The 132,431-nt window shown below is 42.4% G+C and overlaps 1 protein-coding gene across 1 annotated transcript; it reads left to right on the forward strand.

Annotated features, from left to right (window-relative positions):
* Positions 1–26,645: 26,645 nt before the first annotated feature.
* rtn4rl1a (reticulon 4 receptor-like 1a) lies at positions 26,646–112,824 on the forward strand. Its single transcript, XM_076751168.1, has 3 exons — positions 26,646–27,363; positions 107,708–108,162; positions 109,068–112,824. The coding sequence occupies exons 1-3, from the start codon at positions 27,351–27,353 to the stop codon at positions 109,965–109,967; spliced, it is 1,368 nt and encodes a 455-aa protein (XP_076607283.1). The 5' UTR covers positions 26,646–27,350; the 3' UTR covers positions 109,968–112,824.
* The last annotated feature ends 19,607 nt before the right edge of the window (positions 112,825–132,431 follow it).

Consider the following 132,431-nt stretch of genomic DNA (forward strand, 5'->3'; position numbering starts at 1 on the left):
CCTGCTAAACATATGGCTCATGCTGATGAGGCTGCAACCATTCACCCAGCTACATGACATGCTGCAATCTTGTGTCGACTTCATGCGGTTTGAAGAGTTCAGGCACAAGATGAGCAAAGAGTGTTTTCACAGGGAAATATGATCTAGCGTGTCCATTATATGTCATTCACATCTGATTTTATAATATACAGAGTTAGATTTGTTAGTAAATAGAACTTCTGAGAGTGAAATCTGTGACATTGACGAGACGAGTGTTCTCTGGTGTATTTCTGTACTTGTTGGAATTATTCAGCACTGGATATTCTCCTCTACAGTGTCTCCTACTTCAGAAATGATTGATTGATAAGTCGACTGACAGAAAGTTTGAGAATAAAATAATCATGTGATTTTACATGTTTCTGTGGAGAATGCAGATCAGCAGACTCTGATGTACAACCCTGATTCCAAAAAAGTTGGGACACCGCAAAATGTAAATAAAAACACGATGCAATCATGTGCAAACGAACTGTGTTTTGAAAAGTGTCCCTGAGCACATGTAGTAACATCCTTTATACAATCATGTATTTGACAGAGTGGTGAACCTCGCTCCATCCTCGCTTCTGAATGACTGAGCCTTTTTTGGATTTGTAGTTTTGTCTTTTGCAACATGCATTTCATAGAAAGATTGAGCTAAACTTCATGCCACTGAAGAGCTAGCCAGAGCAGTAAGTCCATGTTTCTTACCTGTATTTATTAAACCAGGACTTACAGTAAGACCCAGGTTAAGGTTTTATGGTTAATCATTGGAACCAAACCTCCAAATACTCAAGCAAACAACAACACGTCTTCCTTCCACCTAACATTTATCAGCAGATACATTTTACTGCCCGAGTGATGCTCGGCTAACGGGTACAGTGTGTGCTCGCATTTTTGTGGCAGAGCGATGGACTCGTTACTAGCTGATGGGAGGCTGACCCCTAAAGACACAGATGAGAATGTCTCTTGCAGTGACACCTCAGACAAGCCAGATGATAACAAAGCAGCTAATGTAAAAATCATGAAAATCAATCTTTCATCTCTGTGCACACACACACACACACACACACACACACACACACACACACACACACACACACACACGCAAACTGACAAAGAACTTTATTTTCCACACAGATAAAAGTGAAATGCTAATTCTGGGCCACAGGAACTCACTTATCAGACTCACTTTCAACTTCAGTGGCAGCACAGTTCTCCCAAGGGACTCTGTCAAAAACACAGACATTATCTTTGATCCAGATTCTCTTTTGACAAACATATGAAGGCAATAGCCCAAACACCATATTATCACGTCAGCAGTGATATACAGGAGTTGGCATATAGCCAGTCCTCCTAAGGGTTTGGGAAAGGCCCAAAGCAGTGACAGATATTAAAAGCCTCGAACTCAACAAGGGAAAAACTGAGGATGGAGAAAAGCATAAAAAGAAAAATGAGTTTTAATCAGGTTTACCTTGTATGGATGCAGAATTGCATCGCACCCTTTCCTATAATATGGGCACCTTATATACACACAACTTAAAAAAAAAGTATTATTGGTGTGTTGGTTTCTGTTAATTAATCTTAAACACTTTTAACAGATGAAAATAGAAACAGGTGGCTCCTCTACTGCCTTGTGAGCATTAGTGTGTTACGACAGAGCTCTGGGTCAGGGTTTACCCAGCTGGGACTTTGTAATTGAGCGGGGAGGACACCGACTGTTTTGTAGGTGCGGCCTGAAGGCCAGGCAGGCTTCAGGCTCAGAGGGACTGTTTTCTCCTGTGTCCGTCTCCTCTCAGGCTCTCTGTCAACAAGCCATTGTTTTCTTTGAGGATGTTGTTCTAGTTTTTGGAGTGGTCTCGTCTACAGGACTCTATCAATTGAGTTTAATAAAGGTCTTTTGTTGCTGTGAAAGTGCATGTGTTGCCTGGCCATGACGCACATGCTAATTAGGGAGAGTGAAAAAAAAAACAGCAAAAAAACCACAACACACTCGAGGGACAAGGCTGCTGTTGATGTTCTTCAGCACTGGTGAGGAGCCATGTGTCAATCCCCCAGGGAAGCAGAGAGAGAGAGAGATGGAGAGGGAGGGAGACCTTTGCTGGTGGAGACAAACTGATCCCCGCTGTCACTTTTTATTTTTAATTCCTTCCAGAATTGGCTGCTGTAACATATTACTCCCTGGCTGTCCCAGCTCCACACATAGACATTTCCTGTTATTCAAAACTCAGCGTCCTGGGCACTCATGTGGATCATAAAATATAACAATATCATTGCATCATAATATAGTACAAATGAATAACAAGCTATGAAAATGAGCATTTCATCATCAACAACTATCAAACTGTTGATTATGTTAATTGTAGCATAATATAATCTACAACTCTTAGTTATAATGGTAACATAATGAACATAGTAATGAACATAATACTGTGCATAATTAGGCGATAAATACAACCGAGGCCATAATGTGCATCCAGTCTAAATGAAACAAGAAATCAACTGGTTAGTTGACATGTTTATAATAGCTGTTTAAGTAAGTGTAAAAGTTTGTTTAAGACAGTTTTGTGGGGAATAATTTTCATTAAGTTCGTGAAATGAACTGAAATTGTTTTGAAAAGACAGATTTGTGAGGTCATATCTCCTCAGTTTTGACAGTTTGAATATTGAACCAATGAAAAATTATGGATAAGAATTAAGAACTGATATCTGATAACTTGCTGTCCTTTCTGACATGACCATGGAAAACAGTACAAAGACAATATATTTCATGTCTGACCTCATCAATGTCATTGATTTTTGTAAATGTCTGCTTACTCTGAATTTGCCAGCAACATGTTTCAAGCAAGTTGGGACAGGAGCACTCGACTGGGAAAGGTGTGGAATGCTCCAAAAACACCTGTTTGGAAGGTAAACAGGTAAACAGGTTCATTGGTAACAGGTGATAGTATCATGATTGGGTATGAGCAAAGGTAGACAGTCTGGCAAATCTCTCTTAGAAGATTTAAAAAGTTATCAATTACGGCCGTGGGGTGAAATGAGGTCTCCCTTCATGTGTGACTACAATCCACAGGGGGGCAGTAGTGCACCATAAATTCAGGCTGCACTGCTGTAGCAAACCTCACACCTCCCAGAAAAACACTGCCAGCAACCTGAGCCTACCTGTGTGTGCGAGCGTACGAGAGAAAAAAGCCACAGAAAGTAATTGCACAGAATAATGATCAAGAGTGGAGTCATGCGTACTATTGTAATTAGGAAATTCAGAAAACACTGTGATTCAAAAGCAAACCATTTAAATTAAAAACAGCAGATCTGCCCCACCGATTGAGAATTACAATATGTGTGATAAGACAGCTCTGCATTTATGCTCAGTGTAAAGCCAGCTGCCGATGTGTGATGGTACAGCAGGAGTATGAGGACACGCAGGTTAAGCTTCACAGCCAGAGCCAAGAACCAAAACAGGGGGAGCAGTGGAGTTCAGAGAGGTCAGAGCGGCCTGCAGGTTGCGTCCTCCAGCGGAGGACCAGTGCTGCTGTCCCCTGCGGTGACATTATTAGAGACCCTGTCATTCTGCCATGCAATCTGTGAAGTCTGTGTGCATGTAAAGGAGGACAGAGAAGAGCATGACGAATGTCCTGTCTGCTCTGGATCCTCACTGGAGCTGGCAATGTAGGCCATACACAATGTGAATGTCCTCGAAGAAAAGCAGATAGATAGGGGGGGGCATTTATTCCTATTCAAAGTCTTTATCTTCAAGTGTTATGTTGCATTCAGGGATACGCCACTGTGGTTCTTATCAGGACAAGCGTGGTGCAAAAAAACAGGCTGTTTTTGTTGTTTTATTGACAGCTGACGGATGTTATCATGGGACAAAGGTGACAGGTGAGGAAGCAGACATGTCATTTTTTTTGTCACTGAAAATACCAGCGTCACTTAATGGACGACTCTATTATTGACGATAAATAATAAGAAGGTGGTCTCAAACCACTTCCTGACTCAGGAGCCATTCACGCTTCCACTGTCTATCCATCTTTCCATCACTTCATCCCCCGAAGCATTCAGTAAGTTTCATCTGCTGTTACTTGTTGGTGATTTGAGGCAGAATCCTGTTTGCAGGAACCTTATCTGCCCACATTTTGTCACGATCGAACACATTTTGATACATGCGCTTTGTTTTGCATGTTTTTATTCATGAAGTCATGTTTTGTTAAATTGCTGGTGTACGCACGACACTCATGAAATGACAGGCTGACATCGTGCTTTCCCATTGGGCATATCAGTGTGTGATTGCACTGGCAAAATGCAACTGTTGTCGCAGCGTCCCACTTAGGCTAATCAGTGCAATTAAAAAAAAAAAAAAATCAGAAAGAAGCAGTGGGGTGGGGGGTTGGAGGGGGGTCTGCAGTCCCTTGCAAAGAAATTTGGAATATTTGAAGCTGCTCCATCAAGTCACAGTACAGTCTGTTAGAAAACATCTTATCCTTTCCTTTAAATGACGCGTTCAGTGCTCTGTACGAGCAGACTAACGCCTTGCTGAGACAAACATGAGTTTACCCATTGACTCACTGACTATTCCGTCTTAGCAGCCTTGAAATCTGAGATCTACTAGTATTTATTTTAAGCTCTGAGTACGATTCTGATTGACTCACACAGGAGGGACTCCTTGTGAACTAAAAAAAAAGCCACATTATATGACTCAAATAGTAGGACTGATGGGCACATATCACTTCACTCAGACATATACTCGCATTTTTCTCACATGCGTCTTAAAACCTGGGATGGATGGATAAAGAGACTTTGGACGATACCTGCCTGATTTGACAAAATCACACTGCTGAAACCTCACGTTAGCTTCAGCTGATCCTCAGTGGTGGAATGTAACTAAGTACATTTGCTCAAGTACTGTGCAATTAAAATTTTCGAGGGACTTCTTCTCCACTGCATTTCAGTGGATAATACTGCACCATTTGCTCAACAGCATCTGACAGCGATAGCTCCCGGTTAGTCTTAGGTAGTTAGTTCCTAGTTTATCCTAGTTTTCATGTAAATTAGCTTAGCTTTTAAAAATTAAAATTGTTATGTATTAAGAATGAAAATGTTAAGATTAGTACCATCATGTCTCTGTATAATGATACTTTTAGTATATTTTACTGATAATTCTGCACTTTCACTTCAGTTTACTTTAGATTTGGAATGCAAGTCTTTTAATACTTGAGTATTTGTACACCGTTGTACTGATACTTAAGTAAATGATCTTCTGCCATGAGTGTTGAACTTCAGAATCTTTACAAGAACGATGACTGTGGAGTTTCCATTACATTTACATTAGAACCACCTTTGGTTCTTTACAGCTTACAGCGGAAAAGCAAAACAGCTGCAATGTGCGCACATATGAGCGTAGCATTGTATGGACGCATTAATGTGAACACACCCTTAAAGAGAATCAGAAATGAGGAAACATGCTTTACCCTCAAATTATTTCTTCTCAAATGTGGGAAGGAGTAAATCTCCTTTTCCATCGAGGAAAGCTACCCAACGCTACTCTCTGGTGTATGTCTGAAAATGATGCTCTGACGCATCGCTGTTCAAATTCACGGTCCATTGCCGGCTGCAGAGTGAGCAGAACTTCAGTGGCTTGCAAGGGGCCCTGATGCTTTTGGCTGCAGGCTTTCATTAAGAAATAGATCAAAGAGATCAAATTGATAAAAGTCTAGAAGGGGGGATAAACCGTGTCACCACCAGAAATTAAATTTTATGATCAGACGCTTGGGAATCAAACACTGAACATGGGAAATCCCACTCTTTACCCTCACATCATCATCTGCTTCACATGCTGCTCAATTATTTAATTTTATGTTCCACATATTTCAAGATCAAGTAATTAAAGTCCTGCCGCTGCATATGTTATAAAACATTAACCCAATCCCACTCCTCTGTCAGCAACAGAGCAATAACTCCAGCACTGCTGATCTTTTTTGGTGTATCTCCTGTCTTTGGACAAAGGCCCAACATTCAGAGAAACAAATGACCCCGACGTTGTGCAGAATCGTAGATTAGAGCATTTGGGTTGTGCCGAGCATTTCCACCAGTTTTTAACAGAAGAGGCTGCAGCAGGATGAGAGTCCAGAGGGAGGGAGAAGGAGACACGGAGGATGCTGAAGATGGAGATTGAAGAGATGAACAGAGAGGGACTGTATTAGTGCTCTCAGTGAGACCATGGAGAAAGACATCCCTGTCTAACTTCTGGTGAAAGGGCGTCTGGTGTTGCAATTGCCTTGAGCAAATGGGAAGCTTAATGGAGGCTCGCAGGAGAGGAAAGAAAAAGTTTCGTACTGTACTTTCTCAGATTTTCATGGAGCCTAATCAGAGCTCATATCAGAGAGTAAAACAAACAAACGAATAAACAAATAAATAAATAGATAAATAAATAAATTCTGCAAAGACAGATTCTCAGATTTAACAGTGAAGGCCCATATCTGTCTGATACAGCCCATTAAGTACCAATGACTTATATCTCACAATTTCCAAAGCAAACCATACATTTCTAGAAAGACTTCCTACCTTTCTCACTGAGATGTGAATCAGAACTTTGCATGGTGGCTCTGTGGTCACCTCACAGCAAGAGGGTCCTGGGCTCCATCCCCTATTGCCCTCCCTGTTGGTGCTCCAGTTTCCTCCCACCATCAAAAGCATATATGTTAGTTCAATTCTCCTGTCAGTGCCCTTGACCAGGTCTCTGGCTTGGAGCTGGAGTTGGTTCCCAGGTGTCACTCGTTGGCTGCCCACTGCTCCTCATACTGAGGATGGGTTAAATGCAGAGAAGGGATTTCCCTACAGGGATCAATACAGGATAACTTCACTCTCATTGCATTATAAGCAGTGGTGGTTATAATACAGTGGTAAGTAAAAGTATTATCAGAGAGAATTGACTTAAAATGTAAAAGTACTTATTCTGCAGTTAAATGGTCCCTGTCAATGTTTTACTATATTTATGTGTTATATGTGATGTTTTTGGATGAATATTACTGCTGCAATAATGTGTATGTCGCATTTTACTGCTGTAGATGTTTGTTGTCAAAACTGTCATCTGTAAAGTAACTACAGCTGTCAGATGAATGGAGCAGACTAGTGTTCGCCTCTGAGGTGTAGTGGATTAGACGTATGGAGTTCAAAAATGGAAATACTTAACTAAATTACAAGTACCTTGTACCTTGTTATATTCCACCACTGATGATGAGTTAGTTAGTTAGTAAATACAGCATTGGTGTATATAGATATATATATAGTAGTTTTACACACTTGTCTTTTTCCCTGTTGATGAAGTGATCTTTCCATGTTGTTTGTATTACAGAGTATGTCTCTACATTAAATAGTTGTTTATCTTGAGCTCTTAATTACTGGTATATATGTTTTTAAGTGATTAAAGTAAGTGATTAAAAAAGGCCTATTTGTCCTATCTGATCATTCTGCTACTGCAGATAAGTTAGCCATCACCACAGGGAACATCTCACCAACTTGGTCACATGGTGATGCAGCTGGAAGCTTGCATTGTGTTCTTGGGCTACATGTCAGAAAATCAATCCCCATTGGAGAAACAAGAAGAAAACATGGATACTGGGAAAAAGGTCACGTGATTTTGGTCATTTCTTGTATTTTAAAGGTTAATGTTAGGCCACGATGCAGTCTTGGATAACAAGAAGAGTTCTGGCTTGTAACTGCAGTGCATGGCATGGGAACAAATCTGCACTAATTGATATTTCTCTATGCACATTGAATAAAATGACACGGCAGTCATTTCACAAAACCCTTGTTTACGTGTAAGTGACGAAACCTCTGTGGAGCCCCCTGTAGTTATTATAATGTGTCCACTGAAGCAAGGTCGGGTGATGTCATTGTACAGCCTACACTACCATGAGAGACAGCTGTTTGTTTCCTCATCTCAATCAACCGTCAGTTTTGTTGTTTTTCAACCATGGCCACAATCTTTCCCTAACCATAACCATGTGGTTATAATTATGACCATGACAATTAAGGTCCTCTAACCTTAACAAACTAGTCATTTCAGGCCACAACAAAATGTACAACCCAAACTATCCTTCCTCAAACAAAACCACATCAAGTTTGTGCCTGAACCAAACCACACCTGAACCAGTGCATTGTCAGATCACGAACAGATTTTTTCTCTATACAGTGATTTGTTTTCAGAGGGCACTGACAAATGATGTCGTCCTGCATATTTCATGAATTTGTCATTTAATTTGGAGGAAGCACCCAACGGTTCAGACCCCCAGCTCTCATCAACCAAGTTTCCACAGGCACCAAATGACAAAGACTGGTAAAGAAAGACAATCAAACATTTCACAAGACTAGATACTTTTCTGAGGAGTTGGTAGAAGCCACATGGTGACACTGAACATTTGTCCGGTAACAAAACTCAAAAGGGATGATAATGTTGCTTCATGTCTGCTGAATGTGCAATGGTTTGCTACCACAATCGCCATAACCACTTAATACTTCGGTCATATGTGTCTGTCGGCTTGTTTTGAAGTTCTTCTGCCCCCCAGTGGCACAAAAAATCATTAATGGCGCATAAACAGACAGATTACACGTTGTTTCAGTTTCAAGTCTGTGCAAGTTGATATTTGTGCTGTAGTAAAATGGCAGTGCATGGTTTGTTTATTGGCTGTAACATGCAGAAAGACTGGTTTGGTGGTCCTTTAAGGCCCTATATCCATTTCACCTTACACATCTGATGTATCCAATGTCAAGAGGCATCAAATGGCAAGAATGAATAGTTAATGGCTGTATGTTCACAGAGAGACATCACCTAGCAGGCAGCTGTATCCTGCAGGAGTCTTGTGAGTGTTTACATGTTATAAAAGACCCCAGCTGGGACCTGGTAGTTAGGCAGGGATGACACCAATTGCTTGATAGGTGTGTCCTCAAACCTGCTTCAAGGCAGCTCCCAAATGAGAGCGTCTTCACTTCCCCCATCTCCTTTCAGAGTCCCTGTTATTGTTTCTTTTTCTATTTTTCTATCCTTAAGTATGCAACGCTAGTTTTGGATAGGTGTCACATACAGGCTGCACTAGTTGGGTTTACTAAAGGTCTTTTGTTGCCATGAAAGCGCACACAGGCCTACTGTTGTGCCGTGATGCACATGCCAATTAGGGAGCGTTAAGAAACACACCCAGGGGACAAGGCTGCTGTTGACGTTCTCCCGCGCTGATGAGGAGCCATGTGTCGATCCCCGAGGGAGGCAGAGAGAAAGAGAGTGCAAATAAGAGGGGGTGTGACACAAAGGTAGGGAAGAAGAAAGAAAGTGGGGAGTTCCTGTGCTCAGGTGTAATGTGGCCCTTCCCTGTCACGGTGATTTATGAGGAGCAGAAATATTATAATATTCCTGCTGCAAATCAGAGAAATGGGAGCAAGAGGGGAGGGGAGTAAGGAGGTTTAAAGTGTGTGTGTTTGCGTGTGTGTGTGGATGTGTATTACTCATGTTATGGGGACTTAAATCTGTTTATGCATTGAGCGGACTTGCCTCCCTTATGGGTACAAAATGCAAGTCCCCATAAGGTAAATCATTGAATTTTGGGGTGAAGACTTGGGTTAAGGTTAACGTTAGGGTAAGTCTCCAGGAAATTAATGTGCGTCTATGAACTGTCCTTGAAAGTGATGGAAACACGTCTGTGTGTGTGTGTGTGTGTATGTGTGTCCAAGACAAACTAGTCTGACTAAAGGGCACAACTGATAAAAGCCAAAACCAGAGAGGAAGCTATATCAAAGCAGTAAGTGGACACTTAGCAAAACACACGCTGCTCCTGATCTACTTTCTGCACCTACACACCACTTCTGTATGCATTTGCAATTTGTGTATGTCCCTGTGTGTATATACACTCTCATTCCTTCTCTCACAAACGAAGTAATAACACACCAGGATGTTTAAATGCATGTGATGTCTTTACTGTAAAGGTTAAGAGTCTTCTTAATGGATTTTTTGCAGGGATGACTCAACTGAGTGTCCATCTGCATTTGAGAAGAAGTCACTTTACAGGCCAGATGTAGACCAAAAATCAAAGACTATGTTTCAGTTTCTCAGGTTGGGGACTTGTTTTCCATTTGTGAGTGAGAGGTGCAACCCTTCTCCGTGGGATTTCCCCTTTTAACGAGTCCAGCCAGTACAATAGGTGCAGGCTGAGTATGTGCTTTACATGCATCAGTGCAGTTGTGTGCACATGTATCCATTGCTCGTTATGCAGCTTTAATTAACCTTATCACAGTGCAACATGCAGAGACAAAAAAGCAAGACACTGTGGAAAGACTGATAACCTTGAGAGAAGGTTTCTTGATGTGTTTCTCCATGCTTTTCCTCTTTGAAGTATGGCTCTGCATGGCCTCTACCACACCCTAATCACATTCAGTCATGCACTAACACATATCTCAACTGACACCCCACCAATAAACACACACTAACAGACCAACAGGGTCATGTACTGTATATACTTTGATACATTACTCACATAAACATTACTCATGAGGCTCAAGTATGGTCCAGTGTGAGAGCTTGTGGCATTTCCAAGATTTTAATTAACACAAAATAATATAGATTATATTTCAAAAAGAAATATTGGCATCGTCGCACACAGATGGGACTCTCCTCCTGATCGCAATTAATGAGAATACCGAGAACCATGAGATCAATTGATCTTTCACTTTGGCAGAACATTTACATTTTTAGTGTACATAACTCCACAGCAACTCATTTACACGGGCTGCTCTGGGGATCTCTAGTCAGCACCACCTTCTGACCTTTATTTTGAAAACCTCATCTAAATCTCGCACCAGGAAAAGTGTCCTGGACCCATTTTGCTTATTTGCAGTTAAGAGAGAGGGAGTGAATGCCACTCATGAAAAGAAAGATGGACTTCTGCACAAGTTTGACGAAAAGGTGGAGAAGTTCCCACAAGGTGAAATGTCACTCTTGGTGCTGTGATGGCGGGACAAATTGTTCATTTTTACAGGTCAGCCTGTCTGACTCCCACTCAGAGAACAGTACAACATTAACACGCTTACTGTCACAACACACACAGCAAGTAATTCCACTTCAAGTAGGACATTTGCAGCATTGCCTCCTGTCATTAGTGATGTGTAAAAGGTGATGAGGAAATTCAGGGGTCACGCACCTCATAATAACGGCATGCAAAGTCAGAGAGCTGAGAGACGCGTGGAGTGATGCAGGACGAGCGGAGTGAGATGAAATGAAAGGGGGCAGGGGGGGATTAGCTACAGCTATTAGCAGCTTCTAAAGTAATCACACTCATTAGTTGCTATCAGATTGGGTTAGATGGTTATAAAACAAAAGAGAGAGAGAGAGACGCATGGAGCATGTTCCTACCTACTTTTTCTTTCACCGTCCATACCAATGACAGACAGGCACAGTACAAGTAAGTAGGTCCTGGAATGAAAACACATAGTGAAACAGTAAATTAATTTCTTTTTAGCAATGACGCCGAGTTCTCAGATCTCAGTAATTAAGCTGATTAGATGATTCTTGTAGTTAGGATGGATAAAACAATAAATCTAAGATCCCACTTGTAATTAACTGTAATCGTACCTGTAAGTAGGACGAACTTGAGCACTTCTGGTTGAAACAATACGCCACCACTACCACGGCTGCTGTAAAATCATAAATAACGGATGTTTTTACTTGCATATTACTGTAAAACTTCAGATCAAACCAGTTCTATTTACACTGTTGTATTTCCTTAGAATTTGGCCAGACAGCCAAAAAGACCATGACCTGCTGACTAACTGACTTCCAAATGTTGAAACATGCATGTGGAGGATGAAGCTCGGAGCTTCCAGTTTTCGAGCGGATGTACTGATGAGTCACATTTGATACAACGTGATTCAACCCCGATTCCAAGAAAGTAGGGAAGCTGTGCAAAACATAAATTAAAACAGAAAGCAGCCATTTGTAATCAGTCTGTGTTTACAGGTGTTTTTGGAGCGATCCACAACTTCCCCAGTCTTTTGTTGCTCCTGTCCCGACTTGTTTCATACGTGTTGCTGCATCAAATTCAGAATAAGTATATATTTACAAAAATCAGTTAAAACATTAAATATATTGTCTTTGCACTGTTTTCAATTGCGTATATGCATATAGCAAGTTATCACATTTTGTTTGATAAATGTATTGCATCACATCTCAGTTTTCTCATACCAGGCTTGTATATATGATTCATTTGAGGAGGTAGATTGTCAGTGACATTATTTATATGATCTCTGGTTCCTGTGGCGAGAGGAATGTTTTCTAAAGTGTCTTGGCTCCCTGGAAAACAGGGATGTTCACTGTATTGTTGGATAGCATTTTCTGTATTGTACTCAGGGTCTGTGAGAGTCCCGAGCCGCTGTTGCAGGACCGTTAGGAGTAGCCATGCATTATATGACTGCATACAATAGAGATGTTGTTGACTTGGTTTTCATGAATAATTTTCACTTTGTCCAATAGCGCATACTGATACAGGGTGAGACAGGCAAGAGAGGAAAAGAAAGAAGAGACAGGAGTAAATTATAGCTGCACAGAGGAAATATGAGCTTTCTGCTACAAAAAATTAGGCTTTCTTGTATTTATTAGTAGGCTACATAATTTGTTTTTTTACACTGTAACTGAGCTGTCTTGGCTTCCAGTCACTCAGATAAATCAGCTGACCTAGCTGTCTTGGTTTGGCTACAAAGTAAGTGTTGTTATTGATGAGCTGCCTGAACTAATGAAAGATATGAGAGCCGGCCAATGTTGTCAATGATTATCAATAATTAGAACAATAACATTGTATCTGAAGAGGTGGCATGGGTAGGCGGTACGGATATGTGATATGTGTGTTTATGTACAGTAAGTTCCTTGTATGTCAGGACCTGCTCTCATACACACAGAGTATTCTGCATGCTGATTTTATCCCACACTTCCTCTTTTAGCGCAGAGAGTAGAACTTCGGATACTTAGAAACTGAACTCGAGTCAGAATTAAATCACAAGAATGAGGACTTCAGACTTATGTTGTACTCAGAGCTGTGCTTATCAATATATTTATATTAAGAAGGTTAAAAATTGACTATGTGTAAAGAGGAAGGGATTGCTTGTAGCAATGAACCCACAGAGAATTATCACCTGAGTCTGCAGCTACCGTCAGCTCTATGAAGCGTGTTAGTGTCTTGCCGCTCATTGTTTGGTTTTTTTTTTGGTTCACTTTCATTAATTGAATTTGGAGTCGGAGCAGGCAATATCTCTAAAAACCCACTCTACTCTACTCGCTCAACACCAAATGGCAGACAGACCAAATTAGTGACTAGCTGGTGAACATAGTGGAGCATTTAGCAGTTACAGCACCAGATATTTCCCCCAGGAGTTGGTGGAGGCTAAAACAGAGTAAATATTGGACTTAAAGCCATTTGGCCAAAAGTACAACTTCAACTGAATGTTTGTGCTGCTCTGTGTTCCCTGAATGTGTAAATGAGCAGCTGCATGCTAACATATTTGCCATAACACCTTTACAAGGTGACATAGTTGCATCAAATTGTGTTGTGAATGAGGGATTTAGTTACTAGCTACTTTACAGATTCATATTGTACATACAAAACATGATCAAGATATAAAATGCCATTTATTTATCAACTGAACTACCTAGAATTATCCACACAAAATAGCAGTTTTTCTATCTTTTTGCTGATAATTCTACAGCATAAAAATGCCAACGCAGACATTTTACGCGCACCAGTATTTTTACATTGCAGCTTTTACTTCAGTGTAGGATCCTGGTAAAATGCCAGAAAAATAAAAATGCTTATTCTTTGTTTATTAAGCCTCAAAGACTTCAAGCCAGCTCTGGTATCTTCTTCACCCTCGTTTAAAAGCGAGTCCAATGCTGAGCGCAGAAAGTCATGAGTCAAGAGTTTGAATTTGTGACAAACACTGCTCCCCACAGGCTCTTTTGCTGGTCTGAACTAGAATTGCCTGATTTTATTCGTTTACAAGAGACAATGCAGTTCACTCTAAGACAAAAATGAGAAAAAGTACAGAAATTCAATGAGCTGGGGGAACAGTAAGGACTCGCTCCTCTGTACTCTCCACCAACTCTGGACTCCACAAGGAGTGCTTCTGGTATCTATCTGTATTCACAGTGCACCCTGGGCAGAAAACACAGTGTTGATTACATTAAATGTGATACAGATAAGGTGCCGGTGCCACTGGGTCAATACGACTGACAAAAGAGGAGGCCTAAAGACAGCGTGTTTTTAGCTCACTCAGCACTCCTCTCCTCCACCATACACCTAATTACTCCTGATATGTAGTCTCCACACTTCTCTCACTACTTTACTTCTCACTGCTGCTCTCTCTTAATTCAACCACATTTAATATTTTACTTTTACCTTATGGATTCACAGCCAGAAATGTGCATTTTTGCCTGAAATACTACCATATGTTGCTTTTAATTTATATCCTCTTTACAGGGTCAATTTACACAAATTGTGTCTCTAATACACAAACTTAGGCTTTTTTCCCTACTTTATATAGATGTCCTTAAGTGATAGGCAAAAACAATGTGCTCTCAGAAGGCAATGATATGATCAATAAAGTTCAATAAAACAGTGTAGACATTTTAGGAAATATGCTTCTTTTTTTTTTTTCTTTTTTTCTTTTTTTTTTTTTTGCAGAGAATTAGATAATTAGACCCCACTCTGATATCTCTGTTAAGTATGAAGCTACAACCAGACAATTGTTAGCTTAGCTTAGCTTATCTTAAAAACTGGAAGCAGGGGGAAACTGCTAGCCCAGCTCTTTCCGAAGAGAAGAAGTCCATAATAACATAAAAAGTGTTATTTGCTGAACTTTACAGGTGCTGCAAGGTATCTTTTTTTAAATCTTTCGACAGGTCTTCTCCTGCTTCCAGTCTTTTAATAGCCTCATATCTAATGTATAGACGTGAGTGTGATATAATTCTTCTCATTTAACTCTTGGAAAGAAAGCATATAAGAGTCTTTCCAAAAATGTCAAACTAATCTTTTAACAGCTGAAGATTATTTTTATGTCTAAGTTTCAGATTTCTCTCATGGGCTCCACAAGCTTGTGTATCACTCTCGGGTCTCTAATGATTTGACTGACATCTTTCCTCTCAAATATCCCCCGTAAAAAAACAAAAAGGATCAAAGCTGGAACAAAGCACTGCTTAATCCACCAAAAGGAGCAGGGGAGGTTTTAACAGCTTATGGCAGTTTAAAATGTAGTATGTAAATTCGATTTGCTCGTTCTTGATTCAAACATGTTTGGTGCGCAAACAAAACATTTTCTGCCATTTGGGAGGACATTTTCATTTAATTTTTTTGGGGGGAAAAAGGCTACATCTATATATTACTGTTTATCAAAAGCAGCAGTTCAGAAGTTCATCAGGTTCTTCAGCTACAATTTAAATTTTACAAATCTTAACGCATAAAATAACAAAAGAATGTGTGATGAAAACAGAGAGGATATTAGAGAGGTTATTATGTGTTTTGTTTGGTGTTGTTGGCTTGTAATTTCCCTGTGGCATTCAATTAAACATTATTTATATAAATATATCTGCATTATAAATATGTATGAATCATATTGCTAATGTTTGAGTGAAGACTATTATTTTATTATGTAGGAAGTTTGAAAAGGCCATTTGAAAATGCTAAATGTTAAGGATGAGATGCGCTATTTAAAACAATTTGTAAGACAGCATTGCATTGTGGAAATATTAAGTACTTGCAGAAGAGGAAATGGTGGGGGAGGCTAATTACTGGAGGGACATGGGAGTTATGTGAATTATAGTTGTTTGCTCTGGTCTCTGATATTTTGCTGTTTACAAGCAGAATAAATGTGAGGAGCAGCGAGGGGCCGAATGGTCGCTTGGCAAAGAAAGCACCGCGCTCAGTGGTGGGTGATGTACTCAGCTTGCAAATGTTTTCTTGCAGTTTTCATATCAGTAAGATAATTGTGCCGTCCAGCAGTGTTTTTTCAGCTTCCTCTTTAATGGTGACACTGTTGCCCTGCAAGCAGTGTTTTTACCACGAACTCCAGAAAGGCTGGAACAAATGTTGACAACATGTACACATAAAAGAGGACTTGTGGTGCTGTTACAAACAAAAACTCTAAATGAGTCTGCATGAAGTTCATATTTGCCTCCACAATACAGTGCACATAATGATTTTCCAACATGGAGCCACCAAAGATACAATCACTTTAGTAAAAGAGGGCTTATAAAATACTGAGGACGGGCCATCCTCTAATTTTTCTTACTGTCAACAAATCCTATGAAAAGACCAAAGGCACCAAAGAGAATACAAAAACCATTAAAAACACATTGGTAAGTCACAACATGGCACTGGGTGACACGAACATTACAAATAGTTGCTTACTTACACATCCAGCCGGTACGGAGCAACATTGTCATTCATTTGGGGTCCTGTTTGTGGCCACCTGATGAATGAAAGTCCAGTAATCACTTACTTTTAGCTCCGTTTTTGGTCTCTACCAACCACTGGCTAAATGTTCCACTGTCTTCGCCAGCTAGTCGCTAGGTGTGTGTGTCTGCAGCTTGGTGCTAAGCAGGTGCTAACAGTGCTTGCTGTGGCTGAAAACATATAACATTTCCGCATTACAGTGTCCGAGAACAACTAGACTTTTGCTATATGTTAAGTTGTGTACTTAGGTGGTCTCAAATGTTTCCAACAATGTTCAAACCCAGAGAAAATCTGTAATTTTATTCAAGGCAATGGTGGACAGGAACACAGGAAACACCAGATGATGCGTCAGTGAGGAAGGAAGTCGGCAGACGCGACTAAACGTAATGTGAATGAGACTTCAATGCATGACGTCATCTCGTGTGTGAATGAAGACTTGTGTGATCCCGTGCTACTTCATGATGATACTACTTACTGTGCATTCAAACTCAGTATAAGCCTCTGTAAAGCCGAGAGGAGCTGCAAAATCAGGTGATAATTCTCTGTTGGTTCATCAGGACTCACTACATTACACACTGCCATTTGATGCATTGTTATCATAAAAGTATCTATCAAACCTGCTTTAGGGAACAGTTCAGTGTTCATTAAGGAAATAATAACTGATGTGTCTGGCCCTTTAAGATTTAGGTTTACAATATGTGTGCTTCCATTTATCTTGTACAACTGCTTAAATCTCTTGTGCATGTTTCAGCGCGTGAGCCGCAGCATGTTTGTCTGTATGCATGTTTTCACCTCAAGGTGAAGGCCACCGGGCTCTCCCACAGGGACCCAACAGACGCACACTGCTGTGAAGCTCCACAGTAAACACACATCTTTGTCTTCTTCTCTCTCTCTCATGCTCCCTCTCTCTGAATCTCATTTCCCCAAACCCTGTAAAACAAGATAGACAGCGATAAAATACAACAGGGAGAGAAAGATAAACGATAGGACAAGTGAAAGATATGGATTGGGGAGATAAAATAACTCCTTCATTTGGGTTCAGTCTCAGAGGAATAAATGCAGTGTGTGGGCAGGCACTGCTGACGGTTCACAATCTATTCTATAGTAACCGCTTTATATAATCTATTGAACATTTTCATCTGCAGCCGTGGCTTTGTTCCACCTGACAGTAAGTCCATCTGAGCAGTCGATTGACCACAGAGGACAAAGTTGCATTGTGATGTCTGTTGGTGGTCTTCTAATCTGGTCTTTTAATAAAAAAAAGGCTCTGTTTCCGTTTCCCCTCCTTGCAGTGACTCACTTTGACCTCACAAAGTGACTCACTGGCTCCTTGCCGTTTCTGGAATTACTAGTTTTATAATGGAGCTGAAATTGTAGTTTTCACAGTCAGAAATGTGAAAGAAATAAGGAAAAGCATGCTGGTATGCAAAGAAATAAAAGAAACAGAGGACTTTGCCGAAGTTGGAGCAGCGGCAGAAACTGAAGAGTAACTGAAGAACATGATCAGACTGGAGTCCACAGTGAGGAGACAGTGAGGACACAGTGAGGGCACAGTGAGGGCACAGTGAGGAGACAGTGAGGACACAGTGAGTCCACAGTGAGTCCACAGTGAAATGTAGAGAACGCAACTACAAATTTGCTGTGGTTAACAACATGGTGGTCGATAAGCCTTATCATGTTACCTTTCAGAAGCAAAAAGGGGAGATGGGAGATGGGCTGCTTGAGGTAGAGTGTTTTAGTGTGTGTGTGTGTGTGTGTGTGTGTGTGTGTGTGTGTGTGTGTGTGTGTGGTTGAGCACTGCTGCAAATGAAGGCAGTGGAAAAGAACTATGAGGGTATGAAGAGGGAGTAGGGAGTGGACCTTTCAGCTGAAAAGGTCGTCCAAATAGCTCCAATTTTCAGGCTAATCAGAGAGGGACGGGGTAGACACTAATCGGCTGGTCAGAAGGTCGTGAAAGGTCATTAAAAGGTTATAGAGGTCACAGCAGCCCGGCGCAGATCACCTGTCCATCATCCCTGTGAATGACCTATCCCTGCAAGGTGAGCGAGAGAGCTAGACAGAGAGGACTTATTAATGTCTCTGTGTTGCATAGATTTCGCTTAGGTGAGAGTAACACAGCATTTACTGAAAATAGGCACAGCTCAACTGGTCAAGGAAGAAATTAGCCTCACAAGAGCAGATAACAAGAAAGGAAGCGAGTAATTTACAGCAGGGATGCTGGATAGACACATGGGAGGGCAAAGGGAAAAAATACTTTCGTAATTAAACGAATCCAGAACACATTCTGGACTCAGATAACATGCAGGAGAGAAAAGGACAGAGAAGGGCTCATAATCTCATATTACCGGACAGGATAAATCTCATATTATGAAGATGAACAGGAGCATAACAAACTAGCTATTAGCGGAACTTGATGGAAGATAAAGGAAGCTAATGTGAGACAGGAAAACTGAGAGACTTCGTGCCATTGATTGAAATCTGAAACTGATTCCTGATTACCCCTTTCACCTCGATAATACAGTACTTTATCAATACTGCTAAAGTTCTCTCACAGAGAATACATCCAATCCTTGTATGATCAGTGGCAGAGGCTGAAATTTCCTGGTATTTATCGAGTTTGACTGTTTTATCCACCACCAACCAGTTTTAATCATGAAATACAATCCCCAAACAATGGCTGGTTACCTGCCAATGTTACCAGTAAGTAGATAATACTAAACAGCATTTGGCAGATGAGTGACTGGACGGACAGATGGCGGGTGACCGGTGTTGACATATCAAAACCAGGAAAAAGACCACATTTGGCCACAAGATTTCACACAGTCAAACCTGGTTCGGAGATAATTTCTTCACTTCATAATGTTGCATAAGTGCAGATCTTATTTTGATAGCAAAGAGCTGTTGATGGGAGGTGTGGATGTTATGAATAAATGGATGAGATGATCTGTTTGTTTTTATACAAGGAGCACTTTTTTGACTGGCTGATGCTCAGCTGTCAGGCACCAAGAGGTGGATGTTTAAAGTCACCCTCCAGACATGTTTTAAGACATTTCAAAACACTATGCCTTGAATAACAATTACTGTCTGATATGGTTAGATATTCATAAAAGCACATCTTCTCATTCTCCACCATTGAAACTCCACAATCTATAAATAAAAGGTCTATTGGATATTGGATCCTGATTGGCTTCAAAACTAAATGCGATGTTACACAATCAGACGCATGAATGCAAGCAGATGAATGGGAAAACAGCCTTCCAGTGTCAAACGCTGTATGTGCTGAACATCATTCTGCACAGTGATGGTCAAACATCCAGTGAAAGAACAATCTCACATGCAATTACAAGACACTGCTGTATGTTAAATGTCAAGCTAGACATCCTCCAGTAGCTCACAGAAGACACGATTCATGACATTATACACATCTACATCATTTTGAGTAACATGTGTTCATGTATTCATAAGAAAGTCACATAAATAGCAAATGAAAGAAACAATTTTTTTTTTTTTGCAACCCCAGTATTTATCCTGATTGAGGGATTTTTTTTTCCACTATCTGCCAAATAAAGGACTGACTTCTGTGTATATGTGAATAGCCACTCTGCAGACTTTATCTCACTAAACAATATGTGTTTGCCTCCCAGTAAAATGAGCTACAGAAAACAGACTTTTCTACATGATTGAGATAACAACTTGACCAAATGTGCTGCTCTTCCTCCAGACTGATACACTGTCCAGTTTCAAATAAATTAAAAGAGCCCTCCACCCATGTAGCATTGCACTCCTATACAGTTAAAAAAATAGATCAAAATCAATGCAGCAGAACCAGAGATATCATCTCTTTTATTCCACGTTTGTTCTCCCGCCGTCTGCATTACCCACAGCACAACCCAACCACCAACAGTTCCAGCCGTGTTATGCTAGTAAGCTAACATAGCCTCAAGCAGAGATGAGGAGCTTCTCCCTCATTCCACACCCCCTGATTTTTGTCGTTTTCAGACTATTAGTCTTCAGCTCTTAATCACGCCGACTCAAGTGACATCACTTAAGGCAGATTTCATGCAGCTCCTTCTGAGGCCGCAGAAGTTTCAGTGTTCAGGATTCAAGGTTCATTTATTTATCATTCTACAGCACAGGGTTGTACAATGAAATGCAAGCTCTTGTCCCTTTACGCCACACACAAAACAAAACAAACCTATTATACATGGTGGAGTGTGGAGGATGAGTTGAGGAGTCTCACCGCCTGAGGACAGAAGCTGCTCTGCAGTCTGGTGGTACAGCAGCAGATACTTCTGTACCGCTTGCCAGGCGGCAGGTGGGTGAACAGGCTGTGACTGGGGCGGGTACTGTCCTTTAGTATCCTTTGGGATATACTGATACTCGGATATACTGATACTCGGTAAATGGGGAGTTTTAATCACTGGCAGAGTCCTCCAGCTCTGGGCTGTGTTCAAACCACACCAGCTTGTTATGTTTCCAGTCAGGATGCCTTCTACTGCTCCTCTGTAAAAGATCTTGGCTCGGGAAGTTTCCTTTCTTAACTTTCCTTAAAAAAATGCTTTTTTCTTTATACAACTTTTTGCACACATGCAGTAAACACACTTTGAGTTCCCCTTAAAGCGTAAAATACTACGCTTCATCAGTAAATTACATAACACATTATTCTCTCCGCAGTATTCATCTTTAATTTCATATTTAATCATCATAAATTTATTATGTAACTCTAACCCTGACTACATTTCTGATATTCACATGTATCACATCTCCTACATCTATGGACAACTTTGCAAACAATTAAAGAGCATTCCTGCACAATTATCTCACTTTTTAATGACATATTACGGTAATTTAAAGCTGAGTATCAACGCTGGACAGAGTGTGACTACCAAAGACTGAATATCAGACAAGATATCGCATTACTCAAGTAAAACTTCAAATCTGTCATCATCTTAATTTCATTAAAATATGCACATTTATTCTAATAGGGCCCAAAAGGACATTACTTTCAAGTATAAAATTGATGTATTAAGGCAAGTATCCAGGACCCATACAAATCACTTTCCCTTCCCCGTTCGCTCATATGAGCTGCTCAACTTGTACAGCATTACAACCTGGACACATGAGAGTTGGATTTTACACATTTTTATGGCCTTTTAATGCTGAAAATGATTCCAGAGATGCAGTGCAGTTATAGAGGAAGACAGAAGGTATTTTATTAGGCCACTCATACAATCTATACACACATTTGTCTCACTGCAGCAGTATAATCAAAATAAATGTATCACATAGATGTTTGCTTTACATAGGCCCATGTATTGTAAGCCCATGAGTGCTTAGAATACTTGTGCATGCTTAGACCTGCCATTTATTTTACATTTAAAATGTCCAAAGAAACAAGAAATCATGAGAGTAATAAAATAAACAGAGCCCCGGCTTAATGAGGTTTGAGAATTGACTGGAGCACTGGAGAATTGACTGCAACGCTCGACAAAAATTATATATATTCCCCTTCTTGTACACCAGTAAAAACTTGCTTGTGTAATATTTCAGACTCAAAATATGAAAAACTGAGAGCCTCTTGACCTGAGCTCAGGATTAATTTCCCCCAAAATTTTATGGTTGTTTCATTAAACGCAATCAATTCATTCTGCAGCGAGCGCAAATAAGAACAAAACACTGTTATGCTCCCAAACAACAAATTTTCTTGTGTTATTAGTTTTCTGTAACTATTGTTTTTTTGTTGATTGTAGAATTGTCCATTTAGAGCTGATTTGACTTGCTGAATTAACTCTGATGGGATGGACTGATAAAAGCTCCGCTGAAGTGTTTATTTTTACGTTGCAGAGTGGAATTAACGCTCATGATTGCCATTTAGGAGCAGACCGTATTCCTGTGCCAGTTACTAATGTAGTATGATGTATGTTTAAATCCTGCTCTATTGCCTCTCGAATGTATTATTCCAATATCATAGAAAAGCTTCCTGTTTATTGTGGCCAAATCACTCTGAAGGAAGTCTATTTTGATGTTGAATATGGGCCACAGACATCCAACTGCTGTTGCTGCTAATGATGCTCAACTCTTTGGGGTGGGAAAGTGGAAAGAGAAATGGGTTGGAAAGAGGATGATAAACAGATGAGATGCAGAGGAATGGAGGGAAATGTTAAAGAAAGCAAGAAACTCAGGGAAAGGGGGGATGGAGAGGGGAGATTGTAGCACATTGACACAACTTCAGCTTGTGGGAACTAATGTATTGTGAGCTCCTTCATTTGTGTCACTAAAGACCCAACACACCCATAGTCCACCCACCCAGACCTTTATGTTGCCTGATTTGCTGTCTTCTCTGGACTTTGTGCTACTCTGTTGTAACATCAGCCACGTTCTCCTTGCTTGTTAGCTTGATGAGGAGCCAGAGTGGCTGCAGGTACAGGGGTCAAAACCCATTCTGACACATTAAATGCAAATTGCAGTAGTTTGGAGCCCAGAGCCTTTAGGTGCAGACCAGCTCAGTGCTCGATGGAGAGAGACAGTGTTGGCAAAGATACCTGGAAAGTATCGTGAGCTAAGCTACCGGTTGCTCTACATTAAATGAGGCTTCGCTACAGGAATGTAGCAAGCTAAGCTAAAGCAACAAGTAGTTTACTACATCAACGCTTTTGTTTTTTTTTATACATTGAACCAGCTTCATTCCAACTCAGTGCTATCAAGTGATCAATAAACTGTCAGTCAAACAGATAGACAGACAGGCAAAGACGCTAATTAAACAATCAGCTGTGCTCTCTGCTCTCACGGCTCCAAAACCCAATATGGTAATAAACAAACAAACAAACTAACATGTGCTGCGCATAACAAAAAGCAGGTGTCGAGAGTGTGTGTATGCTCATCTATCTGTGTGTGTGTGTGTGTGTGTGTGTGTGTGTGTGTGTGTGTGTGTGTGTGTGTGTGTGTGGGCTCAATTTAGACTCTGGCACATTTGCAGGACAAACCCAAAATTGAATACCTCGACTCAAACCACTGTAGATAAAGAGTAAAAATCCAGACTCCCTCAGGATCAGTTCCTCCTTCCTCACCCTCTGCCACATTTCCATCAAGTAAACTCAAGCTCATGTGTCTGTATTCCCCTGCAGCAGAGACGATGTGGACGTCACGTCATAATGAAGCACGTCCATCGGCCACATGTACACGTCCGTGTACGGCGGTGGCGTCACTTTCTGATCCATAGCAGTTTTTTTTTTCACACTGCAGCAGAAAGTTCCGCTGTGCGGACGCTACCACGCTGTTTGACCAATTAAAGAGCTGAGCTACAGAAAAGCTATTTGATTCAGGAAACAGCGACGCTACTGAGACATGCAGTGAAACTACCAATGCTTCAAAGTGAATATTCAGCTTACATTTGTCAGATAGCCGGAAACATATGCTGCTCCATGTCTGCTGAATGTGTAAAAGGTTGACAATAACAACTTTATAAGGAGACATTATGGGAATGGTGTGTTTTAAGCTATCTGCTGCCACCAAGTAGCCAGAAATAAAGACTTTTTTTGTTTGTTTTGCTGATATAAATGTGCTTTTTTTCACTCTTCATATTTTCCTTGTCTAAATTATTTAGACACAGGCACTTACAGACAGTCATCTCTTATCTTGATGCTGAGGCCCAGTTTTCCCTGCACCCGAGGAATCCCTTCCTCCTTTGTAACACTAAGCTATGGTGAATCTTCCATTTGATTTCAATTAAATTATACCCTTCAGAAAAGCTTGTTTTGCGTGTGTGTGTGTGTGTGTGTGTTTCAGACAATGTGAGACATTTGGAAATTGCTTTTTGGCATCGAAGAGACGGAAGATTTCCGTCGAGGGCACAGTTTCATCATATTTGGTGACCACCCATGAGATTTTCTCTCAGCCCTTACAGTTCACCCCAGATTCAATTCTGGACACACAGTATGATTCAAAGAGAATCACAGAGTGTGATTACAGGTCTCTTTTACTCCTAAACCCCCTTCCTGCAGACATGGGTACAAAAGATACACATGTCCTACACCAATATGAATGGGCTCAGCGTGCTTTTCCTAATTTTACTTAGATAGAAGACAATGCATTTCTAAATACGAAGTGGGCAAGAAGGCTTGATGGACAGGTCGTATAACCCAATCACAGCACACAGCAGTCACATCGCACACTCGTATATTTAATTTACATGTTTACTTGAATTCCCATTTTGTGTTCTACAGTTGCAAGTCACTTTCAAATTATTCAGGTTATGTTCTTTTATGTATGGTTTGTAGCTAATGGGCAGTTAAAATATTAATGCGAATATGAGAACAGTTTTTAACACTGAGGAAACAGAGAAGGGCTAAAAACTGGGCTGGAAAGGTGAAAACAGAGTGAGCGAGGGAGAGAGGATGGATTCTGGATTGTAAACCCTTTATTGTCACAATCTGAACACAATAAAACCACTCAGCAACAACAGAGACAAACACAAAGTGAGAGGGAGTAGGCAGACGGGGAGAGTAAAGACTGGATGACACAAAGATAAACCTGGCAGCAGAGAGAAGGCACAATGTGTCAGTTCTGCCCTCAAAATGAGATGACAAACATTTTCTGCTCCGCTGTAGCAAATACGATACAGAAAGGGTCCAAATTCTTTGCAAAAATAAAATTCCAATTTAATGGGAGAGAAAAGCTCCCCAGAGACAGCTAAATATATCAGCACATGCCACAACCAATGAGAAAACCTTTGGAGAAATAAAACCGTAATTGCTCTCATCAGCATTTGCCCGTTTGTGTCGGTTTTCACGTGTCCTCACATGATTGCAGTGACTTTGTTATGGTTACACACCGAAATACACAATCAGGAACATTCACCAATACGAAGTTTCAACATCATTCAAGTCAGAGTTAGCGGTGGGAAATTGCTTTGGATGTTTCACAGGAAAATGAGAGAACATAAGCCTCACGCAATCTTGACCAACCTGCAGCTAAAGATAACTGAAGAGTACATCAGCAGCAAAAACTCAAAGTGAGCATCAATGCTAAGTAACACCCAACAGACAAGACAAAGTGGCAGCGACAATACCATCTGGGCACTATGAGCGACCAGAAACTGAAGAAGACATGGAGTAAATTCAGACTGAATGACGACAACCTGGCCAGCCTTGAGACTGGTGGACACAGACAAACCTGGCAACCCAGAGAAAACAGATGGTGTCAAGGAGAAGCAGGGAAAGAGCAGCACTTCCTGCTTCACTACAGCCCGCATAAAGACAGAGAAGAACCAAGTTCTGTCGCAAAGTACAACTCAGAAATAGAGAAAAAAGCAGATATTTACAAAAATCAATGAAACCGATGAGGTCAAACATTAAACACATTGTTTTCAATTGAGTTCATCAGAGTCAAAGAGGTTTAGCCAATGATCACATTCTGTTTTATGTATGTTTTATACAGCGTAGCATTTTTCCTTTTTTAATCAGAGTTGTATTATATTTTTTCATATCTCATTTCCTGCCTGCACCATAACCATAATTTTCATCTGCAGCCCTGCTCTTCCTTTTTTAAACGATTTCCTGACAATGATTTTTGGTAAACCATCTTGCAATGTGCATTTTTTTTTTTTTTTTTGTCTTATTCTCAAATTCTGTATTACTGTAGTTGCATTATAAATCTTGCACAGCACACTACAACAATACTGCACTTAATTTAATTATAGCCATGCCAAAAAACAAATTCTGGACTTCAATTTGAGAGACAGAGAGCGAGGGCAAATGGGTAAATGAAGAGAGGAAGAGAAACGGAGTAATTGAATTGTAATTGAAGCTTTGGTAATACTGTTTGGGCAGCATTCATGCCCATAAAGCAGGCCGAATTGTTGGAAGTGAAATTGAATTGAGGGAGATAAAGGAGCGGTGGAGCCTGGGACATAAGTGGAAGAGTGAGAGGGTGCAAGAACTGATACAAGGAGGATTTTAATATGAGAGCCTGCGTATAACTGCTTCATCACACACAGGCTTCTTGGCTGTCATGCCAATGAAGCCTCTTTGAATGGTGTGTGTGTGTGTGTGAGAGAGAGAGAGAGAGAGAGAGAGAGAGAGAGAGAGAGAGAGAGAGAGAGGGAGAGAGAGAGAGAGAGAGAGGGAGAGAGAGAGAGGGAGGGAGGGAGGGAGAGAGAGCTGTTCTGCCTTTCATCAGTCACATCTCACAGTGGGAGGGGGATTGAAGCGGCTGCCTCGGAGCTCTCCGGTAACGGAGACAGTAGACAGCACTGACTCACACCGTCTATCCGCACACAGCACACTTCAGACTCCACCTGACCTGCACCCTGACAGGGGGACGATGATGGAGACATAAAGGAACTTTCCTCCGATTTTTGGGCTCTTTCCCATCCGCGCTCGACAGCATATTTCTCTACAATTCGGGCGTCAACTTAAGTCAGAATGCATGTTATTGATCCATAAACAGCAGATGGCGGCGAGTTGAAAATATCACTGAAACACATCTGAGTGTGTTGGGACGGGACAAGGTGTTTTTTTCCCCCCTCACCTCACACCAAGTGCGGGGAAAACTTCGTTTCTACCAGTGGCGGACCTTCTATTTTCGTCCTTAATTTTGTCAAACATCACCCGACCCCCTTTTCTTCTTCCTCCTCCTCCTCCTTCTCCTCCACCACCACCACCACCACCTCCTTCTCCTCCTCCAACCGTCTTCACTTCAGAAAACAGCCACCGAGGAGACAAGACTACAGCCTGCCTGCCAGCGGTCAAAGGGAATCAAAATAACAATTTAGTGAACAGCAGCAGAGGATTGGACCCTCACAAGGATGCTACTCCCGCACAGACACTAGCCTGCTCGACGGTCCAAACAGCCGCTGCCAATATGTTTATGCGAGGTAAGAGAAAGAGGCATTCACTTGTTTTTGTTGCTGATGCTGTGGAGCGCGTGCGGCCGGGCTGTTTATTGGTGTGGATGTGTGGGTGTCTGTGAGTTGGTACACATTCTTGAAGTGTTCTTTCCATTTTTAAAAAAAAAAATTATTTATTTATTTTTTTTGGCTAAATGGAGTCTCAAAAGGAGGCTCCCGCTGCTGCTCCAACAACTTACCAGCCGTCCTTTATCCGCTCTGACGGCCGGGAGTGGAAGGGGAATTAAATATTTATCCACTTCATGTAAAAATCATTCTTAAAATAGCGAATCGCTGCCGCACTGCAGTTTGTAGGACTTACCTGCATGAGGATGGCTGGTGCTGTTGCTGCGCGCGCCAGTGTGCGTGAGGGATAAAAAAGCAAAGGGAGCGCGTGAGAATGAGGCTATTAAGGAGAAAGTTGTCAATTGCGCTTTTCGTTACGAAAAGTTTCACGCGCTTGGACACTTGGTGAGCGCGCGCACGCATGGCTTGAGTGCGCGCGCTTATGTTCGTGTGTGGATCCAGTGGCGTGACAGCACGAGGCGCCCAGCCTGCCAACAGCACGATATTTTGACTTTTGACTGCACTATAGGGAGAGGGTGGACCGGCGCGCGCCCTGCTCCTCGCTGTTTACTATCACACACACACACACGCGCGGCTGCTCTGTGGTGAGAAAAGGTATTAAGTTTTACCACAATGACCTTGCCCGTGTTTGTGTGTGTGTGTGTGCTTGATGGGGAAGCTCCAGTCCCATTGTCAGCCTCCTTTCTGTGCATACACGCGCACATGAGCATGACAAAGAGAAGGTCCAATTACCATCACTTTTAACAAATCCCAAGAGGCCATTTCACATTGTGGTTATATGTTATAAACACCACTCATTCAATCCTAACTGAAGATATAATGCAAAACATGAAAGTACACACACGTGGCTACACACAAACAGACACACACAGAGTCGTGTTTCCATCAGTTTTGGGGACATTACATAGATTCACATTCATTTCCTGGAAACTTGCCCAAAGCATAACCACTGTTTGCCTGATCCTAACCCTTAGTCCAAGTCTTCACCCTAAAAATTGACATTTTATGTTATGGGGAGTTCAGTTTTGTGCCCATATGGCAGATGCGTCCCCCACAATGTGACTGTGTGAACAGACGTGTGTCCCCGCAATGTGAGTAATACACGCCCACCCACCCACACCCACCCACCCACACGCAGTCGTGTTTCCATCACTTTTGGGGACATTTATCAGACTTACATTCATTTCTTGGAAACTTGCCCAAACCATAACTTAACTTATTGTTCGGTCTTTGTCTGTTTGTTTGTCCTAGTTGAGTTTGAGTCTTTTTTTCTCCTATGCAAGTACATTGAGTGGGATGTTTAAACCAAGAGTCAAAGTCCTTGTACATGCACTCATTCTACATAATGATAACCACGACCACTATCTGCCATGCCCTGACTCTAATCTTAACCCTAAACCTGACTTTACCCAAACCTTAACTCAAGTCCTCACCCTCAAATTTAATGATTCATGTTATGGGGACTTGCATTATCTGCCTGTAGGGAGGACGTGTTCCTATAGTGTAACTGTGTGAGCAGATTTATCTCCCCACAATGTGAGTAATACACGACCACCCACACACTCACACACACCCACACATGACGTGTTCCCATCACTTTTGGGGACAGTAGATAGACCTACATTCATTTCTTGGAGACTTACCAGAGCCCTAATCCTAACTACTACTTGCCAAACCTTAACCCTTACCCTGATATTAACCCAAGTCTTCACCCAAAAATGTAATGATTTACCTGATGGGGACTTGCGTTTCGTCCCCATAAGGAAGATGCGTCCCCCACAATGTGACTGTGCGAACTGAATTATGTCCCCACAACATGAGTAACACACTCACACAAAATTGCACCATATGCAGATACATTTTAAAGAGAAGTATTTGTGGAGTGGTGACTCATCTGCCAATAACCCGCCTCCCAAAAAAAGAAAAAGAAAATATATATAAATAAATAAAATACAGAGGGATGGCAGTGAAAGGCAGATTGTCAGGGTACTGTTTTGTGATGAGTGTAGCGCACGGCTGACTGAACCCTGAGAACATAATAGAAAAACATTCTTTAATAGAGACACTGGAAGTCTGTCATTTGTCATTTCAATGCAGCCCAACGCGGAGGAGGCAAACAACACTCATACATCCATGCACATCATTATCTATTAGCTCACTTGGTTGGCCCGAGTCAGGGCACAAGCTGGGTGATCTCCTCATTAAGGGTGGGACCTAATGGGCTTGACAGAGGGCTGATTAGTGCTGTCATTGTGTGTGTGTGTGTGTGAGAGAGAGAGAGAGAGCAAAAGAGAGACACCGAGAGCTTGCTGGCTAAAGTGAGACAAGCTTTAATTTTAATCTTCCTGTAATTTCAGATGGATAGCACCCACCCACCTACCCACACACATGCACGACACACAGTGGTGATGGCTGATGCGTTGCTTTGTGTCTCCTCCTACAAATATGTGGCTGTCAGTAACAATAATAAAATTCAGAGTAATTGTGCAGTCTGCCCGAGATACAGTTATCTATGTCTGTCACCTTTACCCACAGTATCTCTCTGCGGTGGGATAAAACAAGAGAGAGAGAGGGAGAGAAGAGGGATAAGTGTTTCTGTGTAATGAAAACTCCCTCTCTCTTTCTCTCGTTGTCTGTCTCTCGTTCTTTCTCTATCTCTCTGCTTGGCCGGTTCTTGCTGCCAGCCTCAGTCTGAGAGGAGAGAGGCCTGGCAGGCTGATTGGCTACTGGCTGGCTGGTTTGGGTCGCTGCCGAAGCTTTGTTTCCCAGCTTGTTTGAAGCTGGATTTGTTTCCCTTACTTGACTTTGCCTCTGTCTCCAACTCTTCAGTTGTCTCTCGTTTTATCTACAGCGTTTCACAGTCGTGTACGCGCTGACGCTGCGCGAACAAAAAAAACATGCCAGACCTTAAAACTTGTTATGAAAAGAAAAGCTCTTTTATTAAGAAAGGCACAAAAGAGAGGCTTTATTATCCTCTGTCACAGCCTGTAAAAGTGCAGGCCTGTCTTAATTAATCAGTGTCTATTAAATGTCAGAAAATTGTGCTGCTAAATTATAATTTCCTGAAGCTGAACTCTTCAAATTGCTGTTTTATCCAATTCAAAACCCAAAGATGTTCAGTTCACTATCATATATGACCAATAAAAAACTTCCTCACATCTGAGGAGCTGGAACAAGAAAATATTTGGCATTTTCGCTTGAAAAAGAATGACTGAAATGATTCATCTATTGTCAAAATAGCTGCAGATTAAATTCCATCTGCCAAGTAATACATTTATTGACTATTCGCTTCACCTCCGTTTTCTGAATATTCTATCAGTTTACAGTTTAAACATTTTATTAATATTCATAAGTTCGTAATTGACACTTTCCTGTTGTCTTTCTACATTTGACTGTGAGCAAGGAATTTAGTTATGTTCTTAAAGCTCGAGCTGATTTCGATGCAGACTGTGCCAAAGCTTATGACTAATCATGTAGTTTTCCTTTTAGGAAATTGCACAGAAAATTGATTTAATTAATCTTTCGTCACATCCAACACATAATTACAGCCATAAAGCACAGGTAAACCCAGCATTTAATTCAGAAAACACCATCATTCAGTGCAAGCTGATCAGCAGCCTGAACGTGTGGATGAAATTAAGAGTGAACAAATGCATGAAGCTTTCGAGTCCTGACAGTCATGGATCAAACATTTTTTTTGGATTTTATTGGGTTTTTAAAAGCATTTGGATGGACAGGATTTTCTTTAAATAATTGGAGAATGGCTCTGCTCCATCGTACTCTGCTGCAGCCCCGCCACTCTACTTTAAAATGAGGCTACATCATCTCAAACTGTCGTGGCGAACTACTTTAGAATAAAATATACAGTCAAATTGACGGCATCATTTTGAGGCTTTCTGGGGAGACTCCTGAGAGTATTGGTTAATCAGCAAACTGCCGTCCCGTTTCAGAAATATCAGAGACTCAAAATCTAAGGTAAGAGTATGCAAAGATTTACAAATGGGCTGCAGAAATACTTTTTATGCATGACATGCTGGTGGCTGAACTGGTGTGAGAAATAAATGCAGTGACTTTGAAAACACCGCAATGCATTTTGAGTTCTGCATTATAAGTTTTGGCAAGTTCTAATGATTTTTCTAAGATTTATGGAATTTAAACAGTACGTATTTCACCTCACGCAGTATGTCTGCCTCACATGTCTCCCTCCTTCGAACTCTGATCGACTCAATCCATGATGGCTGCAAACCAGTATGTAGCGTCTATGGATCTGATGGTGTAATATCAAGATACATAAGTTCAATTTATATGTAAAACAGCATATTTGAATCGAGTTTTGCATAAGCAGTTTGAGTTGACCAGATGGTTTCACATTTTGGGGGGAATAATGTCATGAAATGTGTCTAAACACTTGAGAAGTACAAATCCTACTTCTTTGAGTTGTGAACCTGAACTTCTAAAGGCTCGACACTGTCTCTTCTTCTCCTCCTCTTCCTATCATTACATCTTAATTTGATTCCATCCGCTCGCTTTCGCTCTAGGTCCCGCCAAAGAATATCCACGAAAAATTTGCAATATCTGAAGTAGTGAAATGTTCTGTGATATTACCTTCAGCCATGATAATGTATAACTAACTTCAGCTCAGTACTGAAATCCACTGATCAATATCAATATGTGATGGTAAAATTGCTCGTCACTGTTCATTCAGACTACAGTCTCGACCTCGCTCGAGGGCCAATGGCTTTCTCTGGGCCCAGAAGTGTGAATAAAGTCTGGCCTGATTATGAAACTTTCCAGCAGCATCATGGACTTCCTTCTCAACTTGAACCATAAGCGAATGCGAAGTTTGTCCCGACTGCACCCAAACATTTTCCGTTCGTGCTGCACGTTCATGCTGAAATGTTGACCGTTCGTGCTAATTCGGCTGAAACAATGTGTCATCTTCAAAGACGCTTTCTCACAGGATGAGTTTCATTTGATCGACGCTGTTATAAACATATTATCGCACAGTGTATCTGATGGCACTGTGACAGAGACTAATGTCACATCCTTACTTTCTCTCTCTGAGCTGACAGTTGCGTTGGCACACATACATTTTGCCTGCAGGCCACTGTCAAAGCTACAGTCAAACAATTAGAAGCTGCTGTTGCTGTTTTGTGCCGCTCTGTATGTGTGTGTGTGTGCATCTATGATAGCCTTGGTGGATGATAATAACATATGGATTAGTGACAAAATGTTTATTCGGGTCGTGAAGCACCAAATGGTGGGATAATTGAGTTCTGAGATTGATCCAAATTTGCTCTTGCAGTACCGCCATTCCTGAGGCAGTGGACAGATTTTACAGATTAGGCAGAGAGACACAATATAGGTACTTTGTGTGCACTCTGTGAATATATTATATTAGATAACTAAATCATCTTGGGATTTGATGACTGGAATGGAATTCATATGATAATCAATTAGATCTCTAATGCAAGTCACAGTGAAGAACAGGATGAAACGCATCACCACACACACACACCGCCACACACAGCGAGCGTCCGTGCGATGGCCGTGCATATCAATGACCTTTGCAACCGCTCCTGCTGCCTGATCTCAAGGTCACTCACAGACTCCTTCTTTCTTCTGCTGTATCCTGAGCTCAGTGTGGTCCGCCTGCTGAATTCTGTTTTATCATTAAGTTGCACAACAATTTTCTGGAATGCGTGTAGCATTTACAATCAATACACCGTGTTGAAATGCGTTAAAATAATTACAGGGACCGATGTTTTACAGCGCTGAGCTCATAAACTGACAAACTCACACAAACGCAATGCGAAAAAAAGAAAAACTGGAACACTAAATGAGCAGGAATTGTTTTGATGGTAAATAAACACCAAGTGCTACAAATGATGCTGTACAGACCATGAAATGGCATTTCACAATGGCCCTGTGGTGTTTTACTCCAACTTTCTTGCCAAACAAAGCTCTATCACACATTTATCTTTATGTGCAAATGTACTGTTTTGCACTTTCAACATTTTTCACCAGGTTACAGTGCAAGTTAATGGAGCCAGCCACAGCAAAGGAAGCATTACTCTGCACATTTTTACATTGTTCAAACCAAAAAAACAGGGGGGGTAAAAACCATATGGCTAGCACAGCAAAATGAACAAAGCAGAAATGGTTTATGCCTCAATTGCCTCTAATTAGACTCACTCTACTTGTTTAATTGCAGCTGCAGTAAAGTTATTGATGAATTGTTAGTAAATACGGTGCGCTAATATGCTAATGAATCTCAGTGGTTCACCTTGAGAGCCGGCTGCACACACAGCAGGAAGGTCCTGTGTGAATAGAGTGCCCAATCAATTGAGACATTACTTCCTAACAGGTGCCCTGTGGAGGCCTCTGATTGCAGGCTCACTTAGCAACAGCTAGGGCTAGCCGTGCATGTACCATATGTGTGTGTGTGTGTGTGTGTGTGTGTGTGTGTGATTCAATGAGGCAGAGAGTGAAATGCATGGGTGTGTCTACATGCATGAGTGTTTTGAATGAAAGGGATACAAATATGTGTGATTGCATAGTGAGTACACAGTGACTATAAGGATTTTATGTGTGTGTGTGTGTGTGTGTGTGTGTGTGTGTGTGTGTGTGCGCCTCAGGAATCGTTAGTGTAAATGTCAGAGCTGGAGGACTGCAGGAGTTATACTGTATATCAAGCAGATGCTGATGCAGACATGTGGAATGAGAGGAGAGGCAGAGAGAGACAGAAGGATGGACACGAAGAAAATGAGCGATTATTTGGAAACAGACTTCACCTGGGGGATAAGAGAATGCACAAGGAGAGAGAGAGCGAGAGAGTGAGTGAGAGAGAGAGAGAGAGCGAGAGAGAGAGCGAGAGAGTGAGTGAGTGAGTGAGAGAGAGAGAGAGAGAGAGAGAGAGAGAGAGAGAGAGAGAAAGATCCGGTGGCGAGTGAAAACTGCGCTGACGGGAGCTGATTTTGTGTGTGTGTGTGTGTGTGTGTGTGTGTGTGTGTGTGTGTGTGTGTGTGTGTGTGTGTGTGTGTGTGTGTGCGTGCGTGTGTGTGTGTGTGTGTGTGTTTCAGGCTGATTTTCTCTTTCTCCATCTCTGGCCCAGCAACTTTGGTATTTACTTGTCTCCAGAGGGGGAGACACTCGGACAAACCACTCGCTTCCAGCAGCTTCCTTGTTTGCTAACTGAAGTGAAGGAGCCTCTATTATTTATGTTAATGCCGGCACGTCTTATCTTATATTCCGCCCACTTAAAAAAGTAAAGAATAGACAAAAATACAACTACCAACACCTCTAAAGTTCACCAAATAACAGGCTGTACCCTGTTTGTTTTTGAGCTATTCTTAACAAACAGCAGTTCATCCATCCATCGATAACCCAGGTTGCCAGATCGCTGAGCGCTGGTTTTGGTTTGTGTGCAGGCACAAAGACACCAAACTCCTCCCTGTACTGTTCCCATCATGAATTTGTCAAACAAACAAGATGCAACATGTCAATTAGAGAATTTAGAGGTCGTGAGGCTCATTGTTTCCTGTTGGTCAGAACAAGGCAACCTGAGCACTGACTGCAGAGTCAGATTGATTCCTCAGGATCAAAGCAATGAAGCGTATTTCCCAAAATGTTGGAACTATTCCTTTAAACTAAAGCCATTAATATCACCCTGCATCTAACTCATTGTCAAGCCGTTGAACTGGCACGAGGCTTAAACTACCACATTTGTTCATGGCTGCTGATACATTAGTCAGGAAGTGATGGCTGCATTATCGATGAGCATGCACCGCGTCGCATGTTTCTGCACACATTTTCACACACACAGACAAAAATCAAATCCTTTGTGACAAACCCCCATGCAGGATATATCTCCTCTAACTCCCCCCCCCCCCCCCCAAATCTCCTCTCCTCCCATGTCTTCTCCTCTGTAGCTGGTTCGCTCTGTACCTGTTGAATAATTGATAGCTGTTTTGGTTTCCGATAAGGCGTTTGGGGTCCACAGCTCTCAGCAGTGTGGGCTTGCTGCTTTCCTCACGGCAGATCACACAGCTCGGTCCATCCTTTCACTCCCTCTCTCTTCCCCTTCTTCACTCTGCCTCCCTCCTCTTTTTATCGCATCTTTTTATGATTTTTCATTCCACATGCCACTTATTCTGATATGCGCCACTCACATTCTCTGTAATATGTTTGCATGCATGTACTGTATTGTAGCTAACAGCTCCTATTCCAGGTTTTATTTCAGATAAGCTCTTGATATCCATCTTCTCCTGATTACAAACAACCCTGCCAACATAAACAACTGGATTTTTTGTGGATATTACCATGGAAACAGAACTTGTCGAGACAGAAAAATAAGTAAATAGGATAAGGTGTTTAACATGCCTCCATAAACTGGCTCATACTGCAGCGTCTCTGCTATCACATGCAGATTGTTGTATGGGATCTGAGCTTCACCCAGGTGTTTTCAACTGGTAGGCAAACTCAATGTGAAAGATTTCCAACTTGGAAGCAGCTGAGTCATCAGAAAGGTGGGTCAAATTGTCTGCATGCCAATTAGCAGCATTAACAAACTCCCTCTATACTGTCCATCATATCCCTGTTGGTTAGCTTCAACCTGACACTGCTGTTCCTCTGAGATCAGGCAGCGTCTTCACACCGTCCTCCTCAGAGATCGTTAGTTGTTTGTTCAGATGCCCACCCCCATTTGTTGGGCAACAAATGCTGCCTTCAACCTCCTATGATTCACTCACAGTGTTTAAGTTTAAGTTACTTGATGGTTAAAAGTTATTTTTCATTCATTATTGATGGTGTTTTGTCTAGCCCCTGCAACAAATCTGAACTGGAGCGACTGGAGTATCTGAAAATGCATTGGTGTATTAATATGCATGTACCAAAATTGCTTTACAACCTATATTTGTTCCCTCGGCGTCTGAGGCTCTCTGCTCTTCTGGCTCTCTCTCCTTTCCTGCTACCTCTGTGCGGTTAAGTGTTTAGAGCTGGCATTGGCTGTTACCCAGCGTGTGGGGAATTGAAGGAGATGGGTTAAAGAGGGAGAAGAGTTCATCAAACCCAAGACAACAAGTCAATTCATCCTGATTTACCACATCACTCCCATCTGTCCCACACTGTTCCCATACACACACCTGAACACGTGTGCACACACATAACCACCGGAACAGACAAATGCAGACACACACGGGGGCTTACTCACAAGATCTCATTTACATATTCTCTCTCTCCCTCTCTCTCTCCCTCTCTCTCTCTCTTTCTCTCTCTCCCTCTCTCTCTCCCCCTCTCTCTCTCTCTCTCTCTCCCTCTCTCTCTCTCCCCCCTCTCCCTCCCTCTCTCTCTGTGCTGCAGTACAGACAGACAGGAGCGGCAGCAGTAGCAGGTCTTACATAACTACATCACTGCATTAACGAGCCCATCTGCTTCTGACTGGTGCTTACGCTTCGAGTTGGAGTTCTGTTCAAATGATACACGTGCACACATTATAAGAGCACCTGAAGTGTCCTGACAGGCAGACTGACCGGCTGAAAACAGAGTGAAGACTCCCCGTCTCTGTCTCAACTGAGCACATTTTCATTGTTTCAAAGGAGATGTAATGAAAACAAATGAAGCACAAATCCAGCTGCTTTGCAGCTTTATTGCCACTTTTAAAGTTATAATCAAGGCAAAACGCTATTGCCATGTACACTCAAGTTGCCACTTTATTAGGTACCCCCGGCCAATACTGATGCAGTCTATCACAACAACCCCAGGAAGGTTTCAATGAAACAATGTTTTAGAGAGGTTCTAATGCTTAGTGATCCCTCATTGATATAAATGTGATCTAGAAAATATTGGGAGCACCTGTCAGTATTCAATTCAACAGGAGCATAAACTTCAACCTCAAAAATGACTGCAAATTATGATCAATACCTCTCCAAAATAACTCCAACAAAACTGAACACTCTGGCATTCACAGAGAGCAGATTTACTGCAGGACTGTTGTATGAGAGTGCATGAGTTTTAGCCAGGTGTACCTAATAAACTGGCAACTGAGTGCAGATAGTCTTTCATTCCATCTGTTCTTTGAATTGCTTCACCAAGTGCTCGCTCAGGAGGGAGTTGTTGGGTCTCTGTACGTAAAGATTATGGTCTGTACCAGCTCTATATGGAAAGTGTCCTGAGACAGCTTCTGTCGGGATTTGGTGTCATATAAATAAAACTGAACAGAATTGAATTGAAAAATTCTGTGCCCATGTGTAGCTCTGAAACAATCATCAATTAGCTGAGCGACAGAAAATAAGTCAACAACAAGTATGATTACTCAGTAATTGCTAATTGACATTTACGAAACAAAAACGCCTGATCGTTTCTAGTTTCAACATCCGTTTTTCTTTTGTTTGAAGACATCACAATTTTTCAGTTTCCTGATGTTTAATCAACTAAATCATCTATCAATAAATAATTAGCAGATTAATCAATAACAAAAAGAATCATTACTCGCAGCTCCATCTCTATCCCTTGTATACGTATGTGCTTTTTTTAGGGATTTAGTTTGTACAACAACAGATTCTCAACACACACACATCCACACACAAACACAGGCGTTTGCCAGGACCCACCAGTGGGTTTAATGAAGTTCGTCCTGATCCATTTTTACTGATGCTAAATCCAAGTCCTGACTAAGTTCCTAAATTAGCCCTAGAACAAATAGGGAAAAAAAGTGCCCACACATAGGTGCACCAGCACACACACAAAGACAGTGACGCATGAAACGGCTGAAATTAGAAGAAGCGTCTTTTTTGTGGGAGCTTGTGTTTGATGTGTGCTTCAGAGTGACGAGAGGAAGTAAAGATGGAGTGATGTGAGAGAACAGGAGATGAGGGACATGTGAGAAAGTGTTGTTTGTCTGCTGCCACAGCTTGTTTGTGTCTTCGGTCTGAGTCTCATTATAACACTGAGGCTCGTGTGTGTGTGTTTGTGTGCATATGAGTGTGTGTATTCACATGTGTGTACGTGCATGTGTGTGTGTTTCACACTTAGTCTTACATAACAATCAGATGCTCAGCTGGGGACACTGTACAGATGAATCCCATGACGCCCTTTTATTGGATCTAGTGTTGAGGTTTTCTGGAACACAACTAAAAAAGTCATCAGAGACGAACTTTTACAGAGCTGGAAAAGTCATAAATGTGTGCTCACTCTAATATTCAAGTAAATCAGCATCATTAGTATACATCGCTGCACAAACCACAGTCATTTTCATGACACTGCATTTATATTTTAGGCGTTGCTGATGCTCTTTTCCAGAATGAGTGAGTCAGAACACTTCAGATGGGCTTTTACATATTTAGTTCTTAGCTGTGTTTTTCTTGCCATATTGAATTCAAGCCTAGAAATGCTATTTTTGTAGCTGGGCTATAATAAAATAAATGCACTGATAAATTAAAGTATAATGAATGAAGCTCTATTTACAGTATGTTTTAAATCTTGAGCATATCAAACGATAAATACAAACCACTAAACCAACCCCGCCCCATTTCTGCTCTATGTTCAGCAAATTGGATGTGATTTGCACATGATGAGCTAAAGGTAGCAGCTGTAATAATCCATAGTGAGTTTTTCGATTATGTAGCGAGCTTTGATTTTATGTCAGCAATCAATCAAATGGTGGCTCGTCGCCGGGAATGAAACATCTCCTTTATGGCACGTACACAACTGAATCATGGGCAGGTTACTACAGGTTGATATGGTAAGAATGGCCCAGAACGTTCACCCCGAGCTACAGTATGTGCTGAGAGAGACAACATTAAATATAGAGAGCTTTAAATAAAAGTGTCAAGATGGTATAGCCATTGTTGATAGAGCTGGTTTATGGGCTGTGCTGCTGTCCCACGTAAGTGGTGTTTATGGGAGACTTGTCCCTGCAGCATCTGTGTCGGAGGGTGCTGCACAGTTAACGTAGAGGGTTAGAGTCTGTTAGAGGATGATTACTACAACGCAGAGACCAGTGTGTGCTTGTCTCACAGCTGAACAGAGTGTTCAGCGGTGAGAGGGAGGAAGGGTGAAGACATCCACAGTGCACCCTCCGAACTCCCTCTCCCCCTTTAACCAATACTGCATTAATCTTCTTAAGCTGTCAGCATGACCTAAAACTGATGATGCACAAGTGCGCAGAGAAGAGGGAAAAACTCTCACCAAGTAGACAACAGCTTGTGACTAATAGTGAGTTTAGCACAGCTCACCAAGCTCATAACTGAGTTGTAGCAGCGTCACCTTGGCACAATTCAATTACTGCTTTGAGAAAGGTGCTTACCTCAGATGTTTCTGCTCACTCATACTGTAAGTCAGTCCAACTCGCTGCCTGCTGCCTGGTGTGTGTGCATGCATGTGTGTGTGTGTGTGTGTGTGTGTGTGTGACCTCCCTGTGAACCAGGGTGCACCACAGAACACTGTGAGACTTTTCAGACCATTTTTATCTCCAGATGTGCAATTGAACAGATGGCACCACCGGTTCATAAGTTAATGTCAGCTCACCCACACAAGACAAGACACTCATGTGCTTGTGCAGGTGTGAGTTAATGAAAAGTGTGCATGCAGAAGAGGTGTGAAGCAAATGCTGTAACGCCAGGGAGGACGTGTGAAATAGCGAAAAAAGGAAAATGAGACAGAGGGCCAGAGGTGCGCACAGGAACAGAAACATTCATGCTCATGAGCTTCACAGGACAGAATTTTTACACCTTTGCTTGCACCTGATATTTAGTGATATGATGACCTAAGAGATAATCACAACACAACAGATGCCTACCTAACAATACAGTGAATTCCAGAAAGCCTGAATGACCCATGTTGTTGTTATGATTACAACAGTGCCACTGCCCCAATAAGGATCTGGATACACTGCAGCACAGCTGTCATGAAGATGGGCTGCCTGCCCAGCTACACCAGCTGTGCCAGCCCAACCATCACTTAATCACCCTGGGAGGCAAGGAGGGAGGGGACGGGAGGATGAGTTGCGAGGTTAAAAAAAGAAAGAGCAAGTTACGAGGTTGAGGAAGTCGGAGTCAAGAAGAAGAGCGTTGAGGGCAAAAACTGCAGAGAGGAACAATGGAGGAGACAAGTGAAGAAGTGGTGAAGGGGGGAGGAGGGTGGGGACGCTTAAACAGGAAGGAAAAGGTGACGCAAAGAAGGAGGAATGCATGCGGGAGGAAAAACGCAGAGGTGTGAGAAAAAGTGGAGCAAGAAGTGAACAGTCTTGATGGATGAGGGTGGGGTGGAGGGTGAGTGTTGGGGAAAGAGCGATGGCGGTGAGAGTGATAACATGAGGAGAGGAGAGGTGAGGGAGTGATTTGTAAAAGGAGGTGGAGAGGTGAGGTGAAGGAAAACGGCCCGCGCTGTCGAATGATGAAAACGACGGAGGGCATAGTGAGAAAGAGACGGAGCGGGATGGAGGAGAAGACGATGTCAAACATGTTTTAGGTCGATTTCTCAGCCGGCCAGATCAATACCGCTGCAATCAGTCTTGTAATAGCAAGAGCAGTATGCAACCACACTGAATGCAGCTCACTGTATTCAGCAGCCGGTAACTCCTGACAGGCTTTCAGCACCTGCTCAGGTACGAATACAAGGTCTGACTGCAGTTAACATCTCCTAATGAACTAGACCAAATGCCACAGTAAACATTAAACTGAGGATGAATCAGTTGACCTTTGAAACAAAACAAACATCATTATTGCGCATCTCTGTCTTTCTCTCTCTGCCACCTCCCGAGTGACCTAACTGCCTATCCATCATATTCCTCTCATGCCTTTCTCTCTTCTCTCTCGCCGAATACGTGCCACTAACATCTTCTCGGGCGACGACTCTCAGAGCAAATTATGCGTCTCTGGGGCAGATTTGTGCTGCGCTGCTCAAGATTTAGGGCAGCCCAGATGAGTAAATTTGTCTATATTGTACAGACAGGTTGTTCTTTATCTTCATGCTGACGATGAATATGCGCTGACGGAAGGATCACTGATCACTGAATATTAAACTTGGCCATAAACATATTTTCTCTGCCAAAATAAATGTGTTGCATAAGTTAAAGCGAGTCCTTTGCATTAACCTGATCAGTCAGTGGCCACTGACCTGAGCACATGCAATCCTGGAAAGCTTCACATTGTGCTGAAACCACAGAATCTCACATTCAGAAATGATGGAGACAACTGACACTGCTGCAGTGCTGCAAAGCCCAGTTTAGTTTATTTAAATGGAAATCTACCTGGGGCCATGACGGCGACAAGAAACACAGTATTGATTTCTGTGGATGATAATTGCCGTCAAAATAAACCAAATTTTTGTGTTGGAAAGCAGAAGACTAATCTGTTTTCCACAGGAGTGGAAAAGAAGCGGGTTTATGTGGAGATCAGAACAAATGAGCAACGAAATGAAACATGAAAAATTTAATCAAAATGAAGAATGGTTTTTCGCATCCTATCAGAAATGTACAAAATGTGAAACCATTATAAATATGACACTAATACAGAGTGCCAGGGTTCCTGCCTACCTCTCAGGATGTGTTTTGGTCTGCATTTCCCCCTGCCTCCTCCTACCTGCCCCGTCTCTTCCCATCTGTCTCCTCTGCTAGTCTGAGGGACCTTACACGCTCCGCTCGGCAACAGATCAAGACAGCTACATCGTCTCCAAATGTCATTTCACAAGCAGTTCCCCAGACACGTTCATAGAAGAGGTTTTTCATGTAGTCACATGTGCATGTGCGCTGCTGGCTGTACAACATGCAGGAGCTGAGTTGAGGAATAACCAGTTAGGTCTCACGTGTGTGTCATCAGCAGAGACGGCATGTTTCCGCGGCAAGAGGAGACGCAGGATGTTGGGTTAATAAAGTATTGTGTTGTTAAAATGGTGCAGTCAGAGATGGAGGGACTTAATCCTGAGATGTCACCAGAAAAGAGGGTAATAACACATAATCCACTTCTTCAATCCCCTCCCACTGCTGCAAGTTGTTTGGACGCTCGTTTGGTGTTTTACTAACGATAAGAACACTTCAGCAAAGGTAGATAAATTGGATTAAACCTGTAGTATAGATACAAAAAACACTGCACAAACTCTGCTGTATGACTATTTTTGCCCCTTTAGCCTGGCACTGTTTACCACCACACCCCCAACAATCCCTGAGCGTTAACCCACGAGCCCCCCTGTGGTCCAGAGGCGACAGAGCACAGGCTTACCTTAAAGAGTTAGCATGGTAATACCTTCTGGAATCAGAGTCACTCAGCCAGGCCGGAGCAGAGTTAAGCCCTTGCTCCGCTCACATCAAAGGGGACGGACCATCCACAGCAATCTCCCAGAGAGAGAGAGGGAGAGAGGGTGGAGGGAGGGAGAGGGAGAGGGAGAGGGAGAGGAGGGCTGGGGTGGAGGAGGGGGGGCTGTCATATATTCCCTTTATCATGGGGAATTTTATGGTTCAGACCTGTGATTCTGAGGGGAATTTTATGGCCTGGCCAAAGATGGGCAGCTTCAATTCAAAAGTAGAGCTGTCTCATCACTTCCCAAGGTGTGTGCGTGTGTGCAGAGTTTGCGTGTGTGTGTGTGTGTGGTTGTGTTTGTGAGTTTTGGCCCATTTGTGCCAACCTTACCTTTCTTTACTTTAGGCATATTTTATCATGCTGACAGCTTATTGTTTATCAATCCCACGCTGCACGAGCTGACTCGTGCACGGCTGTCGCCTTCCGCTCCGAGCCGCATTTTTAATTGAACGCTTCTCCCCAGGGACAGAAAAGGAAATCAAATCATTTTGGGGGACAAAGTTGTGCTGTTTCTCTTGCCTCGGACATCAGCTGTGTCGCCTCCACGCCAAACCTGTCAGCGCTATTACTTCTAGATGCGCTGGTGATGTTTCATGGCTGGATTATCAGACCACGTCGTTTTTATAGCCTGACAGAGATGTTATCACAGGATGACGTAGGGACAGTTATGTGTCATACATAAACGTTGGAGTAAACGCAGCAGTTACACTGCGTTAATGAAACATGTTCTCTAGAGATTATTCATATTCAGTTTTAATTATGAGATGGTCTCACTACACAGTAAGCTTCTTATCTGGCTGTGAGTATCAGTTTATTTCTAAATGAGCCACTGATATCCAAAGCACACACACAGTCAGACACACACACAACATATACAGCACCTAATGCAACCATTGCTCTGTAGAATTTCAATTATATGCAAATATTTAGTTTTAATTTATAGGCCCTGAAAACATTTTCCTCATTCTGCTTCTTATTGAGTGAGTCCTACATGAACACACTGTTTTTTGTTTTGGTTATTTCACATGACGGCTTCTGGCTGGTTTAAAATGGACAGGGCTCAGTTTGGTGGGGGGTGAGGGGAGCGGGGGCGGTAAAAGTCTGCTGAGAGCTGTGCAGTTGTTTGCTTTGTTGCCAGCTGCTGTCAATGACATCCAATCAAAACAGCCCTGATGGAGATTAGCTGACTCTCTGAGTGTTAAACTCTTAATAAATAATAACCAAAGACATTTTTTTTTCCGAATTTTAACATTGATTGTTGCTCATTTAGTCATGAATATTTAAGATTTGAGACCTAGTTTTCAGGAGCTTTAGTACATTTTGGGGGAAACATAACTCAGATTGCTTTTATTATGCTAACATATCAACAAAGCATTCCTTCTGAACACAACATGTTTACTGCCAGCGCCAACAATTTCGCAGAAACATTCACACAGACCATCTGCAAAGAGACAAGTCGATGAGTTCCTGGGAGAAAGGATTGGCTAATAATTACAAGCTCAGTCACATAAGCACACTGACTGTAATCACTGTGGTCATAAACACACGGTGACTGTGTTTCCTCACAGTGCACATCTGTGTCCTTCCACTTCTGCTGTCCTAAATCATAAATCAATGGCACACGTTTGAGTATTTCTTCACAAAACTAGATTTAAACAGGCATTGACAATGCACTTTGCATCAACAGCAACTTTCACAGATATATACTTATCACAGGTGAAGTAATGTCAGGTTGCAGTATTTCCGGTACTGCTAAATACCAAAAACTTCAGTGTAATGATGCTTCAGTCAAAGGGCAAGAGCTTCCCACTCTCCCACAGAAGAGGCAGAGAGGGCAACTTCTCCATTAACAGCAGCATCTACAGACCACGCTGCAACATAGTGCAGCTTACAAGCAAACTGACGACATTTTTACTTAAGAAATTGACTGAAGTGATGAATGCATTTTTAAAATAGCTACTGATTCACTTTCTGATAATCGACTTTCAGCTAATCGACTAACTGTTTCAGTGTCTATAGTATGTTTCTAGTCAGAATTAGCTTTTATTTATTAGATTTTAAAAGACATGGGAAGTGAAAGTGTCTTCTGAGGGGATTGTGGGTTATGACTCAGACACTGCTGTCCTGACTGGAGAGGGAGGTCACTTGATCTCCAGGGAGCAGAGGGATTAACAGTTCAGATTGAGTGGAGTGGCAACAGGTCACATGTCATCCAGCGGTTAGCACAGAAACCATGAAGTTGATATTTCTCATAACCCACATGCGCTCATTACAGTAAACACACTGGAACAGTTTTATCTTTGGTTTCTTGTGCAGCTAGTGATGCATAAATAGAGGCTTAGTCTGCTGTAGTGCTGATTGCTAAGTACTCAGTGTAAGAGCATCATCATAGTAAATATTAAATGCACTGAAGTATTCTCAGTAAAAAGCAGTTCACTGTGCTGGTTTCTATTATAGAACAGGCTAGACCCAAAAAAGTACTGCATTATTTTTAGTCTTTCAAACTCCACTGCAGATACTCTGTCTGTCTCAGTCTCACACACACACACAGATGCACACTCACACACATGACAACAACAGAGTATTGGCCATACTGAATGAAGTTCATTCTAGTGAGTACGTTCATTGACTGTGTCACCATGGTATTTGGGTAAACCAATCAATTCTCCTTCATCTACGAGGAAGCTAGAGAAGCACTAAGCCTGTCTACGCAGTGGCAGTATAGACAGACCAATTAAGAAAGAGAGACGGAACTCTGGATGGAGATGAGACAGTGAGGCAAAAGACTGAAATGCGGGAAGACAATGACACAGGGAGACTATGCATAAAGTCAGATTGATGGTGTCGAACAAAGACGAGATAGAAAAAGAATGATTTGAATAGATGAGAAAGAAAGCGACTCATCGAGCCAACACGGCGAGATCGATGCAAATGAACAGCGTTAAAGTCGAGAGTGTATTGGAGCAGAGAGTGGGTTTTTGCAGCGATATAAGCCTGGTCCAATAACTATCACTCTTCCAACAGGAAGGGAGACGGTACAGTGGAGTGGATGCTGCTGTTTTAGAATATATAAGCACAGCTGTCGCCTGCAGCTAAAGCAGAACGATTACAGCTTAACTCCGTAACATCTGCTGCTCCCGGGCCGGGGAGAGCAGACCGCTAGAAAATACCGTAGAGACGGGAATTAAAAACAAGGGTAGGTGTAGGCCAGGGGTCCTCTATGCTATGTCACTGTGTCCATCTTATCTGTGTCACCTCTACTTGTGATAGGTGTCGTCGTCCCACTTTCCTCAGAGGTAGAAGGAAGAGACGGTGAGGGAGAGAGTGAGATGTGTAAAGCACTGACAGATGGAGAGGAGATTTTGCACCAAAGCCACGAGGGTCTGCAGCACCACCCTGTGAACTGATCGGGTGTGAGCGTGCATGCATGAGTACGTCCGCACGTGGGTGTGCGTACGTGTGTCTGTGTGTGAAAACGGAGGTTTGGCCTCATTAGGAGCTTGTTTGGTAAGAACAGGGCAGCGCTACCGTGAGAATGAGGATCAAGAGGGAGCAAAGAGGAAGCTTGAAGTATAGCGGGGATTGAAGGCTAGTCTCTGCAAAGACTGAAAGAGAAGGACATCAAAGAAATGCAAGAAATACAAAGTTAATGGGCTCACTCATATGTGCAGGGCCATTCATGTAGCCTTGGCTGAACAAAACCTTTTAAGTAAGTGGAAAAGCAATGGGGATCCAGAGGAAATTATTTCATTTCCCATAATAGATACATTTTACAAGACCATAAATAATTTCAGTATTACATATAATGGCTACTTCGAATCCTGCAATTAAAACAGTGAGGCTTATAGTCTGAAAAACAGTCCTAAGACTCCAGGGTACAGCAGAGCTGGAATGACTAACAGAGTGATGATTTTACAAGTTTTACAGCCTTTCCAGTAAGGCGACCAAAATGGTTTTAACTGAGAGTGGAGCTTGAGGAGCGGCCAAGGGGTCATTAAAATCTAAAAAGGTTTATCCCCATGATACCATGAACGTGCTCAGCAATGTTCCCGGTAATCTGACGGTGCCAGACTAACAGATTTCTTAAGTGTCATGTTGATATTGTGGACTAGAATTCATCCTCTGGGACCACGAATGTCCTTGGTTTTGATAGCTTTTGTACACAGTTGACGATTTGACATGAGGGCGACACAAGAGGAAAGTATCTATTGTTTGGGTATCGAGCAAATCAAGCACAAATTTAGTGGAATTTGATTTCGATAAGTAAGAAGTTGACAGTTTGACTGGAGGGAAACACTGACATGGCAAGATTTCATCTTTTAAGGAGCATGAACAAGCATATACACACACAAACAAACACACACACACACACACACACACACACACATATATGTATAGCTGTGTGATGATATAGGGGACCCTGTGACACAGTTTGATGTCAGCATGAAGGGTAGATATGAAAATATTATGTTGTGGAGCTGCACAGAGATGAACTGACTGACCTCCACCGCCCCCATCACTTGGTAAAGCATTGAAAAATAACATATAAGAGCTGATGATTCATCAGGAACATAGTATGTGGAATACAGTCACATATACAAAAGGCGCATCTAAGTAATCATGCGACTAATTCTTTGTTTTTCTTTCACTCCTTGAAAGTGAACACATGTTAATGTTACTGTGAGTGTTTCCCTCCTGCCACGTTATGTTACTGATGGAAGCTTTAGAAACCTGCGCTGTTAGGTTGTTGTGTTGTGACTCTCACACTTACGAAGCTTCGCACACACGCTCGCACATACATCCCAGCATGCACTGGACAGGAGAGAGAGACGCACGCTGAGCGGGTCGTCAGTTCAGCAGCACAGACGGAAAATGATTGCTTCCACAGCAGTTCATCTTGCCACTGGATCTGATGTGTGATATAGGAGACAGTTCATGATCCCGCTGCATTTATCTCACGCCGTCACACACACACACTCGCTACATTTGTACCAAACAGTAGAAAATACGTACGGTCAGGGAGGTCTATCACAAACAACACTGTCAGGTCAGTTTTAATTTAATCTCTGCTACACATGTACTGTAGTTCCACAGCAAATGGGCACCTCAGTACACAATTATATGCACATTACCACGTTTTTCCCTATTTCTGGAATCAATGATGAGTGAACTCTGATTTTGTTTGCTGTGACTAATGTTTCTTTAACTGTGACCATCACTGTAATTGCAAATGCTCAGGATACAATACTATATAATACACTGGCTGTACTGTGTTTTCCCGTAACTCAGCTCTTTGACCATTGTGCATATCATAATACTTGTACTGTGAGTGCAGTAAGATTGAATTCAAGTCTAGTAATCTTTGTCACAAAGACTAAGTAGACGGCGAATTAAAAACCACAGCGAGAGAAGAGAGAAAAGAGGAATTTGGAGCAGAATTGATGAGGTGTAAAAAGAAAATGGGGCTGCGGTGGCTTTGATGTTTTCACACAGCATCCCTGACAGCCATGCTGCAATGGGACTAGGAAATTTTCCCATTATTTAAGCCGTGAATGTGGAGACTCTACCTAGTTAACATGGAGGAAAACCAAAAATAGCCATGTGAAAGCAAGCAGACTTCAATGTAGAGCTTTGGTTTGTTGAGAGGTTTCTATTGAGAGGATGCATTGGGTCTGAGTGGCTGCAGAGGTGGCTCACACATCCTGTGTTTTATCTGCGCCGTCATATCTAAAGGGCTGTCAGAGAAGCTCAGTTCTCTGAGCAATGCAATATTTGTTTACATCATTTTAACAGGCACTTGGCTCCCTGCATATAAAGCAGCTCTGCAACAGGACTCCTCTCCCCAGCGGATTTTATTGTGTTAACATTTTATTTTTTCTCTACCTGCTCATCTGAGTCACCCTGCACCCCTTCCCTTTTTTTAAACTGCCGCTGATGCCTTGCTCACGTGAACGACGTGATAAAAATAAATAGTGGAAAAATAGTCCGACTCGATGGTAGCGCTGCAATATGAAAATGCTCATAAAGATACGAAGTGACAGCAGGAAAACTTTAAGTCAAAGTTTTACCGGCAGCAAAACTAAGAGTATTCCCTCTGGAGAACAGGCTTGCTCAGAGAGCTGGATTACTGGTGGTCACACAGAAGCTTTGTCGGACTACTTCATATTAAAACTGCAGCAAAGGTCAGGTATTAAAACCTCATGGTTATATTTAGATTCAGGAAACAGAAGGTTAAAGTTCACTCTGGGAGCCATGATCCAGTCTGAGAGAAAGAAGCAGAATTTGGTACCAAAGTGCTTCATATGTGGTACTAAAAGTCCTTAATTATGCTTCGCTTCTAAGAGACAATCACAGCTACTTTAGAAGAGGCAGCTTTGACAGACTAATGGGCAAAACACATTTCTCTACAGAGCAGCAGCACAGGGGAATAATTTTGCCCACAAATCTGAAATGGACTGTTTCACAGAGCACGTTTAAAGAAATGGGGACAAAGTAGCATTTTCGACTCTAATTTCAACTTTCTGTGACCACAAAAACACGAGCATGTTGAGAGTGCACCTCTCCGCCCGCTACTTCTATTCATATGTTGATTGCATTGCTTTTGCTTGTCTTGTTTGCTGTTTTGCTTTTATCTGGTGGTGTGCTAAGTGTTATACGAGAGGACCACAATGGAAATAAGCCTTCAGGCTTTATTGTGTTTTCGTCCTCTGTGATTTTTAATTATATGTAATGACTTCAGTGCGACGTTATGTGTTTTTAATCAGCAAATAAATTCATTCATTCATTGGGTAACCTCATAAGGACCAAATGAATTCTAGAAAAGCACCTTTTAAAGGTGTCACATGCTCTCAAACATACAGGCACACACGCACACACACACACACACACACACACACACACACACACACACATATAATCTCTCACGCACATCTTAAATATAGAGAAAGCACACACACCAACAGGTAGACAGAAGAATGAAAGCAAACAACCCCCCCACCCCCCCACCCACCCACCCTGACACACACACACACACACACACACACACACACGCACGCACGCACACACACTCACACACACACACACACACACACACACACACACACACAGACTTGTGGAGGTCAAAGAGGACATGCTGCTGATTACAGAGAAGAGGTTTCATAACACCGTCCACTGCCAGAGTCTACAGAATTAGACACAGGGTCTATGGGGCTTATGTTCTGTATTATGGACGGAGGAGCAGGATCAAGAGAAAATAGAGCTCTCCCGTTTCTCTCTGTGGAAAGAAAATAAGTGTTTTGATACAGATGTGACTGCATCGTACTGCGTGTGTCTAAGGGTCAGGGGTTGTTGCATTGTTGTCCGGGGTCTCTTTGACGTCTGAAAGTCTGACTCAAGGTCACGTTTCTGTTACAGTGTTTACATCTGATCCAGTTAGTTTGCTTTCATATTTCCTTATTCTAAGGCAGTAAAGAACTGTCATGTCCTGTCATCATCACCTCCGTGAGCTGCGTCTTCCTATACTTGCAGTCTATTGGCTTGTAGACGGGCGTGTGTCTGACGTCGGCGTGTTTCAGTTCGATTCAGTTCCTCTCTCTCTGATCCTCTCAGAAAGAGAATGAAAGGTGTCCGATTTTTTGTGAGTTTTTTCCAGCTGGCTCTTTAGAAAGGTGACGGACCAAATGTCAGTCAGACATCTGCTCCCCTCCTCTCCCCATGTGCCACCGCGGCTCATTTTGCTTTGCTGCTTTGTTTTTCCTCTTTCCGGATGCGACGATAGGCTGCCAGAACTTCCTGTAATTGGTCCCAAAGTCCGAAGCATCCAAAAAAATACTAGAAACGAAAGGAAATATGGTCCAGTTTGATCCGGAGCGAGACTATATCTTTTCCTTAGACCAAGGCTCAGGTATGTGGTCCTGACCACGATCTAGGGGAGGTTTCACATCTCTAATTTTGGTGTGGACCAAACTGAAGTTTGACCGAAAGTCTGGACCAAACAAAGCAGGCAAGAAAGGCCCCAAGAAACCCAGCAGAGGTTAAGCTTGAATTCAGGTTGGATATATAATAGATATTTTTCTGTTCTGTTGTATTGCAGGCAGTGTTGAACATCAGTGAGCAAGACTGCTTTATTCAGTACAATTCAAAATACTTTGCAGTATATCAATATTGGATTTCCAGAATTTATGCATCAATGCGACCTTAAAGGTACCCTGTGCTGTTTTTGACCACTGGTGGTGCTATGAAGCAATATTTTTCCATTCCAATTTCCATTTTTGCACAATGCAAGAATTCGGCTTTGCAAATGTTTTATGAAGAAGGAAATCCTCCTTAAGGACACACGCAATATGTTTTGGTGAGACTGCTGTGTATTCGTGTCAGAGAGCGTGTTTTCTTGTACACAAATGTGTAACTTAGCTCAACTTTCTGCAGCTGACTGGTCCCCCTTATGTAACTCTGTTTCATATTTTATATTCTTCTATTTCAGCCCCGCCGCTTGACGTCGGAGGCTTCGTAGATAGAAGATGAGGAAATGTCTGAGGTGTGACAGACGTGTTGAGGAAAAAAAAAGGGAGGGAAGAGAGAAAGAGGGTGAAAGAGGCAGACAGCAGAAATGGGAGTGGGCTGAAGTGACAAAATGCAATTCTCAGGCGTACACACAGACCTGGGTCAAACAGCATTTACAGAAACTTTTCATAGTTTGCCATGACTTTCTGAGATGGCAAATTTAGAGGTTTTGCTACTCAGAGGAGAGCATTTAAGAGGCCTTTCAGCATACTTTTCCATGACTGACTACTTACCTGATGTGACCTGACGGTTTAAACCCCGCGTATCTGCCGAGGTTAAACCCAACGCTAATATTTACACGCAAAAGTGATTCGTGCCAGGTCTCTGGGCGTTTTAAGTGAAAAAGTTGACTTGGTGATGTAACATCACGCCTGTAATCCTATAAAGACACAAGCAGGAAGAGGCGTAACATTCAAACCCTCAGCGAATATTGTTCAGCTGTCATATTCATCAGAGTCTGATCCCATTTGCAGGGATCAACACCCCAGGAACATAATCTCACAATAATCTCTCTCTGTGCATAAACACAAGTATCCCACTGTTAAATCAAATGTGTTTTTTGTAATAGAAGAAAATGGACTCACATTATATTTCACGTGTTAGTGTCCCTGTCCAAATCAGAAACAGAACTTATTTAATACTGTAGTATTGGCTATTTAATGCCTTCGTGTGAGATGCTTTCTCATCATCTTTTAGACTCCATCGCCTGGAGGTTCACATTAAATCATCTCCCCTTATGCCTCAGACAACAGCCGAAACACACACATACACACGCACACACACACACACACACACATACACACACAAAATCTAATCCCCCTTTATTGTCCCCATCCACATCTTCCTTCACAGGGCCGCAGGAGGAGGACATTTATGCAAAACAGGCCCAGTGCACCAATAAGGAGATACACAAGTACATTCACACATATGTTCATATCTACACACGTGCACGCACGCACATGCACGAGCGCGTTCTCTCCAATTGTGTCCCAGATGAAAATGTGCCAATTACTACAGCAGTTTTACAGGAGATTTCATTGCCATCACTGTAAATAAATGCCTTCCCATCAAAAAATAATTTGCTCTGTCCCCCTCCTTGTTTTTGTCACACATGTGCGCCACAGTCAGACACACTCAAGCACACCAGCACGTCAGCACAGGCGAACTATGAGAGTGAGCGGCAATAAAAAAAAACATCTGTCCAAACTGGAAACGATAAGACAGCTGTGGCAGCGCATCACAGCACCGCACCACATTCATTTGTAAGTAGCCTGCAGAGACACGAGGAACCGCGTGACGTCTGCATGGACGTAGAATATGCATGCGCACAGGTGTGTCGCGTGGAGTGAAAGCAGGCAAATGTTCGTAGATTACGATTAATTACAATCAGCTGAGAAGGTCTGCGGCGACACAAGCCGTTTCAAGGTTGAAAACACAGCAATTAAAAGGGGAGGTGACAGCGTGCAGTCAGGTACAATCAGAGCTAATGTTAGTGTCAGAAATTTCAGTCTCAAATGATTCTTACCATTGTTTCCCTCGCTGAGGAACAACTAGGCTGAATGTGCGAAACATGAGGGACGTCTTCCTGATTTTGAGCTGCTGTCACATTTTAATTATCATGAGCTTTTTACTGGAACTCATCCGCTTCTGTGAGCAGCATGTTTGCGTGTTCTGTTTAACTTGTGATTGATATTTAATAAGGGAACTCCATAAGAGATAATGGCTCTTGCCTGGATTCACCTCATCAGTGTACCTGATGGAAACAGCAACCATCCCTAATGTGTTGTGCATTCGGTGCACAGCTACACACCCACTGTGACTCGAGAAATATACCAGGGTCCCACCAGCTGTGGCAGCTCTGTCCATTTTGGTACATCACTCTGGAAACTCTCTCCATTACTACTGACAAATGTAACTTACGTCAAGATTTCCTCCGCACCAAAACAGACACAGTTCCTGCAGCCCAATGCTTTTCTCCTTCATCTTCTCCTCCCCTGTCAGTTTTCACCTCTGTGACAAACCTCCCCTGTTCTCAAATCTGTGAGATCTCAGCCACTGACCACGCCAGACTGGTTGCAGCGAACGTGAGAGGATGCCCAATAGAGTCGTGACCTCAACCACCTGAGTCACGGCCCTTCTCCCAGCGCTGCGTCAGAAGAAACTGCAAAGAAATTGGAAATTCAGCCTGGATGTGAGTGGCCAAGTTCCTCCATCCCAAAGCTTTCGCTGTCACACATCGCCTCAAGCAATCTGCATCCTAAGTAAACACAGACCCATTTCCAAAAACATTTTGTTCCTTCACAGCTATAAAACCTACCTCGACTGCTTCTACCTACATCTGCCACTCTCAGCGTTAAGCACAGCACACGAATTTAGTAACTAACAACAAAAGTTTTTCCCGTGATGGAAATCACATGGGCAACAAGTAAAGCAAACTTGAAATTGGGGGATTGTCGCGGTAAACACTTCATTTAGGCACAAAAAAAAAAAGCATTATCCTTTGTCTGCTAAGGAATAAAAAATAAGTTTCAGGGACAAACAATAGGGCTGCAGCTGTGCTTGGCAGCGGTTGGTTGAAGTGTGGGAGGTGTTAAGACAGTTAAGACAGTTCTGCTGAAAAACACTAAAACATTTAGAGCTCATAAATATTTTAATTCCCTGCACTGGCTCCTTAAAGCTTTAACTGAGATGACAGGCAATTTTATTTCACTTCCATACGCACGACTTGATGACAGTAAATACAAAAGATATACTATTAGCTCATTGTGCCGTGTTGGTAAATGCTGGCTGTCTATTTAAAATGCTGTATTGTTGCTTTTTAAGAGTAACACTAGTTTGAACGGTCACACAGTAAGCACAACAGAATTAATAGTGAGCAACAAGACTCCGGTGTTATTATTTCTTAAGTAGGCAGCTTTCTGAGGGTGCACCATCAATGTTGTGCAATCTAATAATGGAAAAGTTTTGCAGTTTATAATGCGGATGGATGAGGTTTCGGGATACAAAAAGAACATATTGCAAACATTGTGAAGAAAATTCTTTGATCTTGATAATGATGGTGATAGATCTTTCAGCACTCAAGGGTTATTCACAATGCCAAACCCATCTCAGGGTCTCAGACAATTTCAAAATGACCTTTACATCAAACAAAGAGAGCTTCATCTGCTGTAAAATTGAAAGCCAGTGAAGCACAAAGCCGAAAGCAGCCAATGCAAAGGAGGCGACAGACAAATAGGGAAGCTCAACATTTAATGCAGCCAGTGTAGACAAAAGAAAGGAAGCTATCAAAATGTGTTCGCAACACAAATGGATGAAGTATCCACTTGACATCATAGTGCAGACGGATGTACAGTAGTTCAAATTTAAGGGTTATATTCTCAAACCAAGCAGCGCGTGAAGCAAAGATTCTCTGGGTCATCAACATGTTATATCAAACTTCTTATTCAACTCAGGCTCAGACTTGTCTAACATTCATGGGCAAATGTTTCCAGACACTGAACTTGCAAAGTTATATTCATGTTGTGCAACAAAAACAGCTTCCCTTTCATGTTTTGGTCTGTCATCTTACTTCAGAGGATAGGCACTCAACTATGCAAGGTTGTCAAAGAGCGATGTCATATCTTTTGAAGAAGGTTTAAACAAACTGACACTGTCTGAAAAGATAGTTTTACAGTGCAGGAGTGTTAAAGAAGGAGAGGTTGTTGTGCTTTACCTGGATTCAGAGCTTGTAGATCTGTGATAAAACTATTTTTTTTTTCTATTTCTTCGATGTCCGTCTTCAAGCATCCCAATCTCTATCTGGAAGTTTTTAAAGATTCTAAAAGCGTACAAGTCCTGAACACCCAGACACTTCAGAGGTTTTCAGTCTTGGCAGATGTAGTCCACAGTGCACCGCAGCTTTCATCAACAGTGCAAAGAGGCCAGTATTGGAAACTGGAAGACGCAATGTTCAGATGTACTCAGGCTGGCATCTCGCTGCCATCTATCTGTGTTTACTTGCATCTGGAGTTCAAACAGGACTCTTTCAAACAATGGAGGAAACTTGGTCACATGATCACAATGTTATACAGTTCTACCCATGCAGACCACAATACCAAACATATTAAAGTTTGAATTCTTATGATCAGCGGATTTGCATTTACGTCTGAATGTAGCAGTGATCGTTTTTCCTTTCCCGCATTTGACGAGGGATTCTCAGCAATTGAGTTGTTGTAATTTTATCCAACTGATATCATCCTTACTGTTTACTGTTTGCTCTCTTTACACCACAGTAGAACTCCATCAGTTTATTACTATTATAAATGGAACAAATGGAGCAGCTGCAGTGAGCTGTTAGCTGAAGAGGCTGCACACCTCCAACTTCTCAGAAAAGGTTTGTTTGGCTGCACCGTAAACAAACACGCCAGCTGCTCGCCTGTTGTATTTCTGACAAAGCAGCTGCTCAACAAGGATGTGATTGACTTTTCATACAAGAAATGCAGCTCAAAGTGCTTTGGAACAAAGAAATCACATGGAACAAGTGTTTAACATACAAATAGGCATAGAACGAATGAACAGGGACAGAAAATTAATGTAATAATGGAAAATAAAACCCACTTGATAGGAGTAAAAATAAGATAAAAGATGCAAAAAGGCATAAATGCCGTAATTAAAGGAAAATAAGAGAATAAAACCCGCTCGATAAGATGATAAGATAAGATAAAAGCAGGGATGAAAATAGAACACAGAGAATGAATAACATTAATATGGAAAATAAAACCCATGAATAATAATAATAATAATAATAATAATAATAATAATAATAATAATAATAATAATAATACAGTTAAAAGTAGAATACTTATAATGCATAAAACCAAGGAAAATGCAGCATTTTAAAGTGAGTACAGCAGTGCTTAAGTGCATAAAGCACAAAGATCTTAGCTAGTTACAGGCTAAGTTGAAACTGTGTTGTTGGGTTAGTCTACCAGATGGTGTAACAGATATTTTAATATTGAGTCTGTGCATGCTACTACACACTGGGGTTGCATTAGGACTCAAGATGTAAGTCAGTTCAGATGGATGAGAGCAACACTTTAAGACCGCTGAAACAACCAGAGACACTGAGAGCCCTGAGAGCCACTTGGAAAGTTGGCAACTTTCCCCTGATGCACCACTAGATGTTTTTGCACATCACTATTTCCTTTCAAATTTCCTTCAAAGTTTTGTGTCAACGGTTGAAAAATGCAAGAGCTGAGGAGCATGCAGGAATACATTCACAGCCAGAGAGGACTAAAACTTGTAAAGCAGAAGATGTCAAAGTGTCCTCATCCAGGCACCTCATCAGCATCCTACAGTACTCTGGAAAAGGCCACTGCTGCTCATGCACATGAGTGGCATGACAGCAGGTCCCCCCATGTGGATAACCCTTTGAGGCAGAGCCACAGCTTTTTCTTTGTTGCAGTGCAGCTAAAACATTTCTGAAATTTCAGATGGATGTCCCATTGGTAAGCTTTTAGGTAAAGGAACTGGAATACATGGAGGGGGCATCCTATTAACTGCTGCAGACCTCCACGACAAAACAGTGCAATGAAGCAATAAAAAAAACAGTCTATGCATAAACGTGGGCTAGCGAAATCACCAGGAAAGCCAGCAGAGCTTTAAGGAGATGGCGACAGAGCGCTTCTCTCCCACTCCCACCATCGGTGAAAAGTTGATTGAGAGAGCTGCTCTGATGTGTGCTGCTGTCAGACGCATGAGCTCCCTTGATCCTGTGCTCACGATGCAGCATGCCAAGCAGTTGGAGAACGTCCTATAGATTCTACTTAAGTGTTGATCTGCTTCCCAGTGTGGCAAAATCTTCACTGAATACAAACCCTTTGTGACAGAGATGATTATGAAGTACAAAGCACTGTTTCATTTTATTTACAGCGTCTCCTGCTGAGCTGCATGATTGAACAGTTAAAAGGAGGTAGTCTGTACATCCTGTTTGGCTTTTGAAATCACACATGCTGCATAGTGTTAAAAGTAGAGGTTCCCAGCCACCCACAGACACGCCATTTGTCACACAGTCATGTCTTGTAATAGCATTTTTACGAACTTATTTGGCATTTGTCTTCCGATACATTTGCATGCATTTGCACTCATGCATTCTCATCTCCTCTAATAACGGGTGACTCATCAACAGCTACGTCAGTCTGAATCAGGCTGTCCGGTGATAATGGCTTCTGTGCGAGCACGCTCCCTCAAATCTGTGGCTTGAATCCTCTGTCCACAGTCAACAGAACTTCAGCACAGGTGTATATGCTTAGTCCACATTGTCTTTTTTGCACAGTGCTAACCGCTTGGACCAAAATAATCTAGAAGTTATTATGCATATTATGAAAGCAGAAGCATAATTACTCATCAACATGGCAGCAGAACGTTGCTCATGAATCATATGTGTTTTGTAACTGGCTCCTTTTATCGAGCCAGTCATTAACATATATCATGGTAGGTTTTTGTATGTGTGTGTGTGTGTGTGTGTGTGTGTGTGTGTGTGTTTTTGTTCTTCTAATGAGAGCCAACATGTTCTTTTTTAAACTGCTCTGGCTCATATGCACCAAGGTCAGCGATGTGTGCGGCACAACAGCCCTCCGCTGTTCTTCCCCTTGACGTTACTCGCTGATGGAGGATTTCCAAAGCCTGTCCTTCCTTTAAAACACCTACATACTTGGCTAACATGTATTTGTAAATGGTACACACTGTGATTTATTGTTTGATCTATTTCTAAAATCCTCCTCCACTCAAAGAAGTGTTTCTCATTGTTACTCCACCTGGATGTTTGACCTTCACTGTGAGGAATGATGTGTGTGAGTTTGACACTCGAAGGCTGTTTTCACATCCGTCTCTACAGGGACTTTTGTGCTCCTCTTAAATCTGAATTTAACACGTGTACGTACAAGCAACATTTTGAGACATAGCAACAAGTCTGGGAGCCAATCATGGTCCCATATGCAACTTACACAAGTGTGATGTGCACACTGAGATTCCACAGTGAGGGAGGAGGGAGGTCATTTTAAGAAAAAAGGTAAAAAGGTAACTAACTTTTTTGTATTTTTTTGTGATAGCCGTACAGTATAAGTTGTCTGTCTACAACCGATACGCCTGTGGTCTACGGTGACCTCTAGTGACCGTACTAATTACAACTGGGGCAGAGGAGGAAGTCAGGTGACGTAGTATAAAGAGCAAGGAAGCCCACATATGGAGGAAGGTGGGACGGATGGAGGGGTCAAACAAACACAGGACTTTCACTCAGGAGACCACCGTTCACGTCCCATCTGAAGCTGGAAGCCAACGTCGACTTTTTAAACCCAAAACATGATTTTTTCCTAAACCTAAACAAGTCCTTTTGGTGCTGTATGACAGAAATCTGCGACCCTTCTACGACGTTAACCACATGACGACGAGGTGCGGTCTCTGGTTCTCTCCAGCGGTCGTACACTGCATGTCATTCACAATGGACCCATTCGGTCATTAAGGAATGAAGAAGTGTTGATTTCAAGCAAAGTGTAATAAACAAAAGACTATAAAATGCTAAAACTAAAATGAATAATGCTGCAAAATGAGAGAAACAAGATGTGGCTCAGATTGGCTCTGCAGCTCTTCTAATGTGACAGGGGACTACAAATTCATTGTTTTATTAAACAGTTATTGCTTTTGGCAGAGTGTATCTTTCAACCACTGTAGCTCCATCACTTAGTGCATCATTTAGAAAGGAAGCATGTCCTTGAGCTAGAGACTAAATCTCTGAAGTGTTTTAAGGAAATGTGGAGCGACGGCCCTGTATGTGCATGTGAAGTAATTGCAGAGCGCACGCATGCGTTGACTTTTTTTCCAGTGAAATGTTCCTCATTGTCAAAACTGCCACATGTTAAATCCTCAGGGCATCCTGGTGGCTCAGTTGGCTCAGCAATTAATGCGTACCAGCGATGCCCTGGTTTCATGTCTGTGACATTTGTCTCACTCTACTGTCGACTGTCAGAAAGGAAGAGAGAACAAAGGCCATACGGTAAATAATCTTTGTGCTCAAGAAAAACATATTTTTATCTGCAGCGAAACGTCCCTACAGCAGCACAGTTAACACTCAGGACTTCCTAAACTAGAAATTTGAAACATTGTGCTTCCAACAAGGTGCTGCAGTCTCCTTTCTATTGCTGCTGTGCTCCACAAGGACACTGCATTTAGTACTGTCAATGCTGCTGTAAGCTCTGACCTTTTAAAGTCTATTTCCATCCCGTGGATCTGTATCTTCAGTGGTTAGTGTGCACGCCTCGTGGAGCAGAAACTCTGTTCCCCAATAAAGCAGAGAAATGACATAACAGTCATCTCGTGCTTGTGTTTATTGCGCTCTTTATAATCGCTGCTCACAAATAGCTGGACATTAGGGATGATTTATGTTTATGTTCGTGTTATGTGCTCTGGATTTATTGGCAAAGTTCGTGGTCACATATTTGAGCAGGTGCTGAAAATGACTATTCATTCACGTTCAATTCAATTTATCCTTCCCTCAAGAGGTGATTCAAGCACATGTAGGCAATCCATTTACAGACATAAAAAACTAAATCTAAAAATACAAATATGACAAATGTGTGTGAGACAGACATACACAAAGATTAATAGCAGTTGCCACAGCCAGACAACCATATCGATGGCCACAAAGGCACATTTAAAGGTGTAAAAGGTCAAAAGTGCAAGTGCAGTTATCAGTCTATACACAAGGTAAACTGTCCACTACCTGACATGCTGCTTTTCTCTGATTTATGTCGTTGTATATTACATATATTTGAGTTTTGACCTGTTGGTTTGAAGATGTGTGGCTTTGAGACCTCGATGTTTTTTGCCCGGCTCTTGGCATTATAAATATCTCAAGCATTTGATGGATTACCATGAAATGTAGTACAGGCATTCATGCTCCCCTGAGGATGTATTCTACTGACTATGGTGATCTTCTGACCTCGAGCGCCACGTGGAGGTCAAAGTTTTACTGTGCTTTGTGGCCAAATCCCTGCGTCCCTGCCTCAGCTGTACTTTGTGTTTTCTTGCTAATTTACAAATGTTAGTATGCTAAGGCGCTATACAAATGGCAAAGGTGGTGAGTATAACCTGATAAACACAAGTATGTTAGCATTGTCACTGTGAGCATGTTAGCACGGCGACATTAGCATTCAGCCCGTAGCACCATTGTGCCCAAGGACAGAGTCACAGAGGCGATAGCAATGGCATAGCTAGTCACTATTTCATACATTTTATGGACTAAACTATCAATTCAACTGTCAAAACAGCGATCAAGAGATCAATAAGGAAATGTATCATTAGCTGCAGTCCTAGTTCAGGTAATGCACAACTTGATCAGTGTTCCTGCTGTAATTACAGTCTCAGGTCTGTTTTCCTCTCAGCATCACAATGAGCATCTCTCCATCGCACATTCACAATTACAGCCTCTCCCACGTTCTGTTGATGTGACAGTGCCTCAGTTTACATGATCACTGTGCCTCATTGATCCCAGTTTGTTCCTTTTTAATCTTCCTCTCCTATCGTTCATTTTCTCTCCCTGCTCCTCTGTTCTCCTACTATATCAGTCTCACTGTTTCCCTTCAGCACTCAGGTGGACTCATTATATTGCAAGGCCAGCTGGTAATTAGTGGTATTTTAACAAGCTTGTGAATTGCTCCCAGTCCCACCCCTCTTCACCTTGGTCTTTCTCTCACCATCTCGCACCTCTCTCCCCCCTTCAGCTACCATCCTTCTCCTGTCCCAGCCTCTCTCTCATGTCCCAATTTCACATAACAGCTGAAATCAGTTATCAGATAAACACCACAGATGGAGTAGCTGCACTGAACCTCAGCACTCTGCATCCTCTGACTGCTCCATTATCATGCTACCTTTGTGCATCCGCAATTAAAAACAGAGGAGTTTATCATCACATCCGCAGTATCATATCATATCACGTTTCGGCTTGTCTCATCTGAGCCACTCGATGTTGTTTGCTTGGCCACCTTTCTTTTTCGATCTGATCTAATCTAATGGCCCCCACACTGTTCTAGCATTTGGCTTCATCATGTCTCCCCTGACTAATCCCCCCCCCCCACCTCCCTGTGGCTCCTTTCTCATTCTGCTTGCTATGCCGCTCACACAGAGCTGTCTAATTACAGTGGAAAGACAAAAAAAAAAAAAAAGAGACTGAACAAGAAAGAACAAGACACATCCCACTATACACACCTCCGAGCCTCCTTTCTCTTGTTCTCTCTGCGCTTTCTTTCATTTTAGCCTCTATTTTTTCCTCTTTACCTCTTGTCACACACACAAACACGCACACACGCGCACACACTGTTAAATGCACAACACAATGAGACGTACCCTGTGCACATATTGTCCAGATGGGCGAGGAAGACGTGCGCTGTTGTCATCAGCAGATTTGAGTAACTGCATATGAAAAAAGAAAGAGGAGGCAGCGATGGGAGCGTTGCTTGTGTGTGTGTGTGTGTGTGTGTGTGTGTGTGTGTCTATGTTGTTCTCACACAAGTCACCTATTCTTTGTGAACTTCATGCAAGCTGACAAAAAAAAGAGAAAAAAAATCATCTAAGAGATAGTGTCCTTGAGCAACACACTGTATCCATACCAGCTCCGGGGATCCTGTTCTGTTCTGAGCTTGCCACGCTGACCTTCCTGCGCAGAGGAGACGCTGAAAAGTGAAGAGAATTTCCCTGCAGGAATGAATAAACTCTCACACTCAAAACTACACGCCAAGGCACTGAAGCTCCACTGCTGGCTAATTCGTGTTTGATGACAGATCCAGATGTGTGTCGAACCCGCTGTCATTGCCTTTTGAGTTTAACAGACTGAGTCTGAGCAGCTCGATTAGCTTGGCCTTTGCCTCACATGGGGGACCTCAATTAATTTAGGCTGCTTAGCCAGGGCTGGTTGCCATGCCAATTGGTGATCAAATCACACCGGTGCTTTTATAACCTCTGTTCTTCTCATTGCAGCCGATGCGTAACATTTAGCCCAACGGCCGGCTGTGATTGTGTTTCTCAGCCTCTATTTGCTTTGAACAGACAACATGTTCTTCTAATAACGCTGCTCATTTATTTCCGGCTGGATGAATACTGTAAGTGAAACCAGCCACCTACCAGGAGGAAACAGGCAAGATGAAAACGAGTGATTTTTTCCCCCCTAAACCATAGCTTCGACCAGCGATTAAGTAATTGTGGGCTCATTATTTTTGCATTTTATTTTTCAAATCAAATTATCAGTTGTGAAATTGGATGGGAGTTTAACTGTTTAGTTTATTATTTTCCTAAATTACTTCGAGGCATTCTGCTGCTCAATCAGCATCTGATTTGGCTTTTCTCATCATTTTTGTCTTTCTTTTTGATTGCGTGAAGCGCGTCGTGTGCTGTGGAGATGACCGATGTCGCGTGGCAGCAGAAAACACAACACAATGTTTGATGCATGGACGGCCAAACAATCTAAGTAAAAAACAGTTTAAAGGAGTAGTTCAACATTTTGAAAGTAAACTTTTTTTTAGGAGGGTCTAATGAGGGTTTTGTTTTCGGTCTCTGCACAGACACAGCAGCAGAAAACATGGCGGCGTCTTTATGGTGATACCACATAATTCACAAACTGTGTTTTTTGCATTTATGTACGAGTTAAAGGAGATGTTAAACTTGGCGAGCTTTTCCCTCTGCCTCCAGTCTTTATGCTAATCTGCTTTAAGATAACCAGGTCCTTACTCCAGCTCCATAATGTATGAATGAGATTAATATTGATCTTCTCATTTCACTCTTAGAAAGACAGTAAATGTATCTTTAAACGGCAGCCATAAACCAGCCGTCTCCACGCAGCTGTCAACTAAAAGACGCCAAAAATTAAGTAAATTTTTAAAAATCTGATAATTTTTCTTTAAAACCCCCCAAAATTGATGAGCTTTATGTACCTGAAGCTGCACCTGGGTTAATCCATGTGTATTATAGGTGTGTCATCATGTGCGTGCGTTTAATCTTCAGAAACGGTTTTATAAAATGTTTATTTATGGCATTACTGTCATTACTGGTGGAAGGTAGCGCTGATAAGAGTATGTGAGCATGTGTGTTGTGCGTGTGCACGTGTGCTTGTTTTTGGATTACGCTGGGATGGCAGAAGTGCTGAAGATGAAGGTTAGGGTTGAGCTAATGGTCGTTAAAGGCCCCAGTGTTTATCTTGTCCTTGTCAACATGAAATATAACCCCTCTCTCCCTCTCCCTCTCTCTCTCTGTGGCAGTAGCTGTGTGTTTTTGCTGTGGGTCTCGGTCGTCTGCTCACCTCTGAAAGCCGGATTCGTGTGTAGCCACCGCAGCGGATCATTGGGAAATTTAATTACCCGTCTGAAAGCTCTTTCAATCAGACAGATTACCCGCTCTGTGTGTGTGTGTCTGTGTTTATGTGAGTGTGCATCCACACCCTGTGTGTTTGCAGGCACATACGGTCACTGCGTATGTGTGTATGTGCATGTGCGTGTTAGCACAGGCTGCCCACTGAGCACCCCTCCTGGGAGCCCGGAGAGGCAGCGAGAGGGGAGAAATACAGTTTAAAAAAAAAAAAAAAAATGCTTTTTTTCTTGCACAAGTGAGAGTAAGATTAATGGAGGGTGTATTTGATCGATTTCCGTCACGCAGAGACAGATTTCTCACAAAGAAAATCAAAAGAAAACTGAACCTTTGATATTCTAACCCCAGACTCCGTTTTATTTAATAACAGTGCATGATTCTAAGCAGCCCACAAAAGCAGCAGATTCCGTACCTTGGGCTAATAAAACAGCCTGGAGGCCTTTGTACAGCTGGATGGAAAATCGAACACAAATCAATTTGGTATTGAGGCCCTTGCTTTCTTGAAGCTTTCTGCTGAGGTCTAATCCCTTAGTCATGTGGACTGACTGTATGACGTGCTGTTTTTTGGGGGGTTTTTTTGTTTGTTTTTTCCACTGGACCAAATAATTCCTGTGATTTTTGCTGAAAGACTGCAGCCAGAGGGTTCAGTTGCAGTGCAAGACACACTGTCCCATTCATACTGTGCAACAAAGACGGTATGGAGGCTGAGATGAGGCCTTCAGTGTTGTGTTTGCCTTCAACACTTATTAATACACTTCATTTTGCTTAATTATTTAAATGTGAAGAATTGTATCATTCTTTTTATTCATGTTGGAGCATCAGCTCCACTGTGAAGTACATTGTAAAGTCTGTTTCAATATGAGCCCTATGAATTAGTCATCGATTATCTTTCCGGTGTTTAATAATGATGGTTGATTGATTACATATGATGAATTAATGATACAGGCAGTATAAATAGTCACAAATGTGTGTATCGACAGCTGCCCCGGCATTGTTGTAGCAGCTCACAGATGCACCACAAATCTCTGAAACTGCACCACTTCTTTGTAGTGTCAATATGCAAACTGGTCATTCTTATCTATATGCATTTATGGCTCACTACAAGAGTGTAAATCTGGCTCTTTCTACGGCGATTATTGATAAAACATAACCATGTGTAGACACAGCTTTATGAATCTGAAGGAAAGAAAGCTTTTGCATATTTGGGTCTTTGTGTGCAAGCTTTGGAAGGCACAGACAAAACAGATCAGATCAGGAAACCCTCCGATCTGTGTCACAGATGACAAACAACATACTTTGTCATTGAATTTGAGGGACTGTTTGGACTGTTGAGATTTTGGGTCACCACAAGCCCACAGACCAGCTTTAATGTGCCTTGGCAGAGATGCTGTCTAACACATTTGTGGGTTGGGATCTGGTGACTGTGAAGGCCATAGCATGTGATTCACTTCATTTTCATGAAACCATCCAGCGAGACCTCATGGCCTGTATGGGAGCTTCTACATTTTTTATGCTTCCCCACTCATCTATTCAGATTTCTCCTATACTCTGTGAAGAGAGTCATAATCCTTGTGGCAACGCGTTCCCTCAAAGTTGATTAGCCTAACAATGGAGGCTGTATCAGCCTCCACACACTGGCTGCCAATAAGTTTAAAAACGGTTTCTCTGATTGTACTGACAGCATTTAGCTGCATGGTTTAACCTCCTGCTGCATATCAGACCTCTTAATCCCTTATGAGCCAGTATGCAGCCTGGACTCCGCGGGGAGGATGGTCCTGGCTTTCTGAAGTCAAAGAGAAAAGGTGAAGGGTTTTTGTAGTCAGAGCCCCGGAGCTTCGGATGACATGTCTGAAGAACTAAAGGAAAAGTTAAAAAATAATCTCTTAATCTCTTTATTAAAAGGTGCTTTCATGATCAAATCTATGCAGAGCTGTCAATCCGAGAACTTCCTGATTGAATTATCTTTGATTATGTTTTACTTTGAACCACTTCTAATATAACTTTGTTCTGTAACCTTGTCTAACCTGTCATTTCTTCACTTAATCTAATATATGTTGTAAAAAGCACAACATCAATGAATTATTATTATTATTATTATTATTATTATTGTTATTATTATGAGGAGGAGGAGGAGGAGGAGGAGGAGGAGGAGGAGGAAGCAGCCATGTGGCCTCTGTTTTCTCCCAAAAAATTTAAATTGGATTTCCATTAAACTTGGCGAACTGATAAACCTTGAGAGGACAGAACAGCTGATTAAACTTTGTGATCTGGAAACAATGCGCTGTTGGAAAGAGTTAATCTAAATCCAAGTGCTTCGCTGAAAACAGCTAAGTGAATTTTCTGTATAGTTTTTTGAAATGTTTTTGTTTGTGTTTTGGTTATTCGTGAATGATCTGTGCTTTTATTTTGGAATCCAGCGGAGCTGCCAGTCGAGCACATGGGTGTTACGTTTCTATTGGCTACATCCTGTTAATATGGTCGTTTCTATTTTTATGCGACTTGATTTTAAATCCATACCATCAACGTCACATGAGATGTAATGGACGAGAATGATGCTCCACGGTGTGACAGCCACTTGAGTATTGACCAGCATTGGTGGAGATATGCACTCAGAGTCCATTTCAGGTTACTGATTGATTGATACTGGATGATTTCCCATAATGCAGTAGATGATCAATATCTTTACAGTTTAGCAAAATGTTCTTCTCAGCTTTAGTTTCCAGATGAAGTCACTTAACTCAAGTCAAACGTATTGACAATGTTGAAGCATTAGCTGATGCTTTTATAGCCACACGCTCATCTGCAGTGGCTTCCAGTGAGGGAGCAGGTCGGGATTCAGTCTTATCCTCTGACAGGACTCACTGTGATGTGGAAACAGTTTGCAGCAATTGAACCCCAAGTTACTCAGTCTGGCCTGAAAGCAGACAACGAACAGTATGTCCATGTGAGAGGAGATGGAACGGACAAGCTGCATGACGCTTAGAAAATAACTCTACGCTGTCACTGACTGGACGACGAGCAGATGAAATTCAGGAATATCAAATCTCTTCGCTGTGCCTGACTGATCTACTGTTTGCCTGCTGCTTTGCATCCTTCTGTTGCCTTGGGCACACACAGAAACAGTGCAGATCAAAGAGTGAGCTAATGCGCAATGTTGCAACAAGATTTTAAACAAGATTATTCACGACTTCTCATTTGGACTCCTCTGTAAAATACCGTCATCTTATGACAGAGTGAGAGCCAGAGATGCAGTCGACGTCAGTCTGCGCACAAGAGGTCTGAGCGGGGCGACATACTGACCGACAGCTACAAACTATGATTGGTAGGTGCTGGACAGAGTGGAAATGTCATACAAAAGTAAAAAGAAACACTATAAATATAGAAAACTGTGCTGACTTTTCAACGTATTCTTTATTAACGAAACACGTTTTAAGGATTCTAGTAACAAGTGCTCACATTTATGGGAGGCAATGATAAGCAGAAGGCTCTCAAAGTTAATGAGGTTCATCGTTAATAATTTGATGCTGAATTTAGAATCTCCTCTGGTACCCCTCTGGAGAGCTCCAAAAGTCCTGGAGGTACACTTACCCCAGTTTGGGAATAGTGGTACTACATACAATAGCTCTTCAGCGTAGAGGGGGAGAAAAAAACCCTCAAAAGATCCAGGGGCCTAATTTCACATTCTTACACACACTTTTTCTTTTCTTTTTTTGCCTCCAAACAAATCAAGTCAAAATGGTGATGCATGCTGTTTATTACTGAAGTGGAAAATCTGCCGTTTTTTATTTTTATTTTTCTCAAACTTTTTTCTTTTTAAATGGTGCACTCCCGAGCTGCTGCAGCACGCCTGTTCCATTCCCAGACGGGATTGGTTGAAGGCTGGGAAAGACAAACAGTGGCATCACAGCTACAGGTTGACATGCGGTGCGAATGAGCGAGCAAGAGAAGAAGAATTAAGTTGTTTCTGTTTTTCCAGTGACAGAAGTCTTTACTCCAAATGGGCTAAGCGACAAGTAGTTTGTTTGATCACTCGCCCCGATTCTTTTTCTTTTTCTTTTTTTTTTTTTTTTGCAAAGTTTCACACACTTGCTCCACCTCCAACTTAATCAAAATCAGTCAAAATAGGTCAAACTTTAATTTCCTTTTCCCTCCAGTCAGCAGGCAGCATGGACGACGAGAGATTAATTTATAAGGTTGAGGAGCGCTACATTTATATGATGCGCGGCTCCCTTTTTATAACGACGTTTGGAAGGAGCTCCAACAGTAGAGAAATAAGCAAACATTAGCTTATCATTACTTATTTGCAGAGGGAGGAATCACAAACATCCCCCCGTCACGCTGCGACGTTGCTCGTAGTATATCTGTGGAATTTTTTGTGCTTCTGTCGCTTGACTTCGCTCGCTCACTGTATGTTAGGAAGCAGTGCGATGCTGTATGCTTACATGGGGCCACAACGCGTAATGTAAATGCAATCATTTCTCAGATATTGAAATAATCTTTTAACTTTCCCAGCCAAAATATTCTCAGTGAGGGGACTCAAACCAAAAGACAAAATCACTTCCTGAAAATGTTTTTGTCATGATCATCCACTGCACTCCAGGATAAAATCAATATATTTTAGAGAGAAGAAACCCACGATTTGACAGTAAAGTGACACGAGTGAGCAAAGCCAGAGTATGGGCTTTTTGAAGTGAGCGCCGTAAGAGAGACAGAGCAGGGAATTGTGAAGAAAGGGATATTATAGAATTATCATTGTTAAGAACATGTATTGTTGCATAATGCAAGAGTCAACGCTTTGATTCTTTCAACTGCCTGTGTGCCTTAACTTCCAGCTGTACAGATGCTGTCTCTCAGCTTAAAACAGTATGCAAATGTACTTCTGGGAATCAAGTGCTTTTTTTCCTGCATAAAAACATTCTTATTCTGGTTCAAACCTGTTTTCAGTTTGCATTTGTACTTGAATTAATTTTCCCTAAAGCCTGTCTTGAGCCTGAGTGCAGCAATTCTTTAACTTTACTATTATACAATGACATATTTGCATTGTTTCCTATGGTTATCTCCATATTCATATTCACACTCTTATTCCCATGTTTCCATAATTACGACTTATACAATAGCATTTGCCACTGTCAATATTCATGCCATTGGCATTTGCCTGCAGCACAGCTCTGTAGTAGGTATTATATGTATAGCAAGTAGACCGTTTTGAAATGACAGACTATATTAGTATGCACATATTTGTGTTTGTATGCACTGCAGTTATGCACCGCTGCATTGGTCCATATGTATCTCACATCATGTTTGACCCACAAGAGTCAGTCTGCATATACATCTGTGTTTGCTTCAGTTTTATGATGTACAGTCAGGACCAGTTACAGTTCAGATATGGAGTTGGACGCTCAGTATGGATGAGTCACGTCACTGCTGGTTCCTGCCTGTCACCGTTAGCTTTCTCAGCTCAGCCGCTCCACAATTGTGTTGTCAACTTGTGCTCTAACGCTGTGGTTCCCAAACTTTTAGTTTGTGACACCTTAAAATGAAATGTCTTTTCATGTGACCCATTTTTCTTGTTTCATTTCACTGTGTAAAATATTTAGATTTTTGACCAAATCACTGCATGACACTCCCGTCAGTCTCAGCTGAACCTTTGAGCAGTAACTAGCAAATGCTAATATTCAAACACGCCAAAGCAACACTACAACTGCTAATAACACTGTTTATTGTGAGCATGTGATGCTAACACTCAGTGCTGCTTAGTCTTATTATATACTGTTTATTTTACAGCTACAATTTTCTTTTCTCATTCTATTAAATTGGTAAAAGTTGAGGTACAATTGCTAAAGATGATTTAACACCCCTCAGTACAACACAGCAGCCCTGCCTGCTTGAAAGAGGTGGAGATGCTATGATTCATTACTGTGATTTGTTTATTACACAAAAATCCACTGTATATGTTCGTTTTTTTTGATTGCACCAACATCTGGCTCATGGATACAGTTCATCTGGTGTTGCTTGAACATTCGGGTCTTTACCGTGGAGCTGAGCTGAGAGCTGAGCAATGCCATTATAGAACACATGTTTCTTAAATCCCCACAGCGATGCACAATTATCATATTCTCTTTCCATGTCACTGGATGTAGGTTGAAACTTTTGATTATGCTTTTACTGTGTGTTCATTTCGCAGCTCATTCACGTGTGATGACTTCAATGCTTTCTGCAGCACGTTTTTCTCAAGGCAGTATGTCAACAACATGTCCGCACATGAACAGTCATACTCTAGGGTTGTGTTTGCATGACTCCTGCACACAGGGTTTGGCACTCTGAAGCTGACCTACTTGACATCATGTTTAAAATACATCCCGTTCTCCATCTTGCATTTTCTCTGTGTTTTTTTTTTCTTTCTTTCTGTACTTTCACTTCTTTTTCTCACAACTGGGTCATCGCTCAGACTTCGGCTCCTCCCTCCTTTGCTTATGACTCTTCTGATTTTCGTTCCCAACCTTCTCCTGTCTCTCGTCGCCTCTCACCATGCTGCATCACCATGCACTACCCAATGCCACGCTTCATTAAGTGATCACGCAAGTGTGTGGAGAAACATCTCCTGTTCTTCAAGAAAATCGTTAGTTTTGACCTCTGCCTGCTCGAACGCAGACCACAGCTTCAAACTCATGAGCTCAGAATGAGAGCACATTTTCTGACCGGCCGATTTTTACTCTTCCTGTCTTGTATTATAATGTTTTCACATACTTTTCAGTGCTCTCAGACCCTGTAGGGGTAAAGTTTATACAGTCTCATGTATGGAAAAATGACACCAGTTTCTAAAATAGACATGCATGCTTTGAAGGAACAAATCTGTGACGTTTTCCCTTAATCAGTAATCTCTGCACACAGAACAAGCAGCACAGTTAACAGGACATGATGTGCCTCAGCTGCACTGTTCTGCTTTGTCATATGGGGTCTTTCCATGTTGGCAGGCAGGCCGGCTCATTTATTAAGCATTATCTCATATTTTATCATAGCAGTTAATCTTAACTGCACTAATACCCGTATGCGTCAACTATTATATCCTAGTGTATTTAAGGCTTACGGCTTTATCAAAGCTTTTTTTTAAATACTTTTCTTCTCTCAGCAAAACAAAAATCCCCTTGCAAACAACAGTATGCATGCTACTGTGTTGCTGGGCCTGCAGCAAGTGCAGGTCGAAGCGCACGTAACATGCTGCACTCTCACGATGTGGCGAGCTTTTGATGCCATTGTGTGTTAATTTTCCTCCTCGCAGTTAAATGGCAGAGCTGCGGCAGATCAGAACGAGTAAAGCAGGATGTTTACAGACGTGTGCAGCAAGAATTCTTTTGTGAATGCGGGCAGCAACAGCAGCAACAGCAGATTATTTACTTGCGTTTTAAAGGTTCCGCATAATTTCTCTGCTTTCGTGATGGCTTCATTTAGTGAATGTGTGTGTTATAATCTGCACTCCTGGGGACTGTTTTCAACACACTCTGCCTCTAATCCTGCTCTAATTTCTGTCTCTACCTCGCTAAAGGTAGAAAACATCCCACAATAAATCCTATTTTTCTCTATCCTTGATAACCTCTGACCTTGGCTCAGTCAGAGAAAGGCCTCCTGGGAAATGAAACATGAAGCCAGCTATCTGACGCCTTTTTACAGATCCCTGCACACGCAACATTCATAAGGGCCTCGAAACACGCACACATACGCACACACATGCCCACACTGACCTCTACACCTGAATGACTATAAGACTGACTGTTTAACATGAAGATGATGCTGTGACCCTGAAGTAACGCATCTCCTCTTTGGCATCGCTGGTCAATTGTATGTATTGATGGTGGTCTTTAGCCGATGACTTTGATAATGGAAGGCCTGTGTGAAGAAGACTTTCGGGGGGGGGGGTGGAATTCATCCCTGTGGGAGCAGTTATTCTGAGAGGGAATGGATGGTGTGTCACATTGTGCTGTGTAGGGCAGAAATACAACAGTTTTAGTAATGGCAACCCACTGACCTTTCCACTAATGCATCTCCCCCCCTTCACAGAATCACAACATCCAACACCTCCAAAACAGCACAGTCTGGTAAAATGTAATGAAATGCAGAAATTAAACTCTGATATGCAGATTGTGAACTATGCACGGAAACTGCGTGAATATCTCTTCCCCTAGAAAAGACCTGAGCTCGCTGAAAACAACAAAAGTTTTTGGGGGCGGGGGGGTGGGGTGGAAAAGAAACGCTGAAAGAAATAATGATTTTATGCTGTTGTTCATTTCGTGTGGATTTCATGTCAGAGCAGTGATAAGCGTGGTCCACGCACGAGCTATCAAGACAAGAACGGACCTCTCTGACCCGTTCGACATCTGCTCTACCACCACACACCTCTGATCAGCCACAAGCACAACATTTCAGAATAGATAAGAAACATCCTCCGACAAAGACAAACCCACAGTATGACAGATTAGGTGCAAACAATAGCTCAAGCTTGTCTCAAAGTGGTGAGTTATGCATTTCATAATATTTGGAATAAAGCAGGGACGACGTCTCTCCCTCCCATCCTGAAGCTGTCCACGGTTCTCACACATTTTCTTATCACTGAAACCCCCCTGAAAGTGTGTATTCGACACTCTGTGGGAACAAGACAGAGATGTGATCATTGGCAGTGAATCCCTCCCAAATAAAACAAGCAGAGCTGGGTTCAGACGACACGCTATCAGCCCCATGATGTCCCAACAGACGAAGGGTATCAGTAACCGAAATGGCCATCGCTAGCGACAATTGATTGTTTTATGCCATGTGGTGTATCATAGTGGAGAAGTTCGGACACCGTTCTTGCTCCCGGAAGTCAGTCTCTAGCACCCTAACAGACGAAGATCATGTACTCAGAACCCAACAGTGTTCAGTGCGACCGTGCAGGTGCTCGGGTAAAGTTTAGGTTTGGTCGCATAAGGTGAATAAAGTTTGGGCAGACCCACGCTGGACGATAAGTCATTACAGGACATAACACATAGTACCTGACAGTAGTTTTCATCTTGACACTGACCAGAGTGACACATCAACTAATCCTGCAACTGCCTCATGTTTGAGAATGATTTAATTGGAGCTTGACTGTTGCCAACATCGAGCTAGTTGTGAAAACTCTCATTCATACTCGAGCCGCAAATAGCCTGAAACTGAGGGACAGTATATAGCCTGCATGCACTGCAAATTTGCATCACAGCCCTCTGAAGCTGGCACGAATATGTAACGTGTCACAGTGTCCTTGTCTATGTGCTCGCAAACAAGGACGGCACCCGCTCACCAAAACATTTCTCCATTATGCAGCTGGCCAAAACCTCCGCAGCATAGAGTACCTCTAAATAACAAACGCTAGAAATGTCAGATTCTGTTCATAAAGTGAGATATCCACCTACCTCACCCTTACTTTCTGTTGTGCCATTTAAAAGTCAAAAATAAATGGCTGTTTCTAATTCTGTCTCTCCGCTGTATATTCAGTTCGGCTCTCGGTAACATGTTGAAACCGTCTTTTATGACAGCTGTGTGAGAAATGCCTCATTTCTGTGCACATTCTCAGGTGGAATTCATCTCTATTTTCAGAGCTGATGGTTCAGAACCAATTATTATGATGCATTTGAAATTATTTAAATATGATATTCAAACAATCATGAATCCTCAAATTTGGTCTCTGATTAACTGTGAACTGAGCGGCACCAGGATGTAAATCAGCGTAACATCACAGACTAAACTCTTGATTTTCTGGTTTCCAGCTGTGGGACAGAGATACACACACATACACACACACAAACGCACACACAAGCTAATGGCGATGTCCTACTTAAGAAAAGAATGAGTACCGTTAGCCTTGAAATGACACATCTGTGTGATCATTATAGTTGTGTAGACTTTACTTATTCTTCCTTCCACACCGAGGTCGGCTTTGATCATTACCAGTTAATGAACTGTCTTGATTTCTGCCAATAGCCAGCAATCTGAACACCACTGTATTAATAATCATCTGTGGGTGAGAACTCTGTCTGTCAGTCTCCTCAAGGTAACAAAACTGGCGAACAAAAAAAAAAAGGAAACAGATTTTAACTGCAGCCTCAAACATTCATCCAGCATCTTTTTGTTTTGCATCATCAGTCAGCAGGGAGACTGTTAGAGATCCACACATCCATGCATCTTCATAGTAACGCTCAAAATTTATCACTCAATGGAGAAACACTCCCATTAATAATTACTCAACGACAGAAGTCATTTGTACCTTTTAACCCCCACACCCACGTCGCCCACACCGTTGTGCATGTGGTTTAAAAAGCAGCCAACCCATAAAGACTACAGGAGCTATTTTAATGACGGTCAACAGCTAGCTAAGCTGCGGATAATTGTGCACAGCAGAACAGAAGTCTTGTTCTGACAGTGAAGCTGCAGGGTTCAAACAGTGTCCCCAAAACGCCGTGTGATTCCTGAATGCAGCCTTGCCTGCGGCTAGCCAAGAAGACAACATGTAAATAAGACAGCTTTGGAGGCCTCCGCACCAAGCTAACGCATCCTGGACCAGTCTGTCCACTGATCACATAGATTAAACTGACATCAAGCCTCCAATCCAACCGCTGCTAAGAAAGCAAACAAGCTGACCCCTGAGATGTCTCAGGAACAAAACAATACTGGGATTAACAGTAATGTAATTAGTGAACAGTCTTTTTATTCCACAGCACAACATTTCAGCATGTCACAGTAAGAAAAGCAAGTGTAAATAATGAAATGAATGATGGCTCAGTTAATTAGCTGCTTCACTTTCGGGGTCCTGGTGTTGTTCATGTCGCATCACACTGTCATGAGTTCCTGGGACACTTCAATAAAACACATCCACCGTTCATGTTATTAGTAACATCTGTGCCTTTCCTACTCTGATGAGTCAAAATTGTCTGCTTCCACTACTCCTTACCAAAAAAAAGTCATCACAGTACTGTAATGCATGACTCAGTAATAATGCTCATTCCAGTCAGGGCGCAACAATGATTTACATTTTAGTTAGGGGGTGTGACTCCGGGACAATGTGGGCCGGAGCTTGATGCAGACTCCTTGAGCCGGTCTGGCATCAAGGATCCAGAGGTCAGTGTGTACACGTCAATATGTTTTGAATCAATCTGTCCATTCCTACAGTATATGCAGCATGGTGACAGAGTGATGGGCCTGACAGTCAGTCAGCTTCCTGTTCCCTCTAAACTTCTGAGCACGCAGCTGAATATTACCTTCATGTTATAACTGGGCAAATCTTGTCATAATAAAAGTAAACCCTGCTTACAACAGACTCAATTTTGCAAGAGGGTCCATTTTTCATGTCTCCCTTTGTGTTTCTGAACACACACAAACACTGACAGCTTTTATCAAAACTTATGCCTGATGTGTTTCTGCATCGGGCATAATCTAATCTAACGTGATCTGTCTGGCTCTCTGTCTGTCCGTCTCTGTCTTTCAGTCTCAGTTTTTGTTTTTTTTTTCGTCCTTGTCCCTCCTTTTCTTCTTGCCCTCCCAGCCTCAGCAGCATGTCAAATAGATAATCAATAGCCTCTTGTGGCTTTGTCCCCCTGCATGCTAGATAATGGTTAGGGTTGCCAGTGTGCTGAACACACCTCATTAACCACTGGTTGCAGTGGTTTAGCTTTTACAGTGCAACAGTATGAGTGATGCACCTGACAGTCACGGCAATGACACACATATTTCAGCCCTGCTGCCACTGCATGTGTGACAGTATTTTTATCACACTCTGACGCACTCCAAGTCATGAAAATCCCACGATGGCCTTTTCTTTGCTTGTTTAGCATTCCCTTATTTGTCTTTTATGCTCAATCATGCACAAATAACAGCACTTATATGGCTTTCTGGGCAAGTGGTTGCACTGTATGTAGTGGGGAATTGAAATCAGTCGCAAGCTGTGGTAAGTCCTCTATACGTACACGCCAGCTGGTTGAAACCCAGGATGTCCATCTTCCAACACACATACTGTACCTCCACGTATGTAAAAAAATGAATGTGGGAGGCCGAATGCAAAACAAGCAGGGGAGACGACGAGAATGGAGAAATGGACAGAGAGAGGCAGCAATGGTTGTGTGAATCGTGAAGAAGGATGGAGAAGCTCAGAGATAATCCAGAGACTGTTGTCAGCAGTTCTGCCTCAGTGTGTGTGTGTGTGTGTGTGTGTGTGTGTGTGTGAGAGAGAGAGCAAGAGAGAGAGAGAGAGAGAGAGAGCTGCATGTGGCGTAATTTAAAGTCACCCATTTATGGTGTTTCTGTTGTGGGCTGTCAGCTTGGTAAGCAAACATCACCTCACATGTGACACTTGGGCAGCGCGCGCTCCGCTGTGAGGGACAAAAATCTGACTTCTAATCAGCTAATCAATACACTTAGCTCAGCTGAGAATGTGAATCAGAAAACTTTCCAATTCTCTGCGGTGTTAACGGTTTATTTACACATTATATTGCACATTCGCACATCTAAAACTCCTGCAACGTGGACAGGCAGGAAAATAAGTGCAGACAGTTCAATACAAACAATGCAATCAACATGGAAACAGCCATTTTTCAGAGCACAGAAGCACTACCAGGCAACTGAAGATTAGAATGATCATCCCCAGCTACTGGAGATAAATTGTGGGTACAGTTTTTTTTTTTTCTTTTTTGGATTTCAATGGTTAGGTTATGTTAGCTTTAAGCTTCATGTCTTTGGAGCGCAAACATCTCTGTCTCTCTCTGTTTCTTGCCTCCTCGCATTGCATCTCTCAAATTCCTTTTTTCCTCCACCTCATATTCCACCTATTCTTTGATTGGACAAGCTCCCTCACTGCGGATTTTGATTGGCTCAGAGAGCATTGTCGTGCACAGTCTGTGTCATACGGAGACGAGGCTGTGGTGTCTCCATTTCAGACACTCGCGGAGATGCACAAAGGTACACACACGTTTGCGCACTCGGGAATTCAAATGTGCACGCATACGGACTCAAACACAGGCTAATTTTTCTCCTCTTTTCAGCCAACCACTCCACTGTTATGATATTGAATCTAAATAATTGAAATGGAGTCATATCTGCACTCTGTGCCCCAAAGTAATTAGGTGAAGCAGAGATGGAGACTGTGTGCATCAGGTCCATCATGTCATCATGTTAGTCATCTTGATCATTCCATTTCATTTCCTACAGGCAGTAATATTTTACATTCAATGCTATGCCTCAGCAAAGCAATACATATTATTTGGTTGCTCAGATCATTTCACAATAATGTTGTGATTCTTTTGGTGGAATTGCAATCGCTAGAAAAAAAAAAAAAAAAAAAATGAAGTAGACCAAAAGCACATGGAGGCATGAAATGTCTTTTCCAAGGAATGATATGATGATCTTTATTTCCTCTGCTGAAAAAAAAAAATCCCTGTCGGAGCTCAGTCAATCTCTGCTCCTCTTCCAGTATTATTGTTCATTATTAAAGCGTGTCTGCAGTCAGCACAGTGTGGAAGATGTCACTCCTGCCACGGCTTTGTACAGTGACACCTTAATGGAGATCATTTCTGGTTAGGAGTTCTTGCTCTAAAGGAGTTATGTGGTGATGAAGAGGCGCCTGCACTATTATTACCTCTGACAAGGAGGATGTGTTTCCAGCCCTGGTTGTTTTGAAGTTTAAGAGGAATAGTTCAATCAATAGTTTCAAAGTCTCTGTTGGTTGCTTGGCAACCTCAAGGTGATGACAAGACTCCAAAAAAAATGCTCAGTTAATTTTTTCACTTTTGGACAGAGCCAGGTCTGCTGTCTTCATGCTAAGCTAAGCTAACTGGCTTGTGGCTGTAGCTTGTAGCCCCGGGAAGAAATCAAATACGCATATTTTCCAAAATGCCGAATTAGTCCTTAAACTTATTAATGAGAATAAGAATGTTTCGACTTGTGATATACAGTACATATTAACATTCATATATATTGATTTATACATACAAGTATATGAAATAATTATGTTGGCATTCAATGCAATTAATTACCCTCCACAATAAAACATGACATGAGGGAAATCTTATAAACTATGTAAAACAAAAGCTTCAATACCTCAGTTTATTTTTTATTTAATCAGCTTGGAAGTAGAAAGAAAGTAGAAACACAATATGCTGATATCAATACAATATAATACCACTGAAGGTCATTTTTTATGCACATTAGGGCTTTTTTGAATATTTTTACCACTACTACACTTACTTTGACATGTAGTACACGTTGATGATTTTCTACATCTATGTGTCTGAATATTAAAAATTCATGTTAGGAAATAGAGGGCTGAACAGCCTCAGTAGAGGTGCGGACTGTCTGAGTGGCTGGTTTTCACTGTATGAGGCCTCCCTGCTTAGCAGAAGTTACAGACACAGCATAAAGTAGCTGGAAACTGCAGGGCAGAAGCAAAGCAAGCAGACGTCCTACAACCACAATTCCAAAAAAAGTCAAGACAGTAGACAATATATTGAATGTTTTACCTCATCAACTTTCTGAATTTGACCCTGGAACACTTCATGAAGATGTTGTCGTTGAACACATATTTATATATTTATATTTTACACAGAGTCCCTACTTTTTTTGGAATCGGGGTTGTCCAGTTTCTACAGTAGATGAGCAACTTACAAAGAGAAATATATGAAACGAAATATGAATTAAAATAAATGATTTCTATCATCTATCACTGGAGCTCCACGAGGCTCAGCAGAGCATGTTTCACTCTGCTGTATATCAGACAGCTAACTAACAGAGCTCCTCTGAGCGGTTCTTTTACTGTACATCACATTAACTTATATAATCCGCTGCTCTGTGAACCTTTACATTAACATTTCCAGTACAGTTGTTCCACAGACTAAACCCACAGATTACAAATTATTTTAGCATCGTTAGATGACAGGAGAAGACATCAGAGGGAGATGAGAAGAGATGAAGGGAGTGATGGAGAGAGTGATGGAGGGGGGGGGGGCGGGGGGATGCACAGATGGGTTCAGGATGAAGAAGGGGAAGAGAACAGTTATTTGGATTTGAATGACAGAATGACACAAACCAACACACACGCCATCTACACATTTATGGTTCCCCTAAAATGTGGGGAGGCAGGGGGCTTGGTCCTGGGGAGTTTATTCAGACGCTACCGAATGATCATAGAATATATTACAGGATTACTACAGGCAGCAGTGTGTCTGTATGATCCTCTCGCTCTTCCACTCCCACACGTCGCCACTTGTCCCTTCGATCATGATGGTGAGACTACTCTATAGATTATATAGGCTACAATGTAGTACGGAATTGAGTATATTTTATAGATTAGAGGATAATATAGATCCCGGATTAAATTGACAGAATGGGGGGGACCGAGAGAAAAAGGCACAATTACAAATCCCTCTGCTACTTCAGCACCACGGACAGCGCCACGGATTTATCAATACACAGTGAGGCTGCTGATAGTTCAGAGCCACGGTCGAGGTCATAGATTCTAACTCGCACAAAGCTCAGTCAGATAAAGGATCAATGAGTCAGACAGGCTAGACGAACATATTCAACTGCACAAACCCTCTGCCCCAGCACTCTCTCTGCTGCTCGGGGATGGAGATGGGGGACGGCAGGTTAACAAGGGGGATGCAGTTTGGTCATTTTGCCAATAAGGGGGATGGCATCCCACCTCAAATTGCCCGGTGATGAGGGAAAGAGGTGGAGAGACTTACCTTAAAAAAATCCATATGTGCATTTTGTGATGTGGCGCACCCATCAACGGGACAAGAGTGCTCGTCAGTGCCTTTAAAAAGCCTAACATAACACCACATTCTGATCCACCACAGCTTTGGTTAATGTTTGGCTAGGCACAAAACCACTTGGCTCTTTCTGAACAGTTACATCATCACACATTTTGACTACATTTACCAACGATATTAAGGACACTGGGAAGTTATACGCCTCAAATTTCAAATATTATTCCGCTAACAATAGGTTAAATTACAAAAAAAAACTTTCCTCTCATTGAAACCTGCATTCATACCACTAACTATGAGACATCTCTCTGTCACTCTGTCTCTCTGTCTCCTCAGTTTAGCATCACCTGCCCACCTAAAACTTGTTCTGGTAGTTTGTTTAACGGAGCTTTCCTTTTGTTGAAAACAGCTGCCTGCCGCAGCGGAAAATAATTGATGCATTTAACGCTCAGTGGAGCTGAGGGAAACCACGCTCAGGTGATAAGTCTATCACATTACACAGTCATTTGTATATTAACAGTGGATGAAATATTGATTTTAGAGCAGCTCTAAGTTGTCTTTGTGTAACCTGATGGAACAAATCAATAGTTTAAAACTAGCAAAAACCTACTAAGAACTTCAGAAGGACTTCACACACAAACTTAGACATGACTTTACAAATAGCTGCAGTCCTGTGCACTTTCCCTTTGTGCCTTCTCCATGCCTTGTTTGCTGACTTTTCCCCTTGCTCATACAACCACTATTTTCTCCTTCCCCTCAGCCTCCGTCTCTCTTTAAGTCCTCCTCCTCTTTTTTTTCCCCTCCTCGCTCTCTATTAAAAATGGTTGCCTCTTCTCACCTCTGCTCGGGCTTGCAGATTTATTTTGGTCCTGTGCCTGTTAGCACAGCAGCACACAGTGGTTGTCGCCCTCACCCACCACTTTGCTGCCCACCCCTCACTCTTCCCCTCCTTCCTCTTCACACTGGCCTAAATAATTTTCTTCCTGGTCATCTCTCTCCTCCTTTCTCTTTTGATCCCCTCTTCCCTCCTCATTCGTCAGTTCAGTCCTGTGCCGACCTGTGCGCCTTCTTCCTTTTGTTTACGTTCTCTCCCTCTCCTTCCTCCTCACTCTGTCTGTGTCTCCTCTCCCGGTCATTTGGTAGGTATATTTTCAGCACAGGAAGCTTATATTTTGGCATTACCCTCCTTGCTGGGGTTCATCAGTGCTGGGCTGCGAGGACTCAGCCTGAGAGGTTGCGCGGGGGTTACTGCCACTGTGGAACTATAATTACCTCAGCTGTCCGTCAAACAGCAGTGCATCCACACACACGTGCATGCTCGCTCACTCACACACACACACACGCACACACATATATATAGACTCTTGTGATGTCAGTCGAACTGTAATTGCATGCTTGAATATTTTACTTTATGTAGGAATTTACTGACACTGCTGCTTTAGCACAACATCCTGCCGTGTGTCGGCGTTCCACTTCTGGTGCCAACAAAGGCAGACTTATGAGTAGCTAAAAAGGGAATTATCTGGCGTGTAATGTGTGTTAATATTTGTGTTCCTGTTTTTGCATGTGCATATATCTGCTTGATATTTAGTTTGTAGAATAATGCTAAAGTCTCTGTGGGGCAGTTTCGTCTCCACTGACTCATGCATAAGATTCTTTCGGGTCACCAAAGGTCATCTTTTTAGATTTGCGTTCTGCATGTGATTGCGTCGCTTGAGGAAACCTTCAGACATCAGGAAAATACTGAGCTAATTAGGGGGTCTAGCTGATATTTTTGAAGGAATTTTCCTATAAGGCTGTGCAGAGATAGCGGTGGGCGTACTACAGTATAAAACAAAATATCTGTAGGCCAGGGATTTGGTATTAACTTAATGGTGTGCAGGATTTTACACAGAGAGACATCTTTGGGGTATGGCAGCAGTAAATGGTGAAATATACAATGAAAATAAAAACCTCACACTCCCGTTTCTAAACAGATTGCAAAAAATACCCTGTCAGTCACAAGAAACATCTATCATGCAAAGTATTAAACTGCTGAAATATAATTTCCATGTTGGTTGGCATGGGAAAAAAAAAACACAATTTCAGTTGTCATTGCATACAAGTGCAAAGCAAACCAATAACCAATTATTTTTTCTTCTGACTACAGACCCCAGCTGCGACAAATGCCTCAAATTTTTGTTTATGTTTCACTAAAGGATGCATGTGCTCTCACTGGAATATATCTAGCTTTGATATGCCTCATGTGTCAGATGGGTGTTATTGTATGTTTGTTGCAGCATCCTGGTCTCAGCCTATCCAAGCACAACGCAGTAATTGGAAAACAAAGTCAAATTCATTTTAAATCAAGTTTTGACCCCGTAAACCTTGAAGGCTGCCAATTACTGATGGGCAGCGAGCGCGGTACAGCGGAGACAACATCAACATTGTTTGGAGCACGGTTAATGCTGCTAACACAGTGCTGCTTGTACGCTGAGTGAGGATTCAGGGAGAGCTGTGTTAAATATTTCAGCTAATGTCCTTGCAGGCGTTTGCTGTACTGAGAGAGCAGGGGAGAGAGAGACTATTGATGTGGTTAACAGCTAAAAGATGGATGAGGAGAGATCAAACTAAACCAAAATACCAATAACAATAAGGCAATAACAGCTTGTAATCTTAGGTTTCCACCGTACCATTAAAGCAGTTGAGATTATCAATGAAAGCGAAAATGTTTTGGACTGAGATGGAGTGATGGAAAAACTGAGCAGGTCCCAGAGAGCCATGTGATTTGGGTCCCAGCTGACTCCTGAACAACTGCTACACCAACAGGGAAGATTCGATGTTGTGGAAAAAGAAAACGCCTCAGCTGTTGCTTCTTTTAAGTCTCCTTTCACATGTTTTCTTATCATCTCCTTTGTCTAATCTTTTCCTTTCTTCACCGTTTCCTCTCCCTGTCTCTGTCGCTGAACTGGCCCCCACCAGAATATGTACGTTTGTTCAGCTCTGGCATTAATATCCAATAACAAGCACAAATCTGATCCAGGAAGAAAGAGTCTTTCCCACCTCCGCCTGCCTCTTTCCTGTCTCTGTCTGAACAACAAGGTGGATTCAGTCTCAAATACCAATGCACAAAGCAGAGCGAGGCTGAAGATGTTTGCCCGGCTATTATTTCCAGCTCTCTCCATGTCGTAATATGCTCAGCGCTCTGTTTTGATGTGTACAATAAACTTACCAGAGGAACACCACAGGAGGTCTGTGCAGCACTGGGAGTGGCGCGGTAGGGAAGGCAGCTTAGGAGCTTATGGACAACCAACACAGCTGTTATAGACAAAACAACATGGGGCTGCACCATTCTACAGCCCACTTGCTGCCAAGCATGGCAAATCATGCAGGGCTGCTTTCTCAAAACAGGTGCAAATGTTTATGACTGACAATAAATGAATAAAGAAACATACAAAATTGACAGATTCTCTCTTAGTGTCTGTTCCATCAGTCATTTTGGAGTTGGTTTATCGTTGTTACGGCAATAATAAATGATTTTTTTTACAGCTGTGCTAGAGCCGTCACTCATTGAATGATTCACTGTGTTTCAAAGGCACTATTTTATCCATTTCTTTGGTGGATAATGACGTTGCTCTGCTAAGTGCAAAAGAGCATAAACAGGTGCCAGATTTTGCACCGCAGAGTGTCTCTTCCCATTTACACCGTTTCCCTTTTTACATTCTTGTGAAAATCTGAGTGCTTACTTTGTTTTTCCAGTCATTTTTCCTCCTCTCTCACCCGCCCTCCCATCGTCTCTCCTCTCTTCCTGTTTTACATCCCTTGTCCTCTAATCGGACTTTTTTGAGAAGTAGAGAGAACGTCTCCAGGAGATTTGAGAAGCCCATAAAGTAAAGCGGCTCTCTTCCAAAGGCAGCTAAGAGGCTCAGGGGAGGATGGCAGTCGCCGTCTTCTTCCAGAACATGTGCCTCAAAGCAGTGACATGGTGTCAGAGCGAGAGAGAGAGAGAGAGAAGCACAGAGGAAAAGAGGAGAAAGTGAAAAAGAGAAGAAAAGAGACAGAAAGAGGCAGAGAAAGAGAAAGACAGAGAGAGAAAGAACTTGGTCAACTTGTCATCCATTATAGATCGCCTATTATTCATTCAGGCCCAACCCGCCTTGTGCTGTGCTGTTCTCCCTCTTTCATCTTTACTCTCTTACTCAATCTTTCTGTGTCTGTGTCTGTCTCTAGGCAGAAAACCCACTGTGCAGTATTTTAGGATCTCATAAGGGCAGCTCTGCCGGGTACAGTAAAGCGTAGCACTGTGCAGTTCCTACGACACACACACGCACACATCACAAATATATTAGACTATGATCTCAAAGAGAAACAGCAGCTACATATCAACTGAACACGGGCTGAAGAAGAGCAAAAGACGAAGGACAGATGTTACAACAGAGCCTTTTGCTGTCAGACTTAAACGTTTTCACAACAAACTGCATCGTGTATATATATATATGAGTATTGGTATTTTTCATAATTATTTTATCCCCACTAACCCTAACTGTGCCTTTAAATTGTCCCAAAATGTCCCATATTTTGTATTTGCAGTTATGCCACACTGAGTTTTTGAGGCCAAGTTTTATGACATCAGATATCAAACCTAATGGAAAGATTCTGTTATGAGCATAATGTTACAAAGCAACTTCCCCAGACTCAGCCTGACTTAATTATGCATTATTTTTGGAAACTTTGAGATCTTGGCTCGACTTTCAAGGCTAAGTGAGCTCGAGCAACGTCTGTAATGACTGACCCACCACTGGCTCAGAGATGGTTAAGAGGTTCATTGAAAGCAGTGTACAGCGTGTGTGCACCGCATCAACATCCACGTGTGACTGCTGTATGTTCCTACGACTTCGACCTACACATTTTTCTGAACTTCACAATCTTCTTGCTCTTCATTTTCACCGTTTTATTTTACACAGCGTCACAGCTTCTTTTTTTATTTTCCTTTGTCTTGTTTTGGTTTTTTTTGTTTTCGGGGTTGTAGCTTTTCCAGGTTGGAGAATTATCTCAGTCCATAAACAGAAACCCTTAAAGGACCGATGTGTAGGATTTAGTGGCATTGAGCAATGAGGTTGCAGATTGCAATCAAGTGAATCTCTCACCTCACCTCAGGACAACCTAGAGTTTGTCTGTTCAGGGCTATTGTATAAAAATGGCAGTGCAACCATGTGGAGCCGTGGAAGAGGACCCTCTCCCTCTGTAGATATAAAGAGCTCATTCTAAGGTAAAGAAAATCCAGTTTCAGGCGGTTATATGCTTATAAATGTTATATTCCATTTCTACCAGTAAATCTAAATCCTACACACTGGACCTTTATTCCTCCAATTCATCAAAAACTTTACATTTTCCAAATTTAACAGTGACAAAGATCCTCCATCATCTTAGAGAACAAGAACGTACCACCCTAACTTACTGTAATGTCACATAAAGACCTATAAGAGCTGATTAAATGTCTCACATTATGGCAAGAATTCATATTTTACGGATTTAGAGCCTTTAACTGGAGAACAGGCGCTCAGACATATGCAGAGTGGGTTTAATGGAAGACATTTTGCTTAGGTGTAAAACAACACTGCAGTGGCCAAGGATGTGAAGTATGTCTGCATCTCACCTACGCTGCTCTGCATTTGTTTTCTAGACCTTCCATGTTAATGCATTAGATGGTGAGGAAACACTGAAAGCTTCTTTCTCAGTAAATACAGAAAACATGTACAGCCATTAGTCTAAAAACGCAACCAGCAAGCTTAAAATGTATCTTTGTATTAACTGTGGCACCTCGCTGTCAGTCTCAGTAGATCAGCAGAGTTCAGCGAAACAACAAAGGAGGCCAAGTTCGAGATGGATAGACTCAAAAATAACCTGATTTTTCAAACATGCTGTGAACAGATTCCTTTAGCAAGAATCTGATAAACTCAGTGGATTCTGAACGTTTGTCTACTTGCATGAGAAACACCCCGGACAGGCCAAAGGTGCAGTAAGCGATTCTGGAGAGAGACAGTTGACTGTTGAGTCTTGTTTCCAGATCATCAAATATCAACATTTTGAATCGGCTACTGGACCCAAAGCTTCAGGATTTGGCGACCTGGGAACGAGAGTCAATGATAAACTGGCCCTGATTGGCTGTTTTTGTTCAGGCGGAGTGAATTCTTGCAAATGCCACTGGAGCAGTCGGAGAAACTGGATTTTTTTCACAGATTATCATGTACGACTGTCGGGATATAGTGACAGCTTCAGCAAAAATAGCAAAAAGTCATTTTTATAAACTGAACCTTTAAGTATTGCTTTGGCAGCAGCGCAGTAGGTTGGGAAGAAATCTGATTACTGACCAGATAACTACATGTAAACTTTGATTTGTGCCGTAATGAGACTATTTGAGCATATGTAAACATGTTATCTGATTTCTTAAAATAATCTGGTGTGTGATGCGCGTGGAAATGTAGTCAGCGAGGAAAAGTCACTCCTGTCAACAGGCAGGTGTGATTCAGCGCTTTATGGTGTCACTTTGAATATATGCACCCGTTCCCCAAATCCTCTCATTCTGGATTTCTATTCTGTCAAGTAGTTTTCATTCCAGCAGTCTAATTAGGGCCTGATTTACACCTGAGCTGACAGGTGACTCCAGTTAAATACACGGCAAGACAGAAAACAGAACTGCATTTGGGGATCGCTGACGCGGGAACATGCCTGCATAAACTCAGACACATGACATATGCATGCTGACACGCCCTGCCCACGCGTGCACTGAGCATTTCCCACTGCTCCCTTCTCACCTTCTTGTCACAGCCGGAGCTGTTACATAATGGCCGTAAGACAAGATCCCACTAAAACCCAACAAACAAATAGCTTAACCTCAGGAGACTGGAGGGGAGACAAGAGAAACCACTCTCCCGTCTGCTCCTGAAATGCTGTCAGACTGTCTCATCAGAAGTCGCTGCGGTAAAGTTGCTCTTGAATGTGGAGTTGCGGGGGTGTCGTCCAGCTTTCTGCTCACAGATGCAGAAGGTTTGCTTTGTGGCAGTCAAACCTAACGTTTTCAGCGCTGTTCGCTGACATTATTTGTCAAGGAGTGTAAAGGATAGAGCCAGTTTATTACTTCTCACCATGTCTATTGGTTATGATAATGGGTTTCTCACCAGTCATTGTTGAGATCTGGGTGAAACAAAGGTAAAACTGCGAGTGTGCGCCACTTCAGTGAGCTCAGCAGACTAACGCTGATCCAGAAATAAACTGTGACGGGTCTTTACTCCAGAGAGTTTGGGTGGTAATTTTACTGTTGTTTTCTCTTCCAAGTAAGCAGTGACATAGTATTAATTTCCAAAGGCAAGGGATGTGTCATAAGCTACATTATTTCTATATTTGGGGGTTTCAGGTAAGGTTAGTAGATGTTTCAGGCCTGAACAAGTATTTATCTGAGTAAAAGCACAGAGCGCTCTTTATTTAGTTTGGGAAGTTTACACTGCAGCAACTCCAGCCAAACTCCCATTAGATGGTGTGACATTTGGAAAATCATATCCTTTCTCATGCAAAAGTGAAGCATGCTGTTATTTACAAACATTAAAGCAGAAATCTAACCGCTGTGCTGCTTGTTCAAGAATGTGCTTCTCTAGTAAGCTTCTGAAGGTTGGGCTTGAATGAACAGCATTTCAGTAACATTTTTTATTTATAACTAGATCAACCCTGCAATAAAAGAGCGATGCATGTCTTCTGCACGGATCACCAGCTGGCAGACGTTTTGCCTGGGACATGTGGCTTTAAGCTTCTTAGCATTACAGGATGTATGCAGCCATTATGTTATATGATAACTGGCTACAGCAGATCACATCAAGCTAAAAAAAAAAAATAAATCTGCTGTCGTCAGCTACAAATGACCTTATTTCATTTACTTCTGTGTGAAATCAAAGGCACAGTGTTTAAATAGTTATTGTAAATGTGTGTAGTAAATCTTCCACGGTTGATGAACAGAAGATGTGACAAACATCGGCGACGGTAACTAAGAGGCACGGGGCTTCATGAATGATCAATTCACTTATCTTAATTATCTCTTTCAGTACCAATAGAAATTATGAAGAAATCTCTGAAAAGTTGTAAAGGAGTAGAATTGTCCTTTAAGATGATGTTGCATTGTTTTCGTCATGATTCACTTTATTATCGCTCTCGACATTTTTGGAGTGGGCCTCTCCGCTGGTGCGTATTTGTGTTGGTTTGTGTGCGTCTTCGTTAATGTGTGCATGTGGGTTGTCTCGCCCTCGCAGCTGAGAAGCATTGCTGTTAATTACTTAGTTGTTAAATGTTGTGAGGGCAATCCCAAGGCCTTATGGGATGGGATGTAAATACCAGCTGAGCACAGCAGGAAGCTTGTGCGTGTGTGCGTGCCCGAGTGTGTGCGCAGTGTTATGCACATTCTGCAAAGTCAGAGTGTAATCGCTGTGTATGTTTTGTAAGGACCAACCACAGAGAGACAAGATAGTGCACTGCACTACAGGTAACAAATCCCTGTGCAGTGAATACATTGAGCAGAGAAATCTATGGAGTTAAAGAAGTGGACAAAATGGCTTCAAAATCCAATTTCCCAAACCTGCTCTACATTCAGCAGGGAATGCTTTCTCCTGAATACATTCGGCAAGCCACTCACTTTTAGTATTTTATTTTTTTTCTGCTTCTACCTATCTCTCAGCACATGCGTCATACAGTACATTTATGGAAGGCAGAGGTCATATGGAATATTGAATCCAGTATTAATAAGGTGACTGTGTGCTTGTTTACTGAGATGGACATGAAGGTCTCATTAGAGATCTGCGTGTTTCTGTACACATGCATGTCTGTGATACTGTCCATGCATGTTAATAAATGTTTTTCTGAGAATGTGTGTGTGTGTGTGTGTGTGCGTGTTCTCCTATTCTCAGCTCTGCAAATGCTCATTTATGGTTTTCCAAACGTTTGTTTTCTTAATCTACTTCACTTCAAAGGGGCACATGGAGAGCTGGGGGCATTCTAGCATATGGGCTCTAATTGAAGGAGAGACAGACAAACAGAAAGATAAAGACAGAGAGAGGAAAAATTGCGTTTGTGTGTGCATGTGTGTCTGTGTGTGCGCGATGGTGGGGAAGGTGCTGCCGTAAAGTTTACCTCAGTGCAATGAGACACTTTACCATCATGCAAAAACCCTGCAGCAAAAAGCATTTGTAACAACCCCTCTATCTGTGTGTGTGTGTGTGTGTGTGTGTGTGTGTGTGTGTGTGTGTGTGTGTTTGTGTGTGTCTTCAGGGCTGTCATAAACTGGCAGTAGAAAGTGGCATTTCTAAAAGGCATAAGCACACACATAAACACACGCACACTTATGTTACTGGCATTGCCCACCAGCCCTCTGCTAGCTGGAGTGAAAATGTCAACCAGCTCTCTCTCTCTCTCTCTCTCTCTCTCTCTCTCTCTCTCTCTCTCTCTCTCTCTCTCTCTCTCTCTCTCTCTCTCTCTCTCTCTCTCACATCTACATAAGCTTTTGTTCCCCCTCCGAATTTTAATATCGACACCAAAAATATACATCAAATAAAAGCGTTCCATTTCCTCTTCACGCAAAGCAGCAGTTGAACAACTTTGCTTTGCACGTACTTGTTTTGTCCAATCAGAGGTCTGAAACCCAAAAGCATTAGTTCATTATCACATATGACAAAGAAAAGGAACAAATGCTCACATCTGTGTTTGCCATGTTAGCTTAGAAAATGACTGAGATGTTCAATTGATTGTTAAAAAAAGTTGTTGTTGAGTTTTCTTTCGACCAACGAATTGATTAATCGACCAATTGTTTCAGCCGTGGTCCACACTAAGCTGCTCCAGAGTGTTCAAATATAAAAACTCAAGCCCTGATTAGTTTAGGGAAAGAAACAGAGGCTTTGAAATATGACGAAGATGCCTGGTAACATGCTGCATGGCAATTAAGTTAAAAAGCCAACTTTCTGTTGCCTATATCTTTCTGTTACGATGATCTGATGACTCATTTTAAATGTCAATATAGCTGATTATAATGGGGCAGCCGCAGTCGTTCCTCTGCAATTATAAAATGTGATTGACGTCCTGATGCGGGAGCACAGTAAATACTGGTTGCGTGGTAGTTAACAGGTAGTATTTATGAGAACAACTGGATCGTGAGTTCGGCTGTGTTGGAACAGTATATGTGATCATGGAGAGTAGGAGGGCACAGAACGGAGGTTTAACCTGTGGTGTCGTTTGCCAGCCTGGAAAAAGGGTGTAGAGCAAGAAGAGATCCAGAAGTTTTCCTAATGTTCAGGCATGAAAACAAACTTCAAATGGCAGTGAAAACACACAAGCAGCTTGTTCAAATTTAGCTGGCACAGTATGAGTGTAGACTCAGAAACACAAATAGACCAGAAACCTCCCCTTCTAACACACACACACACACACACACACACAAACATGCACACACACTGCCTCTAATTCTATCTCTCACGCACATCACACCACCAGTTTTAGCAAAATCTTTAAATGCAGAGAATCACAAATGAGGCATCAGAATTCAGAGCCACACTGCATGGGTCAACCCTAATTCAGACACATTTGGGAGTAGAGGAGGAGGAGGAAGATGAGAAAGAAGAGTGGAAACAGAGTGTGTGTGTGTGTGTGTGTGTGTGTGTGTGTGTGTGTGTGTTGGGGGGTCAGAGGAAGGTGGTACAAAATGGGTGCGAAATTGAGAGGATTATGTAGCCAAGGTGAAGGTGGATTGAGCGGACGGACATAGTGAGCTGCGAAGGAGGACGGAGTCGGGGATACGCATTCATAATTCATTTCCAGCTGGTGTGTGCATTTTGTGTGCGTATGTGTGTTTTTGTGTGTATGCGTGGGATGGCATGTGTTTGTGGAACTATTGAAGTAGCACACGTTTGTGGAAGCAAAAAATGTGTGTGTGTGTTCATGCATGCTTCTTAGCATATAAATGAGTGTACGGTGTTGTGTGTGTTTGCACGTGTCGTACTCCACTGAAGTGATGTGTGCACAGGCATGTGGGCGTGCGCGTGTGTGCCTGTGAACGTATGTGCTTTTGTGTTTCCGTGTTTTTCAAAGGGCGCTCACAGGTGTGTGTGCGTCTGGAGGTGGTTTTCGTGCGACGTGTGTGGCCTTGAGGAAGAAAATCAAAACATTTATGGAGTTGCAATGAGTGCCGTTGCCCCTGTGCTGAAAAAAGATCAGGGACACACGCTTCTCTCTCTTCGTTAGTCGCCTCAGGTGAGGGAGAGAGGGGAGTCACACTGCCTGAAATAAAATGTTTTAGTTTAATTCAAAATCCTGAATCACGAACATGTCTTTTGTTGAAGAAGCCTTGTCCTTGTGTGTTTGTGTGTGTGCTTGCAAAGCTTTTCTGTCACCTATTGAGGACCTTTTCCAGTATAAACACCAACTTTGGTCCCCAGTAGCCCCCATGGGGACCAAAGTCCAGTCCTAATGAGGCAAAACATCATTTCTGGGGTCCTGGTTAAGGTTAGAGATGATGTTAGGTTAAGGTCAGGGTTGGACTGCACAATGAATGGAAGCCATTGTAATATTCTCCCAAGGATAGCTGCGCACAACGTGTGTGTGTGTGTGTGTGTGTGTGTGTGTGTGTGTGTGTAAAAAAAGACTGAATTACTTCTGATATAAAGAGAATCAAAACGAGACATTTGAGAGAAAATTTGCTACCCAGAGTTTAGTGCTCTGTGAGGGCTCAATAGTGACAGGTCTTCCCAGAAACCGTGTTCCAGTTAACCCTGGATAATCAATCATTCAATCTGCTGTCAAATGAAATAAACTGAATATAAACTGGGTGTACAAGGTGTCAGTGGGGTCTAAAATAGCATTAAAGGTTGATAAGTCAATGTAGCAGCAATTAAAGCCTTGATAAGGTATTTAAAGGTCTGACACACTGTTTTCCGCTGCATTACATATTATAGCTTACCAGTCAGTTATACCAGTCAAAAGTTTGGACACACTTTCCCATTTATTTGAATGAGAAAGTGAGTATTTGTCCAAAGAGACCGTGTGCTAACGTTTGCATGAATTGGATCATTGCTTAGGCCTGTCATGGGAATTTGTGTCGTTTATTTATGAAATCCTGCTGGATTTGATGTCATCTCAAAAGGACAAACGTTACGATCTACAGACTGACTTCGGCTTGATGACGTTATGCAAAGGACCCAGGCGTCAAACTACGTAGCTAATGGGGAAATATGAGTTTTCAGACAAATGGTTGGAAGACAAGAAATCTGAATGGTGTCTGAGGTCCATCTCTGGAAAGAACCAAGAGGTGAAGCGTCAGAAAAACGCTAAGGAATGCACACAGCAGGTCCCCATCGCGCTTTTTGTGCTACGCTATCGTCCCTACCCACCACCGCTGGACCTGTAACAACAACCACTTCATTATAATGTGCTGCTGACCTCCGAGTGATACTGGGCGCCACTCCAGTGCTGCACGCAGAGTTTCTGCGTTGTCTAAAAACAGCAGCAAACACCAATCTCTCAACTCAATGATCCCAGATTCAGAAATTCACCTGTGGAACACATAAAACAGGGTACATAGTCGGTTTAGCCTCAACAGAGTTCAAAATTTAGTTATTAAATACTGGTTATAGAAGTACATGTAGTGAAATCTTTGACCTCCACTTCCTTTCATTGTGCCGTAACATACATAAAAAAGACAATAATATAAAGAATTGATATATAGTAGCCTAATAACAAAGAGTGTATGCGTATCCAAGTAGTGGTTATGGTCTCCAGGAAATTAATGTAAGTCTATGTAAGTCTATGCGTCTAATCTGTGTGCGTGTGAGTGAGAGAGAGAGGGAACAAGATTGTGCTTCTAGTCTTGGTTTCTATTGGGTTTGCCACTCAGTTCATTCTCTTGGGCTTTGTTCCCACCCCACCCATCTGAATTACACTGCACTGATACAGTGGTCCAAGGAGTGATCACATGTTTGGTAGTGCCATCTTACAATCAGTGTACGATGAATGTAAGTGCATTGCTGATGTAACCGCTCAGAACTGGAAGAGGTGATGAGGTCTCAAAACGTATGGCGAGAGAATTCCTGCATGTAGCCTGTAGTACGACCGGAGGTATGGAGAGGCCATAAACACGGGAGCTTAAGAATGTGGTGACAAGGTCAGAAGAACTAAGACCCTGAGAGTGAAAAGAAACCGAAGGAAAAGAAAACACACAGGAATAATTTACAGCAATGACAACACGGAGTGAATGAACAGCGGAATGAGGAGTGATTCAATTATGGGGGCTGGGTGTAGGAATATAAATTGTTCTAAAATCTTAAGCATAGCCTGAATGATTCAAAGTGGTGCCATGCCACATAATTTCTGCTTTGCGCCCACTCAGACGCTCCACCAGTGCAACCAAAAGCTTTGTGCTCCACTCTTTCTTGAGAAAAACACATCAAAACATGCCATGTTACAGCTGCCGTTCCAAGACAAACGTCAGCACTGATGAGCATGATTATACATACTAGCGTGGACACAGAGAGAAAAACATCACCTTGAAATGCGTGGTTCAAATCAAACACCAGTGGAGATTCACCACTTCATCAACTCTTCTATGACCTGGATGAGAATCTTCACTGACAAAACATCAACTAAACTGAGAAAATAATCCTTCAGCTGACTGCAGCCCTGACGACGACGTCTTTTAAAACCTCTCAACGCTGTTTTCTGGAAACCTACAGTATATTTTTACCACAGAAAATGTGCCCACATCTGTAAAGCTGCTGTCATTTTTTTTTTTTCTCTGAATCGGCCTCACACTGTATAACAGAAGTTATTTACAGAGTAAATCTAGAGTTTATTTTTAGAAATATCAGATTTCCAAACGTGTGTATGCCAGTATGCATTTGGCTATTTTTATCTGTCTTCAACGAGGGTGCAAAATTCAAGAAAGTCACAATTCAGATAAGCAGTCCTCCCCAGGAAAAAAGGAGTATATCCGCTGAACTTGTCTGAAGGCAAACTGCCTGTAGTGCTTCATTTGGCCATGTCGGCTTGCTGCTTGTTAAGCAGCAGCGAGGGTGGGGAAACCTGGTTAAATGGAGTGCAGGTCGGTCAATCAATCAGCCAATCAGTAACTTTATTTGTCCCCAGTGGGGCAATTGGTCAGGCGGCAGTGGGATGCATACAGTACATTTGGCACACATTAAAGGGTGTCATACAGTATGAGGCAGCAGGTATGACGTTGAACGTCTCTCAGCTGATAATCAAACAGCAGCAGGTGGTAGAGATGCTGTAGTAAACATCAGTCTTTTGACAGCTTGTGAGTAAGACTCTATAGTATCTCTTCTATTTGGATTCAGCCCATACACACTCTGTGCATCATGGTTTTAGTCGTCTGTATCATTCACAATGCTGTAAGTGCCCATTACATTTTGTTTATGTGCCACACAGAGTAGTCGATTCTGGTTGGTATAAATGGCATGTTCCGTTTTGTGAGCTGAATTCAAAGCGTGAGTGGAAGAGTGGAAACCGTGGCAAATAGGCACAGTGACGGGTTTTGGAAAGCACCCAAAGGTCACACTCAAAGGTGGGGCGAGACACGATGATCTTTTAAATGGGGATAACGGAGCGCACTAGACAGACTGCCCCTGAAGGCATAAATGGTGCTACACTCGTTTATGCACCTGAACAGTGATGGAAGTAGTTGTTTGAGGAATGAAAAAGAGATTTTGAGGAGTTGAAACCCTGCCGACTGTGTCACATACACCTGGCCAATCACTGTGGTGAGGGTGGCGGGGCTTCACCGAAAAGGCTACACCCCCTGAATAAAGAAATTAAACGAATTATTTCAAACATGCATATTCAAAGTGTTGTAGATATCAGAGTTTATGAGGTGCACCTGAATGCACCATGAAGTCCCACTGTGTGTGTGCGTGCGTGCATGTGTGTCAGACAGCAGCCACCCAAACATAACACAGACTGTCCGCAGAGTTTTTCCATATTTTGGTACACACATTTACCTGCCGGTGTGGCTGACAGACTTCCGGGATTTACTCGCCAGAAGGAAAATCTGCTCTCCCACCTACACTTGGTGGGTATTCATTTCAGATCTATTGGTGCAATATTGTTTGATTTGCTGATTAATTTGTTTATTGTGCTTGTTCATATCGCGATGACAATGAAAATATGATTTATCGGTCAGCATTACTTCAGTGGTGCACTTTGTCTGAAGCACATTGTTGCCTTTAGAGACACAAAAACCACTGAAGCTGATGATTGGGTAAGTAGGACAGCACTTGCAAATAGGCAATGCTTAAAATGTATTGATTTTCACTTACTGGGGTTTCCGCATTAGGTTTGAATCATTCCTTACAATATTCTCAAACAGGAACACTCAGCTTCTTCTCAACAGAGTTAAAAGCCCCACATCCATAGTGCCTCCTCATAAGTAGTGCAGTATATTTAGAAATTTAATGGCAGTCAGGATTGTTTGGAACACAGCAGAGTGGATGATTGTAGTGCAGGAGTGGTCTGAGAGGCTTCTGCGAATGCTTTAATATGTTTAAAGACATTTCGTGCTGTGACTGAGTCACCATTGGACTCCACTGTAGCTCCGAGATGAATCCAAGCTGTACGGCTGCTATCCTCAGTGGAGGAGAAGGCTACAAACTTTTCAGAGCCACTTTTCAATCATACAGGCGGAGAGTATTTTATACCCCAGACAGATTTTCGCTGAAGTATCTCGTTAACTATAAAAAAGGACCTCCATAATGGAAGGGCAATCCGGTTCATGATCTAGAAACAAAACACAGCCTCATAGGAACCACAGAGGGAACGTGGGGGGGGGGGGGGGGGGTCAGCATAACAAACTAGAAAGCAGAAGAAGAGCAGGGCGAGGCGTTTCCAGATCAGTCTAACCTTCACAGAAGCCAAACACCGTGACTGATGGCGGACTTTAACCGGCAACCTTCAGATTAGCCAGATGCGATGACTTATTGAGGGAGTTTCACCGACGTGCGCTTCTCGCTTCATCCATCTCCCTTTAGCTGATGGAGAAAAGCTGTGACACCTCCTCCTGTTCTCCCGTCATACATCCTTCCTCTCCCTTCCACTGGCCTTCTCATATTTCCTGACTGATGTCTCCTCTCCGTTATTTCTCTGTCATTTCACCTGAACGTTTTTTTCCCCTCAAGCGGCACGGCGTGAAAAATGTCAACAAGAAAAAGCAGGCCAAAGGGGTTGCTAAGCACTTTGCTACTCTAATATCATGCTAATGGTGTTGTGAGAATGGCTGAATTGCTGTCACTTGAAAGCAGTTACAAACAGTTCAGTTTGACACTCCGGATTTAGATGGAGGGGGTTGATCCGGCAATTTCATTGCAGCACAGTGCACTGTATATGTAGTTGTGCTCTCAAGTCATTAATCATTTTGTTGCTGTGGGTCTCACATTTGTCAGCTGCTGGATAACTCATTTTGGAACTGAACAGATCGCATCAAACGCTGACAGTTCTATAGTGTTTAAAATCATTCTCCACGGGGAGCCCGTTTAATGAGACCTGATGCCGATCTCCCCCTCTTGATTGGGCCAATTGGACTGAAAAATGGCCGCTGCCTGCCCGTGATTGGCTCAGTCAAAGGCAAGTGTGCGAGAACAGCGTGTTATCCGATAAAACAGCCCGTTGACAGATGATCCCTCGGACATGTCACCGCGGCGAAATCGCTCACTTCACTTGTCATTCTGGATATTTGGATTTGCAGCCCTTCATCTCGCTCGCCTTCTGCCGTCTTCCGCTTTTCTTCTCTCTTCTCTCGAATCTGTGCATGTCTGATTTACAAGTGTAATCCCAGAGCATGACGGAAATTTCTCGCTCTGAGAGCCTCAAAAACAAATACTGTGGAAACAAGGTGCAAGAGCGTAGTCATTGCTATGAAAGATGCATGCAATAATACGTCCTGATGTACTTTTAACAGTCTTTGTAATAGAGACAGATGGGAAACTAAACGAACAACAGGGAGGAGAGCGGAGGAGGGTGACAAAGGGTGATTCATACCTGCAGTGTAGAGAGCAGGGAAAGATTTAGTCACAAGAAGAGGAAGAGAGATTTTCCCTGTGCTGGGGGAATTGGACAAACAGCTATTAAGAGAAGAACCAGTTCACCCCGATGCTGCACTTCCTCTTCCTGTTCTCATTGGCCTGTTGGACAGGCTCATTTCTCGCCGCTCTCCACTGAGAATATCTGCCAAAGAGCGTTCCAGATCCAGTGATGGTAAGACACAGGAGGGCAGCCAGCAGCTCAGCCATAATCGCTGTGGAGTGTGTGTGGATGTACATGTACATGCACACATATATTGAATCTGTGCACACACACACACACGTTCATACACACCATCTCAGCAGACTCAGATGCCTTCTGCCAGATCAGGGTCAGTCAGTTGTGAAATTCCTGTGATTGGTGTGTACTGTATTTGCTCCACTGGGGTATACATTTGTGTGTCAGTGTGTGTGTGCGTGTGTGTGTGTGACTTTGCAATTTGCATTCATGGCTGAATGCCCTTTCTTTTACTTTCACCTACATTTTCACCCAAACATTGTGCTCTCTGCTTGAAGAGGAACCTGATCACCACAATTTACAATAAACAAGGTTTTCTTTGAATACCAGCAGCTCAGATACTCAGACAAGACTTCTGGTAATAGAGAGTGAAGAGAAAAATGGTGAGATAATGCAAATGAGCGACTGACTGTGCACCAGAGTACCTTAGACGTAATTTAGGAACAAGCAGTTTAAATACAGTTCTATGCACTGCAGATGTTGTTCTCAAATTCAGTTGTTAAGGAGTGCGTGGGTTTCGAAATTAGTCTGTGATGCCTGAGGAGGAGGTGCCACACCTCCTCACTGAAGTCTGAACATGGCCTCTCTTTCCCACTGACACATGTCACCCTGTCGGTCTGTGTTATCGTCGTGGTTTCAGTGAGGCAGGACGAGGCGGAGGGCAGCGATAGCAGCAGCAGCAGCACTGTACCCCTGCTCACATCTTTCCTCCTCTAATAGGCACGAGTTAAATAGGGAAAGCTGTGACCTGCATCATCTGATTATGCATGGAGAGTGTGCCTGTGCCTGTGTGTGTGTGTGTGTGTGTGTGTGTGTGTGTGTGTGTGTGTGTATGAGAGGGAGGGGTGGGCAAAGTTTTTCTGAGTATAATTAGAGCTTGATTAGTGTTGAGATAAGCTTAGCCTTTCAAATGACCCAATTACGGCATGCAAAGAGGGTAGAGGTTATTTTTGCATTTTCTCTCTCTCTCTCTCTCTCTGTCTATGTCTCTGCCTCGCTATCTCAGTCCCAAACACACACACACATGCAGAGAGAGAGAGAGACATATATGCTCGCCTGATCAGAGTAGAGTGTGTGTAGTTTTTAATGGGCCAGGATGTTGTGTGCTGAACAGCTGTCACAAGGCCGGGCCAGGGGCCGAGGGGGCCGGAGCAGAGAATCAGACGACTGAGAGTGCGAGGCAGTGGAGAAAAGACCACACAGGGCCGACGCTAATTAGAAGATACCTTGAGAAATAGCTTTCAAGCAGGCCTTCTTGGATTTGTTAAACAGGCGAGGTACCACTTAAGGTGCTTCATGATAATGAACATCGATTTTTCTTTCAACTTTAAGCACTTTGCTTCCCTGCTGGACAGAGGCAGACAACACCGCTGTGCTGGAGATCCTGAGGTTAAAGAGTCTGCAGTTTCCCATTATAATGCAAAATTTAAAGGACCATAACTGGAGGATTTGCAAGTATTAGCGCATTAATAATGGCTGCTTCCTTTGGTATACCAATCTGTACGTTTTTAGATTTCATCCTTTCCAGGCAGCCACTGATGTTCTTGTTATGGGCCTCAACTACGGTGGCCCTGAAGTGCAAAACGCTAACGCAAAAGAGAAAACACGAACGCAAAAAAGAAAACACAAACGCAAAAGAGAAAACACGAACACAAATGAGAAAACACGAACACAAAAGAGGAAACACGAACGCAAATGAGAAAACACGAACGCAAATGAGAAAACACAAACGCAAAAAAGAAAACACGAACGCAAATGAGAAAACACGAACGCAAAAAAGAAAACACAAACGCAAATGAGAAAACATGAACGCAAATGAGAAAACACAAACGCAAAAAAGAAAACACGAACGCAAATGAGAAAACACAAACACAAAAGAGAAAACACAAACACAAAAGAGAAAACACGAACACAAAAGAGAAAACACGAACACAAAAGAGGAAACACAAACGCAAATGAGAAAACACAAACACAAAAGAGAAAACACGAACGCAAATGAGAAAACACAAACACAAAAGAGAAAACACGAACGCAAAAGAGGAAAAGCGAACACAAATGAGAAAACACAACAACATTAACTCTAACGGAAGAGGTAGGTACCTTCGGGTGGCATGACTTGACGCTGATTGGACGACGTCTCCTGAACAATCCAGCTTCCTTTAAACGACTCTTCAGTGTACACAAACTTATTTTAATGTTGTGAAAAGTTGACAGCATATCTAGTATGACGTCATATGTATGCCCGGCATCAAAGTACTCTTTGATAATACCAACTAAGTCTGAATCACCAATCGCGCTCATGTTTTGAAACCGATGCGTTGAGGTAGGTTTACTTCCTGGTAAAGAGACGGGCAGTGACGTCGTCCAATCAGCGTCAAGTCATGCCACCCGAAGGTACCTACCTCTTCCGTTAGAGTTAATGTTGTTGTGTTTTCTCATTTGCGTTCGTGTTTTCTCTTTTGCGTTCGTGTTTCCTCTTTTGCGTTCGTGTTTTCTCATTTGTGTTTGTGTTTTCTCTTTTGCGTTTGTGTTTTCTTTTTTGCGTTCGTGTTTTCTCATTTGCGTTCGTGTTTCCTCTTTTGCGTTCGTGTTTTCTCATTTGTGTTCGTGTTTTCTCTTTTGCGTTTGTGTTTTCTTTTTTGCGTTCGTGTTTTCTCTTTTGCGTTAGCGTTTTGCACTTCAGGGCCACCGTACTCAACTTAGGAGAGATGTGCATCCATCACAGTGAGCACTTCACAGCCGTTTATTTGACACCGCAGATGCGCGAGCAAGGACGATTTTGAAAAGTTTGGTGGTGTGTTCAAGGACACTTCAGTCAGCTGTTGAAAATCCTTGCATTTGGTAGTTGTGTTTTCACAAGACAGAACCAAGAAGACAGCTGATGAGCAAATGTGGACGTTGTAAAAAAAACAAAAAAGGTTCGCATCAGTTTGGTTGTTTCTGTTTGGCAAGCAGCACAATCAGGGACACTTTTAGTATCCAAGTTTCAAAGTTCATTTTCATGGTGTAGTGAATGAAAAACACGGTCTGTCTGGAGGGTTCAGTTCAATCAAAAACGTCTGGGCTGCAAGGAAATTCTACCATCATCATCATCATCATCTTCACCATTCATTCATTTATCTACCAATTGTTTTTCTATTAATTGTTTTGGGTTAAAAAAAATGTCAGGAAACACAATTTCTAATTCCAAGACTGTAAATTAAACCCAAAAGTCATCCAAGTTTACTCTAATAGAAAATTGCTGATTATTGTCTGTCAATGGCCTCATTGACTTCATGAATAAGTAAAACAACAACATTTCAAAGGCACGGCCAAATTGTAGAAAACATGAACAAAACACAGAGAACTGAAAAAAAAAAAAAAAAATAGAAAGTGAAAAGAGAATTCTGATGGATTTAGATCCATAAAGTCTTTTTGGGTCAGCAACATTTCATTCTACAGCACTCTGTAAACTGACAGGATCAAGCATCAAGACAGGGATGTAGATACTCTCGTGTCTGTTTTCGAGAAATCAGTTGCGACTCGTACTCTGCCCGGTCAGCCAGCGATTTGCTTGTAAGCTTTGTTTGATTTTTTGGGGGGTGGGGGTGGGGGTGGGGGTGGGTGGGGCGGTGTCAAAGAAGTGGGACTTTGAATAAAAGAAACTTTTGAGAGACCACAAAATAGTAATTCCTAGGCCACAGAGGATCAGTGGTGCAGAGCCGGCGATATTGACCTGATTTGTCTCCAATATGAAGATGGATGTAATGGTTATGTACTATATTACATGAGAGGGGAGGATTATATAGTGCAGAGATATTTCAGCTGTGTCTTTGAGGCAATGACGCCATTTAAATCTCTCATTAACTCTGCCAGAGATTTATCACCATTTGAATGAGCAACGCTAAATGATCTTTGGGATTATGCTAAGCTAAATCAACCACCAACAAGAGAGGAGCAGCATCTATATTGAGTGTCTGAGCTCGACGTCGTCCCTTCTGCGCCCCTCTCTCACTCCCTGCCTTCTCGCCATTTTTGTAAATTCCACTCTTATTCCTCTCCTTTTTCACTCTGTTTAGCTCTTGCTTTTTGGAAAAAAAAAATTGTATGTTTTCTCTGGTTAAATCCTGCCACTGCTGCTTAATTAAGGTTGATTATCTGTGTCTGCATGTGGGTGTATGCGCCTGCGGCCAGCGTGCATACATGTGTGTGTTTGAGTGTGTGTGTGTGCGTGTGTGTGCCTGTGCACCTGGATGCACAGGAAAAAGCGTTTGAGCGTGACGAAATGTTTTCTTCTTCAAGTGAGTACGCATGTGTGTTATGTGTAATCAATTTGCAAGTGTTTATCGGACTCACCTCGCAGAAGGTCATAGATTTAGCTGGCAATTCATCGGAAGTCACAGTTGTGTTCTGTGCGGAGCAGACAGACATTTACACACCTACCTATATAATGGTCTACGCTTTGCAGTAGATCCCTGTCATCCCCATCATCCTTTTTTAGCTACAGTCTCCCTCGCTCTGCTCTCTTTCCCTCCCACACCGCCACGCTGTGCCTCTCTTCCCTTGCCTCTGCTTTCATGTTTTAAGAGCTCCTCATTCCCTTTGAGTATGATATTGCCCATTCCTCCCCTCCCTGGCATTCCTGCTCTCCTTTCCCCTCCCTCTTTTACATTCCCCACGTTCTCCTTGTGTTTGCCAGAATGAGTGACAGGTGTCTCCTCCAGATGCCAAGTTGTAGTTGGGAGGTGGTTGTGATGATGGCCTGACAAGCAGCATGTGTATGTGCTTATGTGTTTTTTTTTTCCCCCTTTTTCTTTTCTGTGTATGGGTGTGTGTGTGTGTTTGTGTGTGTGTGTGTGCGTTTTTTTGTGTGCATATTATGACTGGTGTGGAAGGAAGGGAGAGAGACAGAAGAGGGAGATGGCTCTTGTAATTGAACCCTGGCTGTGCTTGATGAAGCTCTCAGCAAATATCTAACCGGGGAAACTAAGATGAGAATTTAGACAAACAACCAGCAGGAAACTGACGCAGAGACAGAGCGAGCAAGGGAGAGCACGAGAGAGAGAGAGAGAGAGAGAGAGAGAGAGAGAGAGAGAGAGAGTTTTGATTAAAAAGGCACCACTTGCTGAAATGGACAATTACTGGGATGAAGTGAAAGCAATGCGTGTGTACAAAAGGACAAAAGGACATCATCACCCGTGTGATGATTAGGATGCAGTTTAACATCTTTGACTGTGCGGTGCAGTAGACAGTAATCCATTACCTTACTGAGAGCAGAGCTACACAGTGTGCCCAAAAGTATGTGGACACCCCTCTAGCATACAGTGATGTTAAGCTTTTCATTTCTCAAAAGAGGATACAAGCTGTTAGCCTAGCTTTCTAACCTTAGCAGTGATTCCTGCTGGACTTTACTCTTGGTGTGTTAGTGTTGTGTTCGTCCTGCATTATACAAAGGAGGGGTTTAGGTAGCTTAGCGGTCTCTCCTTCATGGGTCCAGTTGTGGTGATGGCAAAATGTTAAGGCTAACAACTTTGGTTTGGTTCCTAACATCGCATGTAGTGATATTATTAGCTTTTTCTCAATATTTATGCTGATTTCTGAGAAATTTTTTAACATCAGTTCAATTTTCAGACAATAACGTGCTTCCAATTTTCCAATTTTTTGACAATTCAGGGAAGGCGATTCCCTGCATCATCATCATCATCGCGATACGCTCGTACACAAAGCCACGTCCATAAAAAATTGGTTTTCCCAGTTTGCTGTGCAGTCCGGGCATGCACAGAGCCGTGACCTCGGACCTCAACACGATCCAACACCTTTGGGATTAACGCTGACCTTATCACTCAACATCAGTGTTTGATCTCACGAATGCAAATCCCTGCAGCCAGGTTCAAAAATCATATGAAAGGCTTTTCCAGAAGATTGGAGGCTGTTATTTGGTAGCAGCAGATTATTTTTTTAAAGTATTTTTGTGGCATTTTAAGCCTGTATTACAGACAGTGGAGAGACGACAGGAAATGAGAGAGAGAGAGAGACTCGGCAGAGGTCTCTGGTTGGACTCACACTGCAGACACTGTGGTTCATGATCAGTGTCTGAGCTACATAGCAGCAAATTAATGCCCATGGTTTTGGAACGACATGATCAACAATTACTTGCCGTTCGGTGTCCGTCTGCTATATGTATGTATGTATGTATGTGTATGTAGTGGCTGTGAATTTTACTAATTTAATTGTAAAGCATTACCGTTCAGCTCTTTTACACATGTTAGATGAAAAGTACGTCTTTGATTGCTCCCTTTTCACTTTTCCCACGTTCATGTAATCAAATTTGGAAATGATTTAGCACAAGCAAACATAAGACAATTAAGCTGCAGCCCACATACCACTCTCCATCTTTGTTCAACAGAGCACCTGGCTGACAAAACCACTGAAAAATATTTCAATCTTAAGAAGGTGTTAGGTATCAAATGAGCTTTAAAACATTACACCTCTTCACCAGAGATTCATACCAGGCGCCAATTGCTTTAATGGAAACTCGCACTCATTCATTTTCCTATTTAACAGCAGTATATGGGGAAATGCTTCATGAAGAATTACTGGTGAAACACATTTTTATGTACCTTGATGCTCCTTTCTGGGAGCCGTTACAGGTTTGAGGCTTGGCTTAATGCCACCTTGATGCCTCGGCTAATTGCTCTTTCGCAATTAGTTGTGTATTTATGTACGTGTTCCAGGCTGCACCAGTGCTGTGGAGCTGACAGTCGAAAAATCAGTAGTAAAATCCAAGGATGTGCTGACTTGGAGTTAAGGTGTATGAAAACATGTTTTTAACGCTGGAACACAAGGTATCAAGAATTTGTTGTTGGTGCAGGATTGGAGATTTTGCTTAGAACAGCTTATGCATTATCTAAATGCTCACACTATTGAAACCTCCAACTGCAAACCATTTTTTTTTTTCTCTTTTGCAGCCTCACTATCAAAAGCAGGCTAACACTACAAGTGAACAGAGATAATTCCATGTTTTACGAGGCACATGATAAATAAATAAAATGACTGGAGGCTGGTTGGAGATTTGATGCCCCAGGTGTCAAAGCCATATGGCAGTCAGCGGTTTTTCCATCTAATATCATAACTTGAGTCTCTCAATCTGTAAACTTTAAAACACCCACAGTTAATCTGCAAGTGGAGATGTACACACATCTGCACACATTTCTCTCAGATGGGCAAGAAATGTATAGCTACACAAGTAGGGTTTAATAGCAGATAGATAGAGGATATAATAATGGAAAGAATGAAAGAGGCAAAGGGGAGGATGAAGGAAAATAAAGATATAAAGCGCTGATGATGAAAATACAAAAAGAAAAAAAAAAAGAAAGACTGCAGGGGTAAACAGACGGCAGCGAGGACGCAAAAGCGATTGGAAATGCAAACTAATGCTCCAAGCACTATCAGAAGTACACGTCAAGCAGACTTGTACTGAAGACAATTTGAATGTAATATAAATAAATAAAGAACGGGACCAGTGGGAGCACCCGATCCATGAGTGGAACATCACAAACTTACGCTAACAGCTGACAAGTCACAATTGCCATTCGTGACGCGGTTGACGTTTGAACACAGAAAATGACTGTGATACCTCATTTCCAGAACCCGGTCTAGTCACATGTACAAGCGTACTTCACCAAGATATGATGACCTTAAGATGTTAAACAAGGAGCTAAATGTCACTGTCATGTCATTTTGATAATAACATCTTTAAGCTCAAAGCATCTAATAAAACCTGAGGCAAAAGGTTAAAACAGGCTTCTGTTCAATCCAAGAAAATACAGCTCAGTCAAGTGCTGTGAAGTTATTCTCACTGAGGAGCGCAGGGACAAAAAGTCACACATACATTTGAACGTGCATGTATGAATCACATTTTTACACGCGTATACATAAGCAGCAAATAGCAGCTTTATACCTAATTAACACACGCAGCAGGCGGGGCAGAGCAGCATATGAAGATAAAGCTGTGGAGGAAGGGAAATGTAAACGCTCTGGAGAAAGGAGGCAGAGAAGCATGAAGCAAAGGGCAACACAGATGAACAGATAAAGGAGAGGAGTAGAGAAGAGGAGGAAAGAATAGAGAGATAAAATCACTTTGATGCCCAGCGGGACTGAATGCTCACTGTATATTCCAGCTTATAACAATACTGTTTGACCAATCAAACCTGTGGGCAGACTGAGGGAAAAAAAAAATCTGTGTGAAACAGATAACAGTTTAAGGAAGAGGATCGGGGAAGAGAGAGAGAAAAGGGAGACGAGGGAGGCAGAGGGTTGCACGTGAAACGCTGTAAAGAAGCATCAATAATAAATGTGAATTGATCACTGTTAAATATTTATTATGCAACCCTCCTTCAACCCATCAGCGGGCCTATCGATACAGATGCATGTGACGTGGCCGAACTGTTTAAATCAAAACGTCTCGTTAAACTGAATGAAAATGTGAATAAAATTAGTCTCTGTTTGATTTCCATTTGATTTAATGTAATGTGCAAATGTAAATATTTCACCTGACACAGCTGTGAAGACGTGAAGGCAGAAGCAGACAGAGTCATAGGGTTGTCAAACACGTAAAAAATATTACTGTCAACTAGAAGCGCAGTTTCTTTCTTTGCCCATGTTTTACCTTTACAGCAAGTTTCATGAAAATGGGGCCAGTATTTTTCCCATAATCCTACTGACAGTTAGTTGATGATTTAAGTTTGTACACTGGCTAATTATGAACATAAAATGATAAAATGGCACACTGTATATTAACATGTCTATAATATTATGATTAATGTATCTTAGTCTTGTAGATAACTGAGAGCAGCTGTGTGAGACTGCAGAGGTGCTTTTAAGTTAAACGACAATGCTGATTATTAGCAGGTATAATGTTTACCATGGTTACATCTTAGCTTAGCGTGTTGGTGTGCTAACATTTGTCACAATGTCATTAGTTTTGCAGGCATTTGGTTATAAACCAAAGATCTGGACAAACTGAAATACTGAATCCATCCAGTAGATGGATAGACATGTCATTCAAAACCACAAATATCAACCTTCTGGTGGCACTGAAGGGAAAAGTCAGAGGAGTAAATAAATTAAGGTTCATGTTCTCGGGATCATGAATGTCTGTACTAAATTTATATGCAGTACATGTTGAGATCTGTCTGCCTGGACTGGATGGATGGCAATATTTGTGATTGGCATTGCCATTGACAGAGCTACACTGGCAAAATAGAGGGTTTTTAATGATGTTTTCAGTAAGTAATAAAAGTATGTTTTATTGTTTCAATCATACATCATAAGATAAAGTTTGTTTTTTGAATTCATTCAGTATTAAAGATGATTGCACAGTATTGATTTGTTGTTGGTACAACAGGACAGATGATGGGCTGCTGTGATGGCAGCCATGGTGTGTTAGGTGGGCTTTTTTTTTCCTTGTTGTTGTTTTTTGTTTTTGGGGGGATGAAAAGGTCAGCCTTGTCAAATTCAAGAGGCACACTGCTCTCACAATATGTTTCAGTTAAAATCAAACACATATTGAAAGACATTCAGACAAACGCACTCAAACACATGGCGGCACTTGTGGGTTCATTCTTACGCAAGTGTGCAGAGCTATACAGTGCAGGCACATGTGTACCGCACAGGATAATACAGATCTGTCCTCCACTAACATTTCAGAACATGCTGTTCTTTACAGAGCAGCAGTGTCCTGGTCATCCTGACATCTGTCCATCACATCTGTCACAAACACACTGACACACAAGGTTGGACAGATGTCAGTACGTGATGTTCATATTGTGTCGTATCTCCCGCTCTCTGTTTGGGAATTACTTCCCAGATCAGCATTTCTCCACCCTCATCACTTTTTCTTCACCCCCCCCACCCCCCCCAGCCCCACTATACATCAAACACTGGAATGATCCAAGGCAGAAAAAAAAATCAAATGAACAAGGACAAGGGGAATCTGAAAACAAAAAGTAATATCCACTTCACAGGCATGCTGCAGATGATTCCCGCTTCATCCTCCTCCTCCTCCTCCTCCTCCTCCCCCTCTCTCCCTCTATCTCTTTTTCTCAGTTTCCCTTATTGTGGGAATGTATTACAGGTGTGGTGCGTGTTCACTTGTAAGCAGGAGAAGCATCGATTTTCTGTCGCCTTGAGAGGATAACCAAAGGATATAACACTGTGCAGTGTGTGACAGGATGCTGTGTGTGTCTGCGTGTGCCGTATCATCAAGATTTGTTCAAGGAACACATAAATAAAAATGCGTGTTGCTCTGTGACAATCATACTACAGCATGATAAAAAAAAAAAAAAAAACACAAGACCGCACAAACTCTGCTCCAAGAAGTGTTTGTATACCTGAGCAGTGTTTTTATGCATCTGAGTGTGGCGGTGAGGGGGGCTCTTGGTATTAAAGGTTTTCAAGGTTTTTGCAGAACATGAAAAAATGGTCCCCTGGGTTTAGATTTTGAAACCGTTTAAGATGAAGATAACAGTAAATGCTAGGCAAGGTTAAGGTTAAGTGGTAAACAGTTTGGGAATGATTGAAAAATCCGTGTGGAGAATGGGCGAACGAAACAATCCCTGAATTTTGGTGTGCGCTTGTGTGTGTGTGTGTGTGTGTGTGTGTGTGTGTGTGTGTGTGTGTGTGTGTGTGTGTGTGTGTTTGCACGAGATTTGTGTCAGCGTTGTAATTTGTCTGCACTGAACCATGCCCATTGTTGTCCTTGTAAACTGAGAGCAATGAGTTTTTCGTTTAAGATGCGTCTGATAACAGGAGCTCTGCTGTATGAATTCAATTAATTCTGCTTGTCTTTCTCTCACGCTCTCTTTCCCTCCATCTCTTTGTATCTTTGTTCCATTTTCATCCTCCTCTCCTCTCCTCTCCTCTCCTCTCCTCTCTCAGGTTATGGTGGGGTGGAGTTACTCTTGGTGCTGTGTGGCCTGGATCTCTCTCTGCCCTGCCCTCGCCACTGCATCTGCTACACTTCACCTAGCACCGTCTCCTGCCAGGCCCACAACTTCCATGCCGTGCCGGAGGGCATCCCCGCCCAGAGCGAGCGCGTCTTCCTGCAGAACAACAAGATCCAGCGGCTGCTTCGCGGCCACTTCTCGCCCACCACCACCATGTTGTGGCTTTACTCCAACAACATCTCCTACATACAGCCGTCCACCTTCCACGGCTTTGACCGCCTGGAGGAGCTCGACCTTGGGGACAATCGGCACCTGAAGGCCATCGCCTCAGACACCTTCCTGGGTCTGGGGAGGCTACACGCCCTGCACCTATACCACTGTGGCCTGATCAGCCTGCCTCCAGGGATCTTTGCAGGCCTCAATAATCTTCAGTATCTCTACCTACAGGTGCATGGATAATAACCTCCTTTTATCTCTACTGTATATTGCATCTGCAGCCACAATCGCATTATGGTGTAATCTGTCCATCAGCCCGGCTCAGCACTTACTGCCTATGAATTGGATGCTGATCAAATGTTAGCTGTTATCCTGAGTGCTGGGAAAATACTGCAAGGCAGCCCTCCCACTAAAGTAATATAGCTTCTGCTGTGAACCACAGTAGAAAAACAATACAGGAATTGAAATCCAGGATGGAGTATGTGATTTCATTAATTACATGGTGGGTTTATGAAGAGCTATGACAAGCTTCTGCTATATGGAAGGGGCATCCAATCATATGATTCATTGGAAAATCAATTGATATTGATGCTGAGTGAGGGGGGTAAAGGTTACAGCTTGAATGTTTGACCGCTTACTTACGTAATCTACAGTTTGGTTCAACATCTTGTCAAACATACAGAAGATGGCACCTAGTTGTGAGTAAATCACAGTGCTCCACCTGAAACGTAGCAAAGACGATAATTTCCATCTGTTTTTTTTTTTCTTGCTAATGCCTTCTGGAAACTGTATAGATCACTGAATATCCAACCATGCTACATCAAAAAATAACACATACTCCCTTGATAATTTGTTAATGTATTCTGTGTAATAAGACAAATCTTTGTGTTCTATAATGCTTATTAATGTGATATTACTGGTTTCTTGTGTGAGGTCTGAACAGAGCTATAAGCCACATATGCATACTGTTACTGAAATCAATGCTACAACAGTATTCATAATGTTTATACAACAACAATATATCATAATGCAGTGAGTGAATGTAAAATGAATCATAAAATGATGTGATGTTCAGTGCAATGCACGGCACCGTGTTTTAAGCTTCTGTTTTAACCTTTCCTCCACCATCCTCGCAGGACAACCAGTTGGAGTTCCTGGAGGACGATCTGTTCATCGACCTGCTGAACCTCAGTCATCTCTTCCTGCATGGTAATCGACTTTGGAGCCTTCGCCAGAATACTTTCCGTGGTCTGGGGGTCTTAGACCGCCTGCTTCTCCACCAGAACCGAATCCAGTGGGTTGACCGCCAGGCTTTCCACGACCTGCGACGCCTCACCACCCTTTATCTGTTTAATAACTCCCTAACCGAGCTGTCTGGTGGTAGCTTGACTCTACTGCCGGCCCTGGAGTACCTGCGACTTAACGACAACCCCTGGGAGTGTGACTGCAAGGCCCTGTCACTCTGGGATTGGCTGCGGAGGTTCAGAGGTTCCACCTCCTCACTGATATGCGTTTCACCACCAGAGCTTGCGGGGAAGGATCTGAAAATGGTGAAGAAAGAGGAGCTGCCCAGTTGCTTATCAGGCGAGGGTCATGCACGTGCTGTGCCAGGTGGGGAGCTGGAGCACGGAGAGTCTTTGAACCACCTGAATCGTCACAGAAACCATCACAACCACCATCAGCGGCCGTACTTGCCACATGGGGACCAGTACAGCTTGCCTTCACCCTCGCCCCTGCCACGGCCACCTAAGGGAGGCCGCAGAAACTGTACCCGCCGGGGCCGCAAGGCAAAAGGGGGTCTCAATGAGGTGCAGGTACTACGGGAGGAGGGTGAGAAAGACTATACTCCAGATGGGGGTAAATATGATCCATCTGCAACTGCAAGAAGGAAGAACAAGTGCATCCCCAGAACTTCTGTCGGCCCACCAAGTGGGGTCCAGAGAGCCAATAATAAAGCTGGGTCACACCTTGCAGATTATATTTTCTGTTTACCATCAGCTCTGCTGCTGTCACTCATCTCTGTGATCCTACGCTGAGATAGGAGATTGACACTTTTGTGCTGGTGATGCAACCTTATGATTCATTCTCCTGAACCACCCTGCCCTGGCTCTTGAAATGAGGCATGCGTGCATAACTGTGTGTGTAACTGACTGTGTATAAAGAACATTATCAAATATCTACTGTCGAAGTGTCCCTGCAGTATTAAGGCAGGAAACTTTACGAGTCATAATCAAAACATAGAAGTCAGGGAAAATGATTGAGCCCATAGCTTTGATGATGTCACCAAGGGAAACAACAGGAAAACTTTACATTTGTCTCTGTGGCATCGATTGCTTCACTGAATTTATGTACTTATAAAAACTGTACAGCCAAATAGAATCAAAAGCCAGTGATTTACTGGAATAATAGCGTGAAGAATGCACGATAAGGATCAAAACAGTTCAAGGCTGAGTCTCTATGTTTAGCCCTCTTGACACAATAGTGTTCTCTCAGCGTACCCTCCATCTGTCATTCACGCTGAGACAAAGGCACAGTCATTCATAACTGTCACACCGCTCACCACAACAGCACCTTAAGATCCAGAAACAAAATACTGCAAAAACAAGAAGCAGTAAAATGAATCATCGCTTCAGCAGTAATAACTATAATCACTACATTTCTACTAATAAAGTGGTTTTACTTACATGTCTCACGGCAAGGTGAACCCACGTTAATGCACATCTGTATCCTTGGCTTCTAGTCTGAACTCTAAAAATCACCACTAGAGTTGTGACACATCTATATAACTGACAATTCTTCAAACTAGTCCTGTTGAAAGGTGCCTGTTGTCCTTATCCTTGCAACCCATCAGCGTAAAAGCCATTCAGAGCTAACCTATCGTAAGAGGCAACTGGCCACAGTAGTGTAAATGAGCGAGTGAGTGAATGAGTTTTTGTGTTACTGTCTGTGTGAGTGTGTGTCCACTAAAAGAAAAAAAAAAAAAAAACAAAAAAAAAACAACTAAAGCCATGCGGGTAGAGCGACACTAGAGAGCAAGAGTGCCTAATGAGAGCCAGTGGCCAATGAGGACAAACCAAGGAGGTAACAGACAGTTTCATTCACTCTTCGACCTCGCTGGCTGCAAAACAGAAGCCTCAACAAGCCTGAAAGGTCAACTCATGGAGGCCAAGGAGAAGCTGAGCCCTGAGCCTCACTCACAAACCTTCTGACTCCCAGAAACTCTTATGCACTTTCCTCCTGAAACGCCGTGGAGGATAATGAAAAGAAAATGTATCCTTCAAGCAGAGATGATTCAATCCAAATAGCCACAGGAGGGTTTCAAATGCTGGAAAATAAAAAAAAAACAGCCCTACAATCAGGGAGAAGTACTGATGACCACCACAACACCGCAATACATCTCCTGCAATGGTAAAATCAATTGCTGATAGCGGAAAACAGAGGCAGTTGAGAATCTGTGATGATCATCGCAGGGCAAAGGGACCGACAAACTGCTACGGAATTTCTTTATTTGTCCTCTCTGGTGTGTTTAGCGCACTCCAAAACAGATGGACTTGGCCATATGTAAGCCCTGATTGGAGAGTTGGATTTTAATGCTGCTACGCCTGAGAAGAGCCCTTTCTGAGGCTCGGGAGTCTTCTTCAGGAAATAATAAGGACAGAGAGGACTACGGGACACAGTGCCCTGCATGAACTGGAGCAGGTCAAGCACACACACCCCTGATAAATCCTGATCACCTTCACAGCCTTCCTTCCTGTCCCACTGCAAACTACTAACCCCTGTCAGTCCAGGGCGTTCAAATCCCAGAGCAGAGCGCCACAGATTCTGTATAGGTTTTGACTTCAGACCTGAACTATCGCGGAGTCATTCACCCAAAGTCTGAAGTGCTCGTTTACAACTTGTGAAACCTGTACAGATACACACGGGCCGTCCAGGAACCTTAACTAGCCAGAAATGCTAAAAGTCTCTTTAATTCTTCTAGCATTACAAGTTATATTTTAAACAGGAGCTGCCACTGTATGCAAAGTATGACCTAGCTGAAAAGCTACAATCATGACATGCTGACAAAAAGCACAAAAAATGATTCGTATGGTTCGCTGACAGCCTAACAACGCGTGGTTTGGATGGGAATCCAAGAGCGGGGACCACATTTGTACCCGGCTTGTGCGTGTTTCCTGCGGAGCCCCGCCTTTTCGTGTCTATCTATCTAAATGTTGGGGACGAACAGAAGCCCGTCGCTGGTGTCGTTCTCCTGACATGTAGGATTAGAGACCTCTACTGGTGAACTTGTTCGTGCTGCTGTGAACCCAGAGGTGATGTAAATTGTGTCTGTTTATTCCTGTGAGGATGACTTTTTTTGAAAAAAAAAAAAAAAAAAACAGAAAGAAAAAAGAAAAGAAAAGAAAAGAGAAGAAAGAAAAAAAAAAGAGAAACTCTCCATCGTGTCTCGGTAGTTCCCTAAAAAATAAACAGGGAGCTAGGGGCTGGAAGTTTATTTTTTATTTAATATGATTACTATCATTCTATTTTTTTTTTTTTTCCAGTTCTGTCTTTTTTTGTTTTGCTGACTCATTCAAGATAAACAGCACACTGCACTGCCCCCCTCCTGCTCCTCCTCTATTCTTTTCTATCCTCCCATTCCTCCCTCTGTCTTTCCCTCCCTCGCCTCCTCCCTCCCTCCCCGACTGTCTGCTTATTCTCTTCCTCCCTCTCCACCTTCCTTGCTCTTTTCTCTTCCATCCTTGTTGCTCCCCTCTTTCCCTCATCTATCTCTTTATTCTTTTCCTCTCCTCTCTTCATTTGTGCAACACAAATGTTTTGTATGTGGTTATCAAACAATGCCAGACTCAAAAGCTGTTTATAAATAACATTAAACAGAAAGTGTCCTCAAATGGCTGAGGTGGTCTCTGTTTGTTTGCCTCCCTTTTGTCAGCGCAATGCACATCTGTCTGTGCGTGTACGTGTGTGTCAGTGTGGCTAATAGACAGACCTCCAGAATGAGCCCTGAGGCTGAATGATAAGGCAATGAAAGGAAAGAAAAATGGTTAAAAAGTAAAAAGGTAATGGAATGAGTACACAAATTCATCTAGTGCTGGAAGAGAAACACACCCACATTTAACCAGGGTATATTCTGGCCTCCTTCATGTCCCAGTTTCACTCATACACTCAGCAGCCTCATATAAAATATGCATCAGAATGACTGTAAGCGCACGCACGCACGCACACACAAACTCACAAAAACACACACCTGTCGAGCTTTATTAGCCGTGAGGGGGCGAGGGAGGTGTCGTGTGTCAGGTCAAGGTGAGGTCAAACAGAGCGCCGGCGTGTGCTACGTCTGCTTTGATCGTTTGCACGGTGTTCACATTCATGCATGTGTGTTTGCACGCGGCACTGAATTGCTCCATGTCGGTGCGTGTTTGTGCACTATATGTGCGTGTCCACCGGTGTGTACCAAGCATGCCCACTGTCACGGCAGATCCAGCCTGACAGCCGGCTAGGGCAGGGGAAGAGGTGTGCCTCTGAGAGACAGTATCACTGCTCTGTTTGTAAAACAAAGCTGACAATTGGGAGAGAGAGAGAGAGAAAAAAAGATGGAGGAAAAGCACAAGGATTTAAAGGCAGGCGGGTGGAGATATCTGCAAAAGAAATCCATGAAGTAGTTATCTGTGCCAAACAGACCAGCAGCCAGGGGAGAGGAAGTGGGCATAATATGGTTGGCTGCGGCATCAGCTCCGAGCTGTGTTCAGTCGATCACTGCATGTGTCCCATGCAACGGCTGGGCTGCAGTTTACATGCGTTCATCCGTGTGGAGACACTAGATGTGATGAAGAGCAGCGTTTAAATCAGAGCTCAGAGCTTCTGTCTCAATGAGTTCAACGAGAACATGAAGCATGAATCAGAATTCACACGAATAAAGGCTGATTAATTATGAAGGGACTCAAAATAAAAGATACAAATATGTGAGAGCATAGAGGTAGAAGGCAGGAAAGATGGATGAATGAATAAACAAATGAGCTAAGTGCTGCGATTAAAAGTAATGAAAAGAAAGCAAGATCTTAAGATACAACCGAGAACAACGAAGCATGGGAGAATCTCATGAAGGAGTTTGTGGATGGAGAAATAAGCTAGGAAGAAAAATAGTAGTTAAGGACTAAAAGTTGAGGACAAAGATAAGTGAGGAGGGAAGGGAAAAGAAAGGCAACAGAGTGAAGGAAAGAAGGATGAAGAGAACAAAGGAAGGGAACAACTAATGATAAATGACAGAGGGAGGGAGGGATGAAAGGAAGAGGGCTGAGAGAAAAGGAATAAGGTAGAGATGGGAAAGTGATAGGAGGCGAAAGGGATCAAAACAAGGAAGCTGCTGAGGACCATCAGAGGAATGTGAGTTAAGTTAAGGAGGGAAGGAATTAAGGGAGAAAACAAGGAACGAGCTGTGGAACGAGGGATGCATGGGGAAAGAGAGGAATCATCCATAGAGATGCATGTATACAGGCTTCATGATCAAACAGAAGAACAGCTCATCCACTAGTTCAGTCCCTAAGCTGAGGATCTGAAATAGCCGCATGTGAATATTTATATATGCCTATGTTCCCTTCCAAAGGCAAAGAGGCCAAGCAAAATTGATTTCTCTGTGTGAATCCCTGAAGAGTTGAGACTCAGCAAAAGAAAAGCTGAAAAGAGCAGGGGAGAGTGGGAAAATAAAGAAATAAAGCGCTGCTAGAAAGAACAGTAGTGGATTTTGTGAAACAGGCGGAAAACCAAGAGATGGGAGACCTCTTCAGTGAGATGCAAAAGGGTGATGTTTCCACCAAACTGATGCGAACACCATTTGTCTTGCATTCACTTGTTCCTCTACGAAAAAAACGCAGAATATTTCCATGACGTCCTTTGATTTTCATTCGCACCGCCATCCAAGCACATGGCATCTATCACGCACCGGCTCACATGCCTGACAGTACCTTCCTGTAAGCGTCATTTCACACCAGACGTGTTCTCACCGCCACAACGCCATCAGGCTACATTTCGCTCATTATAGGCAGATAACTGATTCTAATTAGGAAGAAGGTCAAAGTGTGGAGCCAAAAGAGGACGTGTGGACACGAAACCACAGGCCTATACCCTGCACATCTGACTTGAAGCATTGGAAAAATGTCTGCCCGTCTGTTTCCAGTCAAAACTTTCACCACATCCACGAGCACTTTTCACATTTATTGACAGGTCCTTTTACGCCATCTCAGTCTCAACCCGCCATACTGAGTGGTTCCTTTATTCAACGTGTCTACAGTGCATATTACTGTCACTTGACAAGTCCAAATATCACCGTTTTAAAGGGTAACAAAAGTTCATGTGCAAATGAACAAAAAGGGGAACAGTCAGCCACAGCTGGAGACATTTTCAACCTTTTAGCAGCAGAGTCTTACACATGGAAATCTGAGAAATGGCATTTGAACATGCAGCCGGTGTCTTCATCATCTATTGTGTTTTCCTTTTAAATCAAACATGTGTCAGTGTGTCTTCATCAGTTTTGGAGTCTTGCTGCAGCTTTATTAAATGTTTTATCATCCTTGATTAATGTTTTAAATAAGTGAAGTCTGTATCTGCTCTGTGTTGTCTCAGAAACAATATTTGTGTTTCTCAGTAAATTTTTAATGCACTGTTGCCTCAACCAAACAATCTCCAAACAGATGTTGAAATTAGTTCAAATACATCATGCACACGCATTATTGTCACCACGCTGGTTCCGATCTGAGAGCTGAAAAGCACTGATGAACTATGATCAAACGCAGGTTAGAAAGTATCTGTGGGCCTAAATAATAAATAATGTGGAAAGTGAAACAAACAGAGTTGATAAAAATTTATTTTGGACCAAGCATACCTGAACAACACAGCCAAAGAAGCAACTCTATTTGACTGTACTTAATCATGGTGCATTGAGCTAATGCTAACATCAATATCTTATTACGCTCACAATGACATAACTACACTAATATGCTGAGTACAGTGAAGTACAGCTGAGGCTGATGGGAATGGCACCCAATGGTGGCACAAGAGGAGAAGTTAAGGGATCAGCACAGCTGTTAGAATTCATCCCAAGGGGACCATGAATGTACAAAATGTCACGTTCATCCAAAAGCTGTCAAGCTCCAAATTCCTGAATGTCAACCTCATGGTGGCGCTACAGGAAAAGTTAGAGGGTCACCAAAGTCAGTAGGAGTCATTCTCTCGAGACAGCGAATGTCTGTGCAAAATTTCATGGAAATGCTTGTTTAGATATTTCAGTCTGGACCAAAGTGGCGGTCTGACCATCAAACTGACGGGCCGACTGCCACCAAAAGCCTGTCAATGGTGGTCAATGGTTGCAAATCGTGTAGGGAAAAGTCTGGAAGACATCTCAAGGCTTTGCCCATCCCTCCCCTCATGGACTGCCCACATGAACTGTGCATGATTAGCTGGTTGCCAGAGCAATGACCTGAGTGCACAAAGGTGTTTTCAGTCGGCCTGCCTCATTAGACCTCTGCAGGAAATGCTCAAGCATCAAGCATCAGTGTAAAAGGGTTGTCCTGTGTCCAGTGGCCTGTGTAGGTGACCCACTTCCACGTCAAGGTGTGAAAATAAAAGCATCATGATGGTAAGAATCACCACAGCTGGAGATGCCATACATACTCAAAGCACCTCCCACTAAAAACCTTCCCTGAGAAGTATGAAAAAGGCATTTTCTGTATTTCTGCATCTGTATTTTCCTACTTTTTTCTAAAAAAAAGGAAAGTTAAGAACATCACCCAGAGCTCCCTCACTAATGGGGGCCTATCTATTATTTGTGAGTGCTCTGCTGTGCTGGGTGGTTTGAAACCATTCCTGGAGGAGACAGCATCTCACTTTTAGTCCTCTACCTGTCATCTAGATGCTGTCCTAACTTAATTCCTTCACCATAACTTCTTCTATAATATTAATTATTTGCAGCTTTCTGACATTGACTCAGTCTCTTTTTAGTTTTTAGGACGCTTAAGTTCACCCTCTACATTGATTTTTGATCTTGTCACTAACTATGTCCCATATTCTGAGCTCATGTTCATATGAAACCATTGCACTTGGCACGTGCAATGATGGCACAAGGAGTTTTGCTTGGAAGAATTCAGCTTTGGGGGACTGCATCCTCTTCCCTGTTTACTCAGAGTGAGAAAGCCGGATCTCATCATTCAGTTTGAGGGTATAAGAAAGACTTAACTGGCTCAACTGCTTTAAGTTACGTGGATATCTATGCAGCTCCTGTCAAAAGCAGGAAGTGTTGCTATAATTTATATATTTATGAACCTGTAAATCTTACAGTCCAACTGTAGTTGCCGAGTCAGGACTGCCATGTGAGAAAGCAGTCACAAACGCACATGCACACATACAACACACAATACGCAGTGAGATAACTCTCACAGACTAGATTCCTGTGAATACAGCACATGGACAGAGTTGATATTTGATGTCTACGCTCTGATCTCATCACTCACACCAAGCTCACACCAAGCTCAGCTCAGCTCAGCAGAGATCGCACTGTGATGATAAACTCCCTCCAAAACCACATTAGATACAGAGCCCAGCAGCAGATATTATGTGGGCACCATGTGCTTATTCCCCAAAAGAGCAACTCCAATCAGTGCGGGGAATAAACTCTTTAATGCACTGATATGGGTAAATTGAAAAACCAGCAATCCACCTGATTTGGAGCTGCAGGCGAAGACATCTCCACAGCATCTACAGTAATTATTCACTTAGCATCAATTCATGGCTTGGATCAGACAATGACAAGCAGCAGATGACCATCAGTACATGGAAACAAGCTTAAGATTGACTATGAGTACAGCTGTGCCAGCAGCAGAAACCACAGAACAGGGGTAATTACGATATGAATGAAAGTAAAGCAAGATGTCACATACACCCACTGTAATGTTCGGCTGAAATGAAGCGTGTGGAGAAAATGTGAATGCGACAACCTATTCTATGTGTGACAAAAAACATTTTGAGTTTTGAGTGCACACATATTATATATAAATATATTAGAGACATAAGTTTGTTCTAAGCCAATAGGAAATATCCTAAACAGCAACAACTTGTAATGAAAAATGTTGCCAAAAATTTTGCATCAGCAGTTTAGGACACAACGTTCATAATACCCAAACATTATATTTTCACCTCTTGTCCAGTAAATCAGCAGTCTGAAAGCTTTGTAATGCAACATCCAAGAAAAATAAGCCACAACAAGAAAGTCATGCATAATGGACATCAATGCAAATAATGCACAAAGACAGATGGCAGCAGCAAGCAGACACCACGATATCACACACAGGAGACAACACAAGCCAGGCCAAAACTGGCAGGTACTAATATTAACATGAGAATTTTGAAATGCTTTCTCAACATAATACATAACATAAGCAAACATGTATGACAAGGATCCCTTAAATTAGGTTATGAAAGAACTGAAAGCAAGATGTGCGCTGAGTTGGACATGATACGGGGTTAACCTTGTCAGGCGCTCTGGTGGACAAAGCAAACCAAGGCGAACAGAGATGACCAGCAGCCATATTTCAGAGCACAGACAGAACAGGCAGCAGACATTCACTCATGAAATGTTTGCATGAACATAACATGCTTACCTCCGTGAAGTGAATCAGTGACCCTCCTGTATAACAGCAGCGCTCCAGCTTGAGGCGAATGGCTGATTCAAGGAGGTGAGAAGCAGCCGCAGCATGGAGCGGACACACAGGATGTTTTCCTTCATAAAACCATCCTGGAGTGACATGATTAGACTGTTGGCAGGAGAGTGTCTTTACAAACGCTTCATGAGCAGCAAGTGTTGGTAACAGAGTCTGTACACGGAGGCAGACAGCAGAGCAAAACGAACCAGCAGGCCGGACACGGTTGGTTTAAATATACCGCCTTACCACAACCGAGGGTGCGTTGGATATATAGGTCAGCAAGTGTAGTATGTCACATGTCAGCTCAGACGTTAGCTACTGTCAAGCCGTATGAGCCTCAATTTTAATAACTACTTACAACATTAATATCTTGGCAAGCTATTATACATGAAAGTTTCAGTTGACGACTGTCAGTTTCACCAGCTGAAATAATAAATGAATCAGTTAAGCTGGCTATAGCTACCTAACCTTAACGTTAGCCAATGACTTCATATAGTATGTAAAGGGGCGAAATTAGCCGAATACCACGAGTTGTCCAACGACAACATGACTGTTCTTTGGTTCATAAACTCATTGTGCAGAGTCGAATATATTTTAATCAAGTACAACACACCACTCATTATCATGTTGCTGTTCGAAAAGAATGAAGTTTTGTTTTTTCTGTTTTTCAAAAACACGAAGTGCCAAGACAACGTGAACGTAAACGATCTACGTGGTCACGTCACTTTCAGACCGTTAGCAGCAAACTTGCTTGGTCCGGAAGTGGCTGATATGTTGCGGAGCTAAAGAGTTGTCAAAATATTTCTTAACTACTAACAGGTTGGACTTTTTGCTCTGAAATTTCTGAAATTTGAAAAATCTATTATTTGAAAAGTTGATGCAGGACTTAATGTTTTATGGCTCATAAGGGCATAAATTCAGAGGGACAAGTGGCCGTTTTACATATTATGTAGCAGTGTGCGGTCGTGAGTCTGAGCGGTGATTTCTTTCTTTCCGTATTTTTTACAACAGAAGATGTCTCAGGACACTTTCGTCATAGAGCAGGTCAGGACCATATTCTTGAATGTGCAGTTACCCAACAGTTGTCCCATGAGCAAGCACTTGGCGACAACAGCGAGGAAAAACTTTGACCGGCAGAAACCTTGAGCAGAGCAGGACTCTGGGTGGGCGACCATCTGCCTCAACCGGCTTGTTAGAGAGGTGGAGAGATGGAGGGAGAGAGAGGTACGGACAGCAATGACAATGATAATGACAGCTATAATTCTGGACATGTGACTAATAATAAAATAGGATATGCTAATATTAGTATAGGATATATGCATAGTGTGTGTGTTTCTTAATATAAGATAGTATATGTACATAATAAATATACTCTGCATCTAATAATAATAGAAATTTGACTGGTTGCAGTGGTTTTACATTGCATTTCATCATTTCTATTCTTGCTGAATTACTGTGTTTAGCTCCAGCCTATCAGGACATCAGGTCCACACAGGGCTAGCATTTGCCCCTGGGTGCATGTTGTGCAGTTGAAGTGAGCTGGGCATTTTTTAAAGCCCACCATTTGTTAAGGCATAATTGGTGACTTAAGTGTGCTTCCATTAAATCCCTGAAGTGTATTGTATTTCCATGTTCTGTTATGTTGTCACGAAGAGACAGATGTACCTACATCCAGTGCTGCAGTGCCCTGAAGCCCAGACCAAGAGACCATCTTTCCACTGGCTCCTTAGCCACCATCTGTGCGTCACTGTGGCTGACAGTGTAACCTCAAACCTTTCCACCCTTCAACAGGCAGTGTGACTTCAGGCTAGGGCTGAAATAATTCCTTGAGAAACTTGATTACCAAAAATCATTTGTCGTTCGTTGAATCCAGTAACCAGTAGTTGATGTGAAATGGGATGAGGGGAGGATCTGCGGCCTCGACCATGGCTCTGAAATATCAGCAGCCTCACTGTGCTGTGAATTGATAAAGCCATGGTGCTCTCCATGGTGCTGAAGTAGCAGATGGGTTTGTAATTGCACCTTTTTCTCTCAGTCCTGCCATTCTGTCAGTTTCATCTCGGCTCTGTAATATTCTCTAACCTATAAACTATAAATACTCAATTCTATGCTATATTGTAGCCTATATTCTCTGTAGTGTCACCTATAATATCAAAGTGACAAGTAGCGACGTGTGGTCACAGAAGAGTGAGAGGATCATTCAGACACACTGCTGCCTGTTGTATTCCTACAATGTTTCTATGATCATTCATTAGCATCTGTTCAACTGAAAGTACACCCCAGTACAAGCCACCTCTGTAACTTTAGGAGAGACATTACTACAGGTATAGTTTTTTCCAAAGGCTTAGTTAACGCTAACTCGATGACTCCCCCTGCCCCCTGCTGGTTCAGCTGCCTCGTCCACTTGGCAGTTGAACCAGGCAGCCAGCATGATTGGTAGTTGACTTGAAGGCTAGTTAAGAAAATAAATCAATATGGTGACTAGTTATGGCAACCATAAGATAGCAAAGTTTTGCTCAAGAGAATCACAGAAAATAAGATGATGCAGTCAGTTCGTGAGCTTCATTCATGTTGTTATTTTCATAGTCACACACACACACACACACACACACACACACACACACACACACACACACCTACTCCCCTCCTACTGATGCATAAGATACCCCAGAAAGCAAAATATCAGGTGGAGTAAGTAGCAATTGGAGCTGAAATGCACCAATCCAATACAGCAGGTATATCCACTGCAATTGCAGTGCAGCCAGTCTTCTGAACTTAATGTATGATATTTAGGCCTAAGAATAAATATCAGTAATAGTTATAATTTCACGTCTTTGTCAGTAAATTACAGTGTCAAATGGAGAGCTTCATGCAGACAGCTGCACTACGTTCAATTGAGCAAGCAGTTGAGTGCACAGACAGCGTTTTCAAAATGACCGTCACAGACATACACCCTCTGTCCATGAAGGATGACGGCTTTCAGAGGATGATTTCCACTCTCAATCCCAGGTACACACTTCTTTCAAGAACCTGCTTCATGAAAATGAGGGGCGAAAAGTATGAAAAAATCAAAGGCAAGTTGAAGAACGCCCTTAAGGAGACTGACAGCATTGCAGTCACAACTGACTTTTAGATGGTCATTGTTATGGAGACATGTCTGGGGGTGATGTGTCACTTTCTTGAGCAGGTTTGGGAAATTGAGTCCCACAGCCTGACAACAATGTCCCTTGAAGATAGACACGCAGCTACAAATATTACAGTGTGGCTTGAAGAGTCGACATTCCACCAGAGACAATCAAAGCTGTTGTCCATGACATTGGTGCTAATGTCGCAGCAGCAGTGATGATTTTTGGCAGAAAAGCATGGATAGGCATTGGTGCGATTTGCAGGTCACACCCTGAACGTGGTTGTGTAAAGTGCTCTGAAGAACCACCAAGCCGCCTCCAAGCATGTGGCTGCTGCAAGATGCCTTGTCATATTCTAAGAAGAGTTAGGTGGCATGCACCAGGCTAAAGGATAAGCAGCAGCAAATGAGCACTCCACTACTACACATGCTGGTACAAGACGTAAGAACCCGCTGGAACAACACTTATCAAGTGCTATCCAGACAGCTGGAACAAAGATGGCAAGGGACTGCTGCTCTCTCGGACTCAGCAGTGACTCAGAGAGGAAAACACTGCTACCCGAGGTCAAGCCGGAGGAGCTGAGCCAGGCCCTTGAGCAATTTGAAGGAGAGTGTTTGAGTGGTCAACAGCAGCTCATGCAAGAAGTCCATAGAGTTCAGCTTTTGAGACTACACCAGTCAAGTTATACCAGGCTCATATGGCACACCAGATCACAGAAAAATGGCAAGAACTATCTGTATTTCAACCTGAATCTTCAAATACGGCCCTCATTGCTGCTGCTGCTGCTGCTGCTGCTGCTGCTGTGGATTCGTGGTTCAGCAAACTTTTAGCAAGAAGTTAAGGTCAAAAGCACAGTACAAACCATGGCGCCTGCTGCCAAAAAAGAAGAAAGGCAGCCCAACATAAGTGAACATGGAGCCTCCCGCACAGCACAAGACAACCCAGTGGGATCATCATCAGACTCCAGCATAAGGGATTAAGAGGATGAGGAGCAGCAGTTAAACGAAATTGTGCAGAAGGAGGTCGTGATGTATCCCCTGTCCAAGAAGGAGAACCCGCTGTTATGGTGGAAAACAAATGCAGTGCTCGATCCAATGCTGGCAAAATGGCCAAGTCCTTGCTATGTATTCCTGCAACATCCACACCATCAGTTGTTTTGTCGTCACATCACATGTTGATATGCTCACTATTCTTCATTGCAACCATTATCCTCCTTTAAAGGCTTACACGCACACGCCAGTGTGCAGAGAGACATGTTCTCATGAATAACTTTCAGTACATAACAAAGCATTCAGAAGAAAAACGTGATGTCATTGTACACATGGACTCTTGTACCAGCATTATTTTTTATGTTTATGTTATGCTGTAGTTAGTTTGAAATCTATAGGTCTGAAATTTAAGTTGCACAACTTAATAAAGCAACTATAAGTGAGTATAAGTATTTCTTATCCAATTACTTGATTAATTGTTGGAGTAATTGGTAGAATACTTAATTACTAAGATAATCTGTATCTGCAGCCCTACTTTACTCTTACAGTATATGTAGCATTAGCTGTATATGTTCTATAGCAAACAGTGCACTCCATTTACATAATGTAGGAGGGCAAAATAACAGAAACATCTCAGTATGTGCAGTCTGCTACAACTCAACACTACAACTTTGTCCTCAATGATTAACATATAATTGAATTAATACATCTCAGACCAAATGTCAAAGAAAACTTAGCCTCAGTCAGAGGCTGGATTTTCTGGCTGTTGGCAGTTTGGTTTAAGTTGGCTGTTAATAGCTTTTCTTTTTTAACATTTTCTGTCTCTGTTCTGAAACCGCTCTGGAGTTGTTTAATCAAGTTTCATCATTGCCTCTCGAAAAAAAGTTTGAACAAAAAACATTGTAACATCGATGAAGATAGAATTTATTGCAGGCTGTTGTATTAAAGTGCTTTAGTTTTAACTCAGTATCTAATCAACTGGCATCCATCGTGTTTGAATCTTCTGTCCTGTCAATGGCTCGTGGCACTTTTTAGTCACTGGGTGGCAGTCTTGCCTCAACACTCCACACCAGTGACAGTTAACTGTCCGCCCACGAGCCACATCTGGCCCACTAAAGCTTCCCATCCGACCCACAGAATATTAATGAATTCAGAAAATGTGAGCAGTCCGTCCAGACAGCGATCACTGATTAGCTTGCCAACCCATGGCAACAAGCCAAAAAGTCTCTAATTCTGCAGAATGAGATAATTTTCCAACTTTATCCTCTCGACTATATGGACCCACAGTCAAACGGCTCGACTTTCAGCCCGACCGTTCCCCGAGCCGACAGCAGAGCACTGGCTGGGCTGTGGGAGGTAACTCTGGAGTTGTCCAAGAATCACTAAGATTGTCTATTTGACACAAGAGGCATCACTTTGGTTTATTTTCGTTTGCCGGTTGTTGTGTCGAGTATCAAACTGAGTATTTTTGTTTACTTCCTGGGATTCCAAAGAGGAGCTATTCTTGAGACGAGGACTCATTCATTGGTAGTTGAACTGTGGGTTCTGTATTGATCACTGACTGCCTCCTTGGCAGAATATATGTTGTCTCTAGAAACCAGATGGTTTATTCACATAAGTACAACATAATCTACTTTTTGTACAGCCTTCTCTTGGCAGCCCTGCATTTACACAATAATGGCAGCCAAGCGGTTGCTCCATCCAGCGTAGGTGAGTTGCGTATATGATGCTTCCCTGACTCAAGATTCCCCAAAGGTGTCTGGGTAGTCAAGGAGAGGCTGTCTTTTGGTGAGCAGTTTCAGTCTGTCCCTAAATATTATTTACTATGTGAGTCAAATATACAGTCACTTACTGATCTAAACATTTGTTTGCTTCCCCCAGAATATTCATCAGCCCTCTTGGACTTGCTGAGAGAAGGCCAGGTCACCAGAGACTCTATGAAAGAGCAGCGCTGTCTTGTCTTTCACTTCACGTGCCCCCCTTTCCAGATCCTCCCAGATGATTGCCAAGGACGAGGCTGAATATGCAAAGTAGAGCATTTTCGAAAATTCACTCTTTACTAATGCATATTATACTCAGCTGTCTGAGTTGTCATTCTCTATATGTGCATTTTGTTGTGAAGCCAGTTGCAAATTTTTACATATTTATATATAACATAGTTGAATCACACAGTAGCTGAATCATACAGCACTCTTCACGCTGATGATATAGTTATTTATTATACTGCTGATTCTGTACAATTAGCAGTTAGCTGCAGCTTTTCTTTAATGCACTAGAAGGCACTCTTATTAATCTTAAACTAGTACTTACTGCAGATAAGACAATGGAGGTGTGATTTATAGGAATGCTTCTCCTTCCACTCTTAAACAACCAGACTCGGTCCATCATTATGCCCTCAGATTAATTACTGGTGATCGCCGCAGTACTCGCTATTGTATCTTTAATGATAAACTGTATTGGTCTTCTTTGGCAGAGAAGCTTAATTTGTATTTGTTTATCTATGGAGCCCTTGTTGGAAAGCTTCTACCTATCTCAGTGATGCTGGATTGGAAATTTGTCCCAGTCAAACTCCCTCAGTTGACTGGCTTGTGCTTCAGGTCCCCAGGCACTGTCTGAATTTGGAAAGGCAACCCAAAATTCTTGGAATGATCTTTAACACGTGCAGGGCTTGTCAGGTAAAATGCAATTAATTTACTCTCCAAACTGTTGTACCTCTGGTAGGATGCAGACCTCTTTCTATTTAAAGTAACTGTCCCAGTGCAGCAGCTGCAGCACTTTGAGATGTGGAGGTAGTGATCATCTGGTTGCAGAAGACAAATGCACCATATGGCCAACAGGAGTTTACTCTGAAAGTTATGAATGATTATGAATCTGTAGTCAGGAGACAGCGTGCAATGTTCAGTTTGAAGTCTCTCAGTCCTCAGTGTAAGGTTCAACACCGTATCAAACTGTATGACAGCAGAATAAACAGAATGACAATGTAAGGTTACATTCCCAGCCAGTGCAGCAGCTTCGGTGCAGCCGTTAACAGTGGAGATACTGAGAGTATCTCAAATTGCTGTAGGCCAGTGTACAATAGGGCCAATCAGGCCTGGGAGCACACAATACTGAGACTGTCCTTCTTAAAGTCAAGAATGACTTTCGTCTGGCTGCGGACGCTGGATGATGTTCAGCTGTAATCCTCTTAGCCTGGAGTGCAGGTTTCAACTCTGCGCCGCTCCATTTTGATCGGCTGCCTCAGAAACCGGCTGTAAGGTTACTCACTGGGCCAAAAACATGTTTTCATGCATATGTTACATCATCAATTTTCTGTAGTGTCTGTGGCTTTTGAAACAGAGATTTCATCATATCACACACTGTAGTTTATGACTGAGTGCAGATTGACAAAGTTATATTTAATCTATACCTCCAGTCAGCAGAGGCGGCGCACACTGAGACCATCAGGAGACCTACAGGGAAGAGGTCGCTGTAAAGTTTTTTACTTTTTACAATTTTACTACTTTATTTTCATTCACAGTATCATTACTACTGTATTTTCATTTATCATTACTGTATTTGAGTTATTATTGTCTTGTTTCCTGTACAATCTAATACTGTATTTTCAGTTACAGTGTCATATGTGTTTTCATTTAATGTAGTGTATCATTACTGTCGTCTACATTGTCATTCTCAAATGTACAGTACAGTCAATCACAGGTTTTACTGAGAATTTTGCGAGCAATATTATCCTGTCAAGAATAAAACTACTTCAGTACAACACTGTAGATTATGTTTTTTAGCCAATTACTCACAAACTCACGTTAGAGAGACAGAGAGGAAGTGCATTATATTCAAACAGAGTCCCACAGGTGTGTTATTTCATAAATATTGGGAAACTTAAAGAATCTGTACTTTGCAAATTTGTATTTTAAGACTATCCAGAGCTGTCTCATGTAATGTTGATGAGAGCGTGGCATGAGGAGTGGGAGGCTTTGCTTGGGCTTTGTGCTGCTGAGAGAGAGAAAATGGAGCAGTCCTCAGGAGCAGTGGTTGATATTCTCAGGAATGCTTTCAATTAGGGGCTTCTCTCTTTCCCTTATTAATTAAAGCCTAAGCATTTGGAAAATTAAAACCACATAGAGGGAGGAAGAGGGAGACAGAACAATAACTTAAGTGTAGGTGGCTTGTGCCTTGAGCTTTTTTTGTGTGTGAGTGCACATTTTCAGTGTTCACATAATGGCAGGCGGGGAGGGGAGGGGAGGAGACGGGGTGGGAGCAGGACTCAGAAAATTGAGGAGAAACAAAAGAGTTCCCTGTCATTCTCATTCCTGTTTTCTTCTCCTCTTCATAACCTCACCCTGTTTATCTGACTTCTGTTGCAGGTTCCCTGATCCATCATGTTTTAAACAGTTTTTTTATGAGCTGCCTAAGCCTTGTGTGTACCAAACACCCTCGTGTGTGTGCGTGTGTGGCAGGGGGCTACAACAAGGAATGCAATGTTTATTTGGTTATTATCATTTCCAAGTCACAGGACTCCTCGGTGCGCCCTTAGAGACTGGGGCTAATGTAGCATTCATGTAACTCCTCAAGGCAGACATACTGACAACGTGTTGCCATGGTATTTACTGACAAATCCTTAGCGGGGATGGTTGCCACGGCATTTATCATCATTACAGATTAGATTTTTGTTGGGTGGGCAGTTTACTTGTGGACCAGCAGAAAGTAGAATACAGTTCACGTGGCCTTGATTTGAATTCTCAAGTGACCACACAAATAATCTGCAGTAATCTCAAAAATTGAGTAATCACCTCATCTGATTTCTGATCCCTCTGTGCACTGTTCCAGGTCGATGGAGTGGCACGTTCAGCCCCTCAAACCTCAGTGACCAAACTTCATTTTAAATTGTAGTGGAGATGCCAAAGTTTCCAAAGATACCAAATATGTCAGGCTGAAAATTGAGGAATTTTGCATAAAACTGGGTGTATTGAGAGTACTTTAATTTGATGGAAATATTCTGGATGTTCCATAAAAACAGAGTTTGAATATTTGCCTCAAGTGTCGAGTTTATACAGCTTCAATGAAGAGTTGGAACAAGCAGATACAGAATCTGTATACGAGATCATCATGAGATGATTTGTGGGGTGAAATGCCTCAAAAACTGCATTATTTGTTTACTTTTTGCTAAGAAGGACTTCTTTTGGATGTGCAAATTATGACCCCTTTCTGTCAGGAGCAAAGGCAAACCGTGGAGGGAGCGACGCCTCCTTCAAACCTGGTGAACAAAGTCGGTAACTTTTGACCTTGACCACAGTTTACTTTGTGTTTCATACCAGCAATTGTTTTCTCCTAACCATGACCACAGTCTTTCCCTCACCTGACCATTGGGAAAAACCATTTAGGTTCTTTATGACTTCCTCATCCGTCCCATAATAAGCCTATATAATAGCAGTAGTCCATAGTATTGCAAAAACTACATAACAACAAATACTCACAGTAACTGAAAAACGTCCCAAACTGGAAAGAGATATAAATCTAGATATAGATCCTCATAAACTGTTGTGCTGTCCCTTTAAGTGAGCATTTAATTTTAGGAAATGCAAGTGTTTCTTATCCATCTCGTGAAGCTAGGTGGAGAATAAGCCTTGTAGCAATTAAGGAGGTAAATGTTACAACCACTTGAGCTTAATGGAGCGAGCGTCTGGCATAAATCCAAATATATTACACAAAGGGTTGGGGAGGAATTGTTCAACAGTCATGAGTCTTGAGCGTGGAAGTTCATTCTTGAGTTTGGGATGAGTATGCGTGACAAAATAATCTCGCTTGAGTCGAGATTATTTCGCCTCTTTATCACCCGTCGTCCTGTTGATAAGGACGTCTCGTCTGCAAATGCTCATGGGGGTTATTTTTACAGGCAACGACAAATGACTTATTTTGTCGGTTCATTTGGAGGACTTGTTGAACTCTGACAACACAGAGAGCTGACATCTGCACACCAAACATCACTGTCGGCCGTGGCAGTTTTTTTTTTTTTTTTTACCCAAACTGAAATAGGACTACTTTGATCCAGTGTTAGACGCAACAAGCCTTTACCTTAAAACTGTCACAAATTTATTGTTAGTTGTACAAAATGCATTAGAACCAATCAGAACCAAGCAGTGATATGTAGCCTAAAACTAAAAGAACAAACACTTGGTTGAAACAGCCCGTTGTCTCGAGGGCTTCTCTCCCCACATGAGCACCCAAAATTGTAAAACATCATGACAGAGCGGTTCATACTGGCTCAGAAATGAAATCGCAGACAACAAAACAAAACACAAAATCACATTTCTTGACAAATCATTCAAGCTGAACCTGAATTCAACCTGAGTTCAAACAGGCACATCATCAGAGGCGGGACCTGCAGGGAGCCCTTTGTAGTTGAAGCTCCCCCGTGTTCCTGCTCCTAAAACACAGGCAGCAGCGCTCATGTGAGTCTGAAGGTGGCTCATGCACGTAACATGCCTTCGCTTTCTTTATTGTATGCAAAAGACCGGCGGAACTCTGCAGAGGCAGAGGGAATCAATCCGTGACGTGCCGGTCGGTGATTAACGGGGCAAAGCTGTGAATTGCTTACACTCCGCTAAAAACTTCCCGAAGAAAGCGATTCAATGCTCATTGTCACTCAGTCACTGTCTCTCTCCAAAGCTTTTCTCAGCTCCCCATCTGAGAGCCCATTAATATCAGGAGGAAAATGATGGAATTGAAATCTTTTTTATTTATTTATTTCTACTGGACAGAAAAGCTGTCAGCAGATTATGTGGGAGGACAGCAAGTTGACAAGATTTGTCACATTTCACTCTCTATCTCCATCCTTCTCTCTCTCACACACACACACATGAACACACACACACACACACACACACACACACACACACACACACACACACACAGCCAGACAGGGGAAGCCCATCACCCTTACGAGCCCTAACCAAATAAGTAGAGAGCCATGAAGAAGGACATACAGATAAACATGCTGATTTACATGAATTCCACTCTGTTCGCCTCTTTCTCTGCTCATCATCTCTGCCTTACTTGCTGCCTTTTGTTCCTTCCATCAAACCCTCTCAGCTTCTCATTTTCTCCATCATTCTGCCTACTTTTGTCTCACTCCCCCACTCTCTAACTCTGTCACCTCTCCTTATGTCTCACATCTCAACCCCCCACCCCCCACCCCCCACCCCCCCACTCCTCTCCTGCCAGATGCCTATGATTCACATTCGAAGTGTTTATACCTCCTGCTGTTCCTCTCTTTCCTCCCACCCTCACACTCTTACCTCATCCTCACGGTTTCTCCCTCTCCCTCAGCTCTGTTCCTCTCTGTCTCTCCCTCGTTCCCTTGCTCTCCTCATTTCTTCTCCTTCTCCCACTGTTTTTCTCCCCCCTCCTGCGCTTCTTAGATAACTGTCTTCGCCGCTGACACTTTCATCACTGTAAGACCAATAGAACCGGAGCAGGGTGCAACACCCATCCGTGTCACCCTGTCACTCCCCCCTCATCCCTCCGTGTGGATTCCTCTTGTCTTTTCTTCTTCTGCAGCTTCCTGAGATCCATCCCTTCCTCCCTCCTTGTCAAGTAAATCACCTCCTCCCCCTCCACGTTACTCTGTGAGACTTTTCTGCGTTCTGCTGTGACAAAGTTGCTTCAGCCTTGTTCTCATGATACAGACGTTACATGCTTTAGTGATAGATCAAAACAAACAAGACCTTAAACCATAATGCATTAACATGAAAGACTTTGAGCAGGAATGACGCATTTTGAATTTATAACCCTTTTGTTGCTCCATAGGTGGCAGTGAGGGCTAAAAAATACCACTAAAGTTAAGATTATCTTGATAAAATACAATGCACGAGTTCAAGCTTCGACAAAAACAAATCACTATCTAACCCGAGGCTGCTTTTCAGGCAGTTTATAAGCTCCCTCTGACCTTCTCTAAAAGCAGACTTCAGTGAAAAACTTCTTACAGGTCACCACTTGTTAGCGATTGTTATGTTAAAAATACGTGTGTCCTGTGCAGTTTTGAATTAAACAGCGGGTTCACATTCAGTTTGTGGATTGTAGTGCTGCCAGGTGTGCATAAATTATTGAAGGAGCTCTTATGTCCAAACCAAAAACATGGCTCCATAGTAAGTGCTATGATGCAGTTGCAATTGTCTTTATATTTAAAGTTGCTATACTCCATGTTTGTGGATCAAAATTGTGTGTGTGAAAGAGGCCGCTCATACTGACAAGCCCACGGAGAGTTACTGCCCAGCTCTACAGAGAATTTCAGCGTTTTTCTCTTTTTTTCTTTTTTGACAAATTTTTTTGGTTTTGCAGCCAACAGCCTGCTGTTTTGGTTTACTCCCACAGCTCTCATCAGTGTTGCTTCCTGCTGCAGATGCTTTCAGCAAAAAAGCTCTAGAAACCCATTGTAGGCTACCTACCCAGCACCAAAAGGCCGACAGGCACCGTTAGTGAGTAGCCGGTGAACATGGTAGAGCGTTTAGCAGCTGGAGAGCCAAATACTTCCCACAGGAGTTGGCAGAGACCAAAAACAGAGCTAAAAGAGAGACTTATTTTCACCAAGTGACCGAAAACTGAAAGCTAGTGATGCTCTGAATCATTATAAAGACTGGATTTACACAGCAATACGTGCTGACATGATGTGTAAATATGCACTTATGTCAGTGTTGTGTCTACGGTTGTGTGTCCACTGCCACCAAGTGGATGCTGTTTTAAAATGTCTCTAAAAAGACAACAGACAGGCAGAAGTCATCTTCAATGATTTGTGGTCTCTTGTGTGCTCTAACTTGTTTTCTATCTCTTGAAAACTCCCTTGATTTAATACCTCTGCATGCATGAACAGATGTTGAGGAGGCTGCCAGGTTGCCTGTCGTAGCACTTACTGTACGTGCCATTGGATTTCTTTAGTCACTAATTTAGACTCAGGTAGAAAAAGATCTTGATTGTATTTTTATGATATATTTTGTTGTAGTTTAGTTTTTAGTTTTTTATCACATGATGGATTACATCGAGCGCTAGGTCTAATCAATCTGTTGTTCTCAGCCCGATGAAGACCCTGTGAGGTAGAAACCATTCTGCACTTTGAACCATTAATAAGCCCCGAAAAATAAAGCCTTTTAACCTTAACGCGTCTCCTTGCTCTGCCCGAGACTGTAAGAGTAAAAATAGACGTTTGCACTAACAGTCTGTGCTGTTTAAGCACTTCAGCCTGATGTAATATTTGGCCTCACTGCAGGCAACATATTACAGCATCCAATAACCATATCCAGCTTCTCCACAATCACTTCATGCTATGTGACTGCTGCGTGGCTGTTGTTCAAAATTTAAAAGAGAGCTCCGAGAAACACAGCGCATTTGCTTTTCATACAATTTCCTACAAAGCACAATGAGTTCCAGCTTAAGTCACACACACATGCAAACACACACTTGGATGACTCAGACAATGTGCTCTGGTGATACCAGATTGGGGGGTTTACAGCAGACAAATACAGCTGGCCATGCTTGTACACTCCACTAAACCATTTGTTCTGCAAACACACATGTCAGCGCTCCAGACACAAGAACAAACACGCACAACCACAAATGCCCACATGCACGTGAAGATGTTCACTCAGCGCTAAGTTCTGTCAAAAAGCCCCGTCCAGTCATGATCCCTCGTGCAACATGTCACAGTTGAG

The sequence above is a fragment of the Chaetodon auriga genome, chromosome 15 (genome assembly GCF_051107435.1).
Source record: "Chaetodon auriga isolate fChaAug3 chromosome 15, fChaAug3.hap1, whole genome shotgun sequence".
Classification (NCBI taxonomy): domain Eukaryota; kingdom Metazoa; phylum Chordata; class Actinopteri; order Chaetodontiformes; family Chaetodontidae; genus Chaetodon; species Chaetodon auriga.

Coding starts and splice junctions, on each gene's coding strand:
- rtn4rl1a (XM_076751168.1), top strand. Junction 108,163..109,067: donor TTCAGTATCTCTACCTACAG/GTGCATGGATAA, acceptor CCATCCTCGCAG/GACAACCAGTTGGAGTTCCT.